This window comes from Amblyomma americanum, chromosome 6 (assembly GCF_052857255.1).
Source record: "Amblyomma americanum isolate KBUSLIRL-KWMA chromosome 6, ASM5285725v1, whole genome shotgun sequence".
Lineage (NCBI taxonomy): Eukaryota > Metazoa > Arthropoda > Arachnida > Ixodida > Ixodidae > Amblyomma > Amblyomma americanum.
Genome location: NC_135502.1, coordinates 201,060,892 through 201,205,070, shown reverse-complemented (window position 1 = coordinate 201,205,070; position 144,179 = coordinate 201,060,892). Strand labels below are relative to the sequence as shown.

Below are 144,179 nucleotides of genomic sequence, written 5' to 3'. Positions count from 1 at the left end.
GTTGCGGTGTACAGCTGACGCGGGCAGACCTTGCTTGCAACCTCCTGTCCCGTCCCCATGTTGGGCTCCGTGGTGGGCGGCTGCCACGTACCGCCGAAGAAGACGAAGACCTAGTGGGTAACTACGTGTCTTGTTTGCACCAGTCGTACCAAATGATAATGCCTCACAAGTAAATCTATCAGAACTTTCACAAGTTATCCAGAGATTGCCAGCTACTGCTCCTGGCCCTGATGGTGTTACCACAAAGATGCTCAAGATTCTATTTGAAGAGTCTCCCAACTCCTTATTGCACCTAATAAACTACTCTCTCAAACACGCTTGGGTACCTTCTGAGTGGAAGCTGTCCAAGGTGATCCCTTTACTTAAAAATCAGGGTGGATGCTATGAATAGGATAATATAGGCCAATTTCTTTAACATCAAACGTGGTAAAGTTGATAGAAAGGTTGTTACTAATTCGGGTGTCAGCCATTGTGACCGCAAAAGTATACTCAGCCCGTGCCAACTCGGTTTCCGGCCACGGTGTTCGATATGGAATGTACATGCTGATCTTGAGAGCAGAATTCTCCTTGCTCGTCGTCAACGCCTGGTCGCGGCTTTGGTTACGTTAGATGTCGCCAAAGCTTACGACAGTGTAGAACACTCCATCCTGATACATAGGCTACAGTCTCTTCAATTTCCAGATTATATAGTTGCATGGATATCTGCATTTCTTCATAACAGGGAATTCTTTTGCGTCCATAATGGTGTTCATTCAGAGAGGTATAGACAAACGCGAGGTGTACCGCAAGGAGCTGTTCTTTCTCCTGTGCTCTTTAATATTCTGTTAAGCTCAATTCCTCTCCACCGCCATGTACGCACTTACGTCTATGCGGACGACATTGCGTTTTTTGCTGCTGCGCCGGATATACATTCTCTGTATGGTCTGTTGCAGTCATATTTGAATACACTTGAGCACTGGTTGAGCGCATTACACCTGAAGTTAAATGTTGGCAAGTGCGCTACTCTTGTTTTCCCTCTATTCACTCCTGTAGTGGTCTCTCTCACTTGCCAGTTAAAAATAATACCGCAGGTTCAATCCCTAAAATACCTAGGGGTCATTTATGACAACAAACTCACCTGGCGACCTCACATTGACCATGTCGCGGCGAAAGGGGCTCGTGCCGTGGGCATGTTACGGAGATTATGTCATCACCGGTACGGCATGCGCAGAGATGCGCTATTAATGATCTACATAATGTATGTCAGGCCAATTTTAGAATTTGGATCAGTGTTGTTTTCAGGCTCGGCTACATATAAACTTCGCCCTCTCGTCCTTTTAGAGAGGGAAGCACTTCGCATGTGCCTCGGCCTTCCAAAATTTGTGGCTATCAATGTGCTGTACCTTGAAGCCCGCATTCCGTCTCTCTTATCACGACTTCAATTTTTAACTGTGAAAACTTATCTCAGGATCTATGAATCCCATTTCCACCGTTCCCAAAGCATTTTCTGTTCTCAGCCGACCTCCTTTTTTGGTGTCCCCTGGTCTCGTTTCAATTCCCCTCAGGTAGTGTTTGTGCAAAGATTACTTCAGCCTTTAAATGTAAACATTTATGATATCGTTCCTGCGCTTCGGAATGGGCCCACTATCCACATTGTTTTCGACGACATATTCCCCAAAAATACAAAACTTTTGCCACCGAGTATTCTAAATGGTCTTCTAGAAGATCATCTGAGGACCCTACCTACAGATATAGCAATAGCCACTGATGCATCGCAATGCAATGAAAAAGCAGGTGTGGGAATATTTTGCTCGCATTTAGACTGGTCCTTTTCTCTGCGCCTTCCAGATTTCACCCCTATTTTTCAAGCAGAGTTTCTAGCAGTTGTACTTGCTCTACGCAAGCTAGACCCCTCTATTGCAGCAGTTGCAGTAATTACTGATTCTTTATCTTTGTGTTCGTCCCTCGCTGCACAGGTTGACGGTCCCATTTTATCAACTTTCTTATTCCTACTTCCTCCGCATTTGAGCCTTGTTCATTTAGTATGGGTTCCCGGCCACAGCAGTGTGACAATAAATGAGATTGCTGATAATCTCGCAAAGGCTTCCCTCAGCGGCCCCGTGTTGCCAATCATCCCGGCTACAGCCTACATTACAGCATCTAGATTTCGGCGACGTGCGTTTTCAAGCACGCAAGACACATTACTTTTAACATCGGCGGATTATGAGCACCTTAAATATTATTGGAATAGGAAAATTTGTTGCTCTCGGCAGCTTGAAGTATCACTGACGAGGCTGCGCTGCCGCATCCCCCCTCTAAATTTCTATTTACACAAGTCGGGTTTGGCGCTCTCTCCCCTTTGTGCATTTTGCCGTGAGGCAGAATCTATTGAACATTTTTGGCTGTATTGTCGCCGATTCAACTCACTGAGAAAAAGGTTGCTGGAGGAGCCCTTGCAGCATCTTGGCCTTAGTTTGAGCAGCCCGCTTTTGCTATCATTTGGCGCCACCACATTTGTGTTCAGCCACGGATCTGTTTGCACCGCTGTTCAAAATTTCCTGATAGAATCTCACCGACTGCCTTACTAAGTGTTCCAACCTTTTCTTTTCTATCAATTATTACATTTTGACTAAATCATTAATATTTAATCCCTCTCTTTATTATTATTCTTAAAATTTTAAAATCAAAACACTCATCCCTTTTCTGTTCATGACGAAAAATTCACCGGTGTTGCGCTCCCACGTGCTTTTCCTTTTTGTTAACTGCGTTCAGGTGAATAGCCACCCGATTCTTGGCCGATCCCCCAGTGTGGGTATGTGCCATCTTTTGATAGGCTAACAACAACAACAACGTGTCTGATTCTAGCTCTGTGTCTTCGCTTTTCGCTGTCTTCTCGCGTGTGCCGTGGGTCGGACAGTGGCCTCCGTGAGACCGAATGCTGACGACGCCCCTGCGGAGAAATTCCCGGCAAGGTGGGCGCATTCTAAAGTGAGAAAACCCAACCGGAACCCTCAGGGGCAAGCTAGGCTTAGCTCGGCGCTGCCGAGCGAGGCCGCGCTACGCGTCTGCATGGATTCTGCGTTGTCGACGACAGCTACGCGGATGCCCGCTGTGTTGCCACCTGACGGAGCGTCCACGTCCACGCAATCGTCAGCGCCTCCGGGCCTCCAGCCTGCGCCGTCTTCCGATGCTATGACTTTGGCCTGTGACATGGACTGCTCCAACGCCTCCGTGCCCGTGACACTCCCTCAAGAAACTGTGCCTGTCGCGCCGGTTCAGTATTCCAACCAAGGGCCGTCACCAGCGTCTGAGCCTCCTCCATAGATGCCTCCCGTGAGTCAAGGCTCTCTTCCGCCTGCGGCGAACTCGTTCCGCGTTACCATCAAGCCTACATTGCGCTTTGATATGACTGCCATCCCTGTCCGGAATGTTCAAGCCACAATTGACCACGCTCTGGGCTCTTCGAACTACTGCGGGTTTTTCGTCCATCGCCCATCGAACACCATCACGGTAAACTTGCCATCCTTGATGGACGCCCAGAAAATGTGCGCATTTACGTGGATCCCCCTGGATGACAGCAAGCATGTCCAGGTGCAAATATATTTTGCATCTGGTCCTGACACCCTCCGCTGCATGGTTTATCATGTCGACGGAACGAGCCCTCCCGAGGAGGTGCGCGCAAATATTCGCTGCTCAACTCACGTATTACTGCAAGCACGGCCTATGGGGCGCCGGGGCTCATACCTGATCATCCAGCAAGGCCCGCTGACTCACCCAAAGTACCTTACCTACTACAGTGCGATCGTCAAACCACAGCCCTTCCGACCTCGTCGTATTTTTTGTTATCACTGCCACAAAGAAGGACATATGCAAAATACCTGCCCTAATCCAGCAGCTGTGGCCGACATGAATGAACCAACAGTTCCTTGTGCCCTGTGCAAATCGCCGGACCATGACATTCGCTCCCCCGCTTGTCCAAAGAAGAAGCAAGCGAAGAAGTTTCACAAGCCGCCTGAAAAAATGGATGTTCCTACAAGTAATCGCTTTGCAGCTCGCGCATGTGACGACAACGACTTCTCTGAAGTTCCTTTATCTGAGCCCGCTGCTCACCATACGTCTCCTCACCAGCGTACGTATGCACAAGCGGCTCATCTTCCCGGATCAAATGGTACTCCAAAACGTCCAGTGCATCCATCACATGTGGATGCCACAGATGAAGACACAGCTTTAGACAATGCAATCGCGGAGGCTCGCCGCCGACTAGACGAACTTACTCAGCGCTGGGAACAGCGTCGTTCTCAATCCTCTCGAAGAATTCTAATAACTCGGGAGAAAACATCAGAGGAATCACATCGAGTAAGCACTGGGCCACAATCAGGTGCCGACCACCTGTTAGCCGTGACTACCCCGACAGTGGATAAGATATTAGCGCTGATGAAGCAGGTGACATATCTCATCGTGGAAGCTCTTCGGCCTCGTCATGGATAGCGCATCATCATCTATGGTGGTGCAGTGGAACTGTCGAGGATTCGCTAATACGACCTCTGAAGTGAGCATCCGCCTTCGCGACGGAAAGCTGAAGGAATGGGCGTTCCTACTGCAAGAGCATAATGCACTTCCACGCCTTTCAGGTTTCTGCGCATATTATTCACCCTCTATCCCTGATCGCCGTTGCACCGCCTCCTCCCTCAGCCCAGGTAAATCTGCAATTTATATTCACAGTTCAGTTCCGCACACACCGCTCGACCTTTCACGATGGTGCAACACACGTCAAAAGGTTGTCGCCCTTTTCGTAAAACCTGCACGCACACCCCTTGTCCTAGTTTCTTTTTATAGTTGTCCTTGCTCCGCATCTCCAAATCTGGGATGGGTTCGTTTTCTGCGTTCTACCAACTCAGGTATACCTATTCTAGTTGGTGGTGACTTCAACGGCGCACACACTGCGTGGGGTTACCCAACGGATTCCTCAAGGGGTGCACACATCCAAGGGATCTGTTCGGATCATTCCTTTCAGCTTTTAAACCACCCGAATACTTCTACCCGCCCACGAGGTGGCCCGTATTCACCTGATTTGACTTGGTGGTTAGGCCCCGGTAACCCTCGTTGGGCTGTTGATTCTGATACTTGGGGTAGCGATCACAGCCCTATATTTATCTCCCTCACGCCTACGCGTCTACGGAAAATACGCCGCACTGTACGAATAACATCATGGGACTCTGTACGCGCAATCAGTTATCTTCATTCAACCTCTCTTCAGCACTGTCTACTCTCTCTGCTGTTCTCGCTACTCACACTATTACCACAACTGTAAATGAAGACGACCCAAACCCGGACATGCATCTCTTGAATCTGTGGGCTCTTCGTCGCCAGGTGGATCTTTACGCTACTCGTCACCCCGATGACCAATCGGCTCTTCCTACTCTTCACCGCGCTACCGCACGGGCGCGGCGCTATGCAAAGCGGCTAGGCAGGCAACGCTGGGCTGCATGGTGTGCCCGCCTGTCCTCTACGCAGGGCAATCGACATCTTTGGAGAGTATTTCACGCCATGGAGCGCCCTTCTCAGGTTGCAGATTACACAGAGAGTATTCGCCTCGCGCTAAATGTGGATGAGGACGCATTTGCACAACAAGCGGCCCGTCAATTTTTTCCAAACCATGACTGCACCGCTACGTCTCCACCTGACTTATCGGTTACAGAGCCCTCCGATTGGATTACTTCTGACCTCACTATGGCAGAGCTGCTGGCCTCCATTGAACGTTTACAAACAACTACTACTCCCGGGCACGACGGCATACCTAACTCATTATTCCGTAACTTGAAAGGGAGGGCTTTGCAAACCCTACTTGATACTTTTAACGAATTGTGGCTTTCTGGCGTCATGCCGAGAGACTGGAAGAATTCTATTGTGGTTCCAATACCCAAGTCAGGTCAGCCTCCAGTCTCTCTCTCGGCCCTTCGTCCAGTTTCTCTTACGCCTACCATCTGCAAGCTTTATGAAAACATTCTAGCCGCACGCTTGTCGTGGTCGCTGGAATCCCATGATTGTTACCCAGATTCCCAAATTGGTTTCCGCCCACAAATTGGAACGGAGGACGGGCTTGCTACTTTGGCTGCTGACGTGCTTGACCACTCCCCGCAGAGTCACCTTGTACGAACCGTAATCGCTACAGACATAACAAAGGCATATGATAACATCCTTCACTCTGCCATTCTTGCCTCCCTTCAAACTCTTGGTCTCCCTCACCGGTTCCTCCGAACCATTCACGCCTTTTTAGCAAATCGAACCTTCAGCGTGCGTGTCCATGGAAAGCCCTTTGGTACCTTCACTTCCAATAGAGGAGTGCCGCAGGGCTCCGTTCTCGCCCCCACATTATTTGATGTGGCTTTAATTCCTCTTGTTCGAGCCCTAGAGACCATCCCTACTATCCGCGTGCTTGCGTATGCCGATGATATAACCTTGTGGTGCTGTCATCCAGATGCGTCTATTCATCAGTCGTTCCTTCAGCACGCGCTGGATGTATTGACACTCGCCTCCCACCTCTGGGTCTAACACTCTCTCCTACTAAATCATGTTTCATTAGCATTGGAAATAAAGCCGGCTTACGGAAAGCTCCCCCTTTAAATTTTACGGTACATAATTCTCATTTTCCTCAGGTAGAAACTGTTCATATTCTTGGTCTTCTCCTCCATACATCTGGGACTGGCACCCTGTGGCTGACAGCCACCCGTAAAACGGCTCACGCTACTCTAGGTCTGATTCGTCGCATAGCTATGCGCTCTTGTGGCGCACGTGCTCATACGGCCCGCCAGCTTGTGCGCTCTATCCTTCAGCCACGGATAGTATATCAGGCACAATTTCAACGTCTCACCTGCAGACAGTGGGACTCCCTTGAAGCTATCAATCGTGAAGCTATGCGCGTCATAACATATCCGCCTCGTTTAACACCCATACCTGTGCTACAGGAGTTCGCCCAACTTAATACACTCAGTGAACTCATCGACCAACGGGTGGAAAACAGAGCTCGAAAACAGTCTCTCCAACTTCGTCATTTAAAGACACTTCCTCCGTGGTCATATTGCCAGCTCACAGACAATCGCCGCCCTGTTTCCCTGTCGGTATCAGCAGCGTATCTGCCTGAAGGGTGCATATTATACACGGATGCATCACATTCTGCAGAGAGGTGTTACTGCTGTGTATAGTCCATCTCATCCGCATCTTAACTCTCGCGCGACATATACTGCCGATACGTGCACTCCCCTGGCATTGGAACTTCAAGCCATTTATAATGTCATTGCTTCCCTTCCGCTCGTTCCAACATTCAATACAGTTCATATTTACACCGACTCCCGCGCCGCCCTTAAACAGCTTAATGCTGTTCGACGGACATTCCAAATTTCACAATCAATTCATGTGCTCTGCGCAAAGTATCCATGTCCTGTGCGCATACACTGGATTCGCGGCCATGCCCAGGATCCACATAACATTCAAGCGGATGCTATGACTCATCTTCATACATTAGACGATCCGCCACCTTCCTCTCTTCCCCCAGATCCGTTCCTGTCCCATGTTTCCGATTCCGAAGTTCTGCGCCAGCAAACACGCGCTCTAATTGCTCCGTGTTCGCACCCTCTCCCCTGTAGTCTTACTCGGCAGGAGGAGATATCCGTGCGCCGGATTCGGGCAGGGGCGGCTCTGACGCCATCTGTTCGTCATCGGTGGCGCGCCAAAGATCTGCCAGCACCTGACAGGTGCCCTCACTGTAGCGCTGCACCGGACATTTGTGATGTGCGGCACTTGTTGTGGACGTGCCCAGCGACGGCTGCTATAAGAAAACGGCTCCTCAGGGAGGTGGGCCTGCGGTGGAACCGCGCAAGTGACTACGTGAAGTGGGCTATGGACAACCGTTTCATTAGCAACCTTTGCGACTACCTCAGCGCAACGGGTCTTCACTCCTTCTTTCAACTTTCTATCCCGTGCATTCCTTCCCCCCTTCTTTTTTTCCAATTTATGCCTTATGGCACAAGTCGGGCAGGTTCCTTCCTCCTTCCTCTATTTTGTTTTCCTCTCCTCTCGATTCAGCCAGACCACACCAACATTCCGATTACACAGTGCTTAATTTATTTACATCTATTCGCAATTGCGGCGACACCACTCTGCCGTCGGATGCTTCCTCTCGTCTCGGCATCCACCACCCGTCTGTCCCGTCCTTCTTGGTCGTCCCTCCTCTCTTCCCGGTTCTCCTCTCCAGCTTGCCCTCTCTCGTCCTTGCTTCCCCGCTGCTCCCTTCGGTCGGCTCCCTTGGAAGGCATCTTGAGCTGGTTCCCGTCGTTAAGGAGGCGGCGCGCAGACCTTGGTCTTATCGGATGATGCCCAGGTAACTGCTGTTCGGAGGGGGGGGGGGGGGGTCTCTCGTCCGTCGCCGCTGAGCGGCAAGCACGCACATATAAACACAAAGCGCCGGCTGTTTCTTGGGCGCGCCGAATCGCCCGCACGTACACGCACATAACCGCGGCGGCCGTTTCTTCCGGCTACGTTCGGATGCGGTAAGGCCGCGCGCCCGACAGCACACTTCTCGACTAATAAAAAAACAACTTTTTTTATGGATCCTTTTCCTTCAACAAATGATTGCCCTCACAAACGAGGGCGCACCGATGCCATTACGCGGTTCCTGCAAAAAACAAGTTTTCCCTAGGTACCATGTCGTACATAGTGAAAATCCAGATCAACCAGCAAGGAAAATGTCCCCATTCATAGTTTCGAAATCTGACTGATGCCCTGGGCCTTGGCTACAAGGTGACGAAGCTAGCCAGTGGCGACCTACTCCTCCAAATCCAAGACAAAGTGCAATTGTCCAAACTCCCAACCATAGTGTCCTTTGGAGACATTCCTAGCTATATCCATTACTACACATCGATCGCTAAACACAGTGAAAGGAGTAATATCTGAGCACGATTTCCTCAACCTTTCTGAAGAAGAGATGTTGGAGGGTCTGAAGGACCAGAACGTCACCGAAGTCCATCGTATCAAAATCCGAAAATACGACAAGGAAATAGCAACAAAAACATAGTCCTGACCTTTGCCTCCAGCCAACTTCCCGAAACCATAGAAGTAGGATATCTTAAAATAAATATAGGACCATACATCCCAAATCCCAGACGCTGCTTCAAATGTCAAAGATTTCGCCATGGCTCACAGAGCTGTCGTGGCCGCCAAACATGTGCCAAATGTTCGTCAAACAATCATGAATCCGTGGACTGCAATGCTTCACCACTGTGCGTGAACTGCGAAGGGGATCGCCCCGCGTACTCGAGGTCATGTCCTACCTGGAAGAGAGAAAAGGAAATAACAATAAAGACAAAGGAAAGCATAACTTATCAAGAAGCACGAAAAAGACTCCCATCAGCCTTCCAGTTCATGGCAAACAAAACAGGGGGTGGCCCTGCCCAGGCAAAGCTTGAGGCAGGGCCACCCCCGCCCCCGGCAGACGCAGCGAAGGCTGCCCTGCCACTTCTGAACAAGGGACCGCCGGCCCCTAAGTCGGCCGCCCGCAAGGCTTCCCCCAGTCACGAGAAGCCCACAAACCGCACACCCGCGGGTTCACCGCGGAAGTCCAGAGCCTCCAGTGAGCCGATGGACATAACTCAGAACTCGCCTTTGCTGCAGCAGAGGGGCACAGCTCCCTGGAGCGAAAAAGAAAAAAAGACCCCAGTATTGGCACCACCAAAACCAGTACCCTAAGTTTTAACTACGCTCGTCAAACATGGCGTTCCTTATACAGTGGAACTGCCGAGGACTAATTAATAACTACTCTGACATAAAAGGCTTTTGAACTATGTCCTCGGTGGCTTTATGCTTACAGGAGACCAAATTAGGTCCAAAACAAAAAAAAATATTTTAAACATGTATAATGTCTTTCGGTGTGACCGAGAGCAAGCAAGCAAACTGTCTGGAGGTGTTACTATTGTCATCCAGAATGGTGTAGCAACCCGCGAGATGAAACTTAAAACCAAATACGAAGCCGTCGCAGTCACCATCCTTCATTTTAAAACACTCACAATATGTACCGTATATCTTGAACCACACCTGACAGTAACACTTCATGATATAGAATCCCTTTCAGAACAGCTACCGGAGCCGTATCTGCTAGTTGGGGAGAGGGAGAGATAAAACATTTATTATTTCATTGAAGTGTTCTACGAGTCAGGTAGGCGGACTCCTCAGTTCAGGACTCCGGTGGCTTGGGCGGATGCCTGGACCAGTCTGATGATGCGACACTAGTCCTCCAGACCATTGCTGGTCAGGGCTGCCTCCCACTGCTCGTATGATGTCTGTAATGTTTTTAGATGAGGTGGTTTTTGGGGACAATTACAGGAAATGTGAAACCGCGTAGGCTTATCGCCGCACCATGGACAGAAGGGGCGGTATTTGGAAGGGTGAATGAAGCTGTACAAGTACAGGTTAGGGAAGGTATTCGTTTGTATTCGCATCCAAAATGTGGCTTCTTCTGTGGTGGGTTTAATATGGGGAGGGGGATATATTCTACGATCTAATCTAAGCATCTCCAGCCGTTCCCCATAGTTTGATGGTAGAGGGGTGAGGTACGGGCAAGGATCCGCTCGGTTTGTAAGCTCACGAGCTAGATCGTTTGCCGCCTCGTTGCCTTAAAGACCTGAATGGCCCGGGGTCCAAGTAATGTTATGGGGGCGTTGAAGTGTAGGTGAGAGGCCCGACGGTATGAGTAGAGCCGCTGTCATTTTTGGGACTCTCCCTGTAATGTAATATTGACAGGCTCGCTTCGAGTCAGTTATTATGTGAGCTGATTTGTCCGCCAGATCCCAATGCCTTATGGCAAGGGCGATGGCGGAGGCTTCCGCCGCGGCAGGATCCTCACCCCTGAGTGAAACACTCGTCAGTAGTTGAAAGTTGTGGTCAAGGGCGACTGCAACAAAGATGCTTGGTTCAGTGTACGCCGCCACGTCTACATAGACTGCTTTGTGATCTGACTCTAGACGCCGGCGTAGATGAGTGACCCTAGCCTCCCGTCTGCCTTTGTGGATTTCTGGATGCATATGTTTTGGGAGCGGAGCCATCGAGATCTGTCTTCTTATGTTTCCAGGTAGGGAAGTGTGTCGCCAGAGCTCTTGTAGATCTCGTGGTGTACCAATGGGCTGAAGAATGGCTCTTCCGGTGGTGGTCTGTTGGAGTCGGGCTCTCTGCGATGCTAAGACCGCATCTCCGATCTCCTCAAAGGTGTTGTGGACTCCAAGCTTGATTAGACGTTCGGTCGAGGTGCTTCGAGGAAGGCCGAGAGCTGTTTTGTACGCGCTGCGAATGACAGTGTCGGCCTGCTTAAGTTCTTCCTTTGTGAGATGATACGGAAGGCCGTATGCTATTCTGCAGATAACCAAGGACTGTACTCATGACATCCTACACTTTATGGACAATAACGTTCAAATAGACGCTATTTTTTTAGACTTTTCCAAAGCCTTCGACCGTGTTCCTTATTCGCACCTGCTCGCAAAACTCTCCTCCCTAGGCATTCCCCATAACCTAATAACCTGGATTGATCATTTCTTAAATGGACGCATGCAATTCACGCAATGCAATGGCTACCGCTCATCCCTTACCGATGTATCATCAGGTGTCCCACAGGAGGCTGGCTTATCCCCACTGCTATTCCTCATTTACATCAACGATCTTCCATTAAGCACAAGCACCAAATTAAGACTGTTCGCGGACGACTGTGTAATATACAGCCCCCTTCGTGATCCCACCGATAGTCACCGGCTACAAAAACATATCGACACAATAGCCACATGGTGCGACACATGGCTGATGCCTTTAAACCTCGATAAATTCCAACTGTTGTCGTTCTCTCGCAAACGCGCAGTTATTTATCATTCACACAATATAAACTCAGTTCCGATTGTCCCAACAACGTCATATAAGTACCTTGGATTGCATCTGACATCTTCACTATCTTGGGTAAACCATGTCCAAAGAATATGTTCAGATGCCTCCCGTGTCTTAGGTTATCTACGACGTAACTTCAAGTCAGCATCTCCCGAAGTAAAAAAACTTGCTTACCTAACATTTGTTCGTCTCAAACTTGAATATGCATCATCCATCTGGCATCCCTCTCAAGCCTACCTCACCGCCGAACTTGAGGCTATCCAAAACCGCGCGACCCGTTTTATCACCTCTGAATACACTAAAGAAATTAGCATCACTGCACTCAAACGTTCTATCTCCCTCCCCACACTTAAGTCACGCCGCATTATTTCACGCCTTTGCCTAGTACACAGCTTTTTTTACCATCCGACGTCGCACCCCCTGCTGAAACCACCAATCCAAACTTCCAGTCGCCTCAGCCACAGCCATCCCATAGCCAGCATCAAGAGCCGTACTTTAGCAATGAGCAGTTCTTTTTTTCCTGACGCAATAACCGATTGGAATGCCCTGTCAAACGACATAGTTTCATGCAACGATCGCAAAACATTTCGCGCGAAGCTCACTAGTCATTTTCAGAACACGTGAACTTGTAATTGCCCTGTACTTTTTCCTGCATTTTTTCCCTGTATTTTTGTGCTTCTTTCTTTTTTCTTTCTTGCTTACCATTTTGTAACCGCTTAATCCTCCTTTTTTAGTGTTTACAGTTTCAGTGTTAAGTTCATTGTGCCTATGTTTTCATCATTAGTGCATTTACACAAACCCATTTGTAAGCCCCTCCTTATGTAATAATGCCTTCGGGCCTTTAAGGATGAAATAAATGAAAGAGTGTCTTCCTCGCGCATGCCTTTCTTGTGGCGTGTTATACGACGAATCATGCGTGTAATTTGGTGGGTGGTTGTTTTGAGAGTTTTTATGGTATGTCCAGCGCGTAGGCTACTTTGAATCCAAAGCCCGAGAATTCTAATGACCGAGACCTCTCGAATCGGTTGGCCTTCTACATAGAGATCTATTGGTCCAGAGTTTTTGTAATTTTGACCGTGCACCATGATTACTTCTGACTTCTCCGGTGCACAGCGAAGGCCACTACTGGCGGCAAATGTTTTGACAATCGATGCGGCTTCCTGTAGGGCTTGTTCCTTCTGTGCAAGGGATCCCTTAGTCGTCCAGATAGTTATATCGTCTGCATACAGTGTAAATCCTATATCGGGTAATTCCTGCAGCCGACGAGCCAATCCTGTCATGGCAATATTGAATAAGAGGGGAGAGATGATTGATCCCTGCGGAGTGCCCTTGTTTGGCATTGGTATGGTATCTGATCTTGTATTTCCAATTCCAATTGTTGCAGTGCGGTCCGTGAGGAAAGCTCTAATGTAGTTAAAGATCTTCTGTCCACATCCCAGGGAGTTCGCGGAGGATAGCTTAGTGTGAGACATTGTCAAAAGATCCCTTAAGGTCAAGCGCCAGGATCAGTTGCTCGCTTCCTCTTGGGATGCCTGTAAGAACTTCCTCCTTAAGTAAGACAAAGGCGTCCCGGGTTAAGAGACCGCGCCTGAAACCAATCATGGACTGTGGAAAGAGATCCCTGTTCTCAATGAAACTCACGAGGCGGTTTTGGATAACTCGCTCATAGATCTTCCTGAAACAGGATACAAGGGAGATCGGTCTTAATGTTTCAAGGGTGGGCCGCTTTCCGGCCTTAGGAATTGTGATAATCTCTGCATGTCGCCACTCGTTTTGGACTCGTCCTTCCTCCCACAGGCCATTAAGGTTGTCGGTCATTTGCTCAATATGTTTTGAGCTAAGGTTGCGTTGGTCACTTTGTCTGCTCCTGCGGCTGTATTGCGTTTGACGGCTCTTGCTGCCGCATATACTTCAGCCACCGTGATGGGCTCGTCTAGATCAGTGTTCAGAGCTCTTGTGTATTGAAGATTGCACGGCGGGATTCTTTGAGTGCCAGTGTACTGGTCTTGTAAGGCTTGTTTCAATTCCTGATCTGCTCCTTGATATTTGTAAGCAATTTCTTGCAACGTGCGATTAACTGTGGTTTTGGTTTTGCTCGGAACAATTAAGCTTCTTAGTATGGTCCAAGTTTGAGAGGTGCTGAGTGTGCCTTTGAGGGAGGCACAAAAATCTATTTAGTTTTGCTGAGCGAGTTGCGTTGCGTACTCCTAGGCTTGTTCGGAAAGTGCTGATATCCTAAGTCGGAGTCTGCGGTTTAACTTTTGCTTCTTCCATGTGCGGACGAGACTACGATGAGCCTCCCACAAGTGTAGGAAGTGACGATCTACTTCCGGGTTTTTCGTTGTGCGCGGTATACTCTGTTGTGACATTCCTTGTGTGTGCTACGAGGTTCCGCGTTCGACGGCGCGGCGTAGACGGAGACCCAGATGACAGCGGCATCATCAATTACCCGGCCATGCTCTTTGAGTGACGACCAGAACGAAGGGGTTTAAGCCCAACCGGACCCAACCGGACCCGCCGCCGCCGCCGCGGGGAAACGGGCTTTATCCTCCCCAATTGGCGTGGCGGTTCCAGGGGCGGCCCTCCCGAGCACATTCCAGGACAAGGGAACTGTCAGCGGGCCAGAGCGCGCCTTACCTTGAGGAGCGAGTGTCAGTTGATGGATGGAGAATGGAGGCCGGTGACCCGCGGGAACTGTCAGCGGGCCAGAGCGCGCCTTACCACAGCCGACGCTATGCGCTACCTCGAAGACAACCTTCTTTCCCTCGGACTCAACACGTGAGGGGGGGGCGAGACCTTAAGTGCGGTGGTATGTTTGTGCGCCCAAGTGAAAGCCCTAGCCCCCCCCCCTCCTTCCCCTCCGGCGTGGGCGTCCTCACCCTAGGGAGTGTGGAGAAGAGGATATAAAAATCGACAATCTGTACGGAAGAGAACGCTCAGGACGACATCGTTCGCCAAGAGGGCCTTCAGCGCCGAAGCCCGACGGCGTGCAGCTTCTGCCAGCAACCGCTCGAGCCCAACTCCGGAGCCACTCCATCGCCACCATGAAGTCGTCGGCACGTAAGCTCGGACGCCCCAGCCTCTGAATCTTAATCATGTATAATTATTGAATATATCTGTTTGTTTAAACTGAGCCATACGGTGTCTCTTTGCCTCTCCGTCCCGTGTGGACCTGCGCATTATGGGGGTCATCACACTGGTGTCAGAAGTGGGGTCTCAAAAGCAAATGTCCTCTGAATGCTGTGACATTCATGACTTCAAAATTGTAATCAAAAGGTAATCACGGGACTGATTGTGGGACTTTTACCCCCATTTGAGAGGCTTGAGGCACTGGAGGGCTTGAGAAAAAAAAATGTCTGTATCTGAGGGAGCTCCCACTCCACAGCCGTCGCTCGGAGCAAGCATGCTGGCATTAGGAAGCGTCATTCCGACGTTTACGGGAGATAAGACAGGGGTTCCAATCTGCGATTTCTTTTCCATGCTAGAAGAGATTGGGAAAATGGGGGGATGGTCCGATGCTCAAATGCTGGGAATGGCGAGGTGTAAGATGGCAGGAGCTGCTCATGATTTTGCATGGCGAGACGAAAAAGTAAAATCCACAAAATCATTTGCGGAATTTAAGAAGCTCGCGTTTGAGCATTTCGACACTGAACCACGTCACGTGCGGGTACAGAGGTTCCGTGACGCCGGACAGATGGTAGGGGAGGACGTGCGAACATTTGCGTCGCGGCTTCAGCGCCTAGCACGCGATACGTTAAGCAGGGAGGAGGAAGGAAACCAGCTAAGGAAGAAATACGCGGAGGATCTACTTAAAGAGGAAATGACCGCTTTGTTCGTGGCTGGTCTGCAAGACCCCGTGCGCCGGTTCGTGCTCTCGCGCAAGCCGAGCAATTTCGACCAAGCCGTGGAGGCCGCATTGGATGAGGAACGAAATGAGGCGTTAACGACAGCCGCAGCGAGAGTACGCGTCATAGAGAGAGCGGTGCTCAACCCTGAGGTAGCTCTCTTGACAGAGCGGTTAGATCGCTTAGAACAGCTGCTATCTCAGCAGGTAGAACGCCAGGTTGAAGCGCGCGCTCAACAGCGCCCATTCGCTGGAAACCGGAGACCGCCACAAAGCTACAGGCGCGGTATGCGAGATTTTGAAGAAATCGTATGCTTCGCTTGCCAGGGTCGCGGACACATCGCCAGGTTCTGCCAAAACGTGCGCCGTGGGGAGCCACAAAGAGAAGCAGGCGAGACACGCCCTAAGCAAGCCTACAGCGGGGCTCCAGATACCGAGACAAAAAACTAGATAGTCCTCCCCAGCCTGAGGAGCGTGGGGAGGGAGCAGTGGATGATGAGGTGGTGGTAGTTTGTGTGGCCGACGAGGCATGCCCTGTTGTGCGTTGCAAGTTAAATGGTTGTTGCATGGAATTGTTGATAGATACGGGGTCAAAGGTGACATTGCTTAAGGAGAGCAGTTTTAACACGCTTCGAAGGAAGGGGGACCGCGAGGTGTTGGAAGCGTCTGGTGGTATGGCAACCAAATTTGTAGGCATAACGGGGGATCCTCTTGGCATAAGTGGACTCTACCGGTTACACTTCTCTCTCGGCGGAATTGCATTGGAGCACCCCTGCTACGTATGCCCGGACACGGTGTCTCTGCCAAACGGAGTGTCAGGTATATTAGGGCAGGATTTTTTGAGAAAAGGGAAGGTAGTAGTCTCATTCTCTGAGGAAGAGGTTAATGCGGGCGGATCAAAAGTTCCGTTTTTGAACAGGAGAGGGGCTGAGATTCGCATTACCGATATTGACACCCGTCAAACAGTGGGATCATTGGAGAAGGTACATTCGCGGGTTGCCGTCAGGCTGGTCGATGAGGCGGTCGTCCTTCCTTGGTCGGAGCACATTTTGTACGCGTTTGTGCCTTCAGATGTAGAGAGCGGCGCCGTGGGAGTGCTTGAGCCGGTCGACTCTCTCAGCAATGGCCTGAAGGCAGCCGCGTGCCTCGTGACAGTTAATGACGCCCACAGAGTGCCCCTACGGGTGGTTAACTGTAGCCAGCAGCCACTGAGCCTTCCCAAGAACAAAACATTGGCTTTCTTCACCTCTGCGATAGAGAAACGTGAGCCCACCGATACGGTACTCGCAACTGTAGAGCATGCTAGTCCTTCGGCTGCTCCAAAGGTGTCGTTCGATCTTTCTCACGTAAAGTCCAGGGAGAGGGAGGCTCTGGCTGGTTTGCTGAACGACTACTCGGAGGTATTCGCCGCGTCCAACCTGGATTTGGGCTGCTGTGGCGTTATAAAGCACAGGATAGAAACCGGCACTTCATCGCCCGTTTAGCAGCGTGCGTACAGGATTCCTTACTCCCAACGTGAGGAGATGGAGCGGCAGGTGCAGGACCTGATTGATCGCGGCATTGTCGAACACTCAAAGTCACCCTGGGGAGCACCAGCACTATTGGTGGAAAAGCCAGATGGCTCGTATCGATTGGTAGTGGACTACCGCAAACTAAATGCCGTAACTCGCATCGATCCATACCCCATTCCCAATATACAGGAGACGCTTTCTCAGCTGGGCTCTGCCAGGTACTTCACGGTAGTGGACATGGCGGCGGGATTCTGGCAGATAGCAATGGATCCGGCAGATGCCGAGAAAACGGCATTCAACACGCCCTCAGGGCACTATGAATGGAAAAGAATGCCGATGGGTCTGGCCAATAGCCCTGCTGTCTGGCAGAGAACCGCTGATGTTATCCTGGCAGGTCTTCTGGGGAGGCTGTGCTTCGTGTATATGGATGACATTATCATATACAGTGACAGTTTTGAGAACCATTTGCGCGATATTGAGCAGGTTTTGGTGCGACTAAGAGGAGCGGGTCTCAAGCTGAAGCCCTCTAAGTGCCAATTCCTCAAAAACGAGGTGAAATACCTCGGGCACGTTGTTTCAGCTGACGGCGTGCGACCGGACCCTGAGAAACTAAGGTGTGTCTCGGATTTTCCATCCCCGACTAGCGTCCGCCAGGTCCGGCAGTTTCTCGGCCTGATCGGTTACTACCGAAGGCACATAGAGGAGTTCGCCAAGCTCGCTAAGCCGCTCACCGCCTTAACAGCCAAAAATGTCGCCTTTCGCTGGGACGAAAACGCGGAGAATGCTTTTGGGGCCCTGAAAAGGAAGCTAATGAGTGCACCGCTGTGGCGCCACCCGGAGTTTAATTTGCCCTTCGTTATGGCCACAGATGCGTCAAAGTTCGCAGTTGGTGCCGTGCTATCTCAGGTTATCGAGGGCAAAGAACATCCCGTTGCTTTTGCTAGCCGACAGCTGAGCCCCACAGAGCAAAAGTACGGAGCTACGGAAAGGGAGTGCCTCGCCGTTGTCTGGGCAGTAAAGCACTTCAGATGCTACCTTTACGGCCGCAAATTCAAGCTAGTCACAGACTGTCATCCTCTGAAATGGGTGATGAGTGTCAGGGACCCTAGCTCGCGACTCGCTAGATGGAATCTACACCTGCAGGAATACTGCTTTGAAGTTGAGCACAAGTCAGGAAAGACGCATCTGAATGCTGATGCACTCAGCCGCACAGCTGCCGTGGCAGCTATAGATGAGTTTGTCCCCGTAGTCGACCCCGCCGAATTACGCACAGAGCAGTGCAAATATCCTTACCTGAAGCGAATAATCGAAAGCTTAGAGGGCGCACCGTTTCACCCCGAACAGCTAGGTTATTTCATTGGCAAAGACGGCACCCTGTGTCGGCGCACGAGGCCAACCAGGAAAGGGAGACCAGAGAAAACCGCTTGGGAGAGAGTCGTCATACCTCGGTCGTGGACAGAAAGGGTTCTTCGCGCGTTTCACGATGTGCCATGCGCCGGTCATTTTGGCGTAGCGAAGACACGCAGGCGTGTGGAGCGTTTGTACTTTTGGAGTGGCATGCGACAGGATGTTAGAGACTACTGTGCGAAGTGTCATTCCTGTCTCGAAAGAAAAACACCCAAGGGACGAAGACCAGCTCCAATTCAGCCGTTCCCTGAGGTTTCGGCTCCCTTCGAGCGGACAGGTATGGACATAATGGGCCCATTGCCCACGACCACTTCCGGAAACAAGTACATTTTAGTATTTGTCGATCACCTTTCAAAATACGCGGAAGCGGTAGCACTCCCAGATCAGAAGGCAGACACGGTTGCAAGAGCATTTGTCGAACAGATCGTGCTCCGACATGGACCCCCGAGGCAACTCTTGACAGATCGGGGAACGAACTTCGTGTCGCAGCTAATGAGGAGTGTTTGCGAGCTGCTTAAGATCGCTAAGAAGCAGACAACACCGTACCATCCGGCTTGCAACGGCGCGGTGGAGCGACTGAACCAAACCGTGGCCGGGTTCTTGTCGCATTTTGTTTCGCGCGACCAGCGGGACTGGGACTTGTGGCTCCCGTATGCAATGTTTGCCTACAATTCCGCAGCACACGAGAGCACGGGCGAATCGCCATTCTTTCTTCTCTACGGCCGAGACCCGGACCAGCCTAGTGAAGTGCCAGAGGGCCCCCGTCGTGTCCCATACGCTTCACTGGACGACTATAAGGTTGAGCTAGAATCGCGCTTGCAAGTGGCGAGGGACATCGCAAAGGAGGCCTTAAAGAAAGCGGCGAAGCGCAGGAAGGAGGTGCACGATCGCAGTGCTAGAGACGCGCCGTTTAATGTGGGGGACAGCGTGTACATTGAAAACTGCCAAAGGCAGATTGGGCTAGCTCGTAAGTTCCAGACGAAGTGGAGAGGACCGTGCGAGGTTGTCGAGAAGCTTTCTCCGGTAAACTTCAGAGTCCGAGACGTGAACCGGCGCTTGATAAGGATACACGCAAATCGCCTCAAGTCGGCACCGGTTCAGTATTCACGAAATGAGGAAAGGGAAAGCGCGGATTTTGATGGGGACAGAAGTGAAGCGGAGCGCGCAGATAGTTCGCAAAAAACGCCCTCTCCTGCATTTGTTCGGCAGGCACCAGAGGTGACGGCCGGAATGCCACCGGATTTACTTCATGCATTGCTAGAAGAAGAAGCGCGCGAGGTTGCCGCGCAGATAACGCCAGGAGAGGCTCCTGCCACGAGCCCTCGCGAGTCCCAAAGCAGACAAAGGGTCACAGACTTACTTAGTATGACTCATGAAGGCCGATATCCGCTGCGAAATCGGAAAGCTAAGTCGGACTAATGGTGTAAACAAAGCGGAGTTGTGAACTGGTCAGAATTGTGTAATGCCGCAGCTCATAACATTGCTATATGCGTGTGTGTTAAGTTATCGGAGTTAGTAGTTAAACCTTTCTGTCATTAAGTAACACCTTCACAGGAGAGCATGCGGAGCGCATGCAGAACCTGCCCTACTTCCTTTCGTTATCTATATTTTTGTCTGTGTCGTGATCGTGCTAGAAGTGGGAGCTCCTTTGTAACTGTGGTAAATTTATTTCGTCCAGTTTGGACTAGAAAGGAGAGGCTTGGGTGCTGAGTTTCATGTTTATCTGTAAAAGAAGATCAGTGCTGCCCCTGGAGACGCCAGTTATGACAGCGGAGGCATATGGTGTTGTGCAGTGGTGTTGAGTGCAGCGAAAAGTGTTTTGTCGGACGCACTGTGCGAGGCGATTCAGAAAGACAAGGGGAGCTGCAGGGACTCAAATGTTCGGAGAACATTCTTCTGGAGGGTGAGCGAGTGTGACATTCCTTGTGTGTGCTACGAGGTTCCGCGTTCGACGGCGCGGCGTAGACGGAGACCCAGATGACAGCGGCATCATCAATTACCCGGCCATGCTCTTTGACTGACGACCAGAACGAAGGGGTTTAAGCCTAACCGGACCCAACCGGACCCGCCGCCGCCGCCGCCGCCGCGGGGAAACGGGCTTTATCCTCCCCAATTGGCGTGGCGGTTCCAGGGGCGGCCCTCCCGAGCACATTCCAGGACAAGGGAACTGTCAGCGGGCCAGAGCGCGCCTTACCTTGAGGAGCGAGTGTCAGTTGATGGATGGAGAATGGAGGCCGGTGACCCGCGGGAACTGTCAGCGGGCCAGAGCGCGCCTTACCACAGCCGACGCTATGCGCTACCTCGAAGACAACCTTCTTTCCCTCGGACTCAACACGTGAGGGGGGGCGAGACCTTAAGTGCGGTGGTATGTTTGTGCGCCCAAGTGAAAGCCCTAGCCCCCCCTCCTTCCCCTCCGGCGTGGGCGTCCTCACCCTAGGGAGTGTGGAGAAGAGGATATAAAAATCGACAAGCAGTACGGAAGAGAACGCTCAGGACGACATCGTTCGCCAAGAGGGCCTTCAGCGCCGAAGCCCGACGGCGTGCAGCTTCTGCCAGCAACCGCTCGAGCCCAACTCCGGAGCCACTCCATCGCCACCATGAAGTCGTCGGCACGTAAGCTCGGACGCCCCAGCCTCTGAATCTTAATCATGTATAATTATTGAATATATCTGTTTGTTTAAACTGAGCCATACGGTGTCTCTTTGCCTCTCCGTCCCGTGTGGACCTGCGCATTATGGGGGTCATCACACTGTGTGTCAGCTTTGTGAGCTTCCCTGATGTGTTCACTCCATGTTGCTATGTCTTGGATGCTATCCTCGGGTGCGGGAGGCCTGCGATAACCTTCCCAATCCGTAATATTTACTTCTTCGAGCGTTCGGCGAAGTTTAGACGTTGGCACTGACGTACTAAGGATGTAGTGGTCACTAACTAGTTGTTCCCCCAGGTTTGTCCAAGTAGCTGCTGCAATGTTTTTCGAGAACGTTAGATGTGGGCAGGTGTCCCTACTGACGCTGTTTCCAATTCTCGTTCGGATTGTAACGTCGGTAAGAAGGTCTAATCCTTCTTGATCCACCGCTTCTAGGAGAAGTTTGCCCTTTTGGGAGTCTACCGCATATCACCAAGTACTGTGGGGAGCGTTCAGATCTTCGAGTATAACCAGTTGGTTTGAGCCTGCTATATGAATAGTTTCATGTATAATTGGTCTGAAGTCTTCTCTTGTGTTTCGAGGTGGGCTGTACAGATTTAGTATAAAAGTGCTTGGCCTGCAACGTTTTTGAGGGATGATCTCAACCAGTACGTGATGTAGATTGGGATAGTGCATAGTGTGCTGCAGAGCCGTGATCGTCTTTGAGACCAAGGTGGCGACCCTAGGAGATGTGTCATTTATAACCGTGTAATATCCCGTAAGGGTAGGCTGTGTGCCTGTTTCTTGTAGACAGATCACGTCCGGAGTTATTATACGTTTTGAATGAAGAATTTTAGGGAGCTTTTTTTGCGGTTGATGTTACGACAGTTCCACTGCCATATCTCTAAACTTTCTTGATGGTAGGTATTTCTATGCTGCGCCATCCTGACTAAGGACTGATTCGGAATCGCTTACGTCGCCTGGGACGGTCGAGCGACGGTAGGCTTTCATTCTTGTATTTTCAAGCGTGGCTGAACGCTTTCGTGATCCGTGTTCAAGTTCATATACAGTCCTGCGGAGATCATCGTGAGCGGTGCCGAGTTGTTGCAGTTGAGAGCCGAATTGCTGTAACTGCGTAAACATTTGCTTTGGCTGTGTAACTATATTCTGAAGAATTTCTTGCATTGTACCAAAATTAGCCATGGGCACATATTGAGGGGTGTCTGATGGAGGTTGGGCGGCAGCGGCCACGCTCCGCGTCGGAGTAGTGAAAGCGGAGGCGCCGCATTTTTCAGGGAAAGTGGGAGTGGCGACGCTTTTTGCATCGAACGTTGTCGGCAGTGGCGGATGGACACATGCTGCGGGCTGAACCGTGTCCGGGTTCATAGGAGATGCGGAATTGGCATTTTCTAAGCGTTTGAGTCTTTCATGAAGCGCGGCTATTTGGGAGCTGAGCTTTCGGTTAACGCGTTCTAAATGGGTACAGCTAGTGCACTGTGTATTACTATGTATTTGAGCTGAGGAGGCAGCAACCTGATTTCAGCCTACCTTGGTATTGTTGCTGCTGTCGTGCTGCGCCACCTTGATATGTTTGGAGTTCTTTTCCTTTCCTTGGGAAGTAGCGTTCTTGTTCTGAGGCTCGTGCTGCGCCACCTGGATATGTTTGGAGTTCTCCTTTCCTTGGGAAGGAGCGTTCTTGTTCTGAGGGTCCGAAGGTAGGTTGTTGCTGCTCCGAATTAATGAGCGGGTTCTGGATCGGGACCGGCTTCTCCACTCCGGTTTTTGGGGAAGTGCACACACTGATGCAAGAGGTCGTATTTTAGAAGATTTTATTCTAAGTAATAATGTTCGTTTTCTAAACACCGGCAAAGATACACACTGCTCTCCAAGCACGGGAAAAATGAGTTCCATAAATTTGTCTTTTAGTTCATCCTCTCTCTTTTGTAATGTTAAATAGGATACCATCAATAACCCATACAGCAGCGATAACCTCCCTGCATTAATAAGCCTAACATCCCCGCCGCAAGTCACCCCAACGAAACCACGACGGTGGAAGTTACATTTAGCCGACTGGGCACTATTTAGAGAAAGGGCCAGCTTAGACAAAATAGTTTCAGATGATCTCAGCATAGACGAACTGAATGAAGCTATCATCAACTGTATTTTAACTGCGGCACGCCTAGCAATTCCTCGGTCATCTGGAGTAGTAAAGCACAATCACAAAATTTGCTATACACAAGAATGCCGAGATGCAAAAAAGAAACAAAACAAAGCTTGGGGAATTTTTCGTAGGTACCCAACGCAGGAGAACTTAATAAGCTTTAAAAAGGCAAGAGCGAAAGCTCGATATATTCGCCGTAATGCAGAAAAACTTGATGGCAAGGTTACGTGTCCTCAATAAACAGCTCAATTACGTCAAAACAAATGTGGGAGATGGTAAAAAAGATAAATGGCAGCTACTCCCCATTTACAGTTCCGTTTCTATCAACACCTGGCATACAGACAAATTTAGAAGAACAGGCAGATATTTCGGGTGAATATTTTGCTGCAGTTTCCAGTTCATCTCACTACAGAGAATCATTGCTCAAATACAAAAACGCAGCTGAGAAACAAAGACTGCCGACACGTGGCAGTTCAATGAAGCCTATAATAACCTACTTACAATCCAAGAGATTAATAAAGTACTGTCCGCTGGTAAGCAAACTGCACCTGGCCCAGATGAAATACATTATCAAATGTTAACTCATCTCTCTGAACGGGCTGTGGAGGCACTTTTAAATTTTTTTTAACAAAGTTTGGCTATCGGTGAAACTTCCCGAATCCTGGAAGATGGCCGTTATTGTTCCTCTATTAAAACCCAGAAAACCCTCTACCCTTCCTAGGAGCTATAGGCCCATAGCTCTGACTAGCTGTCTAGTGAAATCTTTTGAAAGTGTATTGAATATCAGACTATCGTTCGTGTTAGAAGACCGGGAGCTTCTGGATGTTCATCAATGCGGTTTTAAAAAGGCTTTCTCCACCACCGACCACCTGGTTCGTCTTGAAAACAGTTTGTAAGGCTTTTATACACAGACAGCATTGTCTCGCTGTCTTCTTCGATTTAGAGAAGGCGTATGACACAACGTGGAGGTTTGGGATTATTCAGGACCTGTCTGAACTGGGTATCCGTGGCAGGATGTTGAACTGCCTTAAAGACTTTTTGTCTAACCGTACATTTCAAGTCCGCCTAGGCTCAACCCTTTCAAGGAAGTTTATCCAAGAAAACGGAGTACTTTAAGGATGTATTTTGAGCACAACACTCTTTATTGTAAAAATGAATTCTATCAGGAAAACAATCCCAAGGTCCGTTATGTATTCTTTCTATGTAGATGATCTACAGATAGCTTACACATCCTCGTATACATCAACATGCGAACGACAGATACAGCTAACAATAAATAAACTGGCAATATGGGCAGACCAAAATGGCTTCCGTTTTTCTCCACAGAAATCGGTGGCCATTATTTTCTCACTCAGACGAGGCATGCAGATAGATCCCACCCTACACCTGAACGAAATAGACTTACCCGTGAAAAAAGGACATGTCTCTTACAAATATACCGCTCTGTAGTACGCTCTACCCTGGATTACGGATGCATATAGTGTATGGGTTAGCGACACCATCGTGCCTCAAACGGCTAGATCCAGTACATAATTTAGGTTTGCGTCTCTCCACTGGTGCATATAGGACATCACCCATAAACAGTCTCCATGTAGAAAGCAATGAACTATCGCTTACAGATAGAAGAGCCATCCTCACATGCTCATATATTCTAAAAATCTGTTCAATGCATCAGCATCTATGTTACCCTATCGCTACAAAGTGCCTTTCTAGAACACTCAACAGCAAGCCGCAAGCTACTCGGCCTGTCCTCTTGCGATTTGAAGAGACGTGCCGGAACCTTAGCATATTAGACGTATTGACAAACATTGCCCGAAGGCGAGGTCCACTGCCGCTATGGCACAATTTCCCTGAAATCTGTGATGTCACTCTTACACAGTTCCATGAGAAACGAATTCCGCAACAACATATAATACAAGAATTCCTCACACTCGAGGAAAAGTACACTACTTTCACAGCATTTTATACCGACGCTTCAAAAACAGATGTATACGTTGGAAGCGCAGTTGTACAGGGAAATTGGAATAAAATAGTAAGACTTCCACAGTGCGCTTCCATCTTCACTGCAGAATGTTACGCCATCTGTGTAGGCATAGAGAAAATAGTAAATGCGAACTTCCCCAACAGTATTATTTACACAGACTCGCTAAGTGTGCTCTCTGCCGTTCACTTTAGAAATGCAATAACCCCGCTGCTTGGCGACCTCATACACAACATTACAACAGCCATAGCTCAAGGACAAAACATAAGACACTGCTGGGTACCAAGTCATGTCGGCATAAAGGGCAATGAAAGAGCAGATTTGTGCGCTGCTCAAGCTTTGTGAGAAGCAAATTAAAAACATAAACATGCCCTATAGAGATTGCATGAACTTACTATAGTAATGCAAGGAAAAAAATGGCAGTCCACTTGGAAAAACGAACTAAACAACAAACTACGGTTATTAAAACCAGTCCTAGGTGAATGGAAGTCATGTGTGCACCAGAAACGTTTCAAGGAGGTCATTACCTGCCGTCTCCGGAAAGGTCACACACACTTTACACACAACTTTCTGCTAAAGAAAGACATACCAGTTTGTACATGCGGAGATGAACTTACAGTCAACCACATTTTATTTCATGCTCTAAACAGGAAAGGCTACGGAAAAGTGTTTTTCTCTGTTTTATAACCAATGCATCCGTTTTCATCCAGCACTGCCCTTGAGTGATAATGCAATTGTGGAAATGTCTTGCAATTTTAGATTTTTAACAGAAGCTGGTTTTCTTAAAAATATGCAAATCATGACCCAGTACTTCGCCTGATACACCTCAGCCATTTCTCATTCCTGAGAAAAAAGGTGAGGTCTGTATTTGATTGGTTGGAAGCCTCAAGATCCTTGCCCTGGTAAGGATGGCCGCTGTGGTGACCCGACCCCCTTTAAAAGTTTTTAATAGTACCCATTTCTAGCATCTTTTTCCTTCATCATCATGAGGTAATTTTAACGATTTAAGCACTCTGCAGCACCGACGATTTACACATTTCTATAAAATCATCAAGAGATTTCTCCTATACCTCGAGCTTGGCGCATGATGGCCTCAGTTGCCTATGCGCCATAAAACCCAACACAACACGACACAAAAAGCCTTTATTCGTACCGATCAGCGAGGTTATATAGGCTGACAGGTCGAGGGTGAGGGGAGGAAGGAACGAGGGAAAACGTGAGAGACATGCGCGTGGCGTTCGCCACAGCGATAAGGCAGAGCGTTTACAACATTTCTCTTCCCTTAATGATAAAGTCGCTGTATTGGCTTCTTTTGGCGCGTGGAACGTCGCAGTGACTGCGGCATGCATGGTGGCTGCGCCGATGCAGTTTCTTCCTGCTGCTGCCGCTGCGGATGGCCTTTTTCTTCTTGTGCTGCAGACGAATTCGCCGGTGATGCAGCCACTGGAGGTGGAGTATCTGCTCGAGGGATCGCGCGCTCCACTCTGTTGTTGTGCGAGACCGGCGATGGCGTCTCTGCTTGCACAGCGTTCTTCCGCTGGGTCGTGATCCAGCGCACGTGGGGGAGTTGTGTATCGAATACGCACCTGGTCGACGTGACGCCTGACCTGTCCGGCTGGTGTCTGTACGGTGACCATTCGTGACCCTCCAGTTGACATGACTGTTCCAGGGAGCCATTTTTCTCCTACGCCGAAGTTACGTGCATACACTGCCGCTCCAGGTAGAGGCGGTGACCATTCGTCTGGCTCCGAGACGGAATCTGTGACAATGGGAGGGAAACATGTGTCCAGACGAGACCGGAGACGATCACCAAGAAGCGCCTATGAAGGAGACTTGTTCGAGCTGTTACTGCGTCCTTCTGTAATTGAAAATCAGTGTGGAAATGTGGGTATCTAATCTTCCGGTCCCCATTTTCTTGAGGCAATCCTTTGTCGTTGTGACTGCTCTTTCAGCCGTCCCATTAGACTGTCGGTTAAACACAGCCGTTCGAAGATGCGTTATATTATTCTTTTTCATGATGGTAGCGAATTCATGACTGGTGAACTGAGTTTCGTTGTCAGAGACCACAGTCCTTGGAATGCCAAACCTGCTGAATATCTCGCGCAAGCATTTCACTGTAGCTGCAGCAGTAGCTTGCTTCATAGGGACTGCCTCGATCCACTTGCTGTGCGCATCCACTACAACGAGAATCATGCTTCCCGCAAATGGCCGTGCGAAATCAACATGTATCCTAGACCACGGTTCTCGAGTAGTCGGGCAGCAGCTCTCTGGCGGTGCTGCGGCTGGCATTGGCATGTTCCTGCTAGTCGTTCTATGTCGCGGTCCAATCCTGGCCATAAAAATGATCTGGCAACTGCTTTCATAGCTGAAGACCCCTGGTGTTTCGTGCAGTAGGTGAAAAACACGATGTCGTGCTTCCTTCAGCACTATTACGCGGTCCCCCGAGTACACCAGACCGTGGGCCAAAGACAGGCCTTGTCTTTTATCAAAAAATAGAATAATGCTCTCATCGTCTATACATCTTGCGGTCGACGGCCAGCCATCCTTTGTCCACTACGCAACGCGTTTTAGTTGCGGGTCATTTGCAGTTAATTGCTTCAGTTCATCAACTGACACAGTTCCGTCTTCGAATCCTGCTAGCGCAAGAATGTAATCAGGGGGATCGTCTGATTGCAACTCTGTCGCAGGTTGTGGCAGTCGACTAAGGGCGTCGGCATGCAGAAGTTGCTTACCCGGCGAGTACTGGAGCTTGTAACGGAAACCTCCAAGGAACAGAGACCAACGTTGTATGCGAGCGGCTGCCAGCAATGTTTTTGGTCGATCTGCCCTCAGCAATCCCAGGAGGGGCTGGTGGTCGGTAATAAGGGTGAACTCCCGACCTACGAGAAAATTGGGAACTTTGTTACGCCAGATACAAGGGCAAGGGCTTCACGTCCGAGTTGAGAGTAATAACTTTCAGCCATTGTTAAGGTTTGAGAACGGAAGCCGATGGACTTGTTCACTTTGCCATATGTGTGGAATAGCACGGCGCCGATCCCATGTTGCGGCGCTTCACACTCCAGCTTGAGGTCTGCAGCCGGATTGAAATGGGCAAGTACCCCTGCCCGACGAAGGCCTTCTTTAGCCTGCATAAATGCTGCCTCCTGCTCGGTTTTTTAAATCCCTCGTGTGTTCTCTAGCAGCTTGTACAAAGGTGCAAGGATCGATGATACATTCGACATGAACATTGCGTAAAATGTAATTATGCCCAAAAATGCGCGCAGCTCCTGCACATTTTGAAGACAAAGGGCTTGCATGATTGTTTCCATATGCTGCTCTGTCGGATGCAGACTCTCACGGTCAATTCGGTGACCTAAGTAGGAAACCGACGCCTGGCGAAATTTACATTTGTCCACCGCGGTGACGTCAAACTCCTGGAGACACAGAATCCGTCGAGCGAGTCGGCCAAAGGGGTCCTTCAAATTTGCAAGCCAGCACAGCGCGTGGTGGTCGCTGACCACCTTGAACGGTGGTCCGTACAGGTAGGGGCGGAATTTTGACGTAGCCCAGATGATTGCAAGGCACTCCTCAGTTGTCGAATAGTTAGCCTCGGCCTTGGAAAGGGAACGGCTAGCGTATGCGATGACTTTCTCCAGCCCGTCGCTTTTTTGAACGAGAACGGCGCCTAGGCCCACGCTTCTTGCGTCGGTATGAACTTTAGTATTGCCGTTTTCATCAAAATGCGCGAGGATCGGTTGCGACTGTAGACGACGCTGAAGTTCCTTGAAGGCTTCTGCTTGCGGCGCTTCCCATTTAAACGGCACGCCTGCCTTCGTCAGTTAAGCCAGGGGCTCGGCGATGCGCGAAGTTTTTCACAAATCATCGGTAATATGCGCACAGTCCGAGAAATCTGCGCACTGCTTTCTTATCGGCCGGCGGTTGAAACTGTTCAATAGCAGCTGTTTTCTGCGGGTCTGGGCGTACTCCCTCATTGCTAACGATGTGGCCTAGAAACAGCAGCTCTTCGTAGGCAAAGTGGCACTTCTCTGCTTTCAAGGCTAGGCCAGACGACTTGATGGCGTCTAGTACTGTTCAAACTCTTTTGAGGTGCTCTTCAAAGCGAAGACAACGACGTCATCTAAATATACCAGACAAATTTGCCACTTCAAGCCTGCCAGCACTGTATCCATTACTCGTTGAAACGTCGCTGGTGCTGAACAGAGACCAAATGGCATCACCTTGAACTCAAACAGCCCATCTGGAGTGATGAATGCTGTCTTCTCGCGATCTCTTTCGTCGACCTCAATTTGCCAGTAGCCGCTCTTGAGGTCAATCGATGAGAAATATTTGGCGTTGCGGAGGCGGTCAGTGTGTCGTCGATGCGGGGGAGGGGGTAGACGTCCTTCTTTGTTATGTTGTTCAAGCGGCGGTAATCAACGCAGAATCGAAGTGCGCAGTCTTTCTCACTAGAGCAACCGCTGCCGCGCATGGGCTGTTTGTAGGCTGGATGACGTCGTCGCGAAGCATTTCTTCGACTTCGTCCCGGATGGCCTGTCGTTCTCGCGGTGACACACGGTACGGGCTTTGACGGAGAGGTCGGACGTGCTGGTCCGTTATAATGCGATGCTTGGCAATTGGCGTTTGTCGGACCTTCGGGATGTTGAAAAACACTCACTGTAGCTTCGAAGCAGATTGCGGATCTGGTCTTGTCTGTTCCGGGGCAGGGCTGGGTTGATGTCGAAAGTGGGCGAGTTCTCTTGGTCAGGCGAATCTTCTGCGGAGAGGTCGGAGAGGGCGAATGACTCTCGTACGTCAGATATTTCGTCGAAGAAAGCAATCGTCGTTCCTCTGTTAATGTGCCGGTATTCTTCGCTGAAGTTAGCAGGACTTCGGCCTGGCCATTGCGGAAATGTGCGATGCTTCTTGCGATTCTGATTCCTCGGTCTAGAAGCAACTGCATGTTCCCATTGATGATGGCTTCAGCGTTAATGGCTTTCGTGGCGCCTACAGTCACGATAACGCTTGATCGGGGTGGTACGCTCACTTCTTCCTCCAGGACACTCAGGGCAACGTGATTTTGCCGAGTTTTCATCGAAGCGATGGCTTCGTCCGTCGAAAGCGTGATCAGCTTGGATCGCAGGTCGATGATCGCCTGATGCTCATTAAGGAAATCCATAACAAAGATCACTTCGCAGGAGCACTGCGGTAGCACAACAAAGGTCGCAGGATAGGTATGTCCTTTGACAGTCACTCACGCTGTGCATCGTCCTGATGGCGTAATGAGGTGGCCCCCTGCGGTGCGAATTTGTGGGCCGTCCCAAGCCGTTGTGACTTCTCAGTTGCGCAGCGAATGTTCCATTTATCCCTGAGTAATCGGCTCCTGTGTCGACTAGAGCGGTAACTTTCCTGCTGTCGATAGTCACTTCTAAGTCTGAGGTTCTGGCTCTTGCATTGCATGTAGCTCTCGGCGTCGGGCCACGGCTTCGTCGCGTATGCGAGTCGCGGGTGGGGCGTGTGGTCGAAGCTTTTCTGGGCGGTGGCGTCGTTTTGAAGGCAGTTTGCGTCGTGGTCGGGGTTGTCATTTTGTGCGGCGTCGGTGCAGCGAGTGTAGGTTCTTCATGCGGCGTCACGGGTGCAACGTCTTCATGGGGCGTGGTCGGTGGAGGGTCTTCGGCGTTTTGCTCTTGAGCAACCTCACATCCAGAGGCTGCTGTCTTTAGTTTCCCCTAGGGGGGCTGGGAGACCTTCCTCGTCCCGCGGCTGCTTAGCTGCGGCGTGGCGACGCAAAGCGCGAGGTTGACGGCGATGGTGAGCGCGAAAAGCGGTTCGGCGTGTACTCCTCTCGACGCAGGTACTTGTCGATTTCCTGCGGACTTTGGCCGAAGCGCGATTGTGGGGCGTTAACGCCAAATCCTCGAAGACCGATACGTCGGTACGGGCAGTAACGAAGAATAACATTGGCCAGCCTCACCGCACTGGAAGCACAACGGTCGGTTGTCGGAAACCCTCCAGGCGTCGCATTTCCTAGGACTTGAGGGTCGATCGTAGGCTGGGCGGGCGGGGGCCAAGAGGTGGCGTTCGGGAACAAGTTGTTCATGTCGGACAGGATGCAGGGGTTGTCGTTGGGGCTGAGGAGTCCTTACTGCAGCGGCGTAGGTCATGGCCTGGGGTTCTGTGGCCTTCGGGGTGCCAAGTGCCTTGTTGCACTTCTTCCTGTACCACACCCATCAGAGTCGCTGCTTGTGGCTGTGGGGAGGATGGCAGTAATCAGCGTCGCTCCTCTCGGACGATTTCGCGGATAACTTCCCGCAAGCTGTCGCTGGTGGTGGCCGTCGTGTCCGAACAGATTGCACAGGCAGAGGAAGGGCGATTGTACTGCCGAGCTCGGACGTCGAGGGTCTTCTCAATCGTGCAGGCTTCTTGCATGAATTCCTCGACCGTTTTTGGCGACTGGTGGACGAAGCTGCCAAAGAGTTGTTCTTTTACGCTGCGAATTAAAAACGGAACTTTCTTTTCCTCGGGCATCTCGGAGTCGGCGCGGCGGAATAGGCGCTTCATCTCCTCGACGTAACCGCGGACGGGCTCATTCGGAAGCTGGATTCTGGACTCGAGGAGTCGATCGGCTCTTTCTTTCCTCACGACACTGGTGAATACCGTCAATAGTTCTCTCTTGAATAGATCCCATGTCGTAAGGGACGACTCGTGGTTTTCATACCACATGCGTGCGGAGCCATCCAATGAGAAAAACACGCGTCCAATTTTTGCCGCCTCATCCCACTTGTTGAATGACGCCACGGGCTCAAATTGGTCCAACCATTCTTTGGGGTCTTCGCCTAGGGATCCACTGAAAGTCGGCGGCACCCGCGGCTGCTGCAGTATGATCGGTGTCGACATCTTCGGAGAGGTTGCGGAGCTCGTAGCAGCGTCTTTTCGCTGTCTGGTGCGGTCCGGCAGGGTCCCGAACTCAGGCTCTTCTCCCTGGAGACGTCGGCTGGCTCGTCCTCGGGTGCGAAGCGCTGAGGGCTCGCTTCACGACTTGAGTGGGGGGTCCGGAACATGGAAGGCTACCCCGCACATCCACCAGATGTCACGTAGTGGTGAGGGCAGTCGAAGCAGCGATGAAGACGGACAAAAGGTGCTCTAAAGAAAACAGTTTATGGGGTTGGCTTGCGCCCAAAAGGGGCTGAATCACTCGGCGGCGGCGAAGCGACAAGCGTGCTCGGCGGTCGTTGAACAGAATGCCCGCCGCTGTCGGCCGTGCTCAATTTAAAGCTGATAGCGAACTTTCGAGATAAAGCGCGCAAAATTACAAGAACATTCCGGAACAACGTAGAATCAGCTCTGTCTGGCTGCGATCAATCGAGATAAATCTAGTCGCGTCTTGCGTCGCAAACAAAGCGATGAAATGATGTGGCGGCAGATTTGAAGAATGAACACTGCAAATATTCGCGGCAATATTAGGAAGTTTGCAGGCATAGGGTGGGCGCAGCTGGCAAAGGACAGGGTTAACTGGAGAGACATGGCAGAGGCCTTTGCCTTGCAGTGGGCCTAGTCGGGCTGATGATGATGATGATGCACGAAGTACTGGCTCGTATTGTGTTTTTTGCTGAGTTTTGTTATTTTCAATACTGCATTCCCCCTTACGGGGCCACAGCAGGTGGGCATACACCACCTTTATATTGAAGTCAGGGCTACATCACACAACGCAAGGAAAGTTCACAGAGCGGCAAGAACACGTGCTTTAATTCGACAAAACTGTTTTGAAATGTCTGAGGACAAACAATGTACAAGCGGCTCTTGAAGAGGTTATCAGTAAGAAATAAACACTGTTTGCAGTGAACGACATGAACGTAACAAAAAGGCGCACAAAGCAAGACAAGATACACATATGATGATAGCAGTACCAACCGCAAAGAAAAGTGGACACTGGAACCTAGGGAAACAACTAAGGCTACGCAAGGGCTCCGGCACTGTTTAGCCCGACAAGAAGGGAGGGCAGTGAAACAGAAGCCCAATATTCATTGTGAATAACGGAAAGCCCTTGTGCATCACTGAGAGCGTTACACTGCGGCAATAATAGCCTCGATCCTTGTCAATGTCGGCGCATAGGTGGTCGAGTCATTTAGTTTGTTCCATTAACGGATAGCGACAGGAAAAAACTAATGTTTTGATGCATCTGTATGATAGGAATATTCAGCTGATGTGAGTGCATGTTTGTGCCTTGTCTGTTGAGACTGGGACGGGGAAATATATTTTGACTCATTGATGTTCTAATTGTTATGCAACTGTTGGTATAAAATGTCAATCGCGCGTTCTTTGCTCTAATTGAGAGCGTCACAAGACCTGAGATGGCTGCAGGGCTATGTAGGGAGTCAGTACGCTTGTATTTGTTATGGGTGAACCGTAGTGCCTTTTTTGTATTTTTTCTAGTTACTGGAAACCAAACACTGTGGGCATACTCTGAAATAAGTCTTATGAATGTTTTATATGCTGTGAGCTTAGTAGATGCTGTATAGGAAACATGAGGGTTCTTTTTTCTTGCTACGGCAGGCACACAGAAAATTTAGAATGAATGGTCGTCTACAATCTCATACCAATCCACCACTGAATCGAAGCGATTCGGAAAGCACAATGTGGTCTTCATGATTTCTATTTTTTCTGCAGATGATCCAGTCATCTGCAAATAGCTTGATGTTACAGTTAATTTGAGCGGCGATATAATTAATATAGCACCTAGACAACTAAGGCCATCATGCGCCAAACTGAAGCTATAGGAAAGTTTCCTACAGAATTTTATAGAAATGCGAAAAATCATCGGTGATGTAAAGGGCCTAAAACGTTGTTTTTACTGCGTAGTGATAACAATGGAAATAAATTTTAGAAATGACTAGTTTGTCGCAAGTAGTAGGGAGCACCCTTGATTGCGACAGAGGGTTGTGAAACTCGGAGGACGCACCCGGAGATTTTTTGATCAAGGGTCCAACACCTTGCTTGAGGGTCCGACAGCAGGGGTATAAAATACTAACGCAGCGGGACGCTGCCGCAAACGATTAGTGGAGCTGATCGGAGGCCATGGAAGTAACGAGGGCTCTCGTTTGGTTTGGTTTATGGGGGTTCAACGTCCCAAAGCGACTCAGGCTATGAGACGCTGCAGTGAAGGCCTCCGGAAATTTCGACCACCTGGGGTTCTTTAACGTGCACTGGCATCGCACAGTACACGGGCCTCTAGAATTTCGCCTCCATCGAAATTCGACCGCTCAGGTGTGCAACCAGTGCCGCAACGCCAAGTCCGCGGGCCCGAGCATGGGATATTTACACTGCCTCGACAGGGAACCATCGGATCGGTAAGGGCTTCTGGTGGGCACCAGTACCGCAACGCTGACTCCGACGGTCCACGGCAAGCTCGGGAAGAGAGGGGTAAGACCAATGCTTCCGTGCGGCCTGGGGACTGCTGCTTCCCGCCGCTCCCGACTGCCCTTTTTATACCCTACAGATTGCACCACGGGAGTAAAAGAAGCCGTTAAATCCAAGCTTTGGGTTGCTGGTGGCAGTTGCTCCCGTGTCAGACCTCATCGCAGGCTGTTCTATTTTTATTTCTTCTTCAAGAGTACAGGTGGCGCTACTGCACTACAACTAGTAAAAGCTTTAAAAAGGGTTGGGTAACTTTCGTGACCATCCTTTGCAGGCAGAGGATCTCGAGGTTCCCAATGAACCAAATAAAGACCTCAGCCTTCTCGGGAATGAGAAAGCGGCTAAGATGTGATAAATCAAGCGAAACAGTGCGTCAGAATTTAGTGTCTTCAGAAAACCACCTTCTCCTAAAAGCTAATGACGTAAATAAGGCATGTCAACAACTGCATTATCGCCTAAGAGCAGTGTTGGATGAAAAGGAATGAATTCATTATAAAATTGGGTAAGTACTTTTCTTAGTTCTTCTAGTTTCCCGCAAGAAAATAAAATGTGGTTAATCATAAGTTCATCTCTGCATTCTTATTCTTAAACAGTTTTGTCATGTTTTGTTAGCAGGATGTTGTGCGCAAGGTTTGTGTGGCCTATTCGGAGATGGCAGAGAATCACTTTTGAAACATTTTTGGTGCACATATTGCTTCCAATCACCTGAAACCGACTTTAACAAGTGTAGCTTAGATCTTTATTTACCATTAGAGCACAGATGACCAGCAGACATCCGGTTAATGTCCGAAGATGATGTTCACATCTCCGTAGGGACATCCGCCAAAATCCACAGGACTTACTACGGGCATTTATTTGAAAAATATAGCAGCCCCATTCTAGGGTCTATAGCAGGAGTGGGTACATAAGATGTGGTACAACTCCATGCATAAAAGGGTACATGCAAAGGATTACGAATAGAAACGCTGCACACAACTCCATAAAATGATATGACTCAATCGCCGACGCAAAATTAGAAATTGATAATGCACGAATGTTGCCATGCAAAGAGTTCCAACTCTCCACAGTACGCGGAAAAAAGGTGTATTTGAAAACGTTAGTACGGGCAAAAAAAACCGGTTGGATATTAAGATCGTGATGGCTCCTGATTGTAGATGGTTTTGAAAACGAGATATGCTTACCCTCTGAAAGGCAATTAGCAAAATGCACTATTGAGTGAAAAAGTTTTAAGATCTGTTTTCCGGCGGGATGCGAGCGGACTTAAATTTAGGGAAGACATGGCAGATGAGGGTGAAAAATGGAAGTCGAAGCGGCGGAAAACCAATCTTACAGATTTTTGTTGCACAGATCCTCTCTGATCAATTTCACATTGCTTATACGGATTCCAAACATTTGAGGCATATTCAAGAGTAGGGCGGATTAGAGTTTTGGACATGAGCAATATAGCCTTTTTAGGAGCATCACGTACTGTGCGCCTCAAATAATCCATCTTTTTAAGAGCTTTAGCTGTGATCGATGCGTTTTGACCATGTCATATTGTGATGAAAAACGACGCCAAGATTTTTATATTCATGTACCCTTTGCAGAGATGAGTAGTCGTAATTAGACGGTGGTAGGCGGTTGGTGAAAGGCATGGCAACTGTTTTTCTAAAATTGATGTTCATCTGCCACGTATTGCACCAGTCGCAGAGCATACCAAAAGACTCATTCATCAGCGTATACACGGATCTTACGAGGTTATACTGTCAGGAAAACCATTAATGTAGAGTAAAAACAACAAAGGGCCGAGGACAGAGCCTTGGAGAACACCTGAGGTTACATCGGCTATATAAGAATCGATGGAATTGAAGAGAACAGACTGGGAACGGTACGAGAGGAAATCGGCAATTCATCCAACGAGTTGAGATTTATTCAGAATGACTTTTGGTTTCCATAACAATTTAGAGCGAAGGACCGTGTCAAAAGCTTTTAATCGATGGATGTGGCATCGATTATTTTACCGGCATCTATGCTGAGAATAATAATAATAATAATAATTGGTTTTTTGGGGAAAGGAAATGGCGCAGTAACTGTCTCATATATCTTTGGACACCTGAACCGCGCGGTAAGGGAAGGGATAAAGGAGGGAGTGAAAGAAGGAAGTATAGGTGCCGTAGTGGAGGGCTCCGGAATAATTTCGACCACCTGGGGACCTTTAACATGCACTGACATCCCACAGCACACGGGCGCCTTAGCGTTTTTCCTCCATAAAAACGCAGCCGCCGCGGTCTGGTTCGAACCTGGGAACTCCGGATCAGTAGTCGAGCACCCTAACCACTGAGAAACCGCGGCGGGGCCTGAGAAGAATGCCATGTGCAAATTCGGTTAACTGAGTCACTGTACTAAACCCCCTACGAAACCCGTCTTGAGTCTTTGATTAGTTGCTTCAATAAATTTCATAATTTGTTTATGTCTCATAAACACATGTTACGGGACACTCACGTTAACAATATTGTTTCCCGAATTGCCAAAAGCGTCGGCTTACTAGCGAAATTCAAATATTTTCTACCGACCCCAATTAAGTTACTTTTGTTCAATGCATTGTTTCAGTCACATGTAAACTATTGTTTTCTGGTATGGGGAAGCACAACATTTACAAATTTGCAACAGATTCACATGCTACAAAAAAAAGCAGTTCGCCTTATCGCAGGGGCACATCCTTATGCACACACTAGAAGCCTGTTTACGCAATTCAAAGTACTTTCTGTGCATTGGCTTTACTCTTATATTTTAGCCAAAAGATATAAACAGGATGTCCAAAACAATGAGGACCTCATTCAAACCATATCAAATCTAAGTTTAAAAGAAGGTAGATCAACATCGCAGTCACCTGAAATTTGGAAAATTCCATTCATACGCACAGCCATCAGCCGTCAAATGCTCGAATATTCACTTCCAACTTTGTTAAATTATCTCCATAAACATGATATTAATATCCGAAGTGTTAGCACCCAAACTCTGAATTTTTTTACACAAGAGTGATGGTTATGCTCGCTATAATTGTATAATGATGTTTTTCTTTTCTCAGGTGTATTCTGCTGGTCTTGATGTGATGGGGATATCTTATCGTTGTGTAAAATGCAATTTTTTTCTCTTCAGACAAGTAGGTCTTGACTCACTTTCTGTGTGTGTATGTCCTCGTGACTTTGCTGCTATACATGTAAATGTGCAACTGCTGTATGCCTTGTAAATGGGGGCTCGAACCACGTCAAGTGATACGTTTTTCACTTTTGTTCGAGTCCCTTTCTGCCTCGACGGAATAAAGTTCAATTTCTTGTGTGTGTTTATAAACAATGTGCTCTAGGACCTTACATGAATCTGCAGTTAAAGAGATCGCCCTATAGTTAGAGAAAGTTGTTTCTTGCCGGATTTATAGAGCGGGAGTACATTGGCGAGTTTCCATGAGGAAGGGACAATGCCAGTAGAGATTTTTGAAAAAATAATTTAGAGATATCGAGATTACCAAAGGGAATAACGTGCAAGGAAGGTGTTTGGGATGTAGTTCGGTCCAGCGCATTCTTTGAGTCAAGGTGCAAGATAAGATTTAACACGCCCTGAGCGCTAAACGTGATATCAGAGATAGAACTATCATGATTCGGAAGACTTAAAGATGGAATCATGTTATTGTCACGCGCAAAGACAGAATGAAAGTAAGCATTAAATGCATCAGATATTTGAGCAGGGTCAGTGACAATTTATGTATTAATAACGAATGAGATGTCTGAGGGTAGAACTGAGCGCCAAAATTTACCAGGGTTATCTCTAAGCAGGCCTTGGAGCTGAAAGCGAAAATAGAAATCTTTAGCAGAGTGCATTTTATTGCGAAGTTCATTTTTCGCAGCTTGAAATCGAGCATCAGCATCAGGGTTATTGTTACGTGTCATGCGCATCAGCCGAGACACACGACGTGACATCTGTAAAAACATCGCGATTAATCCAAAGGAGAGTAGAATTTCTTTTCTTTGTTTTGACGGGAACAAACAGTTCAACGCAGAGTCTTAACAATCTTTTCAAAATATTCAACCAGATGTCATTAACGTCGCCGTCACTGCTGAGCGCGCAGAAGCTTCTGCACGCTCAGCCGTGACGGCGACGTTTGAGTCCGCCGAGTGCTTCGACTCCTAGGAGTCGAAGCACTCGGCCGTTTGTCGATTACGGAGTTGTCAGCATGATGGAAATCCAGAAATGACGTGAATGTGCACTGTGGGTTACTAGTGAAGCGGGACAGGGTAAGGAGAACTGCTTCATGGTCGGAAATGGGCCATCGACAACGGTACACTGAAGGCCATTAGTCTAGCACCGAATTTAGTCTGGTAGGAAACATAACTACTTGAGTGAGTCCAAGAGAGAGCGAAAGGTCTATCAACTCTTTTCCTAAAGAAGCGTCACGGCCAGAATAACACATCGATGGCCAGTGAGTACCAGGCACGTAGAAATCACCCATGACGATGATGTTTGGTACTGAAAGGCTATGTATGACCTGGCCAACAGAGTGCAAACCATACACAAAGGTTCCGGGGGGTCGGTAAAAACGCCGATAATAACAGTCTGCTTTTCTAAATAAAGCTTGCACCAAACTGACTCAGTGTTGTAAGGAGTAGGTAGTATAGAAAATCTAAGATATGAACGAAACAGTAAAGCTACACCACCGCCCCTGCCCTCATGCCTGTCGGCACGGATAGCAAGGTAAGCAGGTGGGGTAAATTCAGTCATGTCAGGATGTAGCGAGGTTTCAGTGATGCCAATAATGTGAGTGTCGTGGGAGGACAAGCGCGAGACCATCTGCGCGGGATGGTCCCACGCAAAAGAATCGGTGTCCTTGAGGGCGTCCCACGAGCGTCTAAACAGGATATTCGGACATCCGAGGGACGTTCAAAATCGGAGCAAATCCAGTGCAGACATCCATGAGATGTCCTCACGATAGCCTGTTTAGATATAGGGCATCCAGGGGGTGCTCATGTTTTGTCCCAATTCGGACTAAGCACGTATATCGATGCTGCGGGCATACAGTCATTGAAACCGCTAATCGTGGAGGTCTATTTGTGAGGGAACCTTTACAGCTTGCTGCACACCAGTTTAACTGGATTGCGGCTTTCAGTGGCCTGGTCGTGAAGTTGTAATCTTCATTTATATGCACTGGTATCAAGCAAACTACCTCTGCCTTGACACCAATGCATATAAACCTGTTAGCCTTTACATAGGCCCGACAGGCTTAGCAGGTGATGGGTGATTGCCCGCAGCCAAATATAAAGTATCCATTGCAATTGTTGGCGAAATAACTCTATAAATAATAATAAATGGTTTTGGGGGGAAAGGAAATGGCGCAGTATCTGTCTCATATATCATTGGACACCTGAACCGCGCCGTAAGGGAAGGGATAAAGGAGGGAGTGAGAGAAGAAAGGAAAAAGGTGCCGTAGTAGAGGGCTCTGGAATAATTTAGACCACCTGAGGACTTTTAACGTGCACTGACATCGCACAGCACACGGGCGCCTTAGCGTTTGCCTCTATAAAAACGCAGCCGCTGCGGTCGGGTTCGAACCCGGGTACTCTGCCGGATCAGTAGCCGAGCGCCCTAACCACTGAGCCACCGCGGTGGGTTGCCCTCTAGTTCCTGCGCATAAATTCATGCTGATCCTGCCCTACATCGGATGTCTGTAGGATGTCAGGTTCAGAACACTGCACCAGTCCATGAACGAACATCTGCAGGACTTCTACTAGAGCAAACAAACCGAACAAAAAACTATGTCCGACGGTGGCACCATTGGTGTCCCATTTGGGACGTACTCATTTGGATCTTTGCCGGATGTCGTAAGCGCTCTGCCTTATCACTGGCGAATGCCAAGCGCATGTCTCTCACGCTTTCCCTCGTTCCTTCCCTCACCCATGACCGGTCAGCGTATATAACCTCGCTGATCGGTACGAATAAAGGCTTTTTCTATCCCGAGTGTCCGTCTGTGTTCCACGGAAGCACGGCACGCGCAATGCGCGTACCTGCTATGCAACAGTGGCGACGAGCTCAATGTGAACCCACCACGAGAGCCAACCTGAAACGACGGTCAAGACGGAGCCGTTGGACACAACCATTTCGGCCATGGCACATCAGCAGCTTCCCGAGTATGACGACCGCAGGGACAACTGGAGGGCGTATCTTACGAAAGTTGAGGCCTACTTTCAAGCAACCGGAATCGATGATTCAATGAAGAGGGCGTTGCTCATTTCTGCACTGAGCACACGCAAAGTGCAAGTACTTTCAGGGAAAGTTGCACCGAAGAAGCCTAATGCGCTGAAGTACGAAGAAGTAATTGAAGTCCTAAGTGCGTATTGTGACCCGAAACGCCACGAAATAACTGAGCTTCCGATTTTTCAACCGGCGCCAGTTTTAAGGTGTCTGTTTATACATTCATTGTTGAAATTCGCCAAATACCAGATGGCTGCAACTTCAGAAGCATGCTCGATACAATGCTTCGCGACAAGATAGTATGCGGCGTCAGGTCAAGTGCCCTGCAAAAGCAGTTGCTGGCGAAAACAGACATCACCCTGAGGGAAGCCGAAGCGATAGCGCTTAGCTCTGAGGCTGTAGAAAAGGACGCCAAAGCATTTCTTCGGACTTGACAGCCGTAATGAAGATAAGCTCGCGGTGACGCACCTGCGACGAGCCGGTATTTAGAGTGTGGACGGTGCGGAAGCACAAACACAATGGAAACGCGTGTAGCTGGATTAAAGCTCGATGCTACGGTACGCTGCGGCAGGTTCGGGCACCTTGCAAAAAAGTGCCTTAGCGACGTCAGCAAGGAACGCCAGAAAACCCATGCTCGAAGCAGGTCAAGCCAAGCCCTAAATGAAACAGAGGAAACCTTGAATGATGCGGCCGACAGCATGTGCACATCTGGGCTTTGGTTGCGTCTCGGAAATCTTAGTTGGAACATCCAATTCGCCGAACATTCACGTGGTGTGACAGCGATATACCGATGATTGTCGATACTGGTTCAGTTGTGTGCGTTGTGGCTGGGAAACGTTTTGAGCAGCACAAGAAACAGTGGCCACCATGCCGCATAAGAATTTCCTGTTACCTAGGCCCTTTGCCAGTACCGGGGCAGTTGGATATGCCAGTCTCGTACAACGGGACTATCGTCGAGGGCTCATTAATTGTTATCGACTGCTCAGGACCAAGCCTCTACGGACGCGACTTGATATCAAAACTGAGCAACGCCGGGTCATCAGTCCTCAACATCGGTGCGGAGCTCGGGGTAGAACTGCATCAGTTGGTTAACGCGATCTCGGATTTCCAAGACGTTTTCAATACAGAACTGGGCCTGATAGACGGACCACCAGTGCGTCAACCTTAAAGGCCCGCTCTCTTCAATTTGCTCGGCGCGACAAGGTATCCAAAGAAATTGAAAGGCTTGAAACCATCGGAGCGTTGTCCCCTGTAACACACGCAGAGTGGGCTACACCAATTGTGCCAGTAGTAAAAACGGAGGGCACCGTTCGAATCTGCGCAGATTTCAAAGTAACCCTAAACCCTGCATGCGAGCTGGAGCAATACCTGCTACCTGTTATTGATGACATATTTGTGTCTTTGAATGGCGGCGAGCAATTCAGCACGCTCGACCTGCGTGACGCCTATAATCAGATCCCTCTCGATGACCAGTCCAAGAAACTGCATTATCAACACGCACCGGGGGTTGTTCTGCTACAACCGCTTGCCTTTCGGTATAGCTTCCGCGCCTGCAATTTTTCAATGGACAATCGACGCTGAATTGCAAGGCATATCAGGTGTCCAGGCTTACCCCGACGGTTTGCTGATATCGGAAAAACACGGCGGCACCGATACATTAAGGCTAGTGCTCCAGCGTCTCCAGGAGCACGGGGTTAAGCTCAGACGCGTCGTTTACAAGTTTGGATGCAAGCACTCTGACGCTGATTGCCTCTCACGAGCCCCTGTAGATACACCACCGCCGGACGACGACGAGGACACCTTCCTGGGACCCATCAGCCCCAGCTCTTTTGCTCAGCAGCAACGCTCGGACCCCGACCTAAACAGCCTCATCGAGTACCTGGAAGGCAAGGTTTCTTAACCCCCCGCTTCATTCAAGCGAGGACCGTCTTCCTTCTGTGTGCAGAATGAGGTCCTTGTGAAGAACTTTGCAGCGAGCAAAACGGCCTACCTCCTCGTTGTACCTGCTTGTCTTCGCGAAGAAGTTCTACAGGCTTCACACGACGAGCTGACAGCTGGACATCTCAGGTTTACGCGCACCCTCCGCCGCATTCAAGACAAGTATTACTGGCCCCGACTGTCTGCCGATGTCGCAAACTATGTGAAAACCTGCCGAGATTGTCAGCGACGAAAGACCCCTCCCACACGACCAGCAGGATTTCTGAACCCCATTGAACCTCCCTCAAGGCCCTTTCAGCAGATCGGCATGGACTTGCTTGGCCCTTTTCCAACGTCAACATCTGGAAATAAGTGGATCATCATAGCGACTGACTACCTGACCCGCTACGCTAAGGCGAAAGCCCTACTGAACGGAACAGCAGCAGAAGTCGCCAAATTTTTCGTGGAGTGCATTCTTCTTCGACACGGCGCCCCCGATGTGCTCATCACGGACAGAGGAACAGCATTCACGGCGGAACTAACGCAAGCCATCCTGCGCTACAGCCAAACCAGCCACCGGAGGACAACTGCATACCATCCGCAGACCAACGGACTGACCGAGTGCCTGAACAAAACCATCGCCAATATGCTCGCCATGTATGCCGATGCCAAACACAAAACCTGGGATGTCATCCTGCCTTACGTCTTCGCCTACAACACCGCAGTGCAGGAGACCACCCAGATGACGCCTTTTAGACTCGTCCATGGCAGGGAGGCCACGACCACGCTAGATGCCATGCTGCCCAACGTTACAGAAGAAGGGAACGTCGAAGTTGCCGCCTACCTTCAACGCGCAGAAGCTCGAAGGCTTGCCCGGTTACGGATCAAAGATCAGCAGCGGTCCGACGCCAGACGCTACAACCTACGAAGACGCAACGCGGAATACAAGCCAGGAGACCAAGTCTGGGTGTCGACGCCCTTTCGCCATCGTGGATTGAGTGAAAAGCTTTTGCGCCATTTCGGCCCGTACAAGGTTCTTCGTCGGCTAGGTGAACTGGATTATGAAGTCATCCCTGACGCAATGACTGCAGTCCAGCGACGCCGCACACGACCAGAAGTTGTCCATCTGAAGCCGTATTATGCGCGATAAAGGCCGCTGCATTTCTATGCTCTATTTTCGCAAAATCCGTTTAATCTCTTACTAGTCGCATTATTTGTTTTAATGCATCGGGTCGATGCTTCTTTGAGAGGGGAGTAATGCTGCGAATATTTCAGTGCTCCTTTTTCAAATCTGCCGCCACACAACTTTATCGCTTCGTTTGCTACGCAAGACGCGACTAGATTTACCTCGATTGATCACAGCCAAGCAGAGCTCATTCTACGTTGTTCCGGAATGTTCTAGTAACTTTGCACGCTTAATAGGGGCGCCGACCTCTGCAAGGCGGAGGGAGACATCTGCTTGAAGATGAAGACCTCTGTCTGACCGAAACACCTTGTTAGAGCATTAAAGTGTATCCTATCCTATCTCGAAAGTTCGCTATCAGCTTTAAATTGAGCATGGCCGACAGCGGCGGGCATTCTGTTCGACGATTGCCGAGCACGCTTGTCGCTTCGCCGCCGCCGAGTGATTCAGTTCATCTTAGGCGCAAGTCAGCCCAGTAATTTTCTTTTAGAAGACATTTTGTCCGTCTTCATCGCTGCTTCCGACTGCCGTCACCACTACGTGGCAATATCATCCGCCTACCTAACCTTCTGCCGACCCCTGCTGCAGTTTCCTTCTATTGGAATCCACTCCGTTACCCTTAAGGACCAGCGGTTGTCTTGCCTTCGCATTACAGCCCTTGCCCAAGCCCATTTCTTGCTCAAATTTCGACTAGGATGTCATTAACTCGAGGCTGTTCCCTCACCCACTCGGCCCACTTCCGGTCTCTCAACCTCACACCTATCAAGTTACACGTTACACCTTGACGTTTCTGTGGACGCTGTATGGCTTCCCTTTCTAGCCGTATGGCTGCACTTGGTTGGATGCCAATGAGTAATTACTCCTTTATTGCAAGTTTAGTTTTGCGTGTGCTCTAGGTTCAACCACCGCTTTACAAAACATATTGGCTCAATACTTTGTTTCTCGCCATAGCGACTACACTGCTGTCCTAACAATTCAGTAAACGTAAGCTATGAGACTGAAACAAGAACCTACACAACTGATACGAGGACCAATTTCCGCCTTTTCTGTTCTTATTCTCTTTCTTTGGGCCTAGTGAAGTCTTTCTAAGCCGGTTTTGGTGAACGGTTCCTGGAGCCAAATATCTCTACCGGTGAAGAGTTACAAGAATGTCTTGGTGTCTTCACTGATAAAAAATTGCTAAAAAAAACGAAATGGTCACTAGGTGTTGAAATTGCCTCGAGGAACAGGCACTTCCAAAGGTTTCCTTACCCAACTCAAGGACTTTCCACAAAAAGTGTGAAATGCATAACAGTCTGCACTGCACAACATGCAGTTCTAACCAGAAGCTTGTTATGACCAATTAAAACACATCAACCTCATCTTCAGCATCGCTACCGGCAAGTGCAACAGCCTTAAGGTCTCGCTGAGCCGACAAAGTGATTTCTTTCAAGGAACCATAAGATTGATGACCTGGAATTGATAAGCACCATTGTGCATATAGGCATACACAGCGTACCATACAAGGTACCGCACTACATAGCTCATCAAAGCACAAAAATGTGAGATACTGGGAAATTCAAAGCTTCCATCGTTCACTTTTGTCTTTCATGCTACTGTATCTAGCACAATATGCAAATAAACGCAGACAATTAAGCGCCTACTAGTGCAGCTGGCGGAAAACAACTGCCCTGCATTTCCTCGACGGAAAGATGACTCATTAAGGTCCGGAAATACACCTTCTTAGTGTAGGGGTGTCGGCAGACCACCGAGTGAAAAAAACCTTAACCTACTTGACAAAAAACATCAACTTCCAGCTTTTAAACCTTTCAAAATTTAATGGTGCTTTTAAAAGTACACTGGTCCTTAATTGGTTAAGAAAATTCTCACCAGGAACCTCCAGGAAGCTTGCAAATGTGCAATCAAAGACGATCAAGACGTGTTCATAATCTTACCTCAAAGCAGGCACCTTGTGCATGACAGAACATTAAGGCACACTATTGGCAACAGCAGGCCGCGTAATGGGCATAAAGTCCACCTGGAGCACCTCTCTCTTGTTTTGAGGCAGAGTATGATGCTGACTAGGAACAGAGAGTACTACACAGCACAAGGAATGATGTTACTGCATGGCAGCAAGCTGAAAAAACTGTCCGGCAGCGGCAAACATGGCAGTGGCATAAGCGAACCAGTGATCACATTACGGGTGCATTAACACTGCTTCTAGTAATGGTTGCCAAAGGAAAAAACTGCTGAATGCAACAGAAATGAGATTTAAGCGCATTGGTCATCTTACAATGGCTGCAGTGCTGGTGCCACTGCATCTCCCCACCAGTCAACAGATTACAACTGCACAACTGGTGCACACCACCACTATTTCTATAGTGGCTACAGCAGTAGGCATGGCCATGGTGCTAGAACCAAAATCTCATCTGCTTGGAGCACACCGGTCTTTGCACACACGCGTGAGAACTGTTGGTTGCGAAACAGTGATGACCACAAGAGGACGAAACACAACACGACCATGTACTTTTTACTTCAGACTCAGCCAGCCAAGTTTCACTGGTGGCCTGGAAAATCCGATGGCAATAGTAGGAAACTGCCACTCAAGATGAGTAGTCCTCAGTCTTCATGTCGTTAAGGCCCAGCAGCTCGTTCTGTTCAAAGGTGCGCTCGTAGCGGGTCACCAATAGGGCCGGGTCCGGGTCGGGGGCGCACAGGCTCTGCACGTAGCTGTTGCCGCAGGGGTCGTCCAGCACCAGGGTGACAGGCAGCTTCCCCTCGGCTGCCTGCGCCAGCTTGTCCACCACAGCACCCATGCGCAGACGCCCCGCACCAGAGGCAGAGTCTCCCTGCATTATACATGGACTTCTCAGTTTGGAAACCATGCTTGTTGATTTTTGCTGAGCAGTGGACCAAACGTCACTCGTGCCACAGCCTTAACAAATCTGGCTGATCTCACCACTAGTGCTCTTACATGAACTGGATCACCATCCATAGCTTCACCTTCTTTCAGTCTCGACAGTCCCCACTATTAAGCGCACTGCGAGTCATCTGCATTTGAGAAGCCATTCGTACCAGCGCACATAGCATTGAAGTTTCACGATTTGATAGGCTGGCATTTAAATGCTGCAGGATGATCTGAATCTGACTTAGTTGGATTACAGCGAAAATATAACACGACACAAGGCTGAATAACAATTGGTCTTTATTTGGTGCACAGAAGGGCTGTTGCTTTGCCCGTTGGGACTGGTTTTGTACTGCCAGAGCAGCGAGTCAAAAACAGCAGAGATGAGTGTTGCAGGGTAGCCGGCTTCTTGGAGTCTGGAAAATCTGTGTTATCCCATTTGGGGCTCGTATGAATGCTCCATGACTGAGGACAGCGCCACAGTTGCTAATCCTCACTCACCAATTTTCTAGTGACTGGAGTCATATGGTAAGAATAGCTTCCTTGCTTGGGCTTCATACCGCCAGCAGATGTGCTTGGTGCTAAACTTCAACACCTGATCAAGGAACCAAATACTGCAGTCCTGTAGGAGCTCCGTCGTGAAGGCAAGGTCGGGGCAACTGGCTCAGAAGGCCTGTAGAATGATGTCTGTATAGCCATAAGACTCGTATGTGATTTCGTTGTTGCAGAGAATGATGTCCACACATCTCCAGATGGCCAGCACTTACCTGTTGCAAAGCACACAGCTTCCTCCCAAATGCAGCCAAAAACAAATCACACAGGTGTGGTGCGACCATTGCCCTCAAGGAGGTCCAAAGTCATCCCAGTCACGTTTTGAAACTGAATCACACCTTGTTCTTCCACAGCCGCAAATATCCGGCAGGAAGCTCAATGTCCTCGTCGACAGGAGAGCACCATGCTCCTGAAGGGATGGGGTTACACTATTATTCAATAGGTCGTGCGAATGCACTTGCGAGACAGGTGTTTGGCAAGGAGGGTTGAGAAGGAAGGAGACCGGGTTCTTGTGCGTTCGTCCAGGTTCGATGGTCAACGCCTCCAGGAGACATCTGCCCCACTTCTGGACCACAGACAGCGAGGAGCAGCTACACTGCTGGAAGCTGCTGTGCTACATCAGTACTATGTCTTAACTTTGTTCTTGTTATGTCTTGGCCTGTTTTACTACATCAGTACTATGTCTCAACTTTGTTCTTGATATGTCTTGGCCTGTTTTTGGCCACGTTTTCATACACTGGTTTTAGATTATCATTTATTATTTCCTCCAGGTTAGCACTTTACAGGTGTTTTCTCCTCCCCATCCACTCACCCTTTTTGCCCATATATTCCTTCGTGCACCCAAACTAAGATCAGTTGTGCCTTGTGTAGCATCTCCTCACTCTGTGTTGTTCCTCTCTGGCTGTTGTTATATTTGGGCATTTAAAGGGGCCATGACATGGTCGTTCTTCATATTGCAGTTTTCTGCTTCAGTAACTAATGCACGAGCTTATGATTAAATTTACGAAATTTGACTGCCCTGGACGCGCTGTATTTTCCAAAAAATACGTTCGAAATTGCGACCGGGAGACTCCTCCCACCGGCAGCGACCACCATATTGAAAGCTCTTGTGACGTCACTAGCACATACACGGAGCAACTTCGTCTGCTCTCATTGCTGCAATATGTGCAGCGAAGTCTCATTCCCCCCTGTACTTTCGCGGGCGATCGAAGTTGCAGTCGTCCCCTATATATGAATGACTGGTACCGCAAAAGCGATAATAACGCAGTTTTTCTTCGGTATAGGTAGGGTCCGGTCACACTATAGGCCGATGCGACGGCGATCGACGGTCGGTGGGCTGATAGGTACACAAATGCCGTCGGTGACGCACTGGTTTGTCAAGCTAGACCGACGACGACGCCAGCACGATCAACGATCGCGTATCATAGTAATGTTAAAGAGTCAGCTTAATGAGAACCAGAAGAGTGGTAGGGGACTAGTTGGTATGACATTCTATAAACTTAAGAATTTTAAAACTTATTGGACCTCATGCTAGCCACGGCGACACACGATGTGCTTCATTCAGTGCCTGCATATAGAACCGATCGGCGAGGCAAGCAACACGGGCAGAAAACGCCGCACGACGGTGCCGCTCGCCGCCGTCGCCTGGGCTTGTGCGGCCGAGCGAAAGCTTCACGCCCGGTGAGGCGACGGCCGGAAAAACTGCGCTTGTGTACCTTAGCCGTATCGAAAAAAGCAAAACAAGCAGCTACATAGCATATCTTCACACTTTGTTACTAATCAGAGAGGAACTTTTGCCATATTCTTGAATTTCGGCTGACGGTGGACCGCTGGCACTTTTCGTGACGAGGCCTAGCGAGTACGCAGAATTCGTGTGTGCGATTTCAGCGATTGCGGAGAGCGAATTCGCAAGTTTTAGCGCCTGCAAATAGCTGTCGAGCGCAGTTTTGGCTACAGCGCCCTCAAAGCGACAACTGCCTACATTGCAGGACGCGAGTACAATAAGGGGGAAGTGCCGATATATGTGACCCGGTCTGCATAGCGTGTGCAGAAGGCAGTCGGCAGCAGCCATCGGCGTCGACTGTGGGCAACAAATCTGGTTGTTTTCATTAATTCAAGTAATGTCCGAACGTATTTTTAGCTAAACCGATCTAAAATTAAATTTTGGTGACATACGAGAAAGCAGATACAATCAGCGGAAAGCGCCGGTATAGACCTCCTTCATGTTTGCAAACAAACGAGGTGGTGCTCCAGTCGCTAGCGGGCTCGCGGTAGGCAAAAGGCCAGGGTGTGGCGTCGCAGAAAGGTGTTGAGCGCGGGTTTTCAATGCTTGTAGGCGCGTTTTCAGTTTCTGCGAATCACAGCAATGGTTGATGCTTTCAACTTAGTAATTTCTCGAAGTACACGAGCTCGTGTTGGCCAAGTGCGGCGTATTAAGAGAAATAGTTCGCCACTGTATATTGCATATATGGTTAGTAGTAAACAGAAAGCGTTCCTGCCGTTCATTTATATGCCAGGCATTGAATAAAATAGCAAGTTTTTGACACTCTGCTCTAGCCAGAATGATTTTACTGCAGGACAGTAGTGAGAGGAAGTGCTGGCTTCTTTCGGCGGCGCAGACGTGTGCTCACCGTCTGACATACGTATGTGCCGCGCTGTGCGAAAAGTGGGGGCAGCGTACCCCGTGTCCCCATTCTCCTGTCTCGCTTAAGAGCTGTTTTTAGCCGCAGGATCACACACAAGCCAGGCCGACTGTTTTCTCCCCTTGTTAAACTGGTCGATTTGGTGGAAATTCTTGATTTCTGGAATTGCTTTCTTTCTTAGCCCTGGGCTCTTCTGTTTAGTGATGAAAAATGATAGCAAAATATTCAGTAAAATTTATAAATTACGCTGTCTAGATGTGTGGTCGTCGAAAATTGTGAGGTATTTTTTTTATTTCTTTGAGGCTTTCTTCGAGTTCCCTGCCGCATTTCTTTGACCAAAGCGCAAGCGAAGAGGCCAAAAACGAGGGAATAAACGTTAAGGTTCGTTTTCTGACCTTTCACGTTTTCTATGATTGGCATCGCTGACACGTTCGTAATTTCGGAGCGCATGGAAACTGAATGATTCTATTTGTCGCAAACGTTTCCTGAGACATTGAGGAGTGTAATAAATCTCTTGATTGTTTTCCTACACATCCAGTACTATGTTAGTTATTTTTGCACAAAACGTTTTCATGTAACTATGCTTGCATAAGTACATGGTCGTTTAAAAAAAAAGAACTAATAGTGCCATCATACAGAACAAGGCTTAGTGAACATGCTGGCATAAAAAAAATTGAGCACTTTCTACTCAATTATTTAAGACCTCAAGGTGAGCTGACGAGGGTGTTAATTATAATTACCCAAGAACTGCACCAGGTATAGCTAAAAATAAAATGCATTACTTAAACTAGTGTAGCAATTTCATATTTGCGCCATATTTGTGTGTTAGTAGCACGTCCGCGGCTGCTTCTTTCCAAACAAGCATCGTGACCAAGGACTACTTCATCAAACATGACACATGCATGATGCAATGAAAAAGCATGTGGCTTTTAGCACACGTTTAGTACACTATTCTAAGCACGCCAACGTGACTGTACAAAAACTTACCAGATTTTTTTTCTACTCGAATCAAATAATTACATCAGTCATATTAAAAACACTTTCAAGTAAATATTAAATACCATAAAGCGCTCCATTAAGACATGCTGTGCTATTGAAAAAAGAACACATCCTTGGGGGCGAGTGAACCTGCTGGCGCTCCGTGCACACCGGCTCAAGGTGATAAATACGTGTGCAGCTACATATGTGCTTTTTTTCCTTGCGCAATTATCAGCCTACTATCCTGATGTTCAGGTGAATGAACGCAGTAACTTGCTTGCTATTAAGTGCATTGAGTGGCAGTGCTGATTGACTCCCAGACTTCGCACTTTACTACCGCAGCCCATTCCCTGTCTGCCAGTGTCCTAATGCGGGATTTATCTGCGAGAAACCTATCGAGGCTAATTTAAATTTCGTTTTATGCTACTACGCGGATCCAACAGTGACGCAGCAGGTAAATGCATGCTGCTTCTGCAGTGCGCAGGCATGATACAGCCGCCGGTAGCTGCGGCAGCTGTGGTAGGCACGGGCAGGCGGAACCTGTTTTGCCTACCAAGCGAAAGTCGCTGCTGACATCAGCGCCACCGCATCTTCGTGACATCGCGGGGTGAAGGAGGTCTATATCCTACGGAAAGCGTTTCCCAAGCAGGCGATATAGGATCATCGGCGCTTATTGCAGTGTTTTCATGGTGTGAATGAGTAAAAGTGCAATTAGTGAGCAAGAGTACATAATACTTCAGATAAGGATAACCCACCTGGCGTTTTATGCCACGTAAATGAGCAGTACTGTTTGCGCACAGCCATGTAAACAACTTTAGTGCGGGGCTGCAGTTGTCGTAATCGTTGCACTCATTTAGACGGCGGCGACTATTCATCGGTGTGGAGAGTGAAAGCACTCGAGTCACATAGAGCTTTGCAAGTGGCTTGGTTCCTGCAAAAAGGTTCTATGAGTCGAAGGAACTGTATGTTCAACTTACAAACGCGTACATGCAGCGCGGAAGTCGTCACACTCTGCACTTTTCTCTGCCCCTTTTGTGCCTCAAGGTTACTGTAGTGCACCTTTTGATAATTTGAGTTTAATTATCGAGCGATGAATAGCGGACAAGAACTTGGTAGCTAGCTACAAAACGCCGCGGCTTTCACGGCGCACATCGGCGAAGGTATGCACGGCACATGCCGCTTTTCACATACGGGAGAACTTGACTGCTCAAAAGAGACCACACTCATAACATACGAACAGCATGCTTCTAAGCGTAAATAATAAAGCAGCGGTCCATCGATTTCTGTTTCCTCAACAATCGGAAAGTGAACGCCACACGAGCAAGCCCGCTTTCCCAAGGATCACTCGGCTCGCGTACTAAGTTGAAGGCTTCCCAAAAGAGAATACGGAAAATGCATTTTATTTCGCTAGGCTAACAGAAAAAATTTTTTTCGAGCGACCGCTGTCTATGGTGTGCATGCAAGCACCTCAACCGCTCGCAGCAGACGATGCGTGGCGTGTATGCGCTTGTGACGTCAGCAATCAGAGGTTGCCACACCAGCAAGCAGTTCGCAAGAGAAACGAAAAAAATTCCTTTTAAAAATATTTACCGCACAGAATCAACTGAAAATTGGGGCAATTGTAATTGAACCTGTTGGGAATAAAAGGCGATAAGCAGGGTATGCGTGAAAATAGGCTGTTATGGCCCCTTTAAATATTTCTTCCTTGTTACCTCTTTGTTCCTTGATATAAATACAGTTGCTTCTAGCTATTTTTTGTGCCCAAAAAGATATTCACATTTTTCAGTTGTTGTAATTATTATTACCTATGGGTTTGTATTAGTAGCATGACAGCGGCAGCGAAGAGTGCAGCAGCTATAGGAATTTTTCTGCATTTACCGGCCCCCTCTCTGGATTGCATGGTCGACCACTTGCTGCCATTATCAGCCTATGTGCCATCAGCAAACGTGCCCTCAGCAAACGTGCCACCAACAAGAGGGGCGGTGACCGTCATTTCCTGGAGATAGTGCGACGGTGCTTCCGCTGGTTGGCGCTAACATCACCCCGGATTGCTTAAAAGGACCTGGATCCGAGAGCGTGATCACAGCGGCGGCGGCAGCAAAGAGTGCAGCAGCTATAGGAATTTTTCTGCATTTACAGGTTAGTTCTTGTCACTGACTATCTTCGTTTCATGTGAAGTAGTCTGCTGTCGCTGCTGCTGGAATCGCTGTTTATTTCACTGCCGTTTCCCTGCCGACGTCCCGAGTTTCAAGTCCGTGCTGTGTTTATGCAATTTAGTGACTAGTGTTTTATATTATTTTTCCTTGATTTAAGTGACTTGCAGAGTGACTTGCACGCCTAAAATTGCACCTCAAATCTTCGCAGGTGAGGAGGCTAACCTATTACGGTGTGTCTGTTTTCTCTTTTTTGCACTGCTGCCAGACGTGTACTTGAAAGTGTGCTGCCATTGTGTCATTGGGTTGGTAAAATCTTAGTACATGCGTCATGAACAAGGAGGAAAAGAAAGAGCTAACTACGATGATCGCAGACTGCCGCAGAGAAGTGCGCGCTGAATTGAGATCTCTTGAAAAGAGCATAACTTATTACAGTGACACTTGTGATGAGGTGAAAGAGGTAGGCAAGGACATTAAAGCACTCCGAGCTGAAATTCAAACGCTAAGGAAAGAGAACAAAAACCTGAAAGCTGAAAATCAGAGGCTAGAGGGGAAAATCGAATAACTAGCAGTACCAATGAGGGAACAACTTAGAAATCAAGGTGGTGCCCGAAGAACTTGACTCGGTTGAAGTTGTCAAACTGATAGGGGAGATTGTGGGCGAGGAGGATGCAGATTCTGATATCGATATCTGCCACAGGGTGAATACTAAGCGAGAACATGAACAGAACATTATTGTCCGGTTTGTGTCACGCACAAAGCGGAACGCTTTGCTCACGAGAGCTAAGAAAAAGAAGATCGTTACCACCTTGCTTGGTCACAAAGGAACAGAGAGCACAGTCTACGTTAATGAACACTTGACTCAGCAAAACAAACAGCTTCTTGGAGCAGCCATTGCAAAGAAAAAAGCTGCGAAATGGAAGTTTGTCTGGGTGAGCAATGGAAAGATCCTTGCCAGGAAAGATGAAACATCTGACGTCATCAAAATCATGAGCGTTGATGATGTAGCCCTTATCTCGTAAGCAGGCGGACCAAAGGTTGTGTATACAGATCATGTCCTACCCGCTTAACAAATGCAGCCACATACGCAAACTACAGACATCCGTGATTTGAATTCCCACTTTGTAGTACTACACCAAAATGTCCGGAGCATAAGAAACAAACATGAGGAATTAGATGACTACTTGACGTCTTGCCAGATAAACTTTGACGCACTCTTATTCAGCGAAACCTGGCTTACAGTAAATGATCCGTCTCTGCAATTCCACAGCTATACGCCAATTCGACTTGACCGGGCAGACAGAGCCAGAGGTGGGGGAGTGGCTATTTATCTTCAGTGTCATTATTCTTTTCAAGTAATTGATACTCTCACCCGCAGCGACGGTGATGTCGAATGTTTAACTGTTGAAACAGACTCTTTCCTTCTTGCTGTAATTTACAGACCCCCACAGGACTTAAGCGGCACTTCCTTTCACGTTTAGAAGAATTAGTCGAGCATTTTAATGACATAAAGAAACCATTTTTTCTAATGGGAGACGTGAACATTGACTTGCTCAAAGATGATTTACCGGCCTGGGATCTGGGAAATCTCATAATGTCGTATGGCTGTGAAAATGCCATTTGCAGACCTACCCGTATTACTTTGAACTCTTCCACAGGTATAGATGCCGCAATAACAAATCTTAATTCGGATTATACAGCAGGGGTTCTGACAAGTGATCATCAGCCGATATACATTGGCCCCCAACGTCTATTTCAAAAAGTTAAGGATAGCAATCGTTATTTTCAGCATCGGAGTATATGCGAATCCTCAATGAGGAAATTTCAAACACTGATCGAACAAGCAGATTGGTCTCCTGTGTGTATGGAGGAAAACGCAGATAAAGCGTACAACCTGTTTCTAGACATTTTTCTATGCTGCTATAAGGCTGCTTTTCCGTTGCTAAGGGCAAAATTGCGGAGATGGAAAATTTGTAAGCCTTGGATCACTGTAGGGCTTCATCAAAGAATAAAACAAAAGAATGCAATGTTTCATAAATTTCTCGCGAGCAGAGACTATGCTTTATTTCTTGAGTTTAAGAGGTTTCGGAACAAAGTAAATAGTGACCTAAAGAAAGCAAAAAAAGATTACTATGAGTCACTATTGTCCAGAATAAAATCAGACCCGAAAAAAATATGGAAAGAGGTCAATTACTTGACAAGAAAAAACAAGGCTTGCAGCACGATTTAACAGATAAAAATTAATAACATCATATTAGAGGGGCAGCCCCTAGCTGATGCCATAAACAACTACTTTGTGAATGCAGCAATACCTGAAACAGACGAGGTTGAAGACTACTGTACCTATGATGAAGCTCGTCAAACGAATTCTCTTGTACTTTTTGATGTCAGCCCGGTTGAAGTCGACATGTTAATAAATGGATTAAATGCCGAAGCTGCTAGTGGATGTGATGATAAAAAGGTAGCACCAATAAAAGAAGTCTCGTCAACTATTAGTCCAATACTTGCGTTCTTAATAAACTTATCGTTTCTGACTGGAATCTTTCCACAGAAATTGAAGGTGGCCAAAGTAATTCCTGTCCATAAAGGTGGTCCTATAAATGATATCTCAAATTATCGTCCAATTTCCGTCTTGCCCACATTTTCAAAAATTTATGAAAAGTGCCATAAGCATCTGATAGCATACCTTAATAAATATAATATACTCTCGCCATCCCAATATGGTTTTCAAAAAAATAAAACAACAGAAGATGCACTTGTAAAAGTGAAAAATCAAATAATTGATAACCTTGATAGGAGGCTGTATACCTTAGGTATATTTCTCGATTTGCGAAAAGCATTTGATTCGGTAAACCACAATATCATGCTTAATAAATTGCAGAGATATGGCGTTAGGGGTATTAGCTTCGATCTCTTCCGGAGTTTCTTGACACTGAGGCAGCAGTAGGTTTTGTTGGACAAAGTGAGGTCCCAAAAATTACCTACAAAAGCAGGGGTCCCACAAGGCTCAATACTGGGACCAGTTCTATTTCTGTTGTATATTAATGACATCACTGAGCTAAAACACACTCCTGACATCACGCTATTCACTGATGACACAAGCATATTTTTTACAGGTGGAAAAATTCAGGAAATTGTCACATATATTAAGGAGCCTAAATTAAATTTTAAAGGAAAAAAGTGTGATGAAGAGGACGGGAATTAACCAAAGAATAAAGAAGAGGAAGAGGAAGCATTCGGTGAGGTGGAAGGAGATGATTGGGCCAATCTCTCCAGTATCCCCCAAAGGCAATAGATATGTGCTTACTCTGGTTGACATGGCCTGACGCTATTCCACTGAGAACTATTGACAGTATACAAGTGGCGGAGGGTCTTGTGGAAATGTTTTCGCGTTATGGGTTCCCGAGGGAAATTTTGAGTGACCGGGGCTCGAACTTCACATCGGAGCTAATGAAGGAGGTTAACCGCCTTTTGTCAGTAAGACAGTTACTGACGACGCCTTACCATCCCATGTGTAATGGGCTTGTAGAGCGGTTCAACGGCACCCTCAAAAATATGATCAAGAAAATGTGCCAGGAGAGACCTACTGATTGAGATAGATATCTCCCAGCTCTTTTGTTCGCTTACCGCGAAGTACCACAAACGAGTCTTGGTTTCTCGCCCTTTGAGATATTGTATGGGAGAACCGTTAGAGGTCCACTTACAATACTCAAGGAGTTGTTGGCTAATAAGAAGATTGCATCAGATCTCAAGACAAATTACACATACGTTCTTGAGTTGTGGGACAAGTTGGAAGAAACATGCAGGCTTGCACATCAAGGCCTGGAAAGGGCGCGCGACCGCTATAAGGGCTACTATGACAAGAAAGCCACTCACAGGAATTTGAATCCGGGCGACAAGGTTCTCATCTTGCTACTGACGGATCATAATAAGTTACTGATGCAGTGGAAGGGCCCTTACCTTGTGACGCAGAAGAAAAATGACATGGATTATGAGTTACTGATAAATAACACCAAGAACGTGTTCCATGCAAACATGTTGAAAAAGTACGAAGAAAGAGTTCCCGTACAGTGCGCCCCCAAGGTAGCATGCTCGGTAGTAGCCGAGGAGACAAATGATGTTGTCGAGATGCCCACACGCAGTGGGAAGAAAACTGTAGGTTGGGATAAGGTGCTAATTAACCCCAATTTGAATGAGAACCGAAGTTCACAGATAAAGGGCCTACTCCAAAGCAAAGAGGATGTGTTTTCAGATGTGCCGGGCAAAACGGATGTCATATGTTGCAGACTAGATCTCTCTACAGATAGACCAATCAGCGTGAAGCAATACCCACTACCTTTAGCAGTTCAAGAATCAATAGAAAAGGAGGTGCGGGATATGTTGGAGCTTGGTGTGATTGAGAGGTCGTGGTCAGCATACAATGCGCCTCTTGTGATTGTCAAAAAACCCGATGGTACTAACCGACTGTGCGTCGATTTTCGTCGGCTAAATGACATCATAGTACCCGATGCAGAACCCATACCAAGAGCGGACGTGGTGTTCGCTAAGGTGACTCACAAAAGGTTTTTTTCTAAATTTGACTTAGCTAAAGGGTATTGGCAAATACCAATGTAAGATTCTTCTAAAGAGAAGACTGCCTTTTCGTGCTCGGCGGGTTTATTCCAATTTAAATTCATGCCTTTTGGTTTGAACACAGCATATGCAATATTTATGAAACTGAAGAGGAAGGTTTTGGATGAGCTCCAAAATGTAGAACACTATATTGATGACATCCTGGCAGGCTCGCCACTTATCTTTGTCACGGATTTCTCCGGAGAACACTCGGACCAAAAGAATGGACTAGGTGACGGGTGTACCCACACAAACGCACATTTAATACACCCTACGTGACACACACACTATAACACAAAGCTAACAAAACTAACACAACACACAAAGGCTATACATACAGACGACCCGGGCACACTGCTACCAGCGTTTACTACTAGCGTCCTACTGTTCGTGGTCGGCGTTTGTGCTCGCGGTTGGTTCGGTGCAGCTGCGGCGTTGTATGGATCCTGTAGCCGGCGTCGAGGTGGCGTTCGGCGTGCTTGGGCTGGCGTTGCTGGCGGCGTTCGACGTGCTTGGGCTGGCGTCGCTGGCTGTGTCGTACAAGCTCCCGGTCCAAGCGCCCGTGGAGGTGATGCCGGTGTTGTTGGCGTGGGGGCACCACCCGGATGGGTGGCAACAGCGCTGGAGACACCCCTGGCCGAAACAGGTGGTGGCGTCCTCCATCAGGCACGGCAGGAAGTCCACGATGCGGAGTCATAGAACGCGAGCTCACCGGAGCAGTAGCCAGCGTCGCTCTCTTCCAGCCGATGTGTCCCTGACCAGCCGGAGCCTCCGCTTCTCTGCTGTTCCCCCCCGGGCCTCGCTCTCACTCGCCCTTTTATAGCCTCGGTGTTAGTTCACTTATGCCTTGTCGTCCTCTTCTTCTCTTCTCCACCAATCATCCCTCTCCACCTCACCCAATGCTCCTCCACCAATCATCTCCCTCCGCCTCACCGAATGCTTCCTCTTCCTCTTCTTTATTCTTTGGTTAATTGGCGTCGTTGTCTTCTTCACACCTTTTTCCTTTAAAATTTAATTTATGCTCCTTAATATATGTGACAGAAATAAGAGAGGAGATTAATGCCTATCTGGTAGAATTGTCCCAATGGCTGAAAAAATATAAATTACGGCTCAATGCACAAAAAACTAAATACATAGTATTCAGGCCCATCAACAAAAATCCAACTGATATTCAGGTAATGTTCGAAGACCATTACTTGGAAAAAGTGCAGGTGCATAAGTTCCTTGGAGTATGGTTTCACGAACATTTGTCTTGGAATTTTCATGTCAATCACCTCATTTCGGAACTCGCGCGTACCGTTGGATGCCTAACCAAAATATCCTACATTTTACCTTTATGGTTGAAAAGATCTATTTATTACACGTTTTATTCCAAATTGCTGTACGGCATACTTGTATGGGGTACTACCACCAAAGGTAATTATGAGAGAATATTAATTCTGCAGAAGCGCGTACTTCGAATCCTTGAAAACTACAAAGGCCCAATAAAAAACCTAGCCACGCAACCCCTTTTCTCTAAACATAACATCCTTCCAGGTATAAAAGTATACAATTTAAGGCTAATGCAATATATTTACAAAAAACAGTTGTATGCTGAAGAAATCTGCCATACTGCCTCGAGATATGAAATTAGAAACTCTAAAAGAAAGATTAAAAATTTAGAACTAACTATGGCAAACAGGGTATGGACTACCAAGTAGCCAAAATACTTAACCTACACAAATCTGATATTGACTTCAGCCAGCCAATCAGAGCTTTTAAAAGAACATATCAGGAATTATTGTTCTCCTCAAAAATATCTTTAGAGCCGTGAATAAACTACAAGAATCCATAAACCTCTGTAGATGGCTATCATGTAGTCTGTAGCTGATATTGTTTTTGCACCACACAATATAAGGCTCAATTCTACCGGATGGTATTATTAGAAACTCTCACTAACATACTTTTTTATTTCCTTGATTTCTGACAACTGTTACTTTCGGCTGTACATGAATGTATCTGTACCCTTTTTCCTTTACAAAATCCCCTAAGTGTACTTGTGTTGTATTGCTCTATTGTATTGTTTAACTGCTGTACTCGTGTTGTATTTGATAGTGCGGGAATATGTTTGTGCTACTGTAACCGCGTAAGTGTTTATGTAAAATGTGATTCTGCTGCTGCAGGCTGTACACAATTGGGGGCTAAGGCCTCGTCAGGCTTCCGAGCCTTTAGCCTTATGCCACCCGCAGGGATTAATTGTATTACTTCCTGCAAATAAAGTTACTATGTTCTCATTCGTGTGTGGTTGTGTACTTGCAGTCTCGGGTACTTAACTTATACCACCACATTATAAATAGCGTGCTGATTGTACCTGCTTCTAGTTCTTGATGTTCCTCATAAGCAAAAGCTCATTGATTCAAACTTCTGGACAACTCGGAACAACAGTACACACGGCACGACAGATCCGTATAATTCGCTTCTGCCATGGATATCTCAAAATGCAGACCATCAGAGAGCTCTTCACCCAGGCTGAACTAGCAGTTGCTTTTCTGAATGAGCCAAAGGCAACCTGCACGGATATTGTGATGATGGCGGCGGCCATCACCCCATTCACTCGGTAGAAACAAAGAATTTGCGCTATTATGTTTGACCATGCTAGCTACCAACTAGCCCAATCTGAAGCCCTCTTAATTTGCCTTGTACTCGCTTCTGTTGAGGCTGCACAAAAAAGGGTGGTCATGGTTCTTTCTGCTTTGCTGCATTCAGTTTCAACTCATCGTTGCATAATGTATACTCCTCATTCCACTGGCCTAATGGAAAAAAGTGCCGCAGCTAGCTCTTTCCCAATTCTGTACTACCCAACTATTACCTCGAATGGCACTGAGAGCAGCAACATCCACGGCGTGAAAAATTTTGGCCTCTGCAGATAGAAAGCACGTGATCGAGCCATAAACTTCCCATATATGTGCCTCGTCAAGTGATGACAGCTTGTTACTGCCATTTATCCACTACACTACAGTGGTGACATGCTTACAGGAGACAACTGCAAGTCTCTCACCTGTTTCCCAGTTTGAAACAACAAAACAGGCAAATACAGCACAGCCCGGATATAACACTACTGTTTACATCAACCAGACAGAACATCCCATCTCTTTGAAAGTTCCATGCAAAAGCATGGTACTACTACCGTTCACATTCAGCCAAATGTCCAACACATCAAACAGTGCTCTTGCCCATGATACTTTTCCTAACAGGTTTTTTTCAGATTTTGCTTCGGTTTATGTGGTTCGTTCTCTTGTGCGTGCTTGCTGTTTCAGGGTGCTTTTCAATCACTTTTTGCTCGTGAAGTGGCTGTGCAGCCACATGCTGGCAACGCTAGCACTGTGAAATCGCCAAACAAGGTGAGTGTGGTACCACGCTAACCTATCTGCTGAGCATACTTCGCTGCCAGAGGCGCCGCAGAAACATTAGTTATTGTCACAGGATCAGACATACTATTATAACAGTAGCACCATCTGTAGTGGCTTGAATGCAAAGCAGTGTTGGCAGCCTAGAGAGTGGTGAGCGGCCAGCATGAGTGCACTTATTCCTGCCTCCAAGACGCAGTCAGCTTTGAGCGCGGAAGGTGCGCTGCTTTATCATTTTTTTTTTATCTCAGTTAGCCTGCAGCCTTGCATTTATGCATTCTCTTCCTTCAGCCTGAACACGTGTGTGTTGCATGACGGCAACATTTCGTGGCAACTATGTTGCCGCAGCGCTCAAACTAAAGTTTGCAAATGTACGGACAAAGGGAAGGAGCATGGAATCACTTTCAAGAATGTCGTTTTTACAAGTAAATAACGCGGCAATGAATATAATACAAAGTTTGTGCCTGCAAGACAAAGAAAAAATAATTAATGCAATGCATTACTAGTCCTATCCCCATCACGAGAAAAGCTAGCGATGTGTGTGTGCGCTTGAGTGTGCACTCGCAGATGGTACAAAAAATCCCAGTGATGGCAAGAAAAATAGGGTGATGTCATCAGGAGACCGTATGACGCACACAGCAACCCAAGCACTGCCACTTCACACAATCCTATACATGTCATTCATCTATATACAGGGTTCATGCTGGTGTATATGACAAAAATTCAAGGGTTTTCAAGGACTTTCAAGGCCCTGTGCATGGATTTTCAAGGACCACATTCCCTGTTAGAAATCCAAATAGGACAGATGTACAGGGGTAGACAGAGGCGTGAAATGATGAGAATTCACTGAAAAAGGGGATTGTCGCTGGAGCCAACGTTTTAACAAAGAAACTTGTCTTCAGATAAAACGATGGCTCCAGCGATATTTCCTTTTTCGACCACTTCTCATTATTGTGTGTTACACGGATGACCACTTTCAGTGTGTTAGATGATGCAAACATTTATTCGCTAAAGAAGATCAGCCTAGCAAACACTCACTCAGTCCTTAGGTGGCCTCACTTTGCTTCTCCTGAATTTTTACGTCGATGTCCAAGATCTCCTGCTGCTTGCTCTTGGCAGTCTTCCTTAGGCTGTTTGACTTCATGATGCAAGTCAGGTCACTGGTTACCTCTGCTTTTTCTGCATATGAGTCTGCTGATGCTGCCAATTCTGCAACTGCGGCTTCTAGTTTCTTTTTCTTCCTTCTGAGAGTTTCAATCTCTTCATCAATGCAGCGTTTCTTCCGCTGTTTCGCATTTCACGCTCCTGCTTTTTCTGTGTTTCCAAAAAGGCACGGTATTGGCTCCTCGCAGAAGCCACAGATGCTCTCAATTCCTTTGTGATGGGCACATTGAAAATTCCACCTGCTACGTGTACAGCATCACAGATAATCCGCTGTGAAATGCGAGATACTTCTTTCATGTTCTCTACTGAAACCTGGCGATTCACACTGAATCCTCTCTCCACACTTGCTTGGCCATGACTAAGTGTAAGCAGCAGTTTTACAACCCTCCAAAGCTCTGCATATGCTGAGCCAACCTTTAAATGTTCATAGAAAAACTTGTCAAGTGTATGCGAGCTCCTTTCAAATAGCTGCAACTCATGTTTGCGCTCCTGTAGCAGCTCAATGAACTGTGCAAGCACAGTATTCTTTGAATGCTCATGGATTCGCTCTGCTGAAATGAGTGCATCCAGAACTTTCTTTAAGCCTTCCGCACACTCATCCGGCTTCGATGACATCTGCCTGGGGTCTCGTGAAGAGAGGCCTCTCACAATGGGATATCGCAGGGGGCTCTTCTCCAGGATCTTTTTTGTGACACTTAGAAGAAACTGCTTGCACTGCATGCGAAATGCAAATGCAGCTTTCACACTTACTTTGTGGTTTTTAAGAAGCTGCTCGGCTGTGTGACTAACATCTATCTTCTCGAGTGGCACATGGTTGTTTAAATCTTCAAAGTCAATCTTCAGGAGGCGAGTGATTCCCACTGATGAACAGAGAACAGAAGACTTGAGAAACTTTGTTAGCAGTTTTCTGACAATATTCTCGAGGTCCTTTGCCAAAAAGAACATAACTGGCTTATCTGTCTGAAAGTGTGTCAGAAATGGCTGGAGGGTCATTGCAATAGCAAGTGCAAACTTGAGCTTTGCTACCACTAGTGGGTCACAGCAAAAGTCACAAACATTCTGAAAAGCACACCTGGGAAGGTTCACTTCCTTGCTTCTTGCCACTTCCACATACTTCTTGACGTCAGGCCAGAGAAGCAGAACCCGCTCTATCACTGCGACGTTCTCAATCCACCGATGTGCACAGAACTTCAGAGGAAACAGAGTTTGCCCAGTGACAGCTACAAAGTCCTCTCCGGGCAGGTGCATCAAGAAACAGCCTACACACACTTGAGAGTAAAATGTCCAAGCTCCATTTGCTTGCTGTAAGACCTGCCTTGTAGGCATTATGCACAGTGTGCAAACTACAGCTGCCCAAGTCTAAGCACCTCACCTGATAGTTCTTCTGTAGGTGCTCCTGCAGGCCTCTGAATGCCTTGAGATTCACATTGGGTCTGTCCATTGATATTTGCACTATTTTATGTAACGGAAGTGGTTCTAAGGTGCCAAGCAGTTTTTCTTGCAGGTCTTCAGCCCTGGCATGGCCCATAAACACAGATGTGAAGTAGCGTACGGTGACCGACTGTGATGCATCCCAGTACCTTAGATGAACGTCCAGTTGCTTTTGCTGGCAATTCTCATTCAGAGACTCGTCGAACAAGACAACATAGTAGTCGCTGTTCTCTATCTCCCACCGCAAAGAGGTAAGAAAGAATGGCCTCAAACCATGGCACGCGATATACGAGAACTTCTGCTCACCGCATGTGAAAGATTGTGCCACCTCACTGTCTGGAAACATCCTCTTAAACAATTCATTCACCTGTGATGACGAATTATATGAATAGTGCGATGTTATAACCTTCAATGTCCACAGAATTTCTGCGTCTATCACAAGTTCATGCTTCTTGCATGCATCCATCAAGTTTGACGACTGCGATGGCGCTGGCTGTGGTTCATTCGCTTGACATTCAGATATGGTCAGGAAGCTCCTTATTACGCAGCTGCTCCCGGCGGCTTGCATGTGCTCTCTATGCTTTGCACTTTTTAGATGGCTTTTTAGTGCCGACTCCCCCATGGCAGTGATGTCGAAACACAGCAAAATTTGCATTTTGCCTTGTGCGGATTTGAAATGTCCGGCGCAAGCCACTCTCGGTAGTTGTCGTTGTTCAGCCTCGACCTCTGAAATTTGCATTTTCCAGGCATTGTTTGCACGCACGCTGACTGGCACACACTACGCTGCAGATGCACAAAATGTCACGATACCGCCGTACACGTGCAATAAATCTCGCGATACAACCGCACATACACATCGCACAAAATGTCACGATGGAACCAGACACGCACGCATAAGCGTTACACGTGCACAAAACGTGACGATACAACCGCACACGCAAGCGCTAAAGACACGAAATGTCACGACGGAACCGCTCACGCACGCATAAGCGTTACACACGCACAAAACGAGACGATACAACCGCACACGCACGCATAAGCGTTACACGTGCACAAAACGTGTCGGTACAACTGCACACGCAAGCGCTAAACGCGCACAAAATATCACGCTTCGAGCGCGCAATCACACACACACAGCGGCGGCCATTTATCTACTCAACTGGAAAGTACACAGGAAATGGTTGAGCAGAAACGGTGGACAAGCCAGTGTCATTGTGGCCAGACGTTCACGAGCGTCCGCTAGGCACGTACTTACTTGACTTTGTACGAAACTCACACTCTATTTTTAACAATATCACAGCGGGATTGCAGGTGGGTTGATATTTTATTATATACAATCACTGGAAGTTTATTAAGAATAAAAATTTAGGAAATTCAAGGATTTTCAAGGATCTGCGAAAATTCCAGGACTTTCAAGGCCTTGAAAACAAACTTTTCAAATTCAAGGGTTTTCAAGGGTTTCAAGGACCCGCAGGAACCCTGTATATATATTCATCACTGGCCGACCTCCATGTGGAACCAGTTTTCCCGACATTCATGCTAAAATTGTGGTGCAACCGTTTTATTCACAATGTTCCGGGTAGCCTCATATGATTTCTCATTGCATATAGCCTATACGTGCTAGTCAAGTTTGAGGCTAGCTTGCGACAGGGATTCGAACCGATGACATATGTATTTTCAATAGTATGCCTTCCCATACTTCCATATAAAATTGATGCAACCGTTCCTCAAACAGTGGTTATTTATTTATTTACCCACAGTGGCATTACAGTGGGGGGAGGGGTAGGTTGTACAAAGGAATAAAAAATTACAAGGGCAGTCACAATGACAATGCAAACATTTCATTGGCAGTTATATTAATAAGAAATGAAGATCAAGCATTCCATTCTCGAACAGTGCGAAGAAAAAACAGCATCTTGAACATATCGGTTCTTGATCTGAATTCGCGCACTTTATGGTTATGATCAACCCGCTCGGATCTGTAGTGCGGATGAAAAATGTAGTTCTCTCTAGGAATAGCAATCCTATTATAATATATATTATGAAAAAATTTAAACCTTAGCTTTCTCCTTCTTACTTCAAGGGGTTCCCATTCTAATTCCCGTTTTATACCAGACACACTAATGTGCTTACTATAATCCTCAGAAACATAGCGGGCCGCTAAGTTCTGGACCCTTTCTAATTTTTGCCTGTTGGTCTTTGTCAGCGGGTTCCATACAGTACAAGCATATTCCAGCGCAGGCCTGATATATGTTTTAAATATTAAATCCCTAGAGTCTTGCGGAAACTTTCTCATGTTACGGCGCAAAAAACCCAACATTCTGCAAGCTTTCCCAGTAACATAATCAACATGTCGATGCCAACATAGTTTTGAGGTGATGTACACACCTAAATTCGAGAACAGTTTCTAATAAGTGGGTGGTGCCATAGTTAAAAAATAAGACTCATCACGTGAAATAAACTCAGTTCCCAAACTACAACTAAACGTCTACGTCTTGCATCTGAGACATTCTGTAGAATTCACACAGACAGCAGTCTCAAGTGTCTTCATGGCAATTATGACGCGAGCTTGGAACTCACAGCACGGCAACCATTGTACAGAGAAAAATCTGCAGACTAGACACACATAAGAACGTGTGGGAATGCGAGATGGTTGTTGTGCCCAAAGACGAGCACACATTCGGAGCTGCACACTTTCTCGCCGCGGCCTCTCCTGTGTGCAGCACGCTTGGCCGACACCAACTGCTCTTCCTGTAGCGTGCCTCGCCCAGAGACGGCGTCATCTTTTTGGGATCAGCCTCCATGACAGTTGCTGATGTCTAATGGTGCTAGTAATGCTTTCTAGGGTTGTGAGAATATTCGAACGTTTCGAATGTCGAAGCGAATAGCAATATTCAAAAACCGCAACTCTTTTCCAAGTATTTCCAAGTTCTAGAATTCTGGAGTGGGCATGAAAGAGCAGCAGCTAAGCAGACGCACCAAAACTTCTACTGCTTTCTAATGCAGATATTACTGGCCTGCGGATCCAGCTGTCTTTCACCCGATTTCATCTCACCGATCCCGCCGGATCTGCGGCGCATGCGCAGCACATCGTTACCTACAGAGGAGCACTGTCCAGTTGCAACGCTTTCTACAGCATCACCGACGATGGATCAGCGCTGCCCGGCACTACCACCCGAAGCGTGTCAGTTCACGTTGCCCTAATCGACGGAAGCATCATGTCGCTGGAGCAAGTTTAAGGTGACGGTTCCACTGCCGCCATCTTGAGAGTAGTTCAGATTCTGCCACCGGGCTACGACACTGAACCATGAATCAGAAAATGTCTTCCCGTCTTGCCCCTGAGCGACCCGAGACTGGTTTTGGTTGAGATATGTGTTCGGTCCTTTCTTGACCCACGCTGCTTGAAGGCTTTTCTTTTGTTGCTGTGCCTGCCTTCAGGGGATTACAAACGAACCATGGCAAACCCGGCTGCTTGTCACCATCATTCGTGGGGGGGGGGTGGGGGGGGGGGTGCAGGTGTTGGCTGAGGTGGTTTGGCATGCTGCTTTCTCTGCCTGCCCCTTGCTCGGTTTTCGACAACCACACACGGTAGCTGAACTGCGGCTTGCTAGCTTGCCTAATGCACGTGACACAAGTAAAGGACGTGGATCACCAACTATAGTAGGGTACAACTCAAGAACGAAGCAGCATATTCCCAAAAAAAGCGGCCCTCCAGCCAAGCGCGTCGACCGAACAGCTTTCTGCGCCTATGCAGCCAAGACTAAGCTATAGAGAGAAGAAGGCACTTTTGTCCTCGTAGTCGCGAGTGGGGCTTCCTTTATTCAAGCTATGGTTGTGGAAGGGTGAAGGGAAAAAGTTAGGGGAGCCGAGACAAACAGGGTACCATCTTTGTCCAAACGGCATTAGAGGTGGGGTGATCTTTGTTCGGGATAAGGACGCGTGGCACGGGAACAAAGGACCGTTTCCTTCCCTCTCTTGTATAGCCTTGGCTGCATAGCCACAGAAAGCTGTACGGTTGACGTTACTGTCTGGAGGGCCTCCTTTCAGGGTGTGTGCCACTTCGTTCTTGAGTTGTACATATATTAGCGTGGGCAAAGAAGAAGAAGGAAAAATAGCTGCCCAGCCCGCACCGCCTAAGGCGCAATGTTGATACAGTGGAAACTTGGGATAGTTAATGATACAGTGTCGACTTAATTGCACAGCGCAAATTACTAAGTAAACGAAACCGGAAAGCGGATGCCAAAAATAGGAAAGGTGTGATAACATGCAAATTATTTAAGTTTTATGTCCCATGTATATATTTCTGGTGTTTTTTTCAGTGAACCTTATAGTTGAAGTCGGTGCCTTTCTTGTGTCCTTTCTTCTGCCCACGTCTTTTGTGCGTGCAATCACTTCGTCACTGTTGATGCATAGTAATATTAGTAGTAGTCGGAACACTCCTGGTCTAGAGTGTAACCTGCCAACTCTAGCGCTCAAAAAAGTTTTTTTCATCAAATGATATTACATCTATGATAATACAACTATAAAAAAAATACCTTGACAACTTCAGTCAACGCCCGACGGATGCCTGTCCAACCTTAGAAACTATGGTTGGTAAAGAACAAGGTATAGGGAAGTGGGCAATTGTCAATTTCTGCTTACTCTTGAGATGATCGACATTGCACAAGAGACGTAAAATTGCTACTGAGAGGGTTAGCACCAGAATGGAAGCTTGGGCGAGTTGGTGACTGTTCACTTGCCACATAGCGCTAAACAGACACGGACGCAGGGAGACAAACAGGACGGGCACTAACTTACAGCTGAACTTTTATTGCATGAATGCAGGCAATATAAGCACTTTCTTAACAGTGAAGAAGAGGTAATACTCAAACAGTGTTATCGTCGAAAAACATTACGGATTAGCAGACATTTCTCAGTCTGATAAAAGCACTGAGGCAGCACTGACGCATGTATTTTTTTTTTCGCAAGATTATATTGCCACGGTACCAATCCATTCAGTGGCACCATGCTGCGGCCGAACTGTTTTAGCTGGGACTTGCCATGCCTTGCGCATTCGAGGGGCTAGAGGATTGTCATCTTCCTTGCTCGAGCGCCCTGCTGTCTTTCTCGCCTAGCACGTCTAGTTCAACCTGTACTGTGTGCTTCGACCGTTTATCGGTGACATATTTGTTGGAGGTGCTGGGTAGCGTCCCATGTACTGACTACGAGGACACTCTTGACACCTGTTCTCCAAGCATGGACTCAACACCCGTCCACACGGTGAGCTGCCGTCTGCGAGCCCTACAACCGGAGTTCGGCCAACTGACAGCGCTGGTAAGGGCCATGACATCCACCGCGGCTAGCCAGATGACTCAGCATTCCGGGAATGCCCCACCTTTCGTCCTTCACACACCTCAGTCGCCGCTACCGTTCCACGGAGACAGGTTCGAGGAAGTCAAAGACTGGTTGGCCAGCTTTGACTGAGTGGCGGGTTTCCATGAGTGGGACGGCGAGCGCAAATTGCACAACATCTACTTTGCGCTGCAGGACTCGGCCAAAACGTGGTTTGAGAACCACGAAGTTTTTTTTTACCACCTGGGAGGCTTTTCGTCTAGAGCTGCCAGCGAAATTTACCAGCAGTGAAAGAAAAGAGAAAGCTGAAGTCGCCCTGCACTCGAGATCACAGCAGCCGAACGAGAGTGTCGCGATGTTCATAGAGGACATGACGCGACTGTTCAATCGGGCCGACCCTGCTATGCCCAAAGACAAGAAGGTACGCCACTTTATGCATGGCGTAAAAGAGCAGCTGTTTGCCGGACTGGTCCGTGACCTGTTAAGAACAGTGTCAGACTTTACCAAGGAGGCAACGTGTATCGAGCGCTCTCTGCAGGAACGGGGCGCGCACTACGGATGTCAGGCTACTGTAGCAGCCGCTTCCCAGTACACGCATACGTCGCTGCCCGCCGAGGAGTTTCGGGAGCTTGTAAGATTCCTTGTGCACGAGGAACTGGCAAAACTTCACTTTGAAGCTCCACAGGTCAGCGTCGCTGCCGTAACGGACGTGGTCCATGAAGAAATCCAACGAGTAGTGCAGCAATCCCCAGCTCCACACCCGGCGCACTCCGCTATGTCGCATAGCGACGCGCGACGAAGCGCCCGCCACTGCCCCTACCGCAGGATGGGTTTAAGGGGGTTTTCACCTGACGCACATTGACTGTGCTACGGTGAACGAACTAAGAGATATCGAGCAGTACCTGGCTGATAACGTAGAGTCCTCGACATCGCAGCGATGCCAGTCTCGATCGCCATACCCAAGGCGGTTCCCTTCGCCCGGCCGCCCGTCGTCCTCTGGCCAATTCAGAGGTACGTCCCCACGTTGGGAAAACTGAAGACAGCCTCCTTCGGGGGTAAGGCCACCGCGACTGGACCGAATAAAGAGCCACCACCCGATGATTCGCTGCGATGCTCCAACCGATGATGACCTGGCCCGACGACCTCGACGACGCACTGCGACCAAATGGTTTCCGCCGACATTCCGGTATCCGCCGACAACCACGACGTTACCGCATTGGTGGATACCAGTGCCGATTTTTCTGTAATGAGCAGACGGTTAGCCACAGCCCTGAGAAAGGTTCTGACCTCTTGGTCTGGGCCACAGATCTGGACAGCTGGTGGCCATGTGGTAACTCCGATCAGTGTCTGCACTTCACGAATCCAGATTCGCGGTGTTACTTTCCCTGGTTGCTTTGCTGTGTTACCCGAGTGCTCCAAGGACCTCATACTCGGTTTGGATTTCCTTCAAGAGTACGGTGCCATTATCAGCCTTCAGGAGCTAATCGTGTCGTTTTCCGCCCAAGGCCCTGTAGACAACGATACCAAGTCACGCAGGGCTGTTATGCGTCTGTGACGACCACGTATTGATCCCGTCAAGAGCCAGCCTGTCTATTACCGTAGAGTGTGATAACAGCACCAGCACTCGTGGCATCGCTGAAACCAGCATCTCGCTGCTCCTGGGTCGGCAAGTCTATGTAGCTCCCGGAATTATTGTACAGCGGGCGAACCGAACTTCTGGTGACCAATTTTGGTTCTGAACCTCAGTGTTTGCCTGGCAAAATAGCCACACAGGGCTAAGTTATGCGTCTGTGATGGCCACGTACTGATCCCGTCAAGAGTTCGACAATACAATTTGTTGGGCGAGTTGGTGCTCACGATGATCCATAACAGCGCGACAGACGGGACAAAGAGAGGACACAACACAGAGCGCTGACTCACAACTAAAACGTTTATTGGCCGCCAACCAGTATTAATACTGTCCTGGCGGCCGGGAAGGATACAAGCACGCTTGACTTGCGTGACATTCAAAATCACCAGTGCATCAGGCATGTTGTCAACAGGTAAGAGTCATACGTGGGAGATGTCACCGCTACAGCAGGCACAAGTTTGCATTCACAATCAAGGTAACGGTTTTCCTTATCTGACAGTGCTACAGAGGGAGTACTGATACATTGGTCTGAGGCCCTAGCTATCAGGGGGCTTCTATTATTTCCCTAGCTAGCGAGTCGCGGTTGTTTGCTGTCACAGAGCATTTATTGTAGAGTGGAATACAGGCTTTTGAGTCGTCATCATTATCCTCGTCCTCTTCATCTTTGCGGTGTCTGCAATGTTTTGCTACGTGGCCTGTGATGGCGACACGAGAGACATTATATTCGTGCTCTTTTAACCTTTCGTTAGCACATCAGCCAGTTTGGCCGATGTAACACTTGCCACATGACAGAGGCAGAGAATAAACAGCTCCTTCCTGGCAAGGCAATAATTGTTTCGCATGCCTTATCAAGCAGCTGCGTGGTTCTCTTTCCACTGCATTTTCTTTTCTGACCAGGCTAGACAGTCGCTTAGGCACCGAGAAGACCACTTCAACGCCAGAATGTTTCCAAATTCTTTTCAAGTTGTGCGATACTTGGTGCAGATATGGTACCATGGAAACCCTTTTCTTTTCCTCTTGTCTCGCTTCACCTATGCTATCAAATCCGAGCTTTTTCTTCAGTTTTTCTGCAACGGAACATAAAACGCCTGCATGGTACCCAGCCTTTGTCAAGTGGGAAAGTTGGTTGCAGAAGCTGTGCCCCAACCTGTGCACACAAGATTTCTTAACAGCGCTGCAAAGCACAGAACAAGCGTTGGCTCTCTTCACCAGCTTTGAATGAGCTGATGAAAAAGGCAAGATTGGCTTTGCACCACGGGGCTCAAAAGCCCAGCAAACATGGGATGAAGTGAAATGAAGCGAAAGTTCTAAAAACCTAGTAAGATCATTCACTGGTACTTCGCGTGTTAAAATCAGTGGATTAAGGCACTCTGAGAATACCGAAAAAACGTCATGCAATTGCTGCTCGAAATCGAGGTTGTCACAGTCTAAAAACACGAAGTAGTCGTCCACAAACCTAAAAATGCACAAACACTAGACCTGTCAAAACGCTCTTTCAACATTCTGCCGCGTACAGCTAGGAACACATTCACTAAGAAAAGGTGCGAAAAACGAACCAATACAAATTCCCTCTATTTGAATAAAAACCTCGCCTTCCCATTCGGCAAACGTCGAGACAAAACAGAGTGAAAGCAATTCGAGGAAGCCGCCAGTGGAAATTCTGCACTCATTTTGAAACGCTATAGCACCATGTTGGTCAATGAGGTCATTTACAGATGACAGAATTTCTGCTTGAGGCAAGGTGTAGTACAGATCCTTTACATTGACTGAAAAACGACGGAGCTTCTTATTGTAGTTGCAGTTCAAGAAATCGATCATGTCGTTCGAGTGATTTATTTTAAAAGGATCATCAATTGACAAAACATTCAGTTTCTTCTGCAGGAATTTCGCTATATGCTGCTGCCATGTTCCAATTTCGGAGACTATTACACGTAACGGCCACTTTGGTTTAAAGGTTCTCGCTGTGAAAACAATTCCAACAAGGATTTAGAGCTGCTGTTTATCTTACTTGACAGCGTATTTATATTGAGCTTATTGACGAGTTTTTTTGCCTTGCTCCTGACCTAGGCAATTAGACATCACTGCGTTTGTCAAACAGAGCAAGAACAGCTTCCGATGCTTTTGACATATACACATGCCTGTACAGAGCAACGAAACCTCCGTCCTTGTCAGCAAGAAGGAGCGAGAATGAGTTATCTTCCAACCAGCTAATTGTCTTCTGCAGAGGCAGCTTCTTCCCCGACGACCTATACCTTGTTAACACGTCTACACCTTCAGAAATACATCGGTCCACCTCAGTTTTGTCGGCCTGCTTAGCAACTTGCCTCACCACGGCCAGAAGTTCAGGTCTCAATCTCTTTGGCTCCACTGCAAACTTGGGCCCCTAGCTCAGGACTTTTGTGACTTATCCAGGAAACGGGAAGCTCTCAGTGGTGTAGATCTGTTGTGCAGTAGGTGCATCCTTCTTCGGCAGCAGCGCACGAAGGCCGGAAAGCGTTTGCTGCGAAAGGAACTCTGTGGTACGGTCGATACACCATGACAGCTGATGCCATTGGTTGCTTTAGTGGACCAGCCCCACGGATAGCTGCATCTGAAGCTTGAGATGCTCCCTGTGCACTCGCACCCGTTGCTGCCATTCCGCTCTGAGCAACTTTCACAGTCTTCTTCTGTGGCTGGCAGAAGGCTGAACACCACCCAACACAACCAAGACTCCGGGCGGGAGGACTTTCTTATGGATGCAAAAACCGAGTGCTCTTGCTGTGTACGACGCGGCAGTGATGACAGGCACAAACGAAGAGGGTCATTGTCACAAACAAAAGAGCCCTTTGTACGAGAAATGAAGTTCGACAATACCATTTGTTGGGCGAGTTGGTGCTTATGATGATCCATAACAGCGCGACAGACGGGACAGAGAAGAGAGGACACAACACAGAGCGCTGACTCACAACTCAAACGTTTATTGGCCGCCAGCCAGTATAAGTACTGCCCTGGTGGCAGGGAAGGATACAAGCACGCTTGACTTGCGTGACATTCAAAATCACCAGTACATCAGGCACGTGTCAACAGGCAAGAGTCATACGTGGGAAATATCATCGCTACAGCAGGCACAAGTTTGCATTCACAAGTTAGCATTCACAATCAAGGTAACGGTTTTCCTTATCTCACAGTGCTAAAGAGGGAGATACATTGGTCTAAAGTCCTAGCTATCAGGTGGGCTTCTATTATTTCCCTAGCTAGTGAGTCGCGGTTGTTTGCTATCACAGAGCATTTATTGTACAGTTCGCTCCTCTAGATGGCAGACCTCCAAAGTTGTTCATGCCGCACGGATGAAGCCCTACCACGCCCTCAAGCAGTTCAGGCGTGCCTACACCAGCCGCCAGACAATTGCAGCGTCTCTTGTCTTCCCGCTTCGCATTACTGCGGCACCGAGTCGTTGCCCTTCAGAGAGGGGGAGTAATGCCACAGTACCAATCCATTCAGTGGCGCCATACCGCGGCCGAACTGTTTTAGCTGGGACTTGCCATGCCTTGCGCATTCGAGGGGCTAGAGGATTGTCATCTTCCTCGTTAGAGCGCCCTGCTGTCTTTCTCGCCAAGCATGTCTAGTTAAACCTGGTCTGCGTGCTTCGACCATTTATCGGTGACAATATTGAATGCCTCTATAATTTCCCTTGTAAGCTCATCTTTGTGGCAGTCAATGATAAGAGAGCTTTTAAAATCCGGATAACAATATGTCCCCTGTGAAAAGAATGTAATCTATTCTATTCCGTTGAAATGCAGACAGAAATACATAGGGCAGACAGGCAGATGCCTCAACGACAGGTTGTGAGAACACAACAATGATGTTGGGAATGGTGTCAAAGGGCATCTTGCTGGCCACATCAACGCAAAAGAAAAAGATGGAAAAACAGAGAAGTGCCTTGGTTGTTATCTGGATTTTAAAAGCTCTCTTATCATTGACTGCCACAAAGATCAGCTTACAGGAAAAATTATACAGAAATTATATCAATATTTTGGCAGCGGCAGCGGCGGCGTACAGACAGCCCGTAAACATGCTCACCTATCTTTGCAGGCGCTTTGGACACGAGCACTGCCTGTGTTTTGGAACCATACCCGGGACGCATACGCGGCTTCATTGCTTTTCCAAGCCTCGAGAAGACCCTAATTTTCAAGCATCAACTGGATCGTCATTTGCTGCCATCTGTTTTCGCCGGCTGGAGACTCACTCCTGGCCTATCAGCTTCATCAAGGGGGCGGAATCCCTGTGCATTACGGTCACTTTGGCAGCGGCAGCGGCAGCGGCGGCGTACAGACAGCCCGTAAACACGCTCACCTATCTTTGCAGGTTGGTGGTAATTTCGATACCTTTGGTAGAAATGTTACACTAAGTTGTCGCTGTTGCTGCCACGAGTGTGCTGCTTTTGTCACTGTTCTTGGCGAAACGTCATAAACGTTCTGGACACGTTCACGCTCACTGCCCCTTGAGTTATGGGAAGCTCTGGTACTTTCGGAGCCAGACTCACAGCAATGGGCGAAAAACAGCCGAACAGCATCAAAGAAATTGCCAAAGTGTTAACCGAGGTGCTGGTAAAGATGGATGTGTTCACGGCTGAAGTAAAGACTGAAATTACAGCCATGTGCACATCTAATACTGAGATCCATTCTGAACTTGAGGGCATACGAGAGGCTATGGGTTTCATGAATGAAAGTTTTGAAGCATTTAAGAAGGATGTCGACGAGTTCAGGCGTGAGGTGGCGGAGATGAAGTTCCAGAATATTCAACGCCAGCAGGAAATACAGCAGATGCAGAAAGAGCTCGTGGAGGCTAGGAGGGAGATTATTGAGCTAAAACAATACGGCAGGAGTCAGAACATCGCGATTAAAGGCATTACAGTGGTTAAAGAAGAAGATTTGCGCGCGGCCCTTGGGAAAATAGCTGCCTCTGTGGGAGTCGATGTCTCAGACGATGCCATAGACGTTGTACACCGTGTCCGTTCGAAGGACAATGGTACGCCAAATGTTGTGGTGCGCTTTTCCTCTCGTGCTGTGTGGGATAAGTTCTTCTCTGCGGCCAAAAGTACAAGGCTTGACACTGGTATTCTTGGCTTTGAAAAGAGCGAGCCGCTTTACATAAATGAGCATCTCTGCGTCGAGAAGATGTTGCTGAGCAAAGCCCATAAACTGCGTCTGGAGAAAAAATGGAAATTTGTCTGGGTGTCGCAGGGAAAGATTCTGATGAGAAAGACAGAAACCTCTACAGTGTTAAGAATTGAGAGCGAGAATGGCCTGGCTGGTGTCGAGTAGTGTTAGTCATTGTTCATTTTTTCTTTTTGTGCTTGTGTTTCTTCATGGTTTTCAGGCTGAACGAAATAGACCAGTTACCGAAACAACAACATGTGTTATCGGTATTCCACTGCAATGTGCGCAGTATCAGAAAAAATCTAAACTTGATGATTGCTTATCTCTCCCGGCACACTTTTCGATATGACATTATCGCTATCAGTGAAATGTAGCTTAAGGAGAAAGAATCACCTTTTGTACCTGGCTACAAACTTTCCTCTCTACCGCGGGTTTCACGTGCACTTGGGGGTGGTGTTGCCTTCTTTGTAAAAGATAATATATCATTTGAAGTCCTGCCCATTCTTAATACCAGCGACGATACAATTGAAGCGCTGTTTATAAAAATTGAGTGTGGTATAATTGTTGGAGTGGTCTACCGCCCTCCTGGTTCTGCTATTTCAGTTTTTCTTGAAAAACTCGAATCGGTTCTAGAAATTTTGCCCTCTAAGAAAAGTAACCGCATTGTAATTGTGGGAGACTAACATAGATATTTCGGGAGACTCAAACAACTACACCTTACTTTTAAGATCATATAACATGTCCAACCCTATAACAGAACCCACACGTGTAACTGGCAATTCTAGTACGTTAAAGATCATGCACTTACCAATATTACTAATGACAGATGGGCCGGAACCTATATAGATCCAATAGCTGATCACATACCCATATTTATTATAGTTAATATCCAAGAAAACAATAATCATAAAATGACTGGTGGTGGGCCACAATAAAAGATTGACTATCGATTATTTCGAGAGATCCTGCAGCAAACGGACTTCTCCGCTGGCTATGATAGTGACATAAATAAGGAATGTAGAAATTTCTTTGCAGCTGTTCAGGCTGCCATTTGGCAGAGTTCCACAATAATTTAAATCGGATAAATATAATGCCCCTATATGCCCCTGAATGACTAACGACATCCTAGCCATACTGAAAAAGAAAGAAAAATGGCATCACAAATGGAAACAGGCTAAAACTAATCATTATTTTTTAAGCCAGTTCAAGCGCTTAAATTCTAATGGCAACATGAAAAAAATTTGGAACATTGTAACAGGTGCAATAGGGCTTCGTTCAGACCAGCGTATATTAGCTGATTTAATTGATCAAGAAACTGCTGAGTTTAATGACTATTTTATAAATATGGGACCACACCTAGCAACTCAACAACCTCCAGTTACTGATCCTGTGCCCTCAATCAAATCAGTTGGGCATAGTTTTGTAATATATGATGTAAAGATAGATGAAATAATAACAGTAGTTAAAGAGTTGAGAACAAATAAGGCAGTAGGCCTTGATAAAATTCCTGTTAAAATAATTAAGGATAATATTGATATATTAGCCGATCCTCTTTGTCTATTTAATCACTCCCTTGAAAGTGAAATATATCCTGCTGAATTAAAAATAGCAAAGGTCGTTCCAGTATTTAAGGACGGAGATCGCTCTCAGCCATCAAGCTATAGACCAATATCAATTATCAGTGTTATCAATACAGTTTCCGGAAAGATACTCGGTACACGTATAAACAAATTTATATCCGAATACAATGTGCTTATCCCCCACCAGCATGGTTTCAGACCTCATAAATCTACTTCATCTGCGGTTCTCGACCTAACACAAATGCTAAATACAGCTCTCAATGAGAATAGAATTGCTATCATTGTATATATTGATATAAAAAAGGCGTTTGACACAGTCAACCACGATTTTACTCAACAAAGCTAGCAATTATGAATTCAGGGGTAAGTTCCTGAACTTACTCAAAAGCTATCTTAGCGACCGCAAGCAGCATACAGTAATTAAAAAATATACATCTACTTCGCAAACCGTATTAACTGGCGTGCCACAAGGATCGGTTCTTGGGCCCATGCTATTCTCACTGTACATAAATGATCTTCCTGCTATCCTTAAGTATTCCCAACCTTTAATGTATGCTGACGATACCGCTCTTGTATTTATAGGAGAGAATTTGGATGAAATACAGGATAAAGTAAATGCAGAGCTAGACAATGTTTTTATGTGGTTCACGTCCAATCAATTAACCCTTAATCTCGGTAAGATTAAGTATACAGTTCTTCATTCCAGAAAAAAGGAAATAAATGCTGAGGAATTGCACATATCATTACGCGGCCAAAAAATAGAACAAGTTGGCTCATACAAATATTTAGGCATTTTATTTGAATCAGACATGCACTAGAAATCACATATTAAACACCTTTGCTCGAAGCTTGCTTACGCTTGCTATGTTTTACTTAAAGCTCGTGAATGTTTTGCATACCCCTTATACGCATTCTTTGCTTTTCCTTCTTTCATAGTCATCTCTTTTACTGCATTGAGTCTTGGGGTGCCACTTTCATAACTTATCTCGAACCTGTAATCCGCCTGCAAAAACGTGCATTACGAATTATTACATTTTCAAGTCGTGGTCAATCCAGTAGATCTTTGTATAATTTTGTCCATGTGCTGCCATTCAATGCATTGTATAAATTAAAAATTACACAAACTATACATAGAATCTTAGAGACTAATGATCCTCTCCCCATAACTTTGTTTAAACTCCCATTACGAAATACAAGAGCTGTAACTAATCATAACTTTAACCTGCCCCCATCTCATAATGTGCACGGGAAAAGGCTCAGAGAAATTAACGGGGCCTTGATCTGGAATTCTTTGCCAGTACACATCAAGCAAGCCAATAACTTCAGAATTGTTCTAAAGAAATACCTTTTTGAAACCTATTGTAATGTTTAAATCAAATTGTGACACAATATTATTGCATTGCCTATGATGTGTGCGTCAAGAATAAATTTTGTATTTGTTAACTACATTCCTCCTCTGCTGTGTCAGTATTTGCACCGTATTTCATCAGTGGACCCTTTATTAGCCAATGGCTATGGGTCCAGCAACTGTTTTGTATTTTGAAAGAAACAAATAAAATCCTTGAATTGATATAATGTCGCAAAAAGAAGATATGTGCGTCAGTGCTGCCTCAGTATTTTTATCTAATAAAGAAATGCATTTCAACACTGCTAATCCATAATGTTGTTTGAGCGTTACCTCTTCTTCAGTGTTAATATTTAAGTGCTTATATTGCCTGCTTTCATGTAATAAAAGTTCAGTTGTAAGTTAGCGCCCGTCCTGTTTGTCTCCCTGTGTCCGTGTCTGGTTAGCGTAGAATGTGTTCACCTCAGAAAAAAATATTCGTCGTGCATACGGTGGCATTTTGCAACCAATTCCGATCAACCTAGACAGAATTTTGCCAAGGTTCACAAAAATGCAGTATAGATGCATATCATTCACGAGGCGGACTCAGACTAAACATTGTACGAAAGGGGGGGGGAGGGGGGGGCAGGAACGTTTCCAAAAAAGGGCGTCTCCCTCCCATCTCCCACTTGGACCATCAACTGCGTGCTCTTATTTATGTTAGACGTACGCCTTTCTTGCATCCAGTTTACGTCATTAGGTTGCTTATTGCCTCTAGAATTTTCCATCGCGTGCTGAAATGTATATCTTACTCGCCTCGCGTCGATTTGCCCCGATTTGGGTTGGGTCAAAGATGAAAAAAGCGTGCGCGTGAGTGTGCATGTTCGTGCGTCCATACCTGGAAATTGAAGGAACAGCTGTTATTTTCACACCGTCTGTTGTCAGGCGACTATAACATGCCTGTAATCATTTTCCGATATTTTTTTTTACTGCGGTATTTTATTCGACACTGAAATGCAATGTCAAGAGTGGCCCGCTATGGAAGAACGTTGGCAGCTGCTCCCCTGTCTTGCTTCCGCTTCCCGTGATAATGCACGCACTAAAAGCAGAGTGCATGCCCTGGTAATTTTCATTATTTCAATGTTCATTATTTGAATGTAACCACAGTGTATTGTCGTATTTATTGCATAGGGAACACGCAAGAAACGTGTGTACTTTCGTGTTGAGCCCACCCTTTGGTTTCATGGGCTGGTAGCAAATCATTTTGAGATGGGGCAGTTGCCATGCATTCACATATTCACACCAGTATAATTGGCTTCCGATTTTTATTCCGTACAGCACCGTCCACTGTTTGTGAAGCAATTTTTTTCTGTAAATACTAAATGATTACACGCATCGACCAAATTGCATTCTGTTGGAGCTGAAGTGTGCCAATTTTTCAATGAATTTGTCCACACAAATGCAGTACAGCGGCTATGCATGCCGCATGCGGACAAACAGACAAATGAAAATCCGCCTAAGCTCTCGCATGTCAAGCCTTGCTAGCATGGTTAGACGACACCTTTCAGAACCGCTGCTGTTGCGATGCACCGGTGGAGACCAAACAGAAAACTGTTCGGTCGATGCGCTTGGCTGGGCGGCCTTCTTTGATCGGCATGTGCTGCTTCATTCTTGAGTTGTAACAGACTTATAGGTCTGTTCGATTCACCTGCACCACATGAACTGGTTCTCGCGGCGCTGCACCTCACTTGGATTGATTTCAGCGGTAGAACATGGCGCTCTCTGAACAACGGCATCCGTTTGAAAGAAGTGCTAGTCTAGTTCAGGAAAACTCCGCACCTTTTCGGTGGTTAGTGCCAAAATAGTGCAGCTGCAGCCGCCATGGAGGCAGATGATGGTTTGCGCATTGTGATAAACGGCGGAAACTGAAGTAATTCTACTCATCAACAAGCTAGAACCCTGCTCGAGTTTGGCCCGAATTCCGTTTTCCTTTAACTGGGAGCCATTTATGCAGCAAACTGGGTTTTACTCAGCGGTAACCTGTAGCTACCTGTGCATAGAAATATGAATGTTAACTGAGAGCGCGACAGTCCACTGCTGCTCTTCACATTTCTCGTAGGAGCCCCTCCGAGACAGTTTAAAGGTGCAAAAATAAGTACTTCGACAAATGCACTTATGTTAGCCACACTTGCCGAGGACTGCGTCTGGTTCATCTCAAAGACCGGCCGCGCACGGCACGCAGGAACGACTTCCATTTCGTCAATTAATAACCCGCTTGTTGCACTCGTCAGCATGAACATGGCCATGGCTTGCTTGTGGTAGGACAGGTCTGCGCTTCCTAACTGACGTTTTTCTTGGCAAAATCTACAAGCGCCGCCCTACGACATGGCAAGAGCCGGCACTTAGTGCACGAAAACTAGTCACTAAGAGAAAACGGGGGCTCGGGCAAGTTTCTCGTGGGCACGAACATATCCTATACATGGACATAGGGCGCGTTCCGTAATAGGAGACTACGCCAATGAAACGTTTTTCTGCAATGTAAATAAAAAAAGGCTTCTAAAAGCGGTATTTTAAGACTTAGCGATTTTTTCTTTGCAAAAGCATTTGCTCTAAGATGCGTGCCTGTTAAAAGAAAAAAATTATTTTCCACGGTTGGCTAAGTTTGGTGGCATGAAGCCCTTTCTCGCCATGGGCAACTTCAGTGCTTGCCTGCTTTTCTGCTCATTTATTGCGATATACAAGTACCATATTTCATTACAGGACATACTAATTGCAAAAAATGCTTCCTTGCCACATATAATTTGCAAAAATTTGTATTTCTACAGTCGTAGTCATGTATTAGGGCCAAGTCAAGTACGCCTAACCGTCTTCCTGGCATCCCCACGGTGGATGAAGCGCTCTTTCCTGGCTCCTTCGGAAACTTGCATAGACGGTGGTGCCAGCTTTCCCTCTAGGTAATATTAAAAAACTATGAGAACGGGCATGAGAATGGCTTGAAAAGCAGGATTGGATTGGATTCCTGGACAGGATGGGGAAGGCCAGTGTTGCCTGGGCGCTGTGTGTGATAAGGACATGGACCGGGGGGGAAGGGGGGGGACACTTTCCTGGAACGGCATGGAAATGTGAAATTAACAGTGAAGTTAGGGGGGGGGGGGGGGCACGTGCATGGGTGGGGCCGCTTGTTCGGAATTTTACGGTAAGTACTCATATGTAAGTTTTAAGCATTTAGTCCGGGTCAAATTTTGAGGCCACCATCGTGTCGGCGGCCATACCGTAAAATTCCGAGCAAGCGCCCCCACCCCCGCAAGTCAAGATTACTGGCAAAGTAGGAGGGGGCGCTATCCCGGAACGGCGCTGAAATTCAAGATGGTGGCAACATTTTCTCGCCAGAAAAAAAAAAAAAACGCACTGCACATGGATTTAAAACATTCTGCCATTCTTTCCCGCTCGAAGTACTCGAAGAATGCATCATCCACGCATTCACTAAACACCGGCGCACCATTACTCAACTTTCTTCGAAATTTTGCTGTAGCAACTTCTCGAAATTCTTTTCCCATTCCCGTAACCGTTTCCGGTCGAACTTGTAGTCTTGAGACGTTTGGCGAACATTCCTTGCGTTTTCCCAATGCCATTGTTTGACCTCAAGTTTCTTCGCCACTGTTCACGAATGCACTGCCGACTTGACAACACCAAAACAAGACAACTGGCGCATGACAAACAAGCATGCGAATGGCTTGAAAAGCAGGATTGGATTGGATTGGATTCTTGGACAGGACGGGGCAGGCCAGTGTTCCCTGGGAATATTCTAGTTCATTGTAGCCAGGGTGCGGTGCGTGATAAGGCTGTGGAGAGGGGGGGGGGGGGAGGGGGGGCTTTCTCGGAATAACGCAGAAATATAAAATTACCAATGAAGTTGGGGGGGGGGGGGGGGCCTTACATGAGTGGGGGCGCTTGTTCGGAATTTTACGATAGAATTAGCCTGGACATACTTTGGTCCAAATCCGAGAACATACAAGTTCAGGGGTGGGCCAAGTTTGGTAATGGCAAAAGCCAAATTTGGAGGCCCCCATTGTGTCAACCGTAGTCCAATTAGCCTAGACATCAATTCTGGTCCAAATCCGAGAATGTCAAATTTGAGGGGTAGCGTCTCCTCCAGCTCGGGGCATCCTCACAGAGCTTATCGAGGCACACGACAGAACCTTTCTCTACCAAACACTGTCGTTACAATCAAGCCTACAGGTGACATCCCCCTCACTGCTCTCCTTCCGACTGGAGTCTACAGTCGATGCAGAGAGGTTTTTAGTGCAAAGACAAGGACAAGAGAGGCGACACACACACGTGCTACCAACCGGGAAGAAACAATGACAATGCAAAAAACAAAACTAAAAACAAGGGTTGTGAAAGAGCCAGCAAAGGATAACGCATGTGCGGGTAGGCAAGTGTATCACACTTTTGTTTATCTTCCCAGCGACTCAACAGGCAGCTGCATTAAAAAAGTCAATCTCAGCCTCGAACAGAGATAGACGCATAATGGTGGTTCAACAGCGCAAACACACACAGACCAAGAAGGAGACGAGACACACAAACCAGCGCTGAACTTACAACTGAGTTCTTATTAGGAAGAAGCACGTCATATATACACAGACGAAAAAACAGCGCACATGCGCAATGTCAACAAACTCCTAAAGCTGATAAAAGGTAAAACCGCTTTAAAAGCACGTGTGCACCCTCAGAACCGCTACCCGCCATGTAGCATACTCATTTTTTTAAGGGATAATGTCACAGGTGGCGTACTCAGGCACGCTTTATGTTTTCTGATAATATAAAAAGCTTCAGCTATTTCTCTAGTGCGTTGGTGTGAATGGCACCTTTTTTTCTGCACCTAACAAACTAGAAAGAGGAGTGGTGGTTCAAAGAAGGCATGAGGGACGCAGAAGAAATGCTTGCAACATAAATCATGAAAATAGACTCAAAAGAAAACATCTGACAGAAGTCTGTCTGGTTGGGAAAATTAATTTAGTAGGAAGATGACTGACGCCAACCAACTGGAGACCGAAGCTAACCAGCGCAGGAGGCTTCTGCTAGAGTCGTGGCACATACAACAGGCACGAAGGAATGTTAATCGCTCCCTAGGGACACTTCCTTTGTCTTACATCCATGGTTTGCGGCCATTGATCCGGAGGTATTCAACAAGAGGGCTTAAAAAGCTAAGCTGCGCCTCGCCCGTAGTCACACCTTGAAGGGACCGAGCTGGTCCCGAAACGTCGTGTTTTTCAAAAATTAACCTAGTTGGCGTCAGTCATCTTTCTACTAAATCATGAAAATAGATATGTTCCTTGTAAGACTGGCATAGTATATCAAATCCCCCTGTCCTGTGGCCTTACCTACACAGGCCAGACTGGGCGCTGCATTAACGTGCAGCTCATGGAGCATGCTAAATCTTTAAAAAATAAAGAAACTAACCTAGCGTAGCATAGTTCCACGTGCAAATGCACACCGTTTTTTGATGACACTGACGTGTTCGTTCATTCAGAAAACTAGAGAAATAGCTGAAGCTTTTCATATTATCAGAAAAAGTAAAGGGTGCGGGAGTACGCCATCTGTCACATTATCTCTTTGAGAAATGAGTATGCTACACAGTGGGTAGCTGTTCTGTAGATGCACACGTGCTTTTAAAGCGGTTTTACCTTTTATCAGCTTTAGGAGTTTGTTGACATTGCGCATGTGCGCTGTTTTTTCGTCTGTGTATATATGACGTGCTTCTTCCTAATAAGAACTCAGTTGTAAGTTCAGCGCTGGTTTGTGTGTCTCGTCTCCTTCTTGGTCTGTGTGTGTTTGCGCTGTTGAACCACCATTATGCATCAAAATCAACTAGCCCAATCTGCAGTTCTTCTACAGAGATGAAGACGGTTCGCTGATGCACTCGCTTTCTCTAAGTGCTAGGCTTCTAGGCTAATCCATGTCGTCCTGTCTTTACTTTTGCCAAGGACCTTGGTCTCTTCAGACTGGGCCACATAAGCTTCGCATTTACTTTTATTTATTTATTTACACAACACTGCAGGCCCTTCTGGCCCTAGCAGGAGAGGCAATACAACGCAACACATATATAAAAAACACTGAAATTTAAAACACAAAGCCAATAAATTTTATGGCGTCAACCTTGTATTTTTTCAATGGAGTCTATGTCACGCAGTGCTGCCAAAGGTAAAGTATTCCATTCAGTTAAGGTGCGAGGGAAGGAGTATTTACATAGGTTAGTTCTGGCAGTGAATAGAGTTAGTGAATCAGAGTGGCGATGTCTTGTTGGCCGTGGAGCGGAAAATGGCTTGACATAGGGACAACTTGTTATGTTTGAGAAGGATAAGAAACTTTAATCTGGGAATTGCACGACTTATCAGCAATGTTAAAATCTGGTGTACTTGCATTATGGCAGTTGGTGAGTCGGTTGAACAGTATTTTGAAAAGATGAATCGGATGGCCTTGCACTGGATCATTTCAAGTCCTTGAATGTTACTTTTAGTAAATGGGTCCCAGATGACTCAAGCATATTCTAACCTGGGCCTGATTAATGATGAATAGGCTAAAAAATTTCAAGTCTGCAGGAGCATTCCTCAGTTTGTGCTTCAGGACACAAAGTTTACAAAAACCTCATGCACATACATTACTCATATGTTTATTCCAGCTTAGATTGTTAGTTATCGCAAAGCTATTACCAGGGCCAGTTGGTTGATCATTATGCGAAGGAATGCGCTAAAAGCGGCACAAGAAGACAACACACACACACACACGACACAAGCGCTTGTGTCGTGTGTGTTGTCTTCTTGTGCCGCTTTCAGAGGATTCCTTCGCGTGTTATCATCACGGCAAGATATTTATATTCAGTTAAGTCTGAGAGCAGAAATGATGGATGATGGTAGGGGTACAATAGACTGTCCTTTTTATTTCTTATCTCATAAATACAGCTTTCTGAGTGTTAAAGGGACACTGAGGAGAAATTGAAGTTGGCTTGTATCGATAGAATACCAGCTCCTGATCACAAAAACGCCGCTCTTACTGAAAACAAAGCTCTTGTAAGGTAGAAAATAGCAAGAACCAAAATACAGGTATCGCCACCACAGGACAATCTCGCAAGTAGAAGCGTGGTGACGCCATAGAACAAGGGACACCACCTTGGAGGAATTTTCCATCCTACATGGTTTCGCGAATCTCTGAGGCTGACAAAGGTAGGTTGCGCAGATCAATATTGAAGTAAGTTTTGTTTTAAAGCCTGTTAAGGCTTGTCAGATGATCGCCCCGGCCGATGAAAAGCTACGATGGCACTATGGCCGGTGATCGTACAAGGCAGCACTTGTGTATTCGCACGCTTGCCCGGCGAAACATTCCCGGCTATGCCAGTAAACTTCAAATTACTTAACGGAAATCGTTTATTAGGGACGGGAGACAAGGTACAAGGCAGTTCAGAAAAATTGCTGATGGCCTAGCTCTGTTAGGCCAGGATATACCTAGCGAAAGCACGGAGATTTCTGCATCAGAAGAGTGCATTCACTAGATGCACCTTTATTGACGGCTCTAGCTTGAGCCGTCGTGGCGGAGTGTTAGCGTCTCCGCCTCAAACGCCGAAGGCCCAGGTTCGATTCCGAACCTCGACACAGGACCTCTTTTCTTATATTCAGTGAGTGGGTGGGGGGTTTCAGTGGCTCCCATGGATGCCGCCGCCGAATACGTTGGTTAGCGGTTAAGCGCAGGCTCTGTTAAGGCGCGTTTATGCTGCGGCGAGGTGCGCGGGCGCGCTGCACGGTGAAGTTACGTCGGTCAAAGCGAGACCCTTTACACTCCAACTGTGCTTGACCGTCGACGCGTTCGGCGGCTTCGGCGCACTCTGACCGCACTGGCGGGGAGACTTGGAGCATGTCTCTATTTCACGCCGAGTGCGCCAGCCGCCGCCGGCCAGGCCAGACTGATTTGACTCCGCGGCGAGGTGCGCGTTGTATTCAATAGCTGCAGCATTTGGGTGGAGCTGTTCTTTTCGAGATCGACTAATTTAATCCATTCACAGTACATATCTGAAGGTACATGCAAGTGGGCGAGAGAGCCAGATCCAGTAGCGGAAGCTGTTAAAGCGTTGTGCACCGGCTTTAGTTTCAAGCCGCCGACTTTTAACGCGACCGCCCTTGAGCACCCATTTATTTTTTGAAGCAAAAAAATAAATAAATAACTTGGCCCTTGCAACCGTGGGAGACCTCAATGCCGCCTGCTGCGCCGTGCAACCGCGCCGTTCAAGGAATCACAATCCGTCGGCCCCAAAGCCCCGGCCAGCCTCCGATGGGCGCAAGGCGCCGACCTTGTCCTGGCCCCTTGCGACTCCCCGCACTGGGGGTTATGATGTTTAGTTTGCAACGGCTGCTCTCTGAGGAAGGGGGAAAAACCCGCCGGCGCCTAACCTAACCGTGCTCCCTCAAAAGCATCGCACGCTCTGTGCGGCTGAGGTCGCTGAAAATGCAGGCCGGAGTTTTTGCGAGAACTACGTCGTCGGGTTCGGGAACAGGATCCATCGTAACGCTGGCAAGACCCCGGTGCAAACGTAAACGAAGCGACGGTAGCGACCCCTGATAGATGGCTTCAACGTGCGGCGGCGGTAGCTTTCATTTCGGCAGCTGCTAGACCGCACCGCTAGCCTCCAGAAATCACGTTGTCTCCGTTTACGTCACCGTTTCACGTCACTCCATTCTGTGGCGTTATAAGAGTTTTCCGTGTATTCATAAGAGTTCTCGAGTTTGAATCGGAGCGGCGGGAAAAAATTTTTCAACTTCGAATCCAAATTTCTTTGAAATAAATGCATCTTTTGCTCCTGGACAAGCGACAACAAAGCCATAAAATTCGGAACTATCAGATATTGCTAACAAAAAAAAATTTGATAGGGTTCTCCTCAGTGTCCATTTAAGTTTCATGTCCCACTGATTGCAACAATCCAAAATATTCTTTAGGTTTAAATTGAATAAGACTTGGTCTTCATGAACAGTAATTACATTAAAAAAACTCAGCCATTTGCAAACAGGGATGAGTAACTACTTTGACAATGTCACTCACATACTATATTGAAAATAACAGGGGACCAAGGACGCTTCTTTGGGGGACACCAGAAGAGACAGGCAGGCTATGTGAATATAATGGTCATCAATAGTACTAACAAACTGCTCTCGGTTAGATAGATAAGCTGAAACCCAGTTAACTATAAAGTTAGGAAGACCGACTTGTATAAACTGGATGCTTGGGTGAGTTGGTATGACATTTTCCTGAAGAACAGCACGAACTTGGACATGGACAGAAGGAAGACACACAGACGGGCGCCAACTTGCAACTGAAATTTTGTTGCTTGGAGCGTGGAAATAAATAGGTGGCCACCAAACAACAAAAACAAGAACAACACACAGAGGTCATCCACGACACCGAAGGAACCACACGCAAGCGGCATATCCATGGCTCCTTCGGTGTCATGAGTGAGTGTGTGTTGTTCTTTTTTTTGTTTGGTGGCCACCTATTTATTTCCACGCTCCAAGTAATAAAACTTCAGTTGCAAGTCAGTGCCCGTCTGCGCGTCTTCCTTCTGTCTGTGTCCAAGTTTGCGCTGTTCTTCAGGAAAACGACTTGTTTAAGCTTGCCAATTAATTTAGAATGGGAGAAGAGGTCAAATGCTTTACTAAAATCCATAAAAATAGGTTTTATGGCAGTTTAACATCCTAAACTGACTCAGGCTATGAGGGACGCCGTAGTGAAGGGCTCCGGAAATTTTGACCACCTGAGGTTTTTTTAACGTGCACCGGTATGCTTACATAAACGCAAGGTCACATACGGAAGAAGTAAAACCATGTACACGTGTTGGCTGCCTCACTACTTGTGTGCAACAAATGATTGTATTTATCATCTTCTTTTCTAATTTAAGGCATGTTCCCTCAGACGGTCATTGATACAACACCCAGTCTGGCTGGCATAAAACTGTCCACAAGATATGGGAATAGAATAAACCACTCCAGCAGAATATCTTATGAACAGCTTGTCATGCTTTTTCAGGCACGAACTTTTATTTTAATTGCAAATGCGTGGGCAGAGCTTTGTAATGCAAAAAAAGAACCTTTAGATCTGAAATCAGTCGTATGTGATGAATTGCATATGGGAGATGCTTAGTGCACTCGGACTTGCTGCCGTTTGAACACTGCTGTTTGGAAGCATTTATTTTTATTCTGTTTCATTCTTTTTATTTCAGTTGCCCTAGTGAATTCTGCAAACCACGTCTTTTGGCATATGTAATTCACCTCCAATGAACTACCTTTTTTTAATACATCTCGACTTGCAAACCTCCGATACAACAGATGAATAGCCCGGAGAAGAATCAGGAAGAAACTGGAAAGAAAGAGCACGAAGCTGAAGACAGCTGAGTCGGGTGCGAGCAAAGTGCACGAACACCGCAGCAAAGTGAGAGGATGCGACGAAAGAGCCCAGCATTCAGTAGGGACTCAGTCTGGAGGCGAAAGCGCAAAAATGAACAGCGTACACTAGAAGGCAGACAAGAGAGTTGGAGCCGCCATAAGTGAACTGGAATTAATCGTGTTTGCAATAAATGCGCTAGCAACACGGAAAGGAGTCCAAATCTGGGCCTATAACCCGACAGGAGTTGGAGGAGCAGGAAGCTGAGCCAGCACAGAGAAAGGAAAAGGAGCACAACTCGCGACAGGTAGCGAGCTGTGTCAGAAAGAGAACAAGTGCTAACGAAAGCTCGAGCTGGGGCGGGTATATCCCGTGCAGACTCTGTATGCAGAATGTGGAAGTACAGGCGCAAGCATGCCTTGCAATTGTGTACTTCCTGTTCAAAATGTTGTTTTACTGTGAGGCATGTTGTGTAGTACCTCGACAATGGCCCAGTGTCTTGTATGGAAACATCATTGTACTGATGTATGTATTGGGTCATTTGAGTTTGTGAGCGCATGTACATGTGCGCGACTTCTGTGTTTGTGAATAGTGTAGTATAATAATCTTTAACGGAGGGACAGTGTCGCAAAATTCGGCGCACATTCGGAAGACTGGCACGGTGCATAAGCAATCTCACCAGCTTGCGCCATAGAGATTTCTGGACAATTGGAGAAGGAACCCCTGAGAGCGCGTAACCTTGTGTGCGTTGCTGCCCTATCCACTTCGCTCGCCGGCACAGTGCCGAAGGAAACATGTCAGTGCACACCGTCGAAGTTTGGAGTAAACGGTTCTCATTGCGAACGAGAGGACGTAGCCTTAAGCGTGCTGTGCAATGCCTTCTCCACTTCGCTCGCGCACGGGCGGTGCCAGGTTGGAAGAACTCGAATTTTCTGGAAAGGCGGTCTCCATGCCTGATCAATGGGGAGGCGCCCGGCGTGAGAGTGCAAAGGTACAGTTAACATTGTATATGCACACCTTCCTTTTCGAGACGAACGAACAGACGCGGTGCGTGCCTATAATGTGAAGGACGTTGACCGCTATCAGCCCATGCCGCCGTTTAAGCTTCGGAGACGTGCGCCCGCATGACTCCTGGCTCAACACCATTCGCCCAGCCACGGACCAGCGCACGCCTGTCTTCGGGACGGCCCCGTCGTGGTACTCCAGTCATCGGGCTGTCGCCGTGCCCGGTGGAGAAATTGTGTTCTGTTTTGTTTATCTCTCTCTGGTGTTAGTCCACTTTAGGTGCAATACTGCTCAGACCATATATAACGTAACCGCTTATAATGCAGGACCGCACAGTATGCGGCTCTTTGTGCCAACCGCTTCGCTTCCCATAGTGTTCAATTTATTGGCGTACGCGGCAGCGCGTAACCGAAGACCGCGTATAGTGCGGTTTCTTGAAAGCCTGGCGGCCCGCGTACCGGCGGGCGCGAGGGGCGCGTTTTCCACTGCGCAAGATCAGGGCAGCAGGCAGGGTGTGGGGGGGGTCGTTGTCAGCGGGGTTCAAGGCAAGGCTGAAGGCAGGAGAGAAAAAGTCCCAAAGCAGGCGTTTTTCCTCTCACTCTCCGATGCACCTCCGTTGGGCACGCTGATTGGACAAAACTGGGAAGCACATTTTATTTTATTTTTATTTAGAGTACACCCTGCAGCGCCGAAGCATTTTAGCAGGGGAGTGGGTACAGCATAAAGTGACGAGTACGTGAATATAATAACCCCAAAAGGGAGGGATGACAAGGAGCAATGCATCAAGATCAGTAGAACTGAAAAAAAGACAAAAGAAAAACATGCATGCATGCGCTTTAAGACAAAGCGTACAGTCAATGGCTTAAAAGAACAGTGCAATTACAAATCACTGATTAGATTTAAAAATACATCTCGGGAAGCACCCACGACGTCAACCAGCAACTTATTCCATTCAGAAATACTACGGGGAAAAAAGGAATACTTCATGTAGTTTGTTTTGCAGGTAATTTCGCGTATTTTTAAACTGTGGTCTCTTCTGTTTGAAACATAATGGGGGGGGGGGGGGTTTGAGGTATGTAAGCTTGTCAATGCCTGTCGAGTCAGTGTATATTGCATGTAGTAGTTTCAGGCGGTGCTTTTGGCGTCTTATGTGTAGCTGTTCTAGTCCGACTTGTTTCTTTATTTCTGTAACGCTTAAGTGTCCGGAGTACTGCCTTGGTATGAATTTGGCAGCGCGGTTTTGTATAGCTTCTATTTTATCAATCAGGTACCGCTGGTGGGGATCCCATAATGCAGACGCATATTCTAATTGCGGCCTTACCAGCGACTTATATGCTGTAATTTTTAGAATCTGAGGGGCAGTCCTAAGTGTTCGTGTAAGTGTTTTCCCGGCTTTTTGGACAGTCGTGGTAATATGGCTAGAAAAGGACAGATCTGCCATCAAAAGAACACATAAATACTTAACTTCATTCACCTTTCTTAGCATCGAATCACCAAGTTTGTAGGTGGGTTCACTAGTGATTTTAGATCTAGTAAATGTTACTTGGTAACATTTGTCTGTATTCAGGCTAAGTTCCTAGTTTTGGCACCAGGAGGCTATACTGTATAGGTCATGCTGGAGTGCATCTATATCAGGTTGATTGCAAATGGCTCTGTACACAACGCAGTCGTCTGCAAATAGTCTCATTTGTGAGGAAATGTCTGAAGCGATATCATTGATGTAAATTAAAAAGAGTAGCGGTCCTAGCACAGAGCCCTGCGGCACTCCCGAGGTGATATGAGCAAAACTAGAATTCTTGCCACCAATAACTACGCTTTGCGTTCTGTCGTTCAGGTAGTCTTCAATAACCTTGATGACTTTTGTGTCTAAGTTAAGAGTTCTCATTTTGTGTATTAACAGATCATGTGATACGGAATCAAATGCTTTGCGATAATCAAGAAAGACTGCATCGGTACGCATTCTTTTTGCGGCAGTATCTGCAAGCTCATGAAATAGTTCAATTAACTGAATGGTGCAGCTCACTCCTTTGCGGAAACCATGCTGATTTGGAAAGAAAAAATTGCTTCCTTCTAAGTGCCTAATTATATTGCTATAAAGAATGTGCTGAAAAACTTTACAACATATGGAACAAAGTGAAATTGGCTTATAGTTAGTTAGGGAGGATTTAGAACCGCTTTTAAACACTGGTACTACAGTTGAACCTCTATGTAACGAACCTCTATGTAACGAATTCCTGGATTTTATGAAATTTTTCAATTCCCCAGCACATCCCCCATTGAAGCCCATGTATAGGCGACCTCCATGTAACGAACTCGTTGCGGCAGTCGACCTTGATGTAACGAATCCGTGGCTCTGATCATCGAGCTGTATCTTGTAATGTTTTGCCCGAAATTTGACCGGGCAGTGCGCAACTTTAATGAATATTGTTTAAGTAAGTTTTTATATTAAAAGGTAAAGTAGACCGCGAGCAGAACGCTTGCAATCGCAGCAAACAAGCAGACCTCGGTGATGATGATGATGTTGAGCGCCGCTCCGTGGCAAGCGTAGCAACTTTTAAGCTTTCATTTTGTAGCTTGACACTAGGTGGCACTACTATGACAAATTCTTCGTGGTGTTGCGGCGCAGTTATGGTAAGCCTTCTTCTTCTTCGTCAGCATGTTGACGTGCGTGTGCTGGTGTGTGTTTACGGTGTCGGTTCGTTACGATGAGTTCCGCTGTGAGTAAATGCAAAGTTTTGTCGCTTGAAGATAAGCTCTCGATTTTGAATGCGGTTACCGCCGGCGAAAAAAAGAAGGCTGTCGCTGCCCGCTTCAATATACCAGCCTGCGCCCTGTCAACCATTCTTGCTGCAGAACAAAGCATCCGCAGTGCGATGGAGTCGGGCACAAGTGCCCAAAAGAAAAGACTGAAGACGTCGACGTATGCTGATGTGTACAACGCCGTTTTTGCATGGTTTTTGGACAGACGAGCACAAAACGTGTCCATAAGTGGCGTGATTTTGCAGCAGAAAGCCATAGATCTTGCTTGCATCCTGGGCCACGACGACTTCAAAGCGAGTAACGGCTGGCTACAAGGATTTAAAAGCCGGCACGATGTCGTCGGAAAAGTGGTATCTGGCGAGTCTGCCTCCGCAGACAGCGATGCTGCTGCCTCGTGGGTGGCTGAGAAGCTTTCCGGCATTTTCAGCCAATATGAAGCTGCCGAGATTTATAATGCTGATGAGCCGGCCCTGGTTTATTAAATGCTACCGAGCCGCCCGTTCTCACTAAAAGGAGAAGACTGCCGCGGTGGAAAGCAAAGTAAACTCCGTGTGACGGTTTTGCTTTGCGCCAACACTGATGGCAGCGACAAGCGAATCCTATTGGTTATTGGCCGCAATGCCTGATCCGGATGTTTTAAAGGAACAAGGCGGATGCCAGTAAAATATGTGGCAAACTCCAAAGCTTGGATGTCGTGGGCAATTTTTTCCGACTGGCTGAAGGAGCTCAACCAAGATGTCAAGCGACAAGTTCGCAGCATTTTTTTGCTGCTTGACAACTGCTCCGCGCACCATGTGGAAGGCCTACAGCTTTCGAACGTCGAGCTGCAGTATTTGCCACCTAACTGCACTTCTCTGGTACAACCCTTAGACAAAGGGGTTATTAACAGCTTTAAATGCTGTTACCGCCGTCGATTGATACAAAAGATGCTCCTGGACATCCGCCGTGAACGGCCAACAAAAGTGGATATCTACCAAGCAATCGGAATGCTTGCTGCGTCGTGGCAAGAGGTCGAATCACAAGTGATCGCCAATTGCTTCGCCAAGGCTCAGGTAAATAAGGCCATTCAAGCTACAGTCACTGAAGACGAACTTTCAAGCCCACCCGAGGTCGCAGAAGCGTGGGATGAACTACGCATGAACGGTGGGGTGCCCGACGGTGTCGAGCTGTGCAACTTTTTGTTCGTGGACAACGGCGCCGTGGCTATGGAAGAGATGACTGATGCGGCACTTGTGGAAACCGTTAAGGATAGCCTTGAAGGTGGCGGTTCGTCAGAGCCTGATACGTTTTGTGCTGTGCCCACCGCGAGGGAACTGATGGACGTGGTGGACGTTCTGCGCCATTTCGTCGGCTCGCAGGACGATGAAGCAGCCCTGGATGCCTTAGTTTCCTTGAAGCGCCGAGTAGTGGCTTCAATTGGGCAAAAACAGCAAGCGAAAATTACGCAGTTTTTCTCTATTAAATAAATTCTTTGAATGGCGAGTTCACTTGAATTGATATCTGTCGAATTTTTATTTAGTTTTGGCATGATCCTTACCAGTCTTAACCCAAAACTGCATCTAACGAAAACCTGGATATAACGAAAAATTGCGAACTTTTTTCAATTTCGTTATATCCAGGTTTGACTGTACATAGGCTTTTTTCCAATCTTTAGGGAGTATGCCATTTTCGATGGTTTTGCAGAATATGATTTGTAAGTATTGAGATATAATGAAAGAACAGGTTCTGAGTATCTTCGGAGAGATTCCGTCTGGACCAGTGGCTTTGGCTTCATTCATAGAATTGACACTTCCTTATACCTTCCAGTGTAATCGTAATTGGAGACATTATGTTTGGCACACTGGAAGTAGTAGATGATGACACAGCCAGACGAGCATGCTGGAGCGGCGGCCACAGCCGCATGGGATGACGCTGCAAGCGCTGCTAGAGTACCACACACGCGTGCGGCAGCGTCTTGTCAAGCCTGAGCCCATGAGTGCGATATGTATCGTCGCGTGTAGTGAAAAGTTGACAACGTAGGTAAGTCAGCTAACAATGTGAGCAAGTCTACCAGCCTCAGCTGTCTTCAGTTCCAATGGCATCTGCGCCTCCGAAAGCCAGGAAATGGCAAGCTCTCGAAACCAAGCAGAGCATTGTGAGGCACGTCAAGAGCAGTTTAAAAAAGGCTACAGTGGTAAAAAATACGATGTCACCGACGCTACTATGTCCGCTATTTGGAAGAACAGCAACAAGTTGCGACAACAGCTGCCAAGGCCAGGTGCCTTGCAAGCATTTTGAGGCATGATGATTTCAACCCATTGAACGGTTGGATTCAGCGTTTGAAGGACTGGCACGAGATAAGCTCGCCATCGTCGTCGTCGCCAACCCTGACGGCGTTGTGTGTGAAGTAGCCGCCACAGATGAAGACATTGCGGCAGCAGTGCACGGTTGCGAAGAGCCTCTATCCGATGATGAGCCTGACGAAGTGAGTGAAAGTGCTGCACAAGTTTTGTGTAAAGATGCGCTCGACTGTTAAACCAACTGCGCCTCTACTGCGCTCAGAGAAACCTCAGTGAGCAAGAGCTCAAGTGCCTCACTGTTTTTGAAGATGAACCCATTAGCAACACAATTCAATCGCAGCGCCAGATTAAAATACAGTTGAACCTCTATGTAACGAACCTCTGTGTAACGAATTCCTGGATTTCACGAAAATTTTCAATTCCCCAACACATCCCCCATTGAAGCCCATGTATAGGCGACCTCCATGTAACGAACTCGTTGCGGCAGTTGACCTTGATGTAACGAATTCGCGGCTCTGATCATCGAGCTGTATCTTCTAATGTTTTGCCCGAAATTTGACCGGGCAGTGCGCAACTTTAATGAATATTGTTTAAGTAAGTTTTTATATTAAAAGGTAAAGTAGACCGCGAGCAGAACGCTTGCAATCGCAGCAAACAAGCGGACCTCGGTGATGATGATGTTGAGCGCCGCTATCGCCGCTCCGTGGTAAGCGTAGCAACTTTTAAGCTTTCATTTTGTAGCTTGACACTAGGCGGCACTACTATGACAAATTCTTCGTGGTGTTGCGGCGCAGTTATGGTAAGCCTTCTTCGTCAGCGTGTTGACGTGCGTGTGCTGGTGTGTGTTTACGGTGTCGGTTTGTTACGATGAGTTCTGCTGTGAGGAAACGCAAAGTTTTGTCGCTTGAAGATAAGCTCTTGATTTTGAATGCGGTTACCGCCGGCGAAAAAAAGAAGGATGTCGCTGCCCGCTTCAATATACCAGCCAGCTGCCTGTCAACCATTCTTGCTGCAGAACAAAGCATCCGCAGTGCGATGGAGTCGGGCACAAGTACCCAGAAGAAAAGACTGAAGACGTCGACGTATGCTGATGTGGACAACGTCGTGTTTGCATGGTTTTTGGACAGACGAGCACAAAACGTGCCCATAAGTGGCGCGATTTTGCAGCAGAAAGCCATAGATTTTGCTTGCATCCTGGGCCACGACGACTTCAAAGCGAGTAACGGCTGGCTACAAGGATTTAAAAGCCGGCACGATGTGGTCGGAAAAGTGGTATCTGGCGAGTCTGGCTCCGCAGACAGCGATGCTGCTGCCTCGTGGGTGGCCGAGAAGCTTCCCGGCATTTTCAGCCGCTATGAAGCTGCCGACATTTATAATGCTGATGAGACGGCCCTGTTTTATTAAATGTTCCCGAGCCGCACGTTGTCACTAAAAGGAGAAGACTGCCGCTGTGGAAAGCAAAGTAAACTCCGCGTGACGGTTTTGCTTTGCGCCAACACTGATGGCAGCGACAACCGAATCCCATTGGTTATTGGCCGCAATGCCTGGCCCAGATGTTTTAAAGGAACAAGGCGGATGCCAGTAAAATATGTGGAAAACTCCAAAGCTTGGATGTCGCGGGCAATTTTTTCCGACTGGCTGAAGGTGCTCAACCAAGATGTCAAGCGACAAGTTCGCAGCATTTGTTTGCTGCTTGACAACTGCTCCGCGCACAATGTGGAAGGCCTACAGCTTTCGAACGTCGAGCTGCAGTATTTGCCACCTAACTGCACTTCTCTGGTACAACCCGTAGACAAAGGGGTTATTAACAGCTTTAAATGCTGTTACCGCCGTCGACTGATACAAAAGATGCTCCTGGACATCCGCCTTGAACGGCCAACAAAAGTGGATATCTACCAAGCAATCGAAATGCTTGCTGTGTCATGGCAAGAGGTCGGATCACAGGTGATCGCCAATTGCTTCGCCAAGGCTCAGGTAAATAAGGCCATTCAAGCTACAGTCACTGAAGACGAACCTTCAAGCCCACCCGAGGTCGCAGAAGCGTGGGATGAACTACGCATGAACGGTGGGGTGCCCGACGGTGTCGAGCTGTGCAACTTTTTGTTCGTGGACAACGGCGCCGTGGCTACGGAAGAGATGACTGATGCGGCACTTGTGGAAACCGTTAAAGATAGCCTTGAAGGTGACGGTTAGTCAGAGCCTGATACGTTTTGTGCTGTTCCCATTGCGAGGGAACTGATGGACGCGGTGGATGTTCTGCGCCATTTCGTCGGCTCGCAGGACGATGAAGCAGCCCTGGATGCCTTAGTTTCCTTGAAGCGCCGAGTAGTGGCTTCAATTGGGCAAAAACAGCAAGCGAAAATTACGCAGTTTTTCTCTATTAAATAAATTCTTTGAATGGCGAGTTCACTTGAATTGATATCTGTCGAATTTTTATTTCGTTTTGGCATGATCCTTACCAGTCCTAACCCAAAACTGCATCTAACGAAAACCTGGATATAACGAAAAATTGCGAACTTTTTTCAATTTCGTTATATCCAGGTTTGACTGTAACATTCTTTCATTCACTACGACGCTTTGACAAAAAGACGAAATAAACTTCTTTGCTGTTTGTGATTGCAGTGTTGTGCGTCTGATGCGCTGTCAGCTGCACTTTGACAGGTAGGCTGGCCGTTCTGAAAATGCGAATGTATGGTTGCAGTGTAGTACCGTTTATAATGCGCAATTTCCAGACTCCTGCAGTGTGCGTTATAAGTGGTCTATGCTGTAGCTCCCTTGTAATCTTGTAGCTGGGCACCAAATGACCACCCCCCTTGTCACTTGGTGGCTGGTTTCTGGCTGAGCTTGCTACGCTGAGTCGAAGGCCTCTCCTTTGAGACCGCTACCCCCCCAATCTCTAAGGGTGTTTGGGAGTGCACGCACAAGTGCACGAAGGGGTGACAGTGGCAGTTACCCTAATTAGGCTTAATAAGAAGCACAAACTGAAGGTGGTGCAGGCTTATGTGCCTAGATCCAGCCATGATGACCAAATCATCGAAAGCTTCTATGCGAACGTGGCATCGGCAAAGTAATAACACCATACTCTGTACTTCAATGCCAAGGTAGAAGAGAAGCAGGCTGGAGACCAGGCAGTAGGAGACTATGCCGTAGGGCATAGGAACAACAGGGGAGAGTTAATAGTAGAGTTTCCAGGTAGAAATAATTTGCGGATCATGAGATCGTAAACGAAAGAACAGGAAGTGGACTTGGAAGAGCCCCATTGGTGAGACTACAAATGAAACACACTTCATACTGTCACCTGGTGTTCTCAGGTGGCGACATTGAAAGGTATCTAGCTGCCGAGCTCTGTCAGTGAACTATCGCCCTGTCTTCCATGAAATATTCTGGTGTAGGGTAAAGATCCCTGCATGTGTCCCATACTCCTCCAAATACCCTGGACTCCAGTCCTTTGCCAGTCGGCTCCCATGTGCACTGGGCCTTTGGAGTTTACCACGGCACCCACCCATCGACAAGTCATGCAAGCTGCGTCCTGCCAGAGTCAGTTCCCTGCTGCTTGTGATTCACTCATCATTCGCCTTTTGGACAACATGGCTTGTTTCCATTGACTGCAGCTGTGATGTGCAAGGCCAGAATTACACTTGCCAAACGCGGGCTTTACACAGTCCATCAAACATCCTCTGAACACATCAAGCACAAGCATCAACAGGAAATTCGCACCTGGCCATTGGACCACACGACACGGAGCTAGTCCAGCACCATCGCAGAGTCCATCTAACTAGTTTCATTGGACCTGATATTTATTTATTTATTTATTTATACATACTGCTAATCCCATTTGGGATTGTTGCAGGAGGGCAAAATAGGGTTAGTAATAACAGTTCAAAAAATACATCATTTTGGTGAAGATCGTGAAATAGACAACTTACAGTAAGGGTAAAGCAAAGGCACTGGAATTAACTATGGAAATACAACCGAAAATACAACAATGCAGAATAACATTACAACGAACTGTATCATAACCATATTGAAACAAGGCAAATTAATCTCACAATAGGCGTCATGACAGAAGTTACATCGCAATAGTTCCGAAAACAATATTGGTAGTCTGTGTATACCTGAACAAAGTTAACTTTAAAAAGGCACACAGAATAGGAAGCAATATTAGCAACACAGAAAACACACACACAAAAATATATGCTAATTAAGTACCGAGCTCTCGATAGCAGCGCTGAACTTTCCTAACGATGAGCTGCTAGTTATTGAAGGGTTTAGACTGTACCATTCACGAGTGGCAAACGGAAAAAATGAGTATTTGAAGAAGTCAGTATGGAAAGGGTACTCGTTAAGTGTATTAGAATGTTCGTGACACGTCGATCTTGCTTTAGAAAAGGAAATATATTTAGTAACGTCAAGTTTTAATTGCTGGTGAATTAGTTGATACATCATCTTGTGTCGCGCGAGTTTACTACGTATTTGGAGTGTTTGTATCCCCTCACGTTTCATTATTTCTGTTGGTGAGTTAGTTGTTTGGTATTTGTTAAATATAAATCTGACAGCTTTTCTTTGAACTGCTTCGAGTTTGGCAATATTTTGATTAGTATGAAGGAACCAAACGACATTACCATGTTCTAAGACAGATCTAACCGCAGTGTTGTACATCATCTAATAAAAAAGAGTCGTTTTAGAGCTGTTGATGTAATCATGTCCATGTGGGCGTTCCACCGGAGGTCACCAGTTATTAGTAGATTTTTTCGACATATGTTCCGTGACTGTAGTGAGTGGTATGTTATTTATGGTGTATGGAAAATTTGATTTAAGCTTCTTCCTTGTTATTGTCATACAAGCTGATTTAGTAGCGTTAAGGGTCATCTGCCAGTCCGTGCACCATTTTGTTATAGATTTAAGCGCACTGTTAAGGGTTTGATGGTCATCAACTGTGTTGATTTCCTTATAAATGATGCAATTGATATGAATGCAGCTAGGGAAGATCTCGTTTTTCGGAACTGTCTTCCTTTTGAATACGACACACAGCAGCAGCCTATGTCCGCCAGCTGTGCATGCGTGCATGACAGCTTTTCTAGTCTTATTTCCCACTGCTGTTGTGTGCTACATGGCTCGGCGGAGCATTAAAAAGATTGGAGTTCTGTCGGCATTGCTGATCTGAGGTACAAGGCAGTTCTTAGCAGTGTTGGCGGTAACGCGTTACTTTTTTCGGTAACTTAGTAACGTACTCGTTACCATTTCGCAACTGTAACGGGTAACGTACTTACATTAGCAATTTTAGGTAACGTAAGGTGTCACGTTACTAGTTACTTTTTGTTCCAATTGTGACCCACTCCGCCCCCTTTTTTAGAAAAAAAAGTGATCTTATAAATAAACAAAATATGCAGGTGCTCTCGACGACCCTTGTTGCTGCTCGCATGCATGCCAGAAAACACCTTCCCTTGACAACGCACCCCAAAAAAGACAGAATAGCCGTAAACCACGAAGCACGTGCACGAACACGCATTCACACACTTGCCTTCACCTACCTGCCCTTCCCAAACCACTCACATACACAACTCTCCGAAGAGTGGAAGCATGCGGAACATTTTGGAACATCACATTTTTCAGAATTATACCTTAAATTTGTTGAGAGTTCAGAGATGTTTTCTTTGTGAAGTTAGAATTGATGAAATGTCATTTTGTGTTTAATGTCACATTCAGATAATGGCTTCACCATGTGCCACAGAGTTTGAAGCCATCACATGTAACTCTATAGGCAACTTTAGGCCACTATAACATTGCTAAGCTCCTGCCCATTTGTGCAAAGTATTCTCGTTAAATCAGGATTTCGCGTAAAATCTTGTTTGGGCTAGAAGTTTTATGTGAAATGTGAGCTTCATAAAATTGTTATCATAAGTTCTTAAGGCAAAGACTAATTAAAATTAGTGGCCATGAAGTAACCGCAAAGTAACACACGGTACTTTCTTTCGGTAACGGTAACAATAACCCGTTACCCTTTTTTGTAGGTAACATAGGGCAGCAACGCGTTCCTTTTTTTTTAGCGTAACGAGTAACGTATTTAGTTACTTTTTTTTCGGTAACGCCTAAAACGCTGGTTCTTAGTCCTGCACAAGTTAATGGCACGGCGCTGGAATGTCAGGAGTTCATCCTTGTACTCTGCCAGTCACTTCTGGCAAATCGATGTCCTCGGGCAAAGCAAAAATGCAGCGCATCGCATGCACCCATGCGCGACTGGCTTTAAAAACTTGACGAGGCAAGCCAGCTTCACGTGCGAGTTCTCTTCTTGCCTTTAGCTGAAGAAGTTGCGCATTCACAGGCAAAACTGGCAGCGATGCGCGGGCACAAAAGCTTCACTTTCAGCCAAGATCCTGTGCTGGTCCACGAGGGCCTTGCGAGCAGGTGCCAGATGGAAGATCCCGACATCCACCACAGTCGCCGTGCCACCAGTGAATTGCACATTTCTTCCAACAGCAGAACTGCCTTCCTCTTGTCCTGTCCTCCATTCCAGAAGCCCTACCAGGCACTCGCTGAATACTATGTAAAGTGTCCCATAGGCCTAACACATCAGGTGCCGTTTTCACTACGAGGCCTACTGCCATCGCCCATTCAGTTCAGTTCAGTTTATTACCTTAAAGGTCCCCCGGAGGGGCATTACATGAGGGGTGGTTTCTTATGCATACAGTAAGGGTCATGGTAAATAATTATTGAAAAAAATGGTCATACAGAAGTTGTAAAAAGGAAGATGGGCAGGTAGTAGCAGCGATTTCGTGGGGAAGGGCTTCCAGTCAGTGGCCGTTCAAAGAAAATGAGGCAGTGAAGGTGGTGGTCCGGGCGCGCAACTTGAAGTGGATGGCTGGTTCAATAAGATATGCGTGCTGCTGCTGTGATGTATGGCTCTTGATTGAAGTAATGGCAAAGTAATGCACGGTACTTTTTTTCGGTAACGGTAACGATAACGCGTTACCTTTTACAAAGGGCGGATGAAAAAAAAAGAGCTTGTGGTACAGTGAAAGGCTGGAAATGCGACGTCCACATAAAAGCGTTGATAAACCGGATTCTGTTTTTAGAGATGAAACGCTGCAGTTATACGAGTATGATGCATGAATAAATCTAACAGCGCGATTTTGAACTGATTCTAATGCGTTGGCAAGATATGCTTGGTGCGGGTTCCAGATGGGCGATGCGTATTCAAGTTTTGGACTAACAAGCGATTTATAAGCTAGTAATTTTACATGTGCCGGAGCGTTTCGAAGACTGCTTTTCAGAAAGCCTAAGGTTTTGTTAGCTGCGGAGATAATGTTAGTGAAATGTGTGCTCCAAGACGAATCATGAGATACAGAGTTACTCCTAGGTATTTGTTGGCATTTAGCGTCATTAGTGAATTATTGCACCATTCTGAAAAGCTGATTAGATCGTTCTGGAGAGCAGATTGGTCAGATGTGTTATTGATTGTGCGGCACATGAAGCAGTCGTCTGCGAACATGCGTATATTAAAAGAAATACACTGAGGTAAATCATTAAGGTATATTAAAAACAACAGAGGACCAAGGACAGATCCTTGGGGCACGCCGGAAGTTACTGGGAGGGGGCTAGATAAATTGTTTTTGACCAAGACCATTTGCGTACAATTAGACAAAAATTCCTGTATCCATATTATAACGTTAGGGTTCAGGTTTAGCAGTTGAAGTTTTAGTAGCAAGCGCTGGTGAGATACTTTATCAAAGGCTTTTGAAAAATCCAGGTAGATTGCGTCAGTTTGCACATTAGTGTCCATGTTAGTAGAGTAGAATCTCGGTGATACGAACCTGGCTGATACGAATTTCGGTGTGATACGAATTCGTAAAATTCCCCCGCCGAAGCGCATTGCGTACAATGGGCCAAAATTCGAATGTTCCGAACACTTTTCCGCGTCACGCCGGATGATACGAGCTTCAGTACCGCGACCGTCAAACCGCCACCGACACAGCGTGCGCCAGTGCCGGTTTGGGATTCCGCAGTAGCAGGGAGGCTGACGAGGCAAGCGAAGCTTTCTCTCTCTCTCTCGTTTTTGGGGGTGGCCTCTACGCCCTTTTCTTTTTACTTTGTTGTTGCCCGAGGCTAGCGCCGCTGCTTATTGGTCCGTTTGCCCTGCGAACCAGCCAACCCAACCGGTCGGGCGCGATTTGTCCTCTCCACATTTCTCGCGGCCCTGCGTGCTCGTTCCACCGGTCTTTCCACTACAGCCAGCGCGCAGATCGTCACACCAGCAGCAGCTCCCGCTTCTTTGTTCCCTCGTGCGCGACGACTACAGAAGTGCAGCGTGTTGTTTGTGTGTCGTTTTACGAGCGTTCATCGTGTCAGCCCGAAAGGTACTGCAATCAGTACGATGTCAGGAAAGCGGAAGGCGCTGTCCTTGAAGGGCAAACTGGATATTTTAAAGAAGGTGGATGAAGAGCCCAAAAAAAGGCACATTGACATGGCCAAGGAATTAGGCCTACCAATTTCTACGCTGTCTACAATCGTCGGTCAGCACAACCAAATTATGCAGAATGTGCAGCACTTTGGCGTATACTCCAAAGAAGCGAAGACTGCGCCCCATGTAAAATTAGAAGATCGCCTAACATGGTTTAAAGAGGTCACCACAGCCAGCGCCAACGTTTGCGGAAAAGTTCTGCCTGAGAAGGTTGCGGACATCGCACTCACACTTGGAATTGAAAATTTTCAGGCCTCTGGTGGCTGGTTTCACCAATTTAAGGCACGGCACGACCTCTCCTACAAGACTGTGGTGAAGGGAAAAAGGTTGACGCCTCCGTCGTTGAAGATTGGATGGCAACCACGCTGCAGTCTTTCATCGCGGGATACGACGCTCGCGTTGTTTTTAACATTGACAAGGCAGGGCTGTTTTACAATCTTCAGCCCGAAAACAGTCTCTGCTTCAGGGGCGAAGCCTGCCAGGGAGGACAAAAAAGTAAGCAGCGTGTGACGGTGTTGTTTTGCTGCAATGCTGACGGGTCAGAAAAAATGAAACTGACCGTCATTGAAAAATACGAAAAGCCCCGATGCTTAAAGGCAGCCAGTCGTTTGCACTGCACATATAGAGCCAATAAAAAGGCGTGGATTTTGTTGGCTCTGTTCGTGGAGTTCGTCACATACTTGGACCATAGGATGTCATGCAAGAACAAAAAGATTGTTTTGCTGCTGGGCCAGTGTACGGCGCATCCAAAGCACATGACGCTACGGAACATCAAAGTGGCATTCCTGCCCCCGAACGCTACTAGTCATTTGCAGCCACTGGATGCTGGCATTACCACAAACGTAAAGCACCACTTCAAAGGTTTGTTGGTGCGCTGCCTCCTTGCGAAGATTGACCGTAAGGATGTAAATATGCAGATTAGTCTTTTGGACGTTATGCATTTTATTGCAGTGGCCTGGGAGCGCGTCTCCCCTGCAACCATCGTGAATTGTTTCGCGAAGTGTGGGATTTTTAAATCCACAGTGGCCACCACCTCGCAAGTGCCAGATCCAATTCCGTTTGATGTCTGGAACCAGCTTGGCGTTGACTACAGTGCCGACGATTTCACCACCACGGACGACGATCCCGTCACCTGTGGTCTGGGCACAGTGGAAGACATCGTGGAGGATGTGTCGTTGCAGCCTGGAATTTCGATCAGTGACGAAGAAGATGAGTGCCAAAATGGTGATGAACAACCACCGTCGGCAGCCGAAACTATGCATGCTCTCGATATTCTGCGCCGTGCTGCGACATGCGAGACTGTGCGTGAGAACACTACAGCAGAGTTCTTCAGCTTTGAAAATACTCTGCTGGCCGAACTCGCGGAGAAGACGACTCAGAAGGACATACGTGACTTCTTTCCACGTAAATATTTTTTTTGTGTACATGTCTCATGGTTTCGGGATGGATTTCGCTCGTTTTTTGGCAATACGAAATTTCGGGTGATACGAATATTTTCGCTTCCCCTTGAGATTCGTATCACCGAGATTCTACTGTATGCAAGTCATGAATGAAAAGAGCGAACTGGGTTTCACAAGAGAAACCTTTGCGGAACCCATGCTGCGAGGGACGAAAAAAGCCATTACAGCCTAAGAAAGAAATAATTTGAGGGTAGATGACATGTTCCATGACTTTGAATGGCACGCTCATTAGTGAAATAGGTCGATAATTTAATGGGGAGTTTCTGTTACCTGCTTTGTAGACTGAAACGACCTTTCGCACTTTCCAATCATCCGGCATGGTTCTTGAAGAAAGTGACTGTGAGAACAGTAATGACAAATATGAAGCAAGTGTGTGTGTCGTATTCCTTAGAAATTTAGAGCTAATACCATCAATGCCAAATGATGATGATAGCCTTGTCTTCTGGATTATGGATGAAATTCCGTCTTCATAAAATGTGATGCTAGGCAGCATTGTACTTTCCATATGGAAAAAAAGAAAAGAGAAGTGTGTTGCCATTTCTTTTGTGAAAACTAGCAAATGCGGAATTGAAAGCATCAGCACAGTCAGTATCGGTAATCGTTTCTAGTATATCATTGGCGAGAGTAATAGCACGTGTTGGGCGAGGGTAGGTTGAAGCGAAAAGCTTCACTAGGCTCGTCAACACCGGGCTTCGCGTGAGCCACACTATAGATTTTCCACACCTGCGCATGCGCGAAACCGAGTGACGTCACGCGGAACGCAGGTGGCCGCTGCTGCCGCAGCCGTCGTTGCCACCGCGCGGTGCCTCCGTCGTCTGACCATTTGCCATGGAAGGAGGAGAAGAAGAACCAGAAGTGGTAGCGTGGGAGTTGGCTCAAAAGCAGCGAAGATATGAAAAGTGCAAGGCTAGACAAGCGGCTGAAACGGCAGAATACTGCGTAGCAGCCACAAGCACGGCTACTTGCTACTACTCTGATCACCGGGCCATGTTTATGACTATACAGAAAGTGCAAGACATTGTGTCTATTGAAGAAGAAGAAATAGATTTTAATAGCCTTGTATAACAATTGTACAAGCTTTGTATACCTAAGACAACACGTTTTGGAAACGCTAGAAAGGTACACCCAAATTGTAACCCTATGTATGAAACCTTAAGCTAAACCATGAGCATCGCCACGAAGCTTTTCGCTTCGAGATATCCAGGCTTAGCACATTAGCTAAGGCTCAGCCCAACTTTTTTTTACTTGCCAAAACTGTCTTGGGTTAGTACGCAACAAATTTGGCAGTGTAGTAGTATAAAATAAATGCTTTGCGCAGCAGATCGCAGTCAAATATTCATCTTCAGCTTCGTAGTAGGTTTGCCATTGAAGTGAGCTGTCATTTTTAGCCGCCAGATAGATACTTTTTTTTTATTTTCTAGTCTTTTTAAGGATTTAGTGAACCATGGCTTTTGGTTGCTGGTGCGGATTTTGACAGTTGGTATATATTTATTAGCCAAATCATTTAACTTATTCTTAAACATTGCCCAGCTATCCTGTATCGATTGACCCTGATATGCAGCTTCGAACGTGGAAAAGAAGGCATCAAGTTCGTGATTTATCGTATCATAATTACTCTTTTCGTAAAGTATTATAGCTTTCTTTTGGGTCTTATTTGGTGTTACAGGAAAAAAAAAAAAGGTGGCATGAATGGCATTATGGTCACTAATTCCTTGCAGATGTGTAATGGAAAGGAAGGCATCAGGGTTATTAGTCAGTAGAAGATCCAGAAGGGTTTTGCATTCAGGCGTGACACGCGTTGGCTATGAAACTAATTGTGTTAAATTAAAGTTCGAACAGATGTCAATGAAGTTCCTTTTCTCTGTGGAACCTATCATTGAGGAAGATGGGAAGTCACCCCAGTCAATGTTTGGGAAGTTAAAACCCCCGAAAAGAATGGAGGCATTTGGGTAGCTTGTTATAAGTATTGAATTATTATTGAGTACGTTGCAAAAGTCGGGAGTGGAATGGGGAGGCCTGTAGTAGACTCCCAGTAGCACTGTTTTTGGTGCTGCACGACACAGTAACAACATTATTTCGAGCCTAGGTTTCACATTTACCACAATACAAAAAATTTGCTGATGAACTGCTATGAGTACACCACTGCCTCTTGATACTTCGCGGCCAGTTCGATAAACTTGAAAGTTAGGTAGATCTTCCAAGACTTCGTTATCAGTGACGTCCTTGTGTAGCCAGGTTTCTGTTAGAATGAGCAAGTTGCTGCCTGTTGATGACATGATGTTAGACACAAGCTCTCGCTTCGGAAGATAACTGCAAATGTTAGTGTAAATTGCTGAAAACGAAAGGTCACATCTGGAACCAGGTACTGGTTTATTCTTTACATTCAAGGCACGAGATGATTGCTATTCAATTTCTGTTACACAGTTCGATACGTCGTCGAAAATGTACCGTTTTGGGCCGATGCACAAGGTTTTGTATCGGAGAGAATAAGGTACTGCTCTGGATTTAGCGAAGGTCAGTAGATGTTTTCTTGCTATCTGAACAGGGCGAGTGAAGGGGGTAATTTCTCATTGGCATCCACCAAAGCGCAGCCATACTGCTGGAAAGGAAACCTATACAGCTTTTTCCCGGTTAATGAAACTTCGCACTGTTCCCATTTGGAGTTATTGATCAATTCACTCTCGCCCTACCATAAGCTTGCCGTCCGGTTAGCTCAGATGGTAGCGCGATTGCTTCGGTGAAGCGGTGGTCCCGAATTTGAACCCCAGAACAGGATGAATTTTTCTCTAACAATGAAGTTTCTGAGAAAGCTGTATAGCTTCCTCTGTAGCTGTATAGCTGCACTTGGGTGGATGTCAATTTAATTACTCCCTTGTTACAAATCTTCTCCACCTTTGGTGTCCCCCAAAACATTTGACCACCGCACATTGCTGCATAGTGCCACATGTTTTGCCCTTCCCAGCACTTTGCCCCATTTTCCTTATTCCCTCAACAGCCTCTCCCTGCCTCATTCTCCCTGCCCAGAGGTTGCTAAAAAGTCTGTTTCGCCTCACAACACAGAAGATTGATGGCAGAGCCTTCTTGATGAGCAGCAAAAAAAAAAAAAAAGAATTTGCGTTCTCAAAAATGATTCCCAGAAAAAAATCTGCATTACAATCGTGTAAATACTTTTCGCCAGATATCTAGAGCTGCATATTTTTGGCCTGCAATAGCTGAGTGGGGGTTGCCTTGTATTTGTATTGATAGAATAAGACAGTTCCTCGAACTTATCTAGAAGGTGCCACAGTCTATGGGCGTCCACCATGGAATAAATTGACACTTCATATTTGGCCTGGCTGGTGTTTGTGTAAAAACATGGATTCCTCCACGGGATTATGGCAGCATTGGGATGGTCTGCACCCCTGATCCAAAAAGAAGTACCTGGAAGAAGGGATTCTCCTGCGCCAGCTGCTGGCGCATGCTGTCCAGCAGGCCCTCAACGGTGGTGAAGCAGCCGGACAAGAGGCCTGCGCCAGCCTCCAGCTCCAGCTCCGGCACCCGCACTGTGCACGTCTCAGACTTGAGCACATCCCGGGCCAGGTCGGCTGGCTTGTGCACACATAGCTCCAGCCGCACCCCCTGGGGCTCAATGCCGGCACCACTCTTCACCTCGTTGGTACGGTGGCCGCACCGGTCACAGGTGGTTGCCATGATCACTACCTCCTTAAAGTGCGGCACCTGCAACCACCATTGCAGTGCAGCCAAGTCAGACGCTGGTATATTGCTGCAGTGAACAATTACCACTGAGCAAACAAAAGCCTGCACCTGACCCAGTCTACTTACTACAACGTTCCTACAATGTCTGCTGTTATGATGAGCAAGCATTATTCTAGCCATGTGCCTCCTCAAACTTACGAGCAAAGGCAGTTGGTCTTGAAGCTGTGAAGCTGGCATTTCGATGGAGGGGAAATTCCAGAGGCCCATGCACTGTGTGCGACGTCAGTGCACGTTAAGAACCCCAGGGGGTCGAATTTACCTGGAGCCCTCCACTAGGGCGTCCCTCACAGCCCTGGGACGCTTCACCCAAAGAGAGAAGGAAATGCAGAGGGAAAACAGCTGCTACAAAGTGGGGGGGGGGGGGGGGAGGAAGAATAAGCCCCTTCCACTGGTTTTATTCGGCATGTACAGCCTTGCACTTGTTTAGTACGACTGATCCATGCAGGACGAGTATGTGCACTTGCCAGCTGCAGCGTCATCTGCTTGGCTCTTGTGTCACACTGCCATCCGTATCCCTAGCTATTTGCCAAAGAAGCAGAAATCACTCACTGTGCCTCTGCACAGGTTGTATGACTAGTGAGTGGAAAAAGCACTGCGCTGCCAGGCATCATCCCCCTAAGGCAACAGCAGAACAGCGCACACCAAGCTTATATTGCAATACAGAGCTTTCCCTGGCTGCACCTGATGTCTGCTGGCAGCACATGACACATGAGCTACTGTTAGCACTCGGCTCCTCGCAATGGCCTCCTCAAGTAGCAGTATTCACGCACCCTGGGATTTGAACCTGGGCCTTACTCACTGTTTCTTGGCTTGCATGCAGCTGGTACTGATGATGCAACACATGTGAGAAGCCAACTTTAAAAAGCCAGATGCTCCTTGTACTTTCAGCCCTGCTTACCAGCAGCGATTGAACTTGCAGACTTCAATCACATACAAACATCTGACCCTGTCCAAGCATAATTCTCTAGAGTCTTGACTGGGTAGCAAAAATTATTCTCAGCTCGGAGAAGTTCCCCGTATTATTCAAGATGTGTTGCCGATGGTGTGACTTCACCTGCATCTTACTGGTGCCACTGCCATCATTGCAAATCATCATGTCGAAGGGCAGGAATGTGATTGCAGTGGTACAACAATCTGCACAGTATTTTAACGGGGCTGCCTAGTAGCCCCCCAGGAGTTACATTGGTTGTACCAAAGGTCATGATTGGGAGGTGAAGTACACAGCATTAGTGCAGGCACTTCTGTGTGATGCCACACTGATGCGTTGAGTTGAGTTTGAGTTTAATGGCGCATAAGCGACTAAGGCTATCATGCGCCAAGCTCAAGGTATAACAAACTGCTTTCTGTAGAATTTTACAAAGGTATAAAAAATATGGCGGTGTAGAATGCCTATAAGGTTATACCTTCCTGCCCAGTATTGTTGTTTCTGCCCAGTAATGTTGTGCATGAGGTCGCCAAGCAGCAGGGTTGTTGCATTTCTTGAATGAACGGCTCTGAGCACACTTAGCGAGTCTGTGTAAATAATACTGTTGCCGAGGTTCTCATTTACTATTTTTTCTATGGCTACACAGATAGCGTAACATTTCGCAGTGAAGATTGAAGCACACTGTGGAAGTCTTACTATCTTATACCAATTCCCGTGTACCGCTGCACTTCCAACATAAGCGTCCGTTTTTGAACCGTCTGTATAAAAGGCTGCGTAATTACTGTATTTTTCTTCAAGAGTGAGGAATCCTTGTATGATATGTTCTTGCGGAATTTGTTTTTTACGGAAGTTTGTAAGAGTGAGATCACAGATTTCCGGAAAGTTGTACCATGGCGGAAGTAGACCTCGCCTTCGAGAAATGCTTGGCAATATGTCTAGTACACCAAGGTTCTGGCATGTCTTCGAATCGTAAGAGCAGTGGACGGGTAGCTTGCGGCTTATTGTTAAAGAGTACTCTAGATGGGCACTCTGTAGCAATGGGGTAAGAAATATGTTTGTGCAGTGAACGAATTTTTAGGATGTACGAGCATGTGAGCATGGCTCTTCTGTCTGTAAGTGACGGCTCGTTGGTTTCAACATAAAGGCTGTTTATAGGTGACGTCCTGTAAGCACCAGTCGAAAGGCGCAAACCTAAATTGTGCACTGGGTCGAGTCGTTTCAAATACGATGGCCTTGCTGAACCATATACAATACTGCCATAGTCTAAGCAGGATCGTGCCACAGAGCGGTAAATTTTTAGAAGGCTTGCCCTGTCAGAACCCCAGTATTTATGTGAAAGGACTGAGTATATTCAGTGATCAGGAAGTTCTCTTTTTAATGCATTAATATGAGGCAGGAAAGTGAGTTTTTTGTCAAATGTTATAGGTACCTAAAAATTCGTGCTCATTTTTTACGGGCAACTCAGTTTCGTTCAAATGTAGGGTCAGATCTGCCTGTAATCCTCATTTTGATGAGAGCAGAATTGCAACTGATTTCTGTGGGGAAAACCGGAAACCATTTTTATCCGCACATGTTGTTAGTTTATTTATTCTCAATTGTATTTGTCTTTCACATGTTGATACACTGGAGGATGTACAAGCTATTTGAAGGTCGTCTACATAGACTGAGTACATAACGAACCTCGGAATTATTTTACTAAATGAGTTCATTTTTACAACAAAGAGGGTAGTGCTTAAGATACAGCCTTGAGGTACTCCATTTTCTTGAATAAAATTTCTCGTAAGCGTTGAGCCAAGGCGGACATAAATGAACGATTTGACAAAAAGTCTTTAAGGGAGTTCAGCATTCTGCCCCGGATGCCGAGCTCAGCTAAGTCCTGGAGAATCCCGAACCTCCATGTTGTATCATAAGCTTTTACTAAATCGAAGAAGACTGCAAGGCAGTATTGTTTGTGGATAAAGGCTTCTCTGACAGTATTTTCTAGACGGACTAGGTGATCTGTTGTGAAGCATCCCTTTTTAAAACCGCATTGATGGATATCTAGAAGTTCGCAGGATTGAAGGAAAAAAGTTAATCTTACATTCAGGACACTTTCAAAAGATTTGGCGAGGCAACTGGTAAGGGATAGGGATATGGGTCTATAACTGCTAGGAGATGTTGGAGGTTTATTTGGTTTAAGAAATGGTACAATAATAGCTTTTTTCCAGGCTTCAGGTATTGTCCCCAAAACCCATACTTTGTTAAGGAATCTTAAAAGTGCTTCTACGGCAGGCTCAGAGAGATGGGCGAGCATTTCATAGTGTATTAGGTCAGCTCCTGGAGCAGTTTTCTTTCCGGCAGACAGTGCTGTGTTTATTTCTTAGACAGTAATCAAATTGTTGTATTCTTCTCTTTCACCTCCACTTATTGGAAGTCTTCGTTTTTCGGTTACATTTTTGTGTTTTACAAATGACTGTGTATATTGCAATGAACTGGAAACTGCAGCGAAGTGTTCACCCAAAATGTCTGCCTGTTCCCTTATGCTTGTTTCTGCGCCAGGTGTTGTCAGAAGAGGAATTGTGAACGGTGAGAAGTTTCCGTTTAATTTTCGAACCTGTTCCCACATTTTTTTAGATGTGATTTGTCTGTTTATAGATGAAACATAACTCTGCCATGAAGCTTTCTCGGCAATGTGATGGATGTACCGAGCTTTAGCTCTTGCCTTTTTAAAATATACGATTTTCATGTGTCGGATACCTGCGAAATTTACCCCAAACTCTATTTTGCTGTTTTTTTGCTTCCTTGCAGTCTTTTGTCCACCACACTTTGTGGTTTTGTCGCACTACTCCAGAAGACTGCGGAATAGCTAATTCTGCAGCCGTTACGATACAATTGGTGAACTTTTCGTTTATCTGATCGATGGTCAGGTTTTCCAAATCTATATTTTGTAAAGTGGCTTTTGCTCTAAAAAGTTCCCAGTCTGCAAGATGCAGATTCCAGCGTCGCAGTATTGTGGGGATTATTTCCGGTGCAGATGTTGAACTGATTAGTATAGGGAGGTGATCGCTACCGTATGGGTTGTCAATGATGTCCCATTTAAAATCATTAAAAACAGAAGGTGAAGTAAGTGACAAATCTAAACAGGTCATTTTCCCCGAGGTAGGGGAGCAGTATGTTACCTTCTCCACATTTAAAAGACATACATTACTTGTAAGGATAAAATCTTTGATTATTTGTCCCCTAGAGTCGCAGCGCTCGCTTCCCCAAAAAGGGGAGTGAGCGTTAAAATCCCCAACTACTAAATATGGTTGTGGAAGCTCATGAATGAGTTCTTGTAGATCATGAACCGTTAATGTAAAATGGGGAGGAATATATACAGAACAGATAGTAATTGTTTTGTAGCTGATGATCCTGACCGCAATGGCTTCAAGTTTTGTTTTGATTTTGATTTCTCGAGCAGGGACGCCACTTCAAACGACAATCGCGACGCCTCCTGACAGCCTATTTGCCTGCTCGCGACCGCGTCTAAATGTTTTGTAATGTTTCAGGATATTCATATGTTGTGGACCTAGATTGGTTTCCTGAAGACATAAGGCTACGGGCAACATTGAGCCTAAAATATCTGTCATGTCACTGTAATTCCTCAACAGGCCTCTACAGGTCCACGAAACAAAAAAAAGCCATGTTTATGTTTTTGAGAAAATTAAGCGGGGTTTACTTATGTGGTGGGCCCGTTATGAGGGGCCTGTCTTTTTTCCGCTAAAGAGAGCTGTTCCGCCTCTGTAATGGAGGCGGAGTGGGTGTTGTATCCATCACCTCAACAGAGGTGCTGGAGGACCGCGCAGCCGCGGTTGTGTTAGTTTCAGGCCTCTCCCGAAGGGGGGAGGTCCTGCGGGATGCCGACCCATGGACCGGCACTCCCTGCTTTGGCAATGACAGGGCAGCTTTCGCCTGCCCTGCCTGGGGCGTGGATGGCCCTGCCATAGGCTCGGTGGGAGCGGCCTTGGCAGGTGCTATGCCCCTGCGCACCACATCAGTGAAGTTTTGTTTTGCTGTGTAGGAGAATGTGTTTGTAAGTGCAAAACGCCTTCTAGCTTCTTTAAATGAAATGTTTTCCTTTGTCTTTATGGTGATTATCTCTTTTTCTTTCTTCCAGGACAGACATGCCCTGGAGTATGCAGCATGTTCTCGTTCACAGTTTGCACAGCACAGGGCTGCGTCACATACATCAGACTGGTGATCATTCGAAGCACATTTTGCGCAAGTTTTGTGACCGCGGCAGCTCTGTGAGCCGTGGCCGAACCTTTGGTAGTTGAAACATCTTCGAGGGTTTGGTATGTATGACCTTGCATTGATTTTCAAATATCCCACGTCGATTGTGTCGGGCAGGGTGCTGGTGTTGAAAGTCAGGATCATGTGTTTTGTGTCTATTTCCTTATTGTCCTTCCGGATTTTTGATTCGGTGGACATCTATGACGTCTTGGTCGGTGAGCCCTTCAAGCATTTCTTTTTCAGTTATGTGAACAGAATCATTTTCCGATATTACGCCTCGAACAGTGTTAAGTGAGCGATGAGAAGTCACGGAGACCGGGATTTCCCCTATGGACGTAAGGTTGGAGAGCTTAGAGTGTTGGACATTGTCACACAGTTCAAGCAATAAATCGCCGCTGGCCATTTTTGGCAGCTCATAGCCAATGCCTAAGGTTTCAGTCAAGCACTTTGACACAAGGAAGGGGGATATCATTCTTGCCTGTTTATCTTGTTGTTCACTGTGGATCACGTGATATTTAGGGAAAGTTACTTTTCTTTTTTGAAAAAAATCTTCATTGTTCCGCCCTCATTTTAGACAGCAATCAAGTTGGAAATAAAGGGGAGCCATAAAAAATTTAGTTTTTCAGCCACGGTGCCAGCCACCCACCATGGAGTCCAACAAGGGGACGGGACAGGAACTTGCAAGCAAGTCCTGCCCACGCCAGCTGTACACCTTAACTATAACCAAATATGAAGCAACTCAGGGTAGTTGGTCACACAAGGTTAACCCTCGCCACCAGGAGAGAAGGAAAAACCAAGAAGTGAGTAGGAGAAAGGAGAGTTTTGAGAAAGGGGTAGGAAAGTGAAAGACGAAGGAAAGGATAGGAAAAGGCGACTGCCGATTCCCCCCGGTCCGGTCAGGCCGGAGGTGCAGTCTACAGGAAGCTGGAGCCAAAGTGGTGTGTTGCCTCCGCCGAGGGGCCTTAAAGGTCCAAACGCTCGGCATCGGCTCAACCACCAGGATCCCCTTTTCCCCGGACAGGGCGATGCCACGCACGGCTAGGCGCGGGTGCTCGGGTCCGTGGTGATGCACTGTTCACCATCATCCCCCTGCGGGGATGTCCCTGCGGATGCTCGGGAACCCATGGTGTCGCCATTCACCAACGCCTCCAAGCTGTAGACGCACCCCTGCGGGGTCCACACTGATGCACTTCAGCACAGCAGTTACTGTCAAGGACAGCGCAAGCTTTGCAGTTACCTTTTCGGTCACTGATTTTCAAATAAGGTAAATTTCCAGTCTGCTCAAGCTTTGCATGTCAGCATGCACATTACAAACAAATACAAAACGAAAAAAAGCAACAGAGATCTTTCAAGTGCTAATCTTTCTGTGGAGAGGCCAAAGCTGCGTCAGCAAGGCAATCCGTTAGCTTGTGCAAAGCACCTGCAATGATTGCATCTTCTGTATAAGGGTTGTCTGTCTGAACGCAATGCGGAAGCTGCTAGTTCTGGGTCGCCAATGGTGAAGACGACGCGTATGTACAATTCTGACCAGAGCAAAAAAGTACAGGGTCAATCACACTTAGAGGGAACAGTGGACACGCGGAGCCCCATTTTGACCAAGCCCATAGTAAAACTGTGCAAAGGGCAGATAACACGAAGCACCACATCGAGGTCCCTCTTCTCGTGCACCGCTGTGCATTGATTCATGAATGGGTGAATGGGTTCAATGCAATGGCACACCGCAGGCACGTGGCCAAGCGGAGCCGTGTTCCCTCTAAGTGTGATTGTCCCTGTACATCATCCAAACTTGGCATTGAAAAAGAAGGACTTTCGTATGCCATCTCTGCGTCAAATTCCAGCACCAAAAGAAGCATTTTACAGTACACATCTGGTGTTGTCATAGTTTATGTAATGTTTTGTGTTTTTGTAGCTTAGATGTTTTTTCGGCTATATATACTTCGCTCATGGCGGAGTGAAAACGAGTGGCTATTCAGCGCGCTGTGTCGTGTTCCTTCTCATCCCATGTTTCTGAGCTGTTTTATCTTCTTCAGTATGATGTACCAACTTGCCCAAGTCTCCACCTGAACCCATTTGCATATATGATGCACAGCGCGAAAAATGTAATTTTATTTCTGCCTGTATATTGACTTCAGTTGCTAGCATACTTCAAGTAACACAAGCATACTTATCAACGCAAGTCCCACGAAAGGATAAATTCAAGCAAAAGCTAGCTATAACACAAAACCGCCAAAATATTATGCAGTCGCAATGCTGCACTCACAGATGATAGAGAAGCTTTGAATTTTGCACTTGCATTCCTGCATGCGTCTGCGTGTTCGCACATAGTTTTGTGGGCCTTAGGCATGCAGATGTTTTAAAAGTTAGCTCCAATCAACCAATATGTAATTAATTTCTCTTAATGAATAGCAGTCTTTTTTTGCATTTTTGCGATCAAGGAGTCATTAATGATCAAGTCCTGGAAGTGGACAACTTTTACCTGCATGGGAATTAATGCGTTAACAAATTCAAAAGCTGCGGTACTTTGCTCTGCAACAAGGCGTCACAAACACCCAAGCCGTGGCCGAACAGGGCAATCCGTGGCAGAGGCATGCGCGGGGGGGGGGGCACACACCTGCGTGAGCTTCATCCGCGTCTCGCACGGCGCCTGGCACTCGCTGCAGTTGGTGGCGAAGCCCAGCACGTCGTCGCGCACGTCGTCGTCTTGCACGCTGCTGCTCGACTCCGCAATGCCCAGGGCCGCGTCCTGCTGGGCCGTGCGCTGGTAGCGCTGCACCACCATGCACGGATCGGCTTCAGGCGCCTGCGGGTTCTCCACGAAGCTGTTGCCCGACGGGTCGTCGAGGACGAGGCGGAACTGCCGGCGCAGCTGCAGCAGATCCCGGAGCCGGCCCACGAAGTCCGACAGCTTGCCGGCGCGGGCCTCCTCGGCGCAGTCAGCGAGCGAGGCTTCCAGGCCCTGGACGGCGCGCTGCAACAGCCCTTCGACCGTGGTCACGCTGCCTTCCTGGGTCCGGGCGGGGATCTCCAGCTCCACGTCGGGCACCGTCACGACCGCGTCTCTCGTCTTCACTACCTGCCGGTTGAGGTCCTGCCGGGTACGCACGCTCAGCTCGCAGCGGACCCCTGTCGGCTGCACAGTGGCCGCCGGCTGGAGCTCGCTGTTCTGCCAGCCGCAGTGGTCGCAGCAAAACGACATCACCACCACTTCCCGGTAGAAGGGAATCTTTGTGAGCAGCAGCCGCGTGGTGCCGTTCTCTCGGCATCGCAGGCACAAGCTCTCCAGCTCCGTCACCTCCGGGTGGTCGGCCGAGAGAGCGGGGAACAGGTCCCCCATCTCGAACCCCGGCTCACGCACGTGGGGACACGCGCTGCTGCCAAATCCGCCTTGCTGCTGCTGCGCACCTGGCTAGCGGTACGGCTGGGCTAGGCTCGCCACCGCAATCGCTCTGCGATGAAAACCTCGGTTTCGGTTTCGAAAGAATCGGTGGCCTAGGTTCAGCCATAGAGTTTCTAAATATCACCTAAGGAAGAACTAAGTCAAGTGTGGTTGTATTTTGCACTACCATTCAGGTAAAAATTTACACAATTTTTTTATGCAAGGGCTGGTGCCACGCGCGTGTCACCCACTGCACCAGCGTTTCGGGGGGCTACTTCGCTGCTGCCACGCACGAAAATGTGTCATAGCCACGTGACAACTTTTCGTGACGCAAAGCGTTGCGCGTTTCTGCGCTTCCCTCAAGTCTGCAAGAGGTGCTCCTGTTTTCTCGCTGTCGAACATGCGTACGACAACGCACTCCATGCCAGGCCCATGCATGATTTACTTCCCTGTCGTACCTGAAGCTTTCGGAACTACTGCTGGCCAACATACGACGCCTGTGTGAGGAAAACACGGTCGTCGTGCGCTTGGGGTCCTCGATCGGTCTTAAGGCCCCATCGCAGTGAAGAAAGGTCTGCGCCAATTAAGCGCCACTCGTAGCTTCGAGCGAGGGCTGCTGAGGCCGCACATTAGACAGCTGGTATGGATGACAACCTCTGAGTGCCGAGTTCAGCTTACTTGTGAAATCCATCTAGGATTTGCAATGTTTGAAAAACGTCTGCCATAATATTAGACTACGCGTCTGAACCTGAGGCACAATTCCAAGAAGGCGGTGTTTCTCCCAGTTCAGAGTTTTGTGTCTGGAAGCGGAGGTACGCGCTGAAAATCCATGTATACTGCCAGGGACCACGGAACAGGTTGGGGGGGGGGGCACGGGCCGAAGTGGTCGCCCCCCCCCCTCCCCTGTCTTCAACTGCTACACTTGGATCAGACTTCGGACAATTGAAACACTTCAGTTCCAGGGCCCTTTTAATGCAAAGCACAGTGGAGCTGAGCTACTTGGTTTCGTGGCCAGAGGTAAAGCATTTCGAATAACCTAAACCAGTCATGTCCCAGCAGAAGTCGACTGTCCGACCCGTGTGCATGATCATGCTTAGCGGAATTAAAAAAAAAGCTAGGCACGAACTTTTTCAATGCAACTGATCACTGGATCCTGGATCGTGCATAAAGCTTCCAATCTATAAAGCTTCCCATTTCAATTCATTTTATATAACCGTGAATCTTTGCACCGTTTGTTCATTCGCAGACAAAACAAGGGCGTCTGCAGAATTTTTTTGCAAGGGGGGCCTCGTTGGTTGTTGGCGCCGGGGGGGGGGGGGGGCGGTTACAGCGGTATGTTCGCAGCAAAAAGGCACTATTTGCGGAGTAAATTTATTTCTTTTTTATAAAGAAGTGAAATACACACATGACAGAAAAATTACAAACAGCAAATTAATGCGTAGCTTGGAGGGATATATTGCAGTTTATTAACGAACAAACAATTGAAATGAATCAAAAATGCAAAAACACTTTGTGGAGAAGAGTGCTCTATCTAACTGCATGCGGGTTCTCGGCTCACCCGAATTGATGACCGGCACACAGCACAAAATGTTCACAAACACGCAACTACAGTCACTCAGTCAGTCTTCCTTGAACAGCAACTGCAGACGCCTTGGATTTTTCTGGGTTAATTGCGTAATGACACAGGTGATGAAGTCATTTCTGTGCTTATTACACGCTCTTGGTGGACACTCATCATACAAAGGCCGTCCAGCCTGCCGTTTGTCATCGTTGAGCATAGACAGGTTTTCACTCTCCTCATTGTACTGAAGGAGCGTTCGACCGTACAGGTAAAAATTGGCAAAGCCAGAGCCACCTCAATGGCTTTTGCAACACCGGGGAAGAATGTCTTGGCCTGATGTAGAAGCTCGCAGTAGGTTATTTCTGACGGGTCCCAAGTTTTGTTGCACCCCATCTCATACCAAGAGATGGCCTCTTCCTTGAAGTTGTCGATGCCGTAAAAGCGTTGGAGTTCTTCGGCGATGGCAGCGAACTCAACACGGCTGAATTAGTGCTTCATTTTTGATGGATGCAGCTGGACAAGTTTGAAGCTCCTCTCAATGCTTTCAAGGGACACTGAGGAGAAATTGAAGTTGGCTTGTATCGATAGAATACCAGCTCCTGATCACAAAAACGCCGCTCTTACGGAAAACAAAGCTCTTGTAAGGTAGAAAATAGCAAGAACCAAAATACAGGTGTCGCCACCACAGGCCAATCTCGCAAGTACAAGCGTGGTGACGCCATAGGACAAGAGACGCCACCTTGGAGGAATTTTTCATCCTACTTGGTTTCGCGAATCTCTAAGGCTGACAAAGGTAGGTTGCGCAGATCAATATTGAAGTAAGTTTTCTTTTAAAACCAATAGTGCATTTTTATCACACAAGAAAGGCAGGCAAAAGACAACCTGAATGTCGGAAGCAAAGAAACCGGATGCTTGGCGGCGCCACAGGCGGCCAGGAGAGAAAGTTTCGATTTTTTATGGTGTTTCGCGTGTATGAGCTTTGCGTGCCCCGTGGTTTTGTTTTTGACGCGCTTCGATTTACAAGCGCCGAACAGCAGAGGAACGTGCTAGTTAACCTTTGAAGGCTTGTCAGATGATCGCCACGGTCGATGAAAAGCTTTGATGGCACGATGGTCGGTGATCGTACAAGGCAGCACTTGTGTATTCGCACGCTTGCCCGGCGAAACATTCCCGGCTGTGCCAGTCAACTTCAAGCTACTCAACGGAAATCGTTTATTAGGGACGAGAGACAAGGTACAAAGCAGTTCAGAAAAATTGCTGATGGCCTAGCTCTGTCAGGCCAGGTTATACCTAGCGAAAGCGCGGAGATTTCTGCATCAGAAGAGTGCATTCACTAGATGCGCCTTTATTGTCGGCTTTAATCTGAGCCGTCGTGGCGGAGCGGTATCGTTTCCGCCTCAAACGCCGAAGGCCCTGGTTCGATTCCGAACCTCGGCACCTGACTTCTTTTATTCAGCGAGTGGGCGGGGGATTTCAGTGGCTCCCATGGATGCCGCTGCTGAATACGTTGGTTAGCGGTTAAGCGCAGGCTCTGTTCAGGCGCGTTTATGCTGCGGCGAGGCGCGCGCGCGCGCGCTGCACGGCGAAGTCACGTCAGTCAAAGCGAGACTCCAACTGCGCTTGACCGCCGACGCGTTCGGCGGCTTCGGCGCACTCTTACCGCACTGGCGGGGAGATTGGAGCATTTATCTATTTCGCGCCGAGTGCGCCAGCCGCCGCCGGCCCGGCCAGACTGATTTGGCTCCGCGGCGAGGTGCGCGTTATATTCGATAGCTGCGGCAGTTGGGCGGAGCTGTTCTTTTCGAGCTCGGCCATTTTAATCCATTCACAGTACATATCTGAAGGTAGTACATCTTATGCGTTTTCATGCTTGTTTCTTTTCCTTCTTATACGAGCGAGATGTATATATTCGACGAACGTGCATTGAAAATCTGGTTGTTATTCAGCGTCTTGTCCCACCTCTCTCTTTGTCTCGTGCTGCGCCGCTCCCGTCACAAGATCATGCGCCAACCAGCCCAAATTTTCACTTCGTTAAAGCGCATTTCATGTAAACAGGTAAGTCTGAATGGCCTAGCCAGCAAACATTCACACGAGTGGACAGATGTATTATACCACCTGTAACGTGAGCATGGGCCTGAAATTTGGCACATATGTGCGCATAGATGCCTGAAGTCTGCATGAAAAAGAAGAAAATTTTATTGAGCCAGAGCCGAGAAATCGAGCGTTAACCTTTTGGGGCTGTCCATGGGACGCACAATTTTTTGGACACAGCTAGTTGTGGGGACGTTTTTTGGATGTTTTGGGGAAAAATGAGCACCTCCTGGGGAGATTCCAAATGTCCTGATGGGCTATATCTGGGAGATATTGAGGAGGTTTTGTGTTTGTTGCGGAGCGATGCAAGCTTTCATCCCCGGACAGTAGCAGATATCGTCGACTGCATTAAAGGAACTCCATCCAACACAGAGCTCCAGTCACGCAGTAAGCCGAGATGATTCCCTTTCTCCTTACTTGATATTGAAGTCCGGAGACAACAACAAGAAAACAACTTGCCTCAAGAATATGACTTAGGAGAGTTTCTAGGCAGAGCTAAACACACTGCCTTCCTGGACTTTTTGAGGTTACGTCTTGTTACTAAGCCATGGCCGCCAAATGTTACATACGACTTTAAGAATGATGTAACACTTTAAAAGAGGCCTTTTTGCCGCCAGTGGCTGGGAGATTACGCCCCTTAATTGGTTTGCGTACTCAGCGACAACAAAAGGCGCCCTTTGTCGTTTTTGTGTCACTTTTCCTCTGCGTGTTCACCGGGGTACTCAATGTAGTTTTATCGTGCGCGCATTCAGTAGCTACAGAAAAATTCACGAGGAGTGCAGGGATCACGTAAAATCCGAATGGCACCAGGAGGCAATGAAGGCCTCACAGAACCTTATGAATGTGATGAAAGGCAAGCGGCTACCCGTGGTACAGCCGCTGAACAGATCACTGCACGAGCAAGTTGAAAGGAATCGTGAGAAACTATTGGAATTGCGCGACGCATGACTTGCGAATTCGCGGCAAGCAGTCTTATTGTGGAGTCTTCAATGATCTCCTTGACTTTCGGGTATAAGCTGGAGATATTCGACTTCAGGAGCAATTGGCTTCTTCTGCTGGCAATGTTAAGTACACTTCTGTCCACGTCCAGAACGAGATCATCACAACCTGTGGCGACATCCTGAGCGATCAAATAGTTGCCGAAGCTAACACAGCGTTTGATTTTTCCATTCTTGCTGACGAAACTGCAGGTATTTCAGGGCCGGATCGACCCAGGAATCAACCGCATCTGGTCCGAATTCACGCCCTGCGGCGCCGCCACCGGAACCGCCAAACTGCCTACCGGAACCACCTACGCACCTTGCATCACCGACAACGTCACCGTATATAAGGCTCCCCGATATCATCACCCACTTCAGTGGACTCGGCGGCCCTGCGACGGCCAAGTTCGTTAATATGCCTCACCTTTGCCTCGTGCAGCTGCTTATCCTGACATGCTCCTGGCCATCCGAATCCATCCCCAATTGTGCCGCGGCCCGTTCCGCGTCGACTTCGTGGTCACGGCAGCCAACCACCATTGAGGAAGGGCAATGGCCCACCATCGACCCAGGAATCAACCGCATCTGGTCCGAATTCATGCCCTGCGGCGCCGCCACCGGAACCGCCAAACTGTCTACCGGAACCACCTACGCACCTTGCATCACCGACAACGTCACCGTATATAAGGCTCCCCGATATCATCACCCACTTCAGTGGACTCGGCGGCCCTGCGACGGCCAAGTTCGTTAATATGCCTCACCTTTGCCTCGTGCAGCTGCTTATCCTGACATGCTCCTGGCCATCCGAATCCATCCCCAATTGTGCTGCGGCCCGTTCCGCGTCGACTTCGTGGTCACGGCAGCCAACCACCATTGAGGAAGAGCAGTGGCCCACCATCGACCCAGGAATCAACCGCATCTGGTCCGAATTCATGCCCTGCGGCGCCGCCACCGGAACCGCCAAACTGTCTACCGGAACCACCTACGCACCTTGCATCACCGACAACGTCACCGTATATAAGGCTCCCCGATATCATCACCCACTTCAGTGGACTGGGCGGCCCTGCGACGGCCAAGTTCGTTAATATGCCTCACCTTTGCCTCGTGCAGCTGCTTATCCTGACATGCTCCTGGCCATCCGAATCCATCCCCAATTGTGCCGCGGCCCGTTCCGCGTCGACTTCGTGGTCACGGCAGCCAACCACCATTGAGGAAGAGCAGTGGCCCACCATCGACCCAGGAATCAACCGCATCTGGTCCGAATTCATGCCCTGCGGCGCCGCCACCGGAACCGCCAAACTGTCTACCGGAACCACCTACGCACCTTGCATCACCGACAACGTCACCGTATATAAGGCTCCCCGATATCATCACCCACTTCAGTGGACTCGGCGGCCCTGCGACGGCCAAGTTCGTTAATATGCCTCACCTTTGCCTCGTGCAGCTGCTTATCCTGACATGCTCCTGGAAATCCGGATCCATCCCCAGTTGTGCAGAGGCTCGTTCCGCTGCGACTTCGTGGTCACAGAAACCAACCACCATTGAGGAAGAGCAGTGGCAACTGCGCCGCCCACCATCGATCAATGAATCAACCGCATCTGGTCCGAATTCATGAACTGCGGCGCCGCCTCCGGAACCGCCAAACTGTCTACCGGAACCACCTGCGCACCTTGCATCACCGACAACGTCACCGTATATAAGGCTCCCCGATATAACCACCCACTTCAGTGGACTCGGCGGCCCAGCGACAACCAAGTCCGTTAATATGCCTCACCTTTGCCCCGTGCAGCTGTTTATCCTGACATGCTCCTGGAAATCCGGATCCATCCCCATTTGTGCAGCGGCCCGTTCCGCTGCCACTTTGTGGTAACAGAAACCAACCACCATTGAGGAAGAGCAGTGGCAACTGCGCCGCCCACCATCGACCCAGGAATCAACCGCATCTGGTCCGAATTCATGATCTGCGACGCCGCCACCGGAACCGCCAAACTGTCTACCAGAACCACCTACGCACCTTGCATCACCGACAACGTCACCGTATATAAGGCTCCCCGATATCATCACCCACTTCAGTGGACTCGGCGGCCCTGCGACGGCCAAGTTCGTTAATATGCCTCACCTTTGCCTCGTGCAGCTGCTTATCCTGACATGCTCCTGGCCATCCGAATCCATCCCCAATTGTGCCGCGGCCCGTTCCGCGTCGACTTCGTGGTCACGGCAGCCAACCACCATTGAGGAAGGGCAATGGCCCACCATCGACCCAGGAATCAACCGCATCTGATCCGAATTCATGATCTGCGACGCCGCCACCGGAACCGCCAAACTGTCTACCAGAACCACCTACGCACCTTGCATCACCGACAACGTCACCGTATATAAGGCTCCCCGATATCATCACCCACTTCAGTGGACTCGGCGGCCCTGCGACGGCCAAGTTCGTTAATATGCCTCACCTTTGCCTTGTGCAGCTGCTTATCCTGACATGCTCCTGGTAATCCGGATCCATCCCCAGTTGTGCTGCGGCCCGTACTGCTGCGACTTCGTGGTCACGGAAACCAACCACCATTAAGGAAGAGCAGTGGCAACTGCGCCGCCCACCATCGACCCAGGAATCAACCGCATCTTATCCGAATTCATACTCTGCGGCGCCGCCTCCGGAACCGCCAAACTGTCTACCGGAACCACCTACGCACCTTGCATCACCGACAACGTCACCGTATATAAGGCTCCCCGATATAAGCACCCACTTCAGTGGACTCGGCGGCCCTGCGACGGCCAAGTTCATTAATATGCCTCACCTTTGCCTCGTGCAGCTGCTTATCCTGACATGCTCCTGGCCATCCTAATCCATCACCAGTTGTGCTGCGGCCCGTACCGCTGCGACTTCGTGGTCACCGAAACCAACCGCCATTGAGGAAGAGAAGTGGCAACTGCGCCGCCCACCATCGACCCAGGAATCAACCGCATTTGGTCCGAATTTATGCCCTGCGGCGCCGCCTCCGGAACCGCCAAGCTGTCTACCGGATGCCCCAGGGCACGCGGACAAAAGCACGTGTAATAATAATATTTATTCGACCATCATGGGGTACATGATGACAGGGAGCCCGGGGTAAAAGCTGCCCATTGACAGCCTGAGAGCCCTGGACCCCCCCCCCCCCCCCCCCCCCATTCTGGCAGTAGCAATGAAGGCCGAAATCAGGGCAACACAAGCAATCACGAAAAAGCACTTCAAGGTGAAAAACTACACAATCACAAGAAATTAAAAAACACCCAAAAAAAACATTAGCGCAGCCACACATGGACACTTTTTCATATTACAGGGAGGTGAGTAAACATGCGAAAATCAATAGCACAATCACAAAATATGTGTCCAAGAAGAAGAAGAAAAAGACATGAAAAAAGCAAGAAAAATTATATGTGAGAAAGGAATTAATAGTTCCGTTAAACGTTTGTGTGATATATTCTGCAAATTTATGTTCTGTTCTAAAGGTTGGTTCAGTATTCGCGGCAGCCTATTTTGTAGCGTATGTAGACCGTAGTTAGTTTGATACGTTTTTATTTTCCATTGATTCCTGCTTCTTGTTTCATACGTCGGAGTGTAATTGTCTAATTCTGCTAGCGTTTGTAGGAAGCGTGTGTGATTAGATAATTCTATTTTGAAAGCTCGACACAGACGATAAGGAAACATGTTTGGTATAGGAATTATTTTATGCTTTGGGAAAAGTTCAGCGGTGTGATAAGACCGCGGTACGTTTTCAAGAAGGCGCAGAAAACTTTTCTGTAGCAAGGCGGAAATTTGGGTGAGTTGGTAAGTGTTCATTTTCGCTCTTAGCGCAACACGAACACGAACGACTAGCACAAACACGCGCTGACTATCAACTGGTCTTTTATTGAAGAACGAAAAGCGTATAAATACAAACAGTGAACTAGTTATCAATCAACAAAAGTTATCTGGAAGGCACGTGGGAGGTCAGATAGCTCAATTCCCTCTCGGATAACGTTATGGAAGGGCTGATGATACATTTTGTGCCATTGTGGTGAATATAAAAAGCTTCCATTGCCTCGCGTGTTAATTTATTGTTATGTCGGAACAGGATGCACGTGTTCTTGTAATCGGGAACACATTGGCATTTTGTGCACTGGAAAGACGCCTGGGCAAGGGGGTCCCCTTTAGTTCTCCTTTCTGCATGGTCCTTTTCATGCCTGCATCGGCATTGCCTGCTGTGGGAGCCAGTGTGAGACAGGGGGTCATTTTTCCTGGTGTTTTCATGTTCTCAAACGTTTGTTAACGCACCTGCCAGTCTGGCCAATGTACATGGCACCGCAGGAGAAGGGGGCCTGGTATACCACCCCTACTTCGCAAGGTATAGATGGCGACACATGACGCACCTGACAAGCATCCCTCTTGCTCTTGCCGTAGTGCCTCTGATTGACCTGTTTGTACATTGCGCTAAGTTTTCTAGCTGCAGAAAAGACATCAACGTCGTATCTGCCCGCAACTTTTTTCAGCCCATGTGACAAGCAGTGTGCATGCGGGACCACAGCCGGCTTTTTCTTCTTTTTGGCTTCTTTCGGCTGAGCCCCATTCTTGAGCTGCCTAAGAAGTTTCTCCGCTGCCCTGGAAATGGGTTGATCTGGGTACCCGTTCACACGTAACCTGCCTGTTTGCGCTAAAATGCTCTCTCGCGTCCATTCATGGCAAGATTTCTTGAGACTGCTACGACACAGACTGACAAAGCGCAACGGAACTAGGACGAGTAGAAGAACACGAAACACAGGACAGGCGCCTGTCCTGTGTTTCGTGTTTCTTCTACTCGTCCTAGTTCCGTTGCGCTTTGTCAGTCTGTGTCTGAGTAGAAGAACACGAAACACAGGACAGGCGCCTGTCCTGTGTTTCGTGTTTCTTCTACTCGTCCTAGTTCCGTTGCGCTTTGTCAGTCTGTGTCGTAGCAGTATGAACCAACCAGCGCACACCAAGGTCCTCTTAGAACATATTTCTTGAGAGCTGAATGCAGGCAAGATACAGCAACGCCCTCCTTTATGAGCTTAGAATGGCCAGACCGGAAATTTAGCAATGGTTTGGCAGTCCTCGGGCGATACCACCAACACAAGTGTTCCCCCCCCCCCCCCCCCCCACACACACACAGTGCCAAATCCAAAAACTGCAGTTCTTTGTTGCTGGGAACCTCAGTTGTGAACTCCAGCCCACGTCCGCATTCCTTAAAAGTCTTCAGAGCGTCGACCAGACTTCTAGGCAAACTGCCTGTTCGGGTGAACACCAATAATCGTCGACATACCTCTTTTTAGGCAGGGTTGATAGGGAAATTGAAAAGGAATTGGATGGGGTAGTTGTCAGAATTTTTCGGCATGTCGACGATTACTTGGTGTTCACCCGAACAGGCAGTTTGCCTAGAAGTCTGGTCGACGTTCTGAAGACCTTTAAGGAATGCGGACGTGGGCTGGAGTTCACAACTGAGGTTCCCAGCAACAAAGAACTGCAGTTTTTGGATTTGGCACTGTGTGGGGGGAAACACTTGTGTTGGTGGTGTGGCACCCTCTCTTGGGCGGCGCCGACAACCCGGCTAGCGCGCGCCACCCTGCGAAGAGAATAAAGATGGCACCTGGTCGTGGCTCGTGCAGCCACGACTGCCTAAATTTTAGTTTGTATGACCCCCCTAACCTCCTGCAACCACCTCGGCTACGGAAACTGTGCGATCCAAATTTTGGTAGGTCATCCCATGCTTGCCACATGCAACTGGTCATTTAAATAGTGATCGCCTGGTTATGGCCAATCCCCCTTGTGGGTATGTGCCATTGTGTGAGGTAAACAACAACAACAACGACTGGCAGTTCTGTTCTGGTGTCGGCTCGAAGGCCCGGAATCAACGCTGATGTGCGTGCTTGGACGCGCCGGTTCCTACCCTGTCAGTCGACCAAGATATGTCAACATACCAAGACACCTTCCCAAGCCTTTCTACCCACTGGCCGTCGTTTCGACCATGTTCATCTCGACATCGTGGGCCCTCTACCCATCTCTCGAGGCTACCGCTATATCTTGACCATAGTCGACCGCTTCACTCGCTGGCCGGGGGCAGTCCCCATTCCTGACATCACCGCAGAGACTGTTTCGCGCGCCTTCATTTCTGCGTGGGTATCTCGATTTGGTTGTCCTGGCACTGTGACAACCGACCGTGGACGCCAGTTTGAGTCCTCCCTGTTTGCTTCCCTTAATAATATTCTCGGCGCCAGGCATTGCCGTACCACTGCATATCACCCGTGTGCTAACGGCATGGTGGAACGCCTTCACCGCCAATTGAAGGCCGCCCTCGCTGCCCGCCTCAATTGCGCCTCCTGGGTCGACTCCTTGCCCCTTGTGCTGCTTGGTCTAAGCGCCGTCATCCGAGAAGACTTACAGTGCTCACCTCCAGAGCTCGTGTATGGAAGTGCTTTGCGTCTTCCAGGCGACTTCTTTACATCCCAGCAGCTTCCAGTCCAGCCCCAAGAATTCCTCCAACGCCTGCTGGACTGCGTTAAAGACATCCGGCCTACTCCCCCACGTCCGTCCCGCCACCATACCATTTTCGTACACCCCGACCTGGCCACTTCGACCCACGTCTTTGTGCGCCGCGACGCTGTCCGAGCTCCATTCACACCGGCTTACGACGGACCTTTCCGCGTTCTCCGCCGCACCCCGAAAACCGCCACCATCCTCCAAAACGGCCGCGAAGAGACCGTCAGTCTAGACCGCCTTAAACCGGCTTACATGGAGACCGCCCTGGAACGACTCCCAGCGCCGCCTGACCTAGTGCTCGAGTGCCATTGCCGGCCCTCCGTCCGTTTCGACTTCCAGTCTAGGCGGGGGGCCCTGTAGCACCCTCTCTTGGGCGGCGCCGACAATAACCCGGCTAGCGCGCGCCACCCTGCGAACAGAATAAAGACGGCACCTGGTCGTGGCTCGTGCAGCCACGGCTGGCAGTTCTGTTCTGGCGTCGGCTCGTAGCAGTGGTCTCGTTTCCTTCGCTCCTGAGGCGTTAAGCCTACAGTGGTATCGCCCGAGGACTGCCAAACCATTGCTAAATTTCCGGTCTGGCCATTCTAAGCTCATAAAGGAGGGCATTACCGTATTTTGCCTGCATTCAGCTCTCAAGAAATCTTGCCATGAAAGGACGCGAGAGAGCCTTTTGGCGCAAACAGGCAGGTTACGTGTGAACGGGTACCCAGATCAACCCATTTCCAGGGCAGCGGAGAAACTTCTTAGGCAGCTCAAGAATGGGACTCAGCCGAAAGAAGCCATAAAGAAGAAAAAGCCGGCTGTGGTCCCGCGTGCACACTGCTTGTCACATGGGCTGAAAAAGATTGCGGGCAGATACGACGTTGATGTTTTTTCTGCACCTAGAAAACTTAGCGCAATGTGCAAACAGGTCAGTCAGTAGCACTACGGCAAGAGCAAGAGGGATGCTTGTCAGGTGCGTCGTGTGCCGCCATATATACCTTGCGAGGTAGGGGTGGTATACCAGGTCCCCTTTTCCTGCGGTGCCATGTACATTGGCCAGACTGGCAGGTGCGTTAACAAACGCTTGATGGAGCATGAAAACACCAGGAAAAATGACCCCCTGTCTCACACGGCTCCCACAGCAGGCAATGCCGATGCAGGCATGAAAAGGACCATGCAGAAAGAACTAAAGGGGACCCCCTTGCCCAGGCGTCTTTCCAGTGCAAAAAATGCCAATGTGTTCCCGATTACAAGAACACGTGCATCCTGTTCCGACATAACAATAAATTAACACGCGAGGTAATGGAAGCTTTTTATGTTCACCACAACGGCACAAGAAGTATCAGCAGCCCTTCCATAACGTTATCCGAGAGGGAATTGAGCTATCTGACCTCCCACGTGCCTTCCAGATAACTTTTGTTGATTGATAAGTAGTTCACGGTTTGTATTTATACGCTTTTCGTTCTTCAATAAAAAACCAGTTGATAGTCAGCGCCTGTTTTTGCTATTACTTCGTCTTAATTGTGTCCCGTTCGTGTTGCGCTGAGAGCGAAAATGAACTTTTTTGTAGTACGGGAATCTTTTGCAGGTTTTCCTGAGTTGTAGCACCCCAGACCAAGCCACAATAATTAAGGCGAGAATGAAGAAGGGAGTGATAAATTAAGAGCATCGCAGATTTTGGGTGTACGTCACGATTACGGTAGAGAAGACCAAGAATTTTAGATAATTTTGTCGTTATATGTAATATTTTGGGATCCCAAGACATGCTTTCATTAAATATAACACCTAATGTTTTGAACGTTGCTACTACTTCTAAAGGACCGGACCTTAAACATATAGTTTTGCTCAAATGGACTAGTTTTTTTCTAGAGCGGAAGATTACAACTTTCGTCTTTGAGATATTAATTTTTAACGCGTTTCTTAGGGCCCATTGATCTAGTTGCTCTAACGCGCGGTTTGCCCTATCTACAAACTCATCTATGTTGTCCCCAGATATCAATGCACTAGTGTCATCCGCATAAATAACAAATTTTACGAGCGGTACAGCTCAAACAATGTCGGCCTTGCGCGGGGGTTTATATCCAGCGAAGGAAGAGCAGCATTCGTCAAAAACTGCGCTGGGTCCTCTTGCGGTGGCGATAGGCGACTTGCATCCAAAACAAAGCATGCGTCGGCAGCCTATCGGTATGAAGGCGTTGTGGTGATCCCATGACGCTGGGCTATCGCTGAGAGTAGATTCCTTCAATAGTACACGTGCCTGTAACGATACAGTAGACGGGATCGAGCTGTGTTCCCACGGCCCCTGCTGACGTCTTCTTTCCTTGCCTGCCTAGACTCTGCGATCAGACTCATCATCATCATCATCTGCTATCGGACTCATCCTCCCCAGCCCAAATTACCATCTCGGTAAAGAAAAGTCGAATGGGAGGCACTGTTGGGTACTGCAGCACATCCTTTGTATGAGAAGGACAGCGGCGGAAATATTTGAGAGATGGAGGGTGGCGTGATGGTGACGAGGGGCAAGAGAGATTTAGGTCCTCCTCCCACAATACATGTTTTAGGCGTTTCCCCCTTGCCCCTCTTCTCCAGGCAGCACTGGACCGACGGACTGACAGGAAACCACGAAAACTCTTCCAAGCAAACGCACCTCGCTTCGTATGAAAGAGGGCCCCGCCGGGGTGACGGGGGATTCGTGTTTTTGCAGCTCGGCAAGGTCTCCCCAAGTGATCAGGCTCAACGCATGATGTTACATTAGGCGGGGGCCCCGTCTGCTCGTTCGGGTTTTCTCGCTTCATACATGTCTCTCGAAGTTCCGTTGCCCATGGTTCCATATACTAAGCAGGTTACAATAAATGGGCCCCCTTCTCCTACTGTCCGAGGTGAGGCCCTTGGCTGCAGCTCTCCACCCCCCCCCCCCCCCCCCCCCCTTAATCCAGCGCAGCGTTCGCTTTATTGACAATGCGGGAGCCGAAGTGTGCGTTCGAGAACAGTTTCTAGGATTTGTAGAGCTGGAGCAATCAAACTCCGCTTGATCGCCGCTGCAATCTTGAAGCTTTTGACGAATGCCGGGCTGATTCTTTCGAACCTCGTTGGACAGGGGTACGATGGATGACCTACAATAGCTGGAAAAGAAGCTTGAGTGAACAAAATAATACAGAAAAAATTCCCAAATGCACTATTTTTCCACTGCGCAAGTCACAAACTAAATCTCGTCATGAAATATTTGAACGACGTCTGTGAAATTCGAACCACAATTGGGATAGTCAAACAAACCATGCACTTCTTCCACGAGAGCGTGCTCCTGAGAAAATTGGTGCTCAACATTCCGATGCTGTGTGAGACAAGACGGTCTGCAAAATACAAGTCTATTAGGATCTTCTTTCAGCATTACGTGGCCATAGTCGAAGCACTTGAGGAGCTCGCGTCAACGGAATCATGCTCGAACGCCGCAACTATAGACAACGAGCTCACATCATCTACTGCGCAACAACAAGCTCATCTTCCATCGTCTGCTTGCACATTGTAGCGAAGTACAGCGCTCGGCTCGAACCAGTTACGAACGTTCTGCAAGGTGTATCCATGGACTTCCATTCTGTGCATGACCACACCAATGAGCTGCAACGTATTTTTCGCGGCCACCGGAAAAACGCTGTAGAGGAGTTCTCTGACGTGATGAATGCAGCAAGGGAGGCAGCCAATCACTTAAATGTAGTGATACCTGTACCAAGACAAGTCTCTCGTCAGGCCCACCGAGACAACCACGTGCACGGGATTCGGTCGCCGGAGGAATACTATACACCGTGTGGCAATATATATACCGTACTTGGACTCTCTCACTGCTTCTTTAGCTCGTCGCTTTTCTGAAAGGGACACTGAGGAGAACCCTATCAAAATTTTTTTGTTAGCAATATCTGATAGTTCGGCATTTCATGGCTTTGTAGACTCTTGTACGGGAGCGAAAGATGCATTTATTTCAAAGAAATTTGGATTCGAAGTTGAAAAATTTTTTCCCGCCGCTCCAATTCAAACTCGAGAACTCTTATGACGACACGGAGAACTCTTATGACGACACAGAACGGAGTGACGTGCAACGTGACGTAAACGGAGACTCCGTGATTTCTGACCGCTAGCGGTGCGGTCTAGCAGCTGCCGAAATGAAAGCTACCGCCACCGCACGTTGAAGGCATCTATCGGGGGTCGCCATCGTCGCTTCTTTTACGTTTTCACCGGCGTCTTGCCAGCGCTACGATGGATCCCGTTCCCGAACCCGACGACGTAGTTCTCGCAAAACTCTGGCCTGCATTTCAGCTACCTCAGCCCCACAGAGCGTGCGATGCTTTTGAGGGAGCACGGTTAGGTTAGGCGCCGGCGGGAGGTTTCCCCCTTCCTCAGAGAGCAGCCGTTGCAAACTAAATATCATAACCCCAGTGCACGGAGTCGCAAGGGGCCAGGACAAGGTCGGCGCCTTGCGCCCATTGGAGGCTGGCCGTGGCTTTGGGGCCAACGGATTGTGATTCCTTGAACGGCGCGGTTGCACGGCACAGCAGGCGGCGTCGAGGTCTCCCACGGTTCCACGGGCCAAGTTGTTTATTTATTATCTGCCACAAAAAGCAAATGGGTGCTCGAGGGCCGTCGCGTTTAAAGTCGGCGGCTTGAAACCAAAGCCGGCGCACGACGCTTCAACGGCTTCTGCTAGATCCAACGGGTCCACTGGATCTGGCTCTCTCGCCAACTTGCATGTATGTACACGTGGCTGCCAATGTGCTGTACCTTGAAGCCCGCATTCCCCCTCTCTTATCTCGTCTTCAATTTTTAACTGTGCAGATTTACCTAAGAATCTAAGAATCTCATTTCCACCGTTTACAAAGCATTTTCTGCTGCCAGCCGACCTCCTTTCTTAGTGCCCTCTGGTCTTGTTTTCATACCCCGTGCACAGGTAGTGTTTGTGCAAAGATTACTTGAGCGTTTAGATGCGAAAATTTATGACATCCTTCCTGCGCTATGCAGAGGGCCCGCTGTCCACATTGTTTTCGACGATATTTTCCCCCAAAATGCAAAGCGTTTGCCACCCTGTATTCTAAATGGTTTACTAGACGATCATCTAAGGACCCTACCTACAAAAATTGCAATAGTAACCGATGCATCGCAGTGCAATGAAAAGGCAGGTGTGGGAATATTCTGTTCGCATTAAGACTGGTCCTTTTCACTGCGCCTTCCAGATTTCACCCCTATTTTTTCAAGCAGTTTCTGGCAGTAGTACTTGCTCTATGCAAGCTAGACCACTCTATTACCGCAGTGGCAGTAATTACCGATTCTTTATCTCTGTTTTCGTCCCTCGCCGCGCATGTTGACGGTCTCATTTTCAACACATTCTTGTACCTGCTTCCTCCGCATTTGAGTCTTGTTAATTTAGTATGGGTTCCAAGTCAGAGCAATGTGACAGTTAATGAGAGTGGTGATACTCTCGCAAATGCTTCTCTAAGCGGCCCCGTGTTGCCTATCATCCCGGCTACAGCCTATATTACAGCATCTAGGCTTCGGCGACGTGTTTTTTTTAAGCACGCAAGACACAACACTTCTAACATCGGCGACTATCAGCACCTCAGATATTCTTGAAAGAGACAATTTTGTCGATCTCGGCAGCTTGAAGTATCTTTGACGAGGCTGCAGTACCGTATCCCTCCTCTAAATTTCTACTTAGACAGGTCGGGTTTGGTGCTCTCTCCCTTTTGTGCATTTTGTCGTGAGCCTGAACCTATTGAGCATTTTTTGCTCTATTGTCGCTGATACACCTCTTTGAGAAGAAGGTTGCTGGAGGAGCCCTTGCGGCCCCTTGGCCTTTGTTTAAGCAGCCCGCTCCTGCTATCATTTGGTGGCACCACATTTGGGTTCAGCCACAGATCTGTTTGTACCGCTGTTCTAAATTTCCTGCTAGAATCTCGCCGACTGCCATGGTAAGGGTTACAAAATTTACTTTCCTCTCAATTATTACATTTTGACTTAATAATTCTGTTCCAGTCCCTCTCATTATCATTATTATTACTAATTTTGAAATCAAATCTTTCATCCCTTTCCTCTTCACGAGGAAGAATCCTCCGGTGTTGCTTTCCCGCATGCTTTTCATTTTAATTTCCTGAATACAGGTGAATAGTCACCCGATTCTTGGCCGATCCCCAAGTGTAAGTGTGGGTATGTGCCATCTTTTGATAGGCTAACAACAACAACAACAACAGACGTACACGTGGTAAAATATTAAGATATCGCACGCAGATAATCAATTTCTCTGTCACGAAGCGCTATTGAAGGTATGCAGACGCATACATCGCTCTTTGGTCGGATGTTGAAGCCTTCTTCAATCTCCCTGGTCCGGTGATCAAAAGATGACGGGATGACCATTGTGGTGGTAGGCTGCAGAGCACATTCATGCTCTCTGCAACGTTTTGCTGACTCACTGCTGATGGCGCCCTTTAGGGATCTTTTGTGCTCTCGAATCCATTTATTCAAATAGTGCCCTGTTTCACCTATGTAGGTGCGTCCGCATGTCAGAGGTATTTCATCAACCCCGCTTTTCGCACATTTCACGTATTTTTTCCCGGTGCTTTTTCTTGCATTGATTTTTGCTTTGGTCGCTGTTGACTTTGGCGCACAGGCTTCTTAACTTGTCGGGTGCTGACATGAGCACTTTTACACCAGCTCTTGAGCCTACCTTTTGAGACTGTGGGAAATGCCATTCATGTAAGGAATGACCGCGTACGGCTTCCTTTATTCCGATATGGTTGTGACATATTTTCTGCCTCTAAGTGCTTGCAGAATCCCTTCTGCGACACTGGATAGTAGTCTTGTCGGGCAACATGCTGCTTTCAGCCGATGGTTCTGGGCGTCAAAACTGCCTTGAACTTCATGATGATAGGAGCTCGCCATTGCGGCTCTCATTGCTGTTCTTTTTTCTATCCCCGCTTGATGATCTTGGAGTGCGCAGGTGTGTAGGGGAGCAGTCCCTTCTAGCTTCGTGGTCCGTACCGCCAGCATTTGTGAGCGCCTAGAAAGGCTAGCGTCAAGTCAAGAAATCGCATAACGTTGTTTTCTGGGAGTTCACTCGTTATTTCTAGTCCTATAGTTCTTCTAGTCCTAGTCCTTAGCAAAAGCAGCAATGAGAGCCGCATTGACGAGATCCTGTCATCATGAAGTTCAAGGCAGTTTTGACGCCCAGAACAGTCGGCTGAAAGCAGCAGGTTACCCGACGAGACTGCTATCCAGTGTCTCAGAAGGGATTCTGCCAGCACCTAGAGGCAGAAAATATGTTACAACCACATCAGAATACAGGAAGTCGTACGCGGTCATTCCTTGCATTAATGGCATTTCCCACAGGCTCAAAAGGGTAGGAGCAAGAGCTGGTGTAAAAGGCTTATGTGAGCACCCGACAAGTTAAGAAGCCTGTGCACCAGAGTTAACAGCGAGCAAAGAAAAAAATCAATGCAAGAAAAAGCACCGAAAAAAAAAACACGTGAAATGTGTGAAAAGTGGGGTTTATGAAATACCTCTGTCATGCGGACGCACTTACATTGGTCAAATAGGGCGCTGTTTGAATAAGCGGCTTCGAGAGCACAAAAAATCCCTAAAGGGCGCCATCAGCAGTGAGTTAGCAAAACGTTGCAGAGAGCATGAATGTGCTCCGCAGTTTATCAACACACAGGTCATCCCGTCATATTTTGATCAACGGAACAGGGAGATTGAAGAAGCCTTCAACATCCGACCAAAGAGCGACGTATGCGTCTGCACACCTTCAATAACACTTCGTGACAGAGAAATTGATTATCTGCGTGCGATATCTTAATATTTCACCACGTGTACATCTTGTGCGTTTGTCATGCTTGTCCTTTCCTTATTGCACGAGCGAGATGTATATATTCGACGAACGTGCATTAAAAATCTGGTTGTCAGCGTCGATTCCCGCCTCTCTTCTTTGTTTCATGCTGCGCTGCTCCCGCCACAAGAACATGAAATGTGCTAGAATTTTAGACACAACGGAAATATGAATTCAAAAAGTCGCCCGATTCCGTCCATATAACATGAAATAGCAGCGCAACACAGATGTAATTTCAGTTTATTAGATGTGCTCTTTGCGTTTAAATGAATACAAACAAAGGAGACGCATATGAATGCACCATTTAGCACACAATGTACGGAGCACTACGGCACCAGCATATAATAATGACCAAATTTTTCTCTAGCTCTGAGAAATCTGAAAAAAAAGAAGCAATAAAAACATAATACAGGCTGAAAGTTGATGCGCCTTAAGCAAACATTCTAAAGAGTAGAAAAGCAAACGCATGTAGAGAGCAACCTGGGTTCCAAAAGAAAAGACGATATGGGCGTACGATACGATACGCGGTTTCAGGTCACGGATTTTCTGCAGGGTGAAACCTCCCTCTCGCTTTGCCTCTCGCACGAGCCTCGGAGTAATCTTGAGCGTGTTATCAAAACCGGGAAAAAAATTAATTCTACGAGGCGAAAATAAAAAAAAACAGGAGCATAAACCAACATACCTTGACGACGTTGCCAACAGAAACCCGGGGATGAAATAAAATGCTACAACTATATATATGAATTCAACGCAGCCTTCTGTCCTGCGCCTTCTCACGGCACAGCGAACGCTCAAACATACGCCTTACATCCTCGTTACATCCCCGTTTTATTTTCTAGTGACTAAGGGTGGAGATAAGACTGCTTGGAGCCGGATGGAAAGGGGGACGTCTTGAGGTAGGAGCCCTGGCGGGCCGCACCCATGGTATAGCAGACCGCGCGTGCTGCACAAAAACGGCGTTAGAGGCGAGATCGAGGCGAACAAGGCACAAGTAATCCGGTGGGGATGGGTTGGGAGTCAGCGACGCGAACACAACACAAACTATACCGCTGCGACAGGACGGCGATGTAGGTAGAGCAGGTTAATCCATGGGCACTCGCAGCAAGAGTCTGGTGGGCTTCCGAAGATCTCTCCCGCCTATGACCGCAGTGGACGGCCACGCTGCCACCAACAACACGCCACAGTCGTCGGAGGCGCTGAGGGATGCAGAGTGCGCCCTAGGAGTCGCCCATTGCCTTGAAATCCGTTTCCGCGAACGACGCCTGTAAGAGCGTCATTATAGTGTAGAGCCGTGAAGCTGCGCAGACTTGCGATGCGCCGCGCGCCGCTGCATCACTTCCAAAAGGAATTATGTGGCCACACCGAGGTGCGCGGGAATGCTGCCATAAATGCGTAGCTACGAAGCTCACGACAGCCCAGTGATGAGTGCAAGAGCTGCTGCGCGCTGGGGCTTGCGCGCGAGCGGCTAGGGGCTGCGCGAATACGTATGCGCAGGATGGCTTCCGTCCAGGGAGGAAGCCGGGCCAGCGACGGGAGGCAATTACTGCGCCTCTGCTAGACAGCGGCGCCACGAGGACTGCTGGTAGTTGGAGATGCCTGCAGGGACCGCCGCACCGTGCTGAAGTTGGAAACACTATAGATGACGGGCACGTTGGTGACCGCCGCTTCCGGCAGTGCGATGAAAAGGCGGACCGCCGTCGCCTGCTTGCCTGCCTGCAGCATGGAGCCGACGGCCCACGAGAGGGATGCGGGCTGAACTGCGCTTCTTTCGGCTGTTCGAACAAAACTGTCTGATCTCTCAAAACGGCAAATGCAAGAGCAAAACCTACTCTCCCCGTAGCTTTTGGCGCGAGGGAGAGAGAAAAGGGAGCGGGCAGTCAATTTGTATTTTTTGTTGAAAAGCATTGGTCCCAAAAACGTTCTCCCAGTTACCTTTTTGGGACCAAAATGCTATGATTTGTTTTTGTTTCTGTTTAACACCCTCGAAAAAACGTTTCTAGGCGATTAGTGGGCGCACTGCCCTTTTGCTTGTGTTTCTGTGTCCTGCCTCTACGGGCTGGAAATGTTCGATAAAGGTTGTACTGGGACATTCCATCCTTTCTGGGCGCACCTAGGGAGGCACGTTGTTTGCTGGGTGTGGTCAAATCCGGGCTTTAATCCTAATACACTGTAGCGCAGCAAAAGACGAGGACACAAGAGACGAGAAACGAACACCACGAGAGCTAACTTCCAACAAATTTTATTCTCCTGAAGCATCACAGTTATACACCAGAAAACAGTAATCACACGTGCGAACAGTATCGATTTCTTAGAAAAACGAGCTCTTTATCTGAGAGGAGAATGGAAGGTGTGCTTACACACGAGCATCCTGACCTATTTATCTTTTCGGCTTCAATGATTTCGCGTGTTAACCTTTCTCTACTTTTTCCTATTACAAGACTTTTATCAAAGAGAGGCTTACATGGTTTTGACTTGCATGCGAGAATGTGGTCAACCAGCGATCCGCCTTGCCCGTTTTTGACGTTGCGAGCGTGTTCCATTAGGCGCTCGTTCAGACATCTCCCCGTCTGGCCGATATAGTGTTTCCCGCATGACAAGGAAATTTGATATACAACACCTTCATCGCACGTGACGTAGGGCTTCTGGTGCCTAGTTGCGCATCCGCGCGCTTTGTTGGTGTTGGTTTTTCCCAGTTTGCACAACGTTGCAAGTTTTTTCGGCGCCGAGAACACGACGGTCGCATTCGCTCGTTGACCAATTCTTTTTAAATTGTGGGAAATCTTGTGTAGATAAGGTAATACAACAAGGTTTTTCCGTTCATGAGGAACTGGGTTTGGATTACATTGATTTTCTGGTTTCATTCTCTTAACAAGTTTTTCTGCAACAGAAACTTGAACATGGGAGGGGTATCCTGCATTAGTAAGCCTCTTGGACTGCTCTTGAAAACTATCGGTCATCATGTGCAGACAAGATTTCTGGAGAGCATTTTGAAAACATAAATTGACAATACCTCTTTTTATCAGTTTTGAATGAGCGGAGTGATATGGCAGCATCGGCTTGTTGCTTCGCGGCTGGTAGGCCCAGCATATGTGATGAGCGTGAAAGGTGAAGTTAATATCTAAAAATCTAATGGAGTTATCGATGGGCAATTCGCATGTTAAAACAAGCGGTTTAAAATGTTCTGTCATGGTAGTTAAAATGCTATGAGCCTTTGACTCAAGTGAGCCTTGGTCACACTTAACAAGAATAAAAAAGTCATCAATAAATCTAAAGACCTTGATTACGTCCAAGCTGTCAAGGTGGCTGAAAACAGCCTTGTCAAGTTTTGTTAAAAACAGATTACTCAGAATTGGCGCTATGCACGACCCGATGCATATCCCTTCTTTCTGAAGGTAGGGTTTTCCTTCCCAGTTAATGAACGTTGACTGCAAGTAAATAGCTAAAATTTCTAAAAAACTGCTCGCCGACACACCCGCCGCATTCAGGAAAGCAACACACCCGAACTCATCTATGCACTCCTCTACACAGCACAGCACCTTGTCGTTCGGCAGCGAGTAATATAGATCCTTAACATCCACTGAAAATGCAACCATGCTGTTATCAGAGCGCGACCGAACAAAGTCTAAAATTTCGTCAGATTTCTTAACCATAAAGGGGTCGTCAAGCGGTAAAAGGTTAAGTTTGCTTTGTAAGTACATTGAAACCGTTTTTTGCCATGTGCCAGTTTCAGAGATGATCACCCTGAATGGTTTTTCCGGTTTATGGGTTTTTGTACTGAAAAACACGTCTAAAAATCTTTTCGTGCATCGCCTATTTCTTTAGCCAGGTTGGTAAGGTTTAACTTGTTGCATAGCTTCTTCGCTTTAGCTTTTACTTTTGACATCATTACTTTGTTGCGGCAGTTAAATACAGAAGACACGGCTTCGTCAGCCTTGGACTTGTAAAGTTCACAGGATAGAATCGCAAAGCCCCCTTCTTTGTCAGCAGGCAGCACGACCAGGTCCTGTTCCTTGATCAACAGATATCAGAAGGAGTCGACGTTTTGCAGTGCTCAAAGCCAGTATCTTCCAAGCTACCACTCAAGCGCGTCGAGTCCTTCATCAAGGAACAGGACTATGCACCGAGTGGCATAGTCGGTGGCTACTGCGACCCACCTATTTCCGGATTCCGAGGTCGGGAATGGTCCAAGGAGGTCGAGCCCTACACGGCGGAACGGCTCTACGGGCACGTCTATAGCGTGCAGAAGATCAGGAGGTGGTGCCGAAGGCTTCTTCCTGCGTTGACCGAGGTCGCAAGTGGTGACGTAACGCTGGACTGTACGGTATAAGCCAGGTCAAAAGAAGCGGCTCCGTTTCCGGTCCTAGGTTCTTGACACACCAAGGTGCCCAGCTGCGGGCAGGTCATGGAGTTCTGCGATTATAGAAGAGCGCAGCTGCTAGGGAATGATTAGAAGGTGGGAGGGCCCGTCAGGACGGAAGTTGCGGTGATAGAGGATACCATTTTTTGCTATCGAAGAGCTGCAGGCCCGTGAGCGCTTCGTGCTTCCAGAGCTGAGGCCCTCGATGATGGTTTGCAAATATAGGTCCTTGCGCTGCTCCTCGGCGATGTTGTGTAGATCAGAAATGCCAAACAGGGAAGTCAGTGTCACTGAGATCAGGTTGCTCGACAGGGTACCGAGACAGGCAGTCAGCGTCTTGATGAAGATGTCCATACTTGTACACAACAGTGTACGAATACTCCTGAAGGCTTAGCGCCCAGCGGCAAAGACGTCCGGAGGGGTATTTCAGCGAGGACTTGCCAGCAAAGGGCATGGCTGTCCGTGACAACAGAAAAAGCACGCCCGAACAACTATGTCTGGAATTTAGCTACAGCCCAAACCAGGGCGAGGCACTCCCGTTTGGTAATCGAGTAATTTCGCTCGGCAGGTGAAAGCAGGCGGCTATAGCATACGCAACGACGCGGTCTGGACACCGGGAGCGTTGTGCGAGCACTTCTCCGATCCCGTAGCCGCAGCCGTCAGTGCGGAGCTCAGTAGGGGCCGCGAAATCAAAATGGGCCAGAATCGGTGATGACGTCTGCAGGCGGACAAGCGTGGAAAACGCATTTTGTTGATCAGGGCCCCAGGCAAACTCGGTGTCGGTATTCCCCAACAAACACAAAACCTCCTCAAAATATCCCAGAAATATCCCATGAGGACATTCGGAATGTCCGCAGGAGGTGCTCATTTTTCCCGAAGACATCCAAAAAACGTCCCCACAACTAGCCGTGTCCAAAAATTTGTGCGCCCCAGGGACGGCCCCAGAAGGTTAATGCTAGATTTCTCGGCTCTGGCTCAATAAAATAATTTCTTTTTTATGCAGACCTCAGGCATCTAAGCGCACATATGTGCCAAATTTCAGGCACATGCTTACGTTACAGGTGGTGTAATACATCTGTCCGCTCGCGTTAATGCTTGCTGGCTAGGCCATTCAGATTTACCTGTTTACATGAAATGCGCTTTAACAAGGTGAAAATTGGGCTGGTTGGTGCATGATCTGGTGACGGGAGCAGCGCAGCACGAGACAAAAAAGAGGGAGGCGGGACACGACGCTGAATAACAACCATATTTTTAATGTACGTTCGTCGAATATATTCATCTCGGTCGTATATGAAGGAAGAGAAAAAAGCATAAAAAACGCACAAGATGTACACGTGGTGAAATATTAAGACATCGCACGAAGATAATCAATTTCTCTGTCACTAAGGGCTATTGAAGTTATGCAGACGCATACGTCGCCCTTTGGCCGGATGTTGAAGGCTTCTTCAACCTCCCTGATTCGTTGATCAAAATATGACGGGATGATGCATTGTCTTGATAAGCTGTGGAGCGCATTCATGCTCTCTGCAATGTTTTGTAATTCACTGCTGATGGCGCCCTTTAGGGATCTTTTGTGCTCTCGAAGCCGTTTATACTGTCACGTAGTGGTGACGGCAGTCGAAGCAGCGATGAAGACGGACGAAAGGGTCTTCTAAAAGAACTGTTTATTGGGCTGACTTGCACCCAAAATGGACTGAATCACTCGGCGGCGGCGAAGCGACAAGCGTGCTCGGCGGTCGTCGAACAGAATGCCGGCCGCTATCGGCCGTGCTCAATTTAAAGCTGATAGCGAACTTTCGAGATAAAGAGCGCAAAGTTACTAGAACATTCCCGAACAACGTAGAATCAGCTCTGCCTGGCTGCGACCAATCGAGATAAACCTAGTCGCGTCTTGCGTAGCAAACAAAGCGATAAAGTGATGTGGCGGCAGATTTGAAAAACGAACACACTGCAAATATTCGCGGCATTACTCCCCTCTTAAAGAAGCATCGACCCGATACATTAAAACAAATAATGCGACTAGTAAGGAAACAAAACGGATCTTGCGAAAATAGAGCATGGAAATGCAGCGGCCTTTAGCGCGCATAATACGGCTTCAGGCGGACTACATGGACAACTTCTGGTCGTACGCGGCGTCGCTGGGATGCAGTCATTGCGTCAGGGATGACTTCATAATCCAGTTCACCCAGCCGACGAAGAACCTTGTACGGGCCGAAATAGCGGCGCAAAAGCTTTTCACTCAATCCACGGCGCGAATGGGAGTCCACACCCAGACTTGGTCTCCTGGCTTGTATTCCGCATTGCGTCTTCGTAGGTTGTAGCGTCTGGCGTCGGACCGCTGCTGATCTTTGATCCGTAATCGGGCAAGCCTTCGAGCGTCTTCTGCGCGTTGAAGGTAGGCGGCAACGTCGACGTTCTCTTCTTCTGTAACGTTGGGCAGCATGACGTCTAGCGTGGTCGTGGCCTCCCTGCCATGGACGAGCCTAAAAAGCGTCATCTGGGTGGTCTCCTGCACTGCGGTGTTGTAGGCGAAGACGACGTAAGGCAGGATGACATCCCAGGTATTGTGTTCGGCATCGATATACATAGCGAGCATATCGGCGATGGTTTTGTTCAGGCGCTCGGTCAGTCCGTTGGTTTGCGGATGGTATGCAGTTGTCCTCCGGTGGCTGGTTTGGCTGTAGCGCAGGATGGCTTGCGTTAGTTCCGCCGTTAATGCTGTTCCTCTGTCCGTGATGAGCCCATCGGGGGCGCCGTGTCGAAGAAGAATGCACTCCACGAAAAATTTGGCGACTTATGCTGCTGTTCCGTTCGGTAGGGCTTTCGCCTCGGCGTAGCGGGTCAGGCAGTCGGTCGCTATGATCCACTTATTTCCAGATGTTGACGTTGGAAATGGGCCAAGCAAGTCCATACCAATCTGCTGAAAAGGCCTTGAGGGAGGTTCAATGGGGCTCAGAAATCCTGCTGGTCGTGTGGGAGGAGTCTTCCGTCGCTGACAATCTCGGCATGTTTTCACACAGTGTGCGACATCGGCAGACAGTCGGGGCCAGTAATACTTGACTTGAATGCGGCGGAGGGTGCGAGTAAACCCGAGATGTCCAGCTGTCGGCTCGTCGTGTGAAGCCTGTAGAACTTCTTCGCGGAGACAAGTAGGTACCACAAGGAGGTAGGCAGTTTTGTTCGCTGTAAAGTTCTTCTTCACAAGG

The 144,179-nt window shown here is 47.8% G+C and overlaps 1 protein-coding gene across 1 annotated transcript; it reads right to left on the bottom strand.

Annotated features, from left to right (window-relative positions):
• Positions 1–46,624: 46,624 nt before the first annotated feature.
• Zpr1 (zinc finger protein Zpr1) lies at positions 46,625–117,664 on the bottom strand. The gene is made up of 3 exons (XM_077628332.1): positions 116,866–117,664; positions 108,743–109,039; positions 46,625–46,962 (listed from the first exon to the last, which is right to left on the bottom strand). The coding sequence occupies exons 1-3, from the start codon at positions 117,586–117,588 to the stop codon at positions 46,717–46,719; spliced, it is 1,266 nt and encodes a 421-aa protein (XP_077484458.1). The 5' UTR covers positions 117,589–117,664; the 3' UTR covers positions 46,625–46,716.
• Positions 117,665–144,179: the final 26,515 nt, after the last annotated feature.

Coding starts and splice junctions, on each gene's coding strand:
- Zpr1 (XM_077628332.1), bottom strand. CDS start 117,588: ATGGGGGACCTGTTCCCCGCTCTCTCGGCCGACCACCCGGAGGTGACG. Junction 109,040..116,865: donor CGCGGATGAAGCTCACGCAG/GTGTGTGCCCCC, acceptor TGGTGGTTGCAG/GTGCCGCACTTTAAGGAGGT. Junction 46,963..108,742: donor AGGAGAATCCCTTCTTCCAG/GTACTTCTTTTT, acceptor TGTATAATGCAG/GGAGACTCTGCCTCTGGTGC.